This window comes from Stigmatopora argus, chromosome 8 (genome assembly GCF_051989625.1).
Source record: "Stigmatopora argus isolate UIUO_Sarg chromosome 8, RoL_Sarg_1.0, whole genome shotgun sequence".
Classification (NCBI taxonomy): Eukaryota; Metazoa; Chordata; class Actinopteri; order Syngnathiformes; family Syngnathidae; genus Stigmatopora; species Stigmatopora argus.
Genome location: NC_135394.1, coordinates 6,926,670 through 7,070,848, shown reverse-complemented (window position 1 = coordinate 7,070,848; position 144,179 = coordinate 6,926,670). Strand labels below are relative to the sequence as shown.

The following is a 144,179-nucleotide window of genomic DNA, read 5'->3' as shown; positions in this document are numbered from 1 at the left end:
AAGTGATATGGCAACGAGAAACACCTGTACAAAACATGAGGGTCTTTGAAAGACGATTAGGTGAAGACGAGGAACTTGGTGCGTGAACCAAAGTGGAAAACAAGACAGGGCAAATAACAAATAAATGAAAATCAAAACATTGACATAAGTAAAAAGGTCTTGAGCCCTTCTTTGAATTAATAGCAAACATTTAAATGTTTTTGATAAATTTATTTAACTGACATTATCAGTGACTTACCAGTTATGACTGTGTACTTTGCTGCTAGGGTTAAAAGTTAGAAAGGTTTTCTATACTTGGACTGATAAGTGGACTCACTTCTAAATGTTGCAATTGAATATAAAGTCAGCAAAATGTTAGGGAAAGTACCACAATGTCACTCATGTATTGAAATGAGTTTGGAGCACATGGCTTCCAGCATATCGTATCATCACATGCATTACTAAACTGATGAGTAACATATGATCACATGGGAAAATAAAATAAATATACGTAAAAAGTAAAACCGCTATTTAGTTAAAGAAACAATCCACCGCATTGCAGTCAAATCAACCGCCTTAGAATGATTATGCGGGAGATAAGAATGTTGGGAAAGTAAGAGACATGAAAGCATAAATAGTGGAACATGAGAATAGACTCCCCTAACAATCTACTGGCTGGCTGCCCTAGTATTGAATCCAGTGTGTGTTTGATATTTAGTTTATTACATGGGCCAGATCTGGCCTGACATCCCATTTTGTCTTGAAAAAAAAAATTAAAAAAAAAAAATAATAATATATATATATATATATATATATATATATATATATATATATATATATATATATATATATATATATATATATATATATATATATATATATATATATATATATGTTAAATTTCCACCACTCTGTCTAAATTCAACAACTCCGATTTGGATCAGAGCGGGCCTGACCAAAATCATCAAATACCAGGCTTTTGTTAATGATAAAACATTAATAAAAGGTTGGAAGACATAGGATTGTAGCAGATGGCGTAAAAGCTAATTTATTTTTTCCACATTTGATGCATCAAAAGCCATACGCCACACCTGTACCCCTATGGCTTTGAGAGAACACCTTACCATTTGCCAGATTACCTCCCCCACTGTAATTCTAACATGTTCTACAGGGAGGCAATGGGACTCTAAAACAATAAAATCAGCATTCTTTTCTTCAAACATTCCCCATCTCCCTAGTCTTATTAGCTAATTGACCTTTCCTCTTTTCCCCAATTTAATTCCGCCTAATTTTGTGCCTTCAACAACTCCAATGTTCTGCTAGAAACATGAGAAAAAGACTTCCTCCTAAAGAATGCTCTGAAAAAAGCTAAATGAATGGTAATTATGGATTGGCTGGGATAACTCTCTAACCCTTACATACTACAGTACAGACAATAAAAAATCTGTAATGTTGCACACTGTTATTAGCTGATATTTGTGCAACCAACTTTGTTTATAAAACTTTTTATTTCCTAACTAATATTCATCAGTCAATAGCAACTCCAACCTATCCCAGTTAATTTTGTGAGTGCACTCGGACTAGTTGCCAGCTATTTACAGAAAGCATACATTCAAAATATCCTTCATACATCACAGTCATGTATTATACATAAATTACTTTTCAGCCTGAAAATTCCTTGTTTGTTGTTTGGATTTTAAATAAAACTTGACACCAAGCCAGGAACTTTTCTGGCACGTTTTATGTCTAATTATTTTTGCTGTGTCCAAGGAAGCGTAACGAATTTCTACAACTCCAGGAAAAAACTATTTTAATTAATTCATTTCATAGCCATTGATAATCAAGTGTGACGGACTAGAACATAACTTTTGGAGAGGAAAAAGGAAACACCATGTACCTTTATTCTTGTCCTTCAGGGCTTGTAAAATGACACATAAGCACACAGAGAGAAGAAAGCGACATTACCTTCCTCACAGCACGTGTTTCACTGCAGGAAAGGATGTGGCCTTTCCTTTTCAGGAAGGAACACATTTGTGACGCGAGATGATTCATGACAGTGTTAGTCAAGGGATTCCGCAGTTTACTTTTGAACAACAATTGTGGTTTAGGGTTATTTAGTTACATTTTGTTTTACATTGGGTGTACAAACAGATGCAACCAACTTTCATATGCTGTCTTCAGCAGAATACAAGTTGTCTATGTGCATTCAACTGAAATTATTGTGGCTGATTTTGGTCCCTCAAATTTTCATTTGAAGCAAATCTTAAAACAACTATCATTATCCTCATAAGTAAAACAAGGGAAATGTTAAGATATTTTGGTGCAATCTATCAATCTGATTTATAGTATACTGCTTAAGCAAATGAGGGTAAAAGCTACTATCCGAGCTACCTCGAGGCAAACAGTAGACTACATCTGAATTGGTTGTCAATCAATTTCTTTTCAGTTAACTATAACAAATACATATATTACATTGTCCTAATCAAGGCGTTTAAGTACAAGTGAGTGAATAAGATGTAACTTCTTAGTTAACACTATTGTTTACTTCCCTCTGCAAAAGCTCTAACCAACTGCGTGTCTTCATCAATATAATGCCAATATATATTTCTATAATATAATATAATACATTTCAGTGAGGAATTTGGAATAAATGTACAATTTCCTGAAGAAATATCATTAGGATTACTCTCAGTGGTATTCAGAGTAACTTTCCAATGTTTTTTCTCTATCAAAAAAACAAGCACATATCCAAATTTTTGGATGTGAGCAAGAGGCCCAATAAAAAAAAAAAAAAAATTCCCACATTTCATTTCTTGGTTTTAAACTGGTCAGTTGAGGAAGTGGAAACAATGGCGCTGCAAACTGTGAGCCTCTTCTATCTTGAGTAGTGATGTCCAGACTTTGGCTATGCTATCTTTTAAACTTTAAGTGAAAACACCAATGTCTTTCCTCAAATAAACCAACAGACTGCCTTAAAACACAAAGCCCCACCCTAGGCACTCATCCCTTGACTCCTGACCAGTCATCCAGACCTCTGACTTTTCTTTTAACAACGTAGAAAAGGCCCATGATGAATTAAGAAGAAGCTGGAAAGAGACGGAAGGAAGGATGTTTAAAGCTTCCTGAGCGGCAGCTGACAGAAGACACATTGTCAGTAGGGTGTGAAATTCCTGCTGAGATGGGACCTCTATCTGCTAAATGGCTTAAAGCTCAAAAAGCGGAGGAACCGCGTCACTCTGTCTGCTTATACTTGCCCCTTGAGTCTCCTTGTCATGCCCTGGAAGAGCAAAGATGCCTTTTCTCTCCCTATTGATGTGTATATTGGCAACCAGCATTAATAAAAACTGCTTACAAAATTGCAAAGAAAACCCCTACCTATTCTTGTGACCTTAAAAGTTTTGCAAGATTTGACCTCAATTGGCCACGACGGATGAATTAATCTATTAATTGCCTCAGCATTTCAGATTGATTTAAAGTTTATTAAATGTATGCAATATTATGAAGGGTTATGGTTATCTTTTTTTTTTTAAAGGAATACACTTTATCTATATGGCAACACAGTACAAAATCAATCACAATATAGGAGAATTATATTAACATTGGTAGAACTGAATCATTCAATGGTAGGGATACATACAGCATATTGTATAATAACATATAATATTGAGAATTCCCTACATACAGAGTATGCTTCATTGTAGTTTCTCCTTAGGGAACAAGGAGAAACTGTGCCCTTTTTGACCGGGTCACAATACTCTATTTGACCTAGCCTCAAATTTGATGACACATTTCTCCAATTAAAGCCCAGTAATTAGTTTAGTACATTACACAGTTCAGAGGTGGGACAATTCTTTGCCTGGAGCTGGCCACCCCCATCTCAGATGGATAGATGCATGCAAATCTGTTTGTTTCCTCAACTGTGAATTCAATTTACAATTTTCTTTTTAATCTAGAGCACCTTTGCCGCCAGCAAATAGGAGGACACCAGGGTGCTTCAAATTTGCCAAAGTTTTATGAACAACAGAGAAGGAAAGGGTAAAAGGATATAAAAAGTCAAACTTTTCCAGCAGCACATGCAAACACCCGACACTATTTTGGACTTTAATAAGCTATAATGATATTGAGTGGAGCAGGAACCGCTAACAATGTTGAACCGTTAACAAAATTGGTAATGAAATATATTTGCCGTCTGTTAGTAAAAATACAGCAAGGGATAATTAACAATCCTCAATCTATCGCTTGCTCAATTCTACTTTTTTTATATCACTTATAAAAACAAAGGCAGCTGTGTAATATTGAAATGAAATGCAGAGGAATCATTATATCAAACACTTAAAACAATAATTTTCTTATTAACCTTTGCCTCTCTGAATACAAACCTATCCTAACCTTCAAAGTGCCCTTGACAAAACTCCCAAAGTCCTTGTGTTAACTAACGCCAGAAAGAAAATACGTTTTCCTGGTCTCTTTATGAAAATATGTACAAACATTCTCCCATTCACGCAAATATGACTAACACTCATTCAATCCACGCAGGAATCACAACATTACATTCCCGGTGAAAATAACCCATCATTATGGTGTCAAGAGAGCTCACAGTACTTATCAATGGCAGCGTGTAGATGAATGCCGATACCATATTTTTGTAGTTAATGAAAAAAAAATTCATTGTCCAAATGATCTACTCAGACATTCCAATTACCCATTTACACTGACATTCACTCAATATCGTGACTATTTTGACAGTTAAAGACAGGACTCGTTTTGTGTTCACCAAAGTCAGGTGCAATTATAGGCAAAAATATTCAATCTATCAGTTGTGTAAAAATAACTAAAGACCTAATTTCCAAGGTAGTCATTTGTTTTGTCATTGACAAATGAATGAAAAGAAACTATAGTCAAAGCTGACTTCCAGACTGCTGATTTAGATGAATGTGTAAAATGGAATGTGTTTATGAATCCAAAAGCGCTCCTTGACTTTCGACCAATGAGGCCACAGACAGGTTTGAGAGGGTGTGGGCCAGGAAGTGTCAGTTTGCACTGATGACAGACGGCCAGTGTTCTCCCTTCTCCAGTGTTAAAGATGAGGCATGCAGTAGCATGACAGACTGTTATCACATGAATGTGAATCGGCCCCAAAAGCAACAGACCACAAATCACAACACTGACAGCAACATGACCACATTTTCCATTTTAGTGAGACATATGTGTGATGAGTAAAAGGATCCCTGGGCCAACTGGTGATGCTGACTCTGAGGTATTACTTCTTATCTTCCGTTTACACAACAACTGTTATTACATTTATATATTTGCTTATAAAGGCTAAATTGGATCACCTGAATCTTACAAAATATTTAAAACATTTCAATGTTTCAACCTTGTGGGAAAAAGGAGATGCTTTAATGTTAATTTGTGACCGCCATGCACTGATATTTTTTTAATGTGGGACAACTTAAATGGCTCACAGAGATGCCCTTTCCTTATCGCTACAAAAACAAGTTATTATATATAAACTTGCTTTTATATATTATCGTCCAATAAATACATTCATGTTTCAAAGCCACAATCTGATTAGATAGCAGGTTATGTTATGGTATATTATGTCTGAAAATGTATGACTATTTGTGGTTTTTAACTTGCCACTGTCAGTTGATACTCCTATGTTATCTTCATTGGGCTCCCCAAAACATCCATAAATGTTCAATTATCGAAGCGTAATTTATTTAAAGTAAAACATAGTACTTTTCTAAATTGAGCGCAAATAAGTTTATTCTTTTTTTATTTTTGTTCTTTACTAACACATTTAGTTTAAACACTGGATATAACCTATGAGCTAATGTGTGACCCAAATTTTTCTTCTTGCATTCTGAGAATGAAGGTTTGGGATCTGGCACATCTCTGGCTAACTATTCTGATGGAAAGTCCAAAAAGCCCACTGAAACACAGAGAAGGTCTTGACACACACCACTGTAATGCAGGGCAGATGAATCACAGTAATCCTACCATATACTATTACATTGCCCACAGACTTGTGTGTGTGTGTGGGGTGAAGGGGGTGGTATGCGTGTAATATACATTTGTTGTGTGAATACACCGACTACTATAAGGTTTGATGCTGCAGCATTCAAATACATGTGCAAATAAATGTGTGACGTGCGCATGTGTGGGCCTGCTGGCCTGTCTCACCCATGTACTTACCCCCCCTCCAATGATAGGCTTGGTAGTGAAAAGGAGCGAGTGCAACAGCCTTCTTGTGTGGAAGTCTACATAAAACTGAACAGTTTTGCCCCAACAAGGGCATGAAAAAAAGTCTACTTTGAAATACCAGGTGCTCATTTGGCAAATCCAGGCAACTGGTGTGTTTACATTTCAGCAACTGAGAGGGGAAAAAGACCAGATGCCCCCTTGTACACCTCAACAGCGTCCATACAGAGATCACTCACATCACTATGGGTGACAGACCTGTGTGTGTGTTTGTGCCAGTCCGGAGGGATGTAAGGAACACTGGGTAAAGTCACTAAACACCCAGTGATTACTTTCAGCAGGGAAACATAAAATAATGCAACATGGGGAAAATAAGTGACTGCCCATGTTTGTTTAGTTGCACAGGCGCCAGTGTTTTGTATGATTTTTTTTCTAAATAACACATGCGCAATAAAATGGAACATTTGCTCTTTTCACTATGGTTACTTTGATTCGAAAACAAACTAGTCAAACAGCTGTTTTTGAAAATGGCTATGATATGTACCCGCCTCTTAAGATAATGACTTGACAATGAACTTGATAACGTGAAGGGTACATTTATTATCTCCACACCAAAACGGCACTCCCAAAACTGACATTCTCAATGTCAACATAAACAGACAAGAGTATAAGAATGTTGTTGTTGGACATAGCCAATAAAATACCCAATTGGTGGGCAGGTGAAAATTGTGCAGACATGCAAGACCGATTTTCAGTTGGCATTATACTTAGGCTATTTTCCATCACTGTTGAAATGGGGCTCATTTTGCAATGTTTCAATCATTAGACTGTTTTTTCAGAAGCAAATGTGGCCCAAGTTTCCTTGCTTTTATATGTCCCTTTGATGTGCTCTGTGAAAAGACTATTGTTCTTACAGAACTTGACTCAGAGAAGTTTTATTTTTTGTTGCTGTTTTTGTTTTGTCTTTTCTCAACAATTTGCATAAACTACTGAGATGAATCTCGCAAGACATAATAGAGATGTTCATTAAATTTTAGTGCAGAATCGGGTTGCAGCAATACATGGTTGTTATGACCAAAGGCAAGAGATGGGTATGCATATCTTCTAGGCGGTGATTTAATTGGAATTATTTGGGCTTGTCTGCAAAACTGAGTGGCATTCGAAATTAATCATGTCTGCTGCCACCTTAACAATTACTAGATAAAATTCTGAACATGTCATTCTTACGGCACATCATTGGAATAAATGTGTGTGTCCTTGCTGTTGGTTCAGGATAAATTTGTTTAAAGGAATTGTAATCTTTTTGTTTGATTGCATCCCTGGAGAAGAGTCTTATTAAAGAATTTGAAAAATTAGGGAATTTAATTTACTGCTCTCTGATAATGGAGAAAACATTAAAAAGTAGACAGCAATAGGCAAAATAGAAAAAACAAAAATGTTCAGATTCTTTAAGCAAACATCTTTTTTTTGAAAGTCTACCTTTATACTAAGTTATGTGAACACCACACAAACTTGCCCTGACATGAGTGAGCATTCATGAAGTATTACCTTCCCTAACAGGGCTGCTACCTTGAAAGTTATTACAGCTAGCAAGGTTACAGAAATTGAGACATACTGAAACAAAAATAAATGAATAAAATATAAATTATAGAATAAAAAATAACTTCAACATTGTAGTCTCTGCAGCGGCTACTTTGTCACATATCGCAATGCCATAATGTTTGAATACAAATCACCAGTATCTAAACATGTGATACTGAGGGTTCTAGACTTTTTGTGAGTTTCATCTTAAGAATACAAGCTTAACTTGTTTCCTCAAACACCAATGATGTCAAGATTTGTTATGCATAGACATGTCAAAGCCCTCCAGAAAAATAATGACATAGTTCATTCTATCTCCTTAAAGTCAAGTATCGTCGGGTGGCAAATCAAGATTATATATATATATTTTTTTATAAACAGCTGGGGAAAACCTGCCTCTTTGAAAATGTTTGTAACAGTCCTGCCCTGTTTTAACTAGGGTCGGTTTCTCAAATACTATCACAATTACACAGCATCATCTGGTATCGAGAAAGAATCTAATAGGGACAGCACACACACAACACAAAGCCAAGGTAATAATAAGCGCTTTGGTGCATTACACATACTCTTAGTAATAAAGACTTTGCATGCAAAGCACACACGCTACACTACGCTTTCAACTGCACACACTCACACAGGTAATAAGGACTTGGCACTCAAATATAAAAACACACGCTTGTTGAATGACCTCTTGCCAGGTGTCCGCGCATACACTTGCTGAATCATGTCACTATCTCATTTGGATGCCTTTGTTTTGGCTTTCACATCAGCAGTTAGCTATTCATCCTGAGAAATGGGAGACATTTCAATATTTGTGTGTGTTTATTCGGGGTGATGTGGGGGTAAATGTTCTCTGCTCCCCATTATACGACATTTGGTTCGTGGCATGTTGCACCAGATAGCGAAGTGGCAGATGGGAGTCATGTTAAATGGCAACCATTGCTAAACTGAAACCATTTTATTTTAAAGTTAGCATGTTTGTCACAAATAATCATCTCTGGGAGAATTGGCGGTGATAGGGGACTTGAACCCATTTGAAACTGACTGCCAGTATTTACAGGCAACATTTGTTGCTGCAAATTTATCCTCATAAGAAGGGGATACCAAAGCTTTGACCTGCACTTAACTGAGTGTGCCCAAATAAGTCTCCCATACGAGACATGAGATTACCAATAAACATAGTCCCACAGTGGTCAATGGTTGTTACAAGAGCCATAAATTTCTCCACAGTTGTTTCATCAGTGATTTTGTTTGTGTTTTTGAAGGGATGCTGACAGAGAAATGCACTGACCTACAGTAAACAGCATGGGCCACCATTTGCCACTGTTGCCTGCCCTCGAGGTTACACAGACTGCAGGGAGCGTTGTATTTTGCAGCTGAACATGCTGAACGGTCAAAGGCCAACATACGATTTCTGGGTGCACATAGCGAATAGGGGCCCCACATGGGAGACAGTGTGTTGACATTATGTTTGAACACTTTGAGCAATGTTATCTCAGACAGTATGGGGGTGAGGGACAATCAATCATTATGTTATTGGACCAGCACTGGTGATTATTCATCCTAGACCTTTGATTCTGAGCAAAGGCTTAAAGCATCTTGCGTGAACCGCTTTCCTTCATACTGGAGTCCATCCGTCCATCCATTTTGCATGACGTTTATCCGTTCCAGTATTACAGGGAGAGCTGGATCTGATCCCAGCTGAACCAGAACAAGAGGCCGGCATGGGCCAATCCTTAATCAATCACTACAAGATGGATGACAGTTGAGAAATTGATCCAAGGCCAGCTACAGTATGTGGTTGTAAGCGTGTAAAAAGCTTTTATCAATCTGACATCCAAAAAAAAAGGCTTTTTGGAAGAAAGGTAATTCAACTTAATATAAAACACAAAGTGTGTAACTCACAAAATTACATTGTTAGGGTAAAAAAGAGATTTGCGTTGCATCAACATGGTGGTAAAATAAATGAATTTTTAGTCCACAAATCTCAGTTGTGTCCCCGATAAATGAAAAAACTTTGGATAATAGCTATGTGGTTTGTAGTGCATTACGAAAACTACTTTTGGATGTGAATCCTTTTATATAGACATTGTATTTACTGTATATGACGGCCATCATGGTTTAAACAGAATGCCTGCAGATGTGTTCAACAACTTTGTATTGTGCAGATCGTGGCTGAAAGTATATGAACTTAAATACCTTTTTGACTCAGAAGCCCAGCCAAGAATGTCATGTTTCAAGTATTGTCGCCAATGAAAAGCCTCCTGTTCACCAAGGGCCTCCACTTTCCACATCACTTTTGTTTAAATGGCATGTTGGACCATGTTTGACATCTAAATTAGTTTGGATGGCATAGATCTACTCTACTTCATACTCGCACCCTTAATTTTTCATTATTTTTAAGGCTGCACGTTTTAGTGCCAAAGTCTGCACATACATCATGCACAGTCAAGTTTTTTTTCTCTCTAACAAACGGGTACTTCAAATGTTCACCTTCTCGTTTTCCTTTTTATGAACTCAACTGTAGCCCACCCTTCACACTGTTCAGTCTTTGCTGGAGTAAATCCCCAAAAAACACATAATTTTTATGGAATCAAAATGGCTGGTTGACAAAGTAAAGAACTGATTTTAGTTTTAGTCTTCCAAAACTGTCTCAGGATAAAAGAAAGTTAAATCAGTGCTGAACTCGTCTTGGAACGGAAATAACTGCATGCCATTTGATTTGGAAAAGAATGTAATCACTTGTCTGCCACCTCATCCGCAACACTCCCATTTCCCATACAAGTAGCGTGCAGACAACTGACTGTTTCTTCCAATGTTCCTCATATAATCCTGTGGTAGTGATGAAAGATTGATTCCTTCATTGCTGGTCCCCAGTATGGGTAATTATTTGAGGCACAGAGTATTTCTTATGCATACAATATGTGATAAGCATACAATATACTGTACGAAAGACTATTGCTGTGTATCTGTCAGTCAGACTGTCACTGTGACTGGATGATGAATCATACAGCCTCATTCAGTTTAGAAAATTACTTTTTGGAGGAAGTGCTTTTACGTGATAAGGATTATCCCTTAAGGTTAGGTCTATACCCTACAATAGATTAAAACACACATTGCAAAAGTAAATTGTTCACAAAGAAAAGTGAAGTGAAGCATATAAAAGTGGTCATGATTCACATTACATTGCCGTGTACATTTTACCACCACCAGGTTACATTGAAAAATATTTTTTGTACTGTACAGCATTCTTTTGTACAGTTTTTTTTTAATAATAATGGAGTATAAAGTCTAAACAATTTAGATGAGTGTATACCCTGGCCAACATTTTGATGTTTGTTGACGATTTAAGGGGAAGTGATCAATTTATAGGAGCTTGTACATATTATGAACAAAACAAGATCTGCATATTTGGAAAAATATATATCTGTTCTGTATGTTAACCAAGTATTAATATTTGCTCTTTTTTGTTTTCACATTATCATTATAACTCTTTAGTGGCCTAATGTCGTGTTGGTCTAATTTCAACATATTTACTTAGCCGACATCTCAGAGTAATAGTAGTGGAGTCTTGTTTCTACCACATTGTACTGTGGTGAACAAAATGGAATGTATCATTTGCCGGAAACACGCTTCAGTCACCAACGTCGGACAGCAGCTAGTTGCTGCAAACTTTGTAGTCTTGCAGACGAAAACGAGCGTTGGGCAGTTAGCACAGAGGTGCTGATTTGCAATTTGGTGACTGGAACAAGAGGTGAGACCTGGAAAGTTCATGTGGTGTTCGGTGTTTGTTTGCGTGCATGTTCGCGGTGCTGTGTTTAGGGGAGGCTGGTTTGTTTGTGGCAGTCCTCTTGGGGGTTCAGCTGGAACTGCATTTGTGATCCTGTGTTAAGTGCTCGGTCAGTGGTGAAGGCCTCGAGGATTAGGCTAACCCCCACCCTACCCCCACTTAGCTGCAAAACTTCTGTGAACCCCGCTCCCACCCCCGGCACATGCACATATTGAGATTCTCCAGAACCACCCACCACCCTTTCCTCCTCCACCAGTACTACTACCAGCAGCACTCAACGCCTGTTCACACTCACACATGCAAACCAACACACTCAGCAAGCACACACACTCAAATACACACTCAGGTCAAAAGACACTCTAACATAACCAACAGTACCATTCCCTTAATATTGCTGGAGTAAAGCGATCCGCTCACACTCACATCACATTAGTACTGCTATTAGACCAAACCCAGACATAAGTAAGAGCTACAGTGGGTGTGTGTCTGCAAAGGTTTTTTTTACATAATAGAAATGGGGTTAATGTGTGTGATTGTGTCGGAGCTTAACCATATGATTTGTAAAGGTGGCAGAAAAGTACACGTTTACTGCGTGTTAATAGAAGGTCCGTGGTGTGTTTTTGTCAGTGTATGTGAAATAGAGAACGCACAGAGAGACTGATATCCTGGCAGAAGATGAGTGGGAGGAAGGACGGATGATGTTTCTGAGTGTCTGCTGAGGGCCCAGTAGGTGTAAGCATGAAAAATTTCCATATGGCAGTAAAATGTCGTCCACTTTGCGAACTGTGCTTCTAATATGCGCCAGGTGCCGTGTGCTGTTCTCTGCATCACATAGTGCACTCAAATCTCTGCATGTGTGTATATATGCTATTTAAAAATTTATATTGAGGCATGCAATACAAACCAGATCAAATCAAAATTGATTTGTTATGGGGCTAATACAATTTTAGAAGAGGTATTGTTCTTGCAGTTAGACGATAGGATGGAAGGTTCTGAATAATGGATTATAATAATTTGCTCATGTGCCCGCGGTAGTAATGAACTTTCCATGTGTGACAGCCATTAACCAAGGGAAATGTAGAACATTTTATTATTGCAATTTACAATATTTTAGGAAAATCTTTCACAGGCCCATAGTTATACACTCTATCAAAGGAAAACTAAAACTACACTAAATGTATCATAGTAAAAATAAGAAATGTCAACTTAATTATATGGATTTTCTAAAATAGTTGCTGGAAAGTACAGCCCAATATCCAGTGTGCTTTATATTTTCTTTCTCTCTGCACTAGAGAATTGCGTTTGACGTCATAAAACAGTGTTGTATTTCTGGCTTGTCTAAAACAAATCCTGAAATCAAAACAAAATGTTTGGAATTTAAAGCTAGATTTTTAGAAGTTTTTGTAGCTTCTTTGTTATATGTCAATATAGTCAGAATTGTGTTGTGAAGAAAGCAGTGGCAGTTGTAATCCTGGCCTCTCATGGCAACTGAGACGAATCTTCAACGTTACATGGCGTGCTTTGGAAGCAGCCACATATCGTTTTACTAATCAGACACTATGGGATAAAAGATTTTTCACTCCCTATCTTTTAACTATATAATATGAAGCCTTATAAATGTATTTAATCTAGATTGTTTCATTTGGAAGAAAAAACAAGGCATTACGTATTGTAAATTTAAAAAAAAAATCTGTATGGTTATTGAAGTGCGGCACTTAATTTTTGATTTAGCAATAGAACATAAATAAATGGAATTTGTGGATGCTCGGAAAAAAATATTAATAAGCAACATTGATGTTAATTGTTTTGATACATAAAACTGGGATAATACCTTAAGAATTATTATGCTCCTTAATATTGCCTTCATAACTTTAAAAAATGTTACCATTTAGTTGCAGAAAGAAAGTATACATACCAATGCCCATTTTTAGGTTTTGTATGCGTGAACGTTTTAACATGAAATTATCTTTCATGATCCTTTTCTCGATAATAAAACGCAAAAATGTGCTTTTTCCTTTAACATATTGGGCACCATCCAGCAGTCAGTGTTAAGGGCGTCCATGTAAGAGACAAACAACAGACCACATGGTTACATCTGTCTGCTTGCACCTCCCAGGAAATGACATCCAATCGCCTTTCAACTTTACAGTCATTTGGCGTCGCTGCAACATTTCACAAGTCTTATTTCCTCACAAATGGCAGAAAGTTTGATATTCCTTTCTTGAGATACTTTCAAGCAATGCATTCCCTTGAATTGACACCCTGCTGTTTCATATCAATAAAATAACGGTAAATAGTAAAAGTGACCTGCAAACTGTAAAATGCCTGAATTAACATTGACATCTTAATGCACCAAAAGTAGTAGTTTATTGTCCATTTCATTCTTATTTTCACATAAAGCAGAAAACACAAGATAATCAGTAATGAAATCAGCTTTTGCAAAAGCTCATTATTGATGCTACTGTGCCAGGTTGAGCCCAGGTCTGCTATAAATTCCTTTTTAAGCATTGTGACATGATGACATCATCAAATGACTGAAAGAAAATACAAGAGTACAAATATGGCTTATAGAACTACAAACTATAATATAACTTTTCCACTTTTAAGAATGGGCCCCGAGCACTTAGTGATACAATAAAGCAATTGTAAAGGCAGAAGGGAGTGAGTAAAATGCCTGTAAAGTTCAGGCAGTAACAGAAGCCCTCTGTTTTGTTATTTGAATCCATGAAATTGGAGCGTCACTTAAAAGTATTAGAATGAACATTTATTTATATTATATATTATGATAGTGAAAATATGGCACTCTGATGAAACTAAACTGATTTTACCATATTTTCACCAGATAAAATTCTTCCCTCTCCTCTTCCTTTCTGTATTTCTTTCTATTTCTCGCTCCCCTCTCTCTCGCTCTCTCTGTCTCTCTTTCACTCTCTGTCTATTGTGATCCGCAGGGGGCGCTGTGTGTCCGTGCCTGCGCCTGAGAGCGCGTGTGAGCCCGAATTTGAATCCCATACAGTAAAGAAAAAACGCCTGGATAAATGGCTTAACCACAACAAAAGAGCCATCCACCAAATTAACATAAAACACTGCTATACACTGCTGTAATTTTCTGTAATGCCAACCTATTGCATTTTATACCTTTGGCTTGTGTATTATATATATATATATATATATATATATATATATATATATATATATATATATATATATATATTTATATATATATATATATATATATATATATATATATATATATATATATATATATATATATATATATATATTAGTTTTTAAATAATATAATAGGGGACAACATGTGGAGTGAGTGGTGGAGTGTAAACATTTGTCACATTTGTCCCTCCCCTCTCTCTCTCTCTCTCTCTCTCTCTCTCTCTCTCTCTCTCTCTCTCTCTCTCTCTCTCTCTCTCTCCCTCCCTCCCTCCCTCTCTCCCTCTCTCCCTCTCTCCCTCTCTCTCTCCCTCCCTCACTCCCTCTATCTCTCTCTCTTCTCCCTCTCCTTATGCCTCCAACTGTATGCTTCATTCCAGTGCACAGAGCAAGCCAGGCGGCACAGAGAAGCAGTCAGCGTTGATCAATGATCAATCCGACTAAAGAATAAATGCTGTACCCCTTGAAACCCACCTCCTGGAGTATCGTTTATCCGTGGATGCAAGTGGACTGACACATTTTCTTTTCATAAATCTTTTTTTTCCATTTTTTAATTATTTTTGTTGTTGTGGACTACGCGCAATATGGTGGTTTCACAAGTGCGTCTTTTTCCCCTGTTGTGACCAACCTGAAATTGTTTGGGGGATATTCCACGCAGAAGTGTGTGGTTTTTTTAGGGGGGGACTCTCGGCGACTATTCAGAAGGAAAATCCTGATTCTGGAACTATACTGCCCCAATGGTGTGGTCCCGGACTGGGCTACCTTCTCGCAGCTGACCCGCTCAGTGCGCTGAGAAGGGGGAATTCTGGTGCCAGTTCTTCTGGTTCTATTCAAAAAGCGCCCTGGAAATAAGAAGAGAATAAAGCGAACAGTGTTCTAAAGCACTAAATGGTGACGTTCTTTCCCCAAAAACACGAACCTTTCGGTGTTTTGGTGAATGGTTCCGTGCCTTTGACGCACGGTTGGGACTTGAAGGAGCGGACTGTGCGTGGATTGTGAACAGACCGGGATTATATTCTGTCTCGGTCGTGGGTCTGTTTATATGAGCGCACTGTGACAATGGATTACATTCTGCTTTTGTGCAGTTTCTTGCTGCCCGTGGCCAGTGCTGTGGAAGGTAAGAAATTGCTCCTTTATAAAAAGAAATAAAAACATGTTTGAACTCGTTTTCAAATGAATCAGGACCAACAAATGGCCATTAATTGTCAATATGCATTTAGCTATCAGTTTCTGATTCAAAGAAAGGATGAATGAAAAGGAAAAAAAGGGGGTCTGCTTTAAGGGCAGGAGGTGCAGTTTTCAGGGTGCGATTGTTATGCACCACAATGGGAGTTGTTGATTCTCCTATTTTGCCCCCAACATTAGACAACGCCTAGTGCTGCTTTTTTGGGGGTCTTTTAGAGGAAATTAGCGCTACACTGTGTCTGTCTCACCAGGGTGTCGAGGTGCTGGCAGTGGTGGTCGTGAGATCCCCCTCATCTTTTCCCTTGTAAAAATAACACTTTTTCTATGGGTTTAACAGCGAATCTTTTAGGGTTGCGTGGCCCTTTGACACTGTCACAAATAAAGTGGTCGATGAATTCAACAGAAAGTGGAAAAACAACAACAAGGGTCTGTCTATATTCCAAAAATGAAAAACAAAACTTATTTTTTCCAACGATTTGAAATATTATCATTTATTTTTATTGTAATTGATTTTTTTAAATGGTCATAGAACAACTTTTATGACTTTTATTTTTTTGTGAAAAGTTACGTGAACAACAATTGTTTTTGACTGTGCTCAAAAATAATAAAAATAAGAATAAAATTAGAAAAATTAGAAAGGGAGAGCCCTAAAGCATGCATTTAGTGCCTCGTGGTGTTGTGGAAAGTGGGGCATTAATTGGACCACCAGCGAGTGCGCAGTGTGTATGTTTGTGTGTTGTACAATTGTCATCTTAATTTATTCATTCATTCATTTTCCAAAAATTAAAAATTCAAAAATATAGAAAAATATGTAAAATGCACATACAAGTATTTAAAGTTTATTTATTTGCTATTCAGAATTCTAAATGATTGGCAATCTTTTTATTTATTTCTGCTCGCAATGAGATTTTTGTCATGTGGTGGAAGGTGGAAAAAAAGTACCATCACAATTTGCATGTAGGTTGTGAAAGTGAAATAATACCACTCTTATCTGATAAGACTGGTTCTTTGTGATAAGAACGCTGTGCTGTCGAACCATGCGTTAAGCTCTAAATTAAATTGAACACACCAAAAAAAGAGTTCTTAATGATGATTTCAAATATAGGAGTCATTTGAGACAATAAATGAGTTTTACAGAACGTATCTCCTATATTTTGAAATGACTCATATTTATTTTCAATCCACCTTCCTTGGGTGATCCAATAAAGGTCAGCGGACACCAGTTGGACCCCGGTGCCTTCAAACCTTAAAACACATGGTTTCAATGGATAAATCGGGGCTTGCTGTGTTCAAGTTAGCTCCAGATGTAGACAGAATGAGGCTGAAACGATCTCCAATAGTATTTTTTCCCTGACAACAGCAAAGAGTGGGTTATGTTTCTGCTTTGCAAACGGATGGATTTCACTAAACAATATATTTTGCCACAAAAGTGATGTCATAAATTGTGTCCCGCCGACCCGGCCTAGGGTTTACCAAGAAGCTTTTAATACAGCTAGTGATTTATAGTGAACACTCCGACTCTGGTTGGTCGTTGTTAAAGAAAAAAAAAGGGACAGGCCTTGCGGGGGAAGTTCAGTCGGCCCCACTGCAAGACTCCCCGGGTCCCGAGGTCATGCAGCCCGGGGAATAATTAATGGATTCATCTCTCTCTCTTTCTCTTTCTTTTTCACTCGCTCTCTTTCTATCTCTCGTTCTTTCGTAGAGTAACTTCCATTTAAGGTTTTAAGTTTCACGTTGTCTTGTGGTCTTCCCGGCGCACAGGCAGCTAAAAAATAATTTACACCCATTCCAAGGTTTGGCCTAATTCGGGGTGGCAAATTTTTAGTGACCCTTTTTCTTAAACGAGAAGTGGGTTTGAAAATCACGGTATATTTAGAGATTACGTTTCATGCATTTTATATTTTTGGATATATTTAGGAGAACAATTATAATGAGATACTTTCAGTTGCGATTTCAATAAGGGGTCAGAATATTGAGTATATTTAAGTGTTAAATTGTTTAGAATTGATGTCTTTCAATCCAAATTGTAAACACAATACATACTATATATATATATATATATATATATATATATATATATATATATATAAATATATATATATATATATATATATATATATATATATATATATATATATATATATGTATATATGTATATATATATATATATATATATATATATATATATATATATATATATATATATATATATATGTATATATGTATATATATATATATATATATATATATATATATATATATATATATATATATATGCAACATATAACAACTACATAAGTAAATCAACTTTAAACCAGCGAAAAGTGAATCCAGATGACTATAAGTGTCTCTCCTATGTCCACATAATCTTGAGTTTGCGGGGGAAAAAGACATCCAACGTTTTAAACCCCTCTAATTTACAGTAGCAGTGGTATTCATGTTCATGTTTATTACATGTGCATTTATTTAATTATAACGGTCCTAGTGGGATGCGATGTCGCTTCTTCCAACTAAAGAGGTGGCTATTAATCATATTTGTAAAATTTCATTTCCCATGCAAATAAACAAAACAAACAGGGTTCATGTGTCCTTTGTGGAATTGAAGCGCTATTTGGGGCGCAAAATTGAGTGATTATGCACAAATGAGGAGCTTGGATACTCACGTTTAAGTGTTTACGTGGGTGAGATCACACCTCCACGGGAGCCTTCCTGGGCCCGTTTACACTTGGCCAGTGATTTATACTGCGCGTTTGTGTGCATGACAGCGGGGGTCCTTGTCAGTGTCATCATTTTTATGTTATTACAATTATCTCAGCTTGTGCCAAGAGTGAGCAATGGTGCTAAATCATATTTCCGATCAGTTGAATTAAATAGAAACTATCAAAATTATGATGGGTGATTATATAATGGATTGTATTTGACATCAATGATAAATAAATAATTGTGAAATAAAAAGTCAAATGACAGCCGTACGATATGTAGCACCGTCTCGTATTCATCATGACAATGGAAGGCCGACTACGAAATTAAAAAATGAATTTTATAGGAAATAAATAAATGATAAAATTAAATTTAAAAAAAATCTTATCCAAATATGCATCTGTCCACCCATCTCTAAGAGCATGAAAGTGTTGGCATGGGTGTAATTGTCACATGGAGGCTTCTCCAAAGTGTCAATTGATGTGCTCCGTATCGATTGAGTGGATCGATGCTGTACAGCCCTTTAAAAAGACAGAATTAGATGTGAGGCAGCAAGGAGACTTTCTTGCACTGCTCTTGCAAGGAGCAATTACCAATTCATAAGGCTATTTATCACTTGCCCCTAATCAATTGGAGGCACACTTTGGCCTCTTTGTTCGGTAGCTCTTCAAAAAGGAAAATATTAATTACAACCCAACATTCACTCAACAACAATAAAATATATGTAAAATAGTTTTCTTCATCATTGTTCTACTACTAGTAATATTAATAAGAATAATTGTAAGAATAATAACTGCAATTTTTATTTATTTTGTTTTTACTGGGCTGTCACAATATTAGTAATATTTGTTGTGGTGGCTTTCTAACGGTGATTGTTTGCATTGCCGTTGGTTCGTTAGCAAAAAGTCCTTGTAATTCGAACTGGAATCTGTAGATTTACCAAAAAAAGAACTTGTTTAAAACTGCAGTTAAATTGTATGAATTACTGTTAACCAGACTTTCACAAGTTTGTTTTATTTATTATTGATTTTCACATTTATCAATGTCTTTCCTTTTCCCCCTTTACTTTCCCGAATCAAAATCCCAATTTAATAAAGAGGACATTTTGACTTTTAGTCGGTATTGTTCTCTTGTTTAATTGTATTTGTATCTACGATTCTCTTAAGCACAAACCAGGAGATTGGAGAAATAGAAAACTCAGCCGTGGGAGTGCGGACCTTCTATCTGCTGCTAATTTTTCTGACTTGAGCTCCATTGAACTGATGTATAGTGATTTAGATTCGGACGGGCATTAGACACCCAGAAAGAAGGACCGGGAAGCCAGCAGCAATGATATTGGGGGTTTTGCATAGTATGGTGATTTGGGTAGAATTGAACCATAAATCAACACAGTTGACCTGTTTAATGCTATCCGGTTGTGCCCATGTGTACAGAGCTGGACTTCACGATTCAAATGGTGGTGTGCAACATTTTAGAAAGTTGAAATTTTACAAGTAGGCAGGCAACGGCCGTCTTTAACCAGCTGTTTTTTTTCACACACTACGCTAGAGTACAGACAGACCATACCATTTTGATGCTCAATGAACATTTGCTTACTAAATTAGTTTATGACTTTTACCACAAACACAACACAATCGAAAGCATACAAAAGTTGTAGCAATATTATATTGTTTGTTAATCAAACATGATTCATCATATAAATAAAATCTTGTGTGGACTGTCATCACCCCACGTAAATATTTTATATATTCAGAGATTTTTTTTAACGTAGATGCCAGTGACTCATCTTATCAAACGTAATATTTATTGTAATTATCAAAAGAGTGTCACAGGCAAGTTGAGAGTCATATATCACGGAGTGGGATGCAGAGAAGACACGGGACTGGTTGTAAACTGATGTTGCAGGGGAAGAACAAGAAAATAGACTGTAAATAGTTAGGAAATAGCATAAATTAAGTAGCTAGATGTAGGAAACTTACAAGTACACATTTTTTTGGTGGTGGTGGTGGACTTTGGGCTTACCCCCTCATGGGTCAAACATAATATAACAAAGGTGGTACATTTATAGAGTAGTTGCAAAATGGGTTGGTAATTAAATATGCTATGCTGGTATATTTCAGTGTAATAAAACAAGCAAAGTTGAAGCATACTATTATTTTTGCAATTTAATTACAGAAATAGTAGTGTACATTTAACTCCACAGATGTTAGAATAATTGTAATACGTACTGTAGTCCCCCCTAAACGGCATTGAACTTGCTTTTTCCAGTTATGGAGGGAACCAAAAAAAAGTTGGGGAAGATATTTGTCCACTTGAGGAATAGTCTACTTTTTTCTCTCTTTGCGGTTAAAATACATCACTTTATTTGCATGGTTGTTGTATCTAATGTCAAGCTTGTGCTTCGTAATAGCAAACCACACACACACAGTTTGCAGTCCAAGCAATGTCTTTTTCGAGGCCATTCAAAAAAGTAATTTATTATGGAAATTATTTTCCATGGCAGCCTGCATATGTGTGCTTGTGTGCCTGCGTTGGGATATCATGCTGGCACCGCACGGTACCCAGGAGCCTTGTGGGATGGCATGTCTTGAAACGCCCAAGCTACGGAGGGCAAATGTGTCTGGGCATGCCTACCACTGCTGCCATCTTGAGTCACCAGAGCAGAACAGGACACACATGTACACAGTTCAAGAAGGTGGGATAAAAATGAGCACAAACAATCTGGGTAGCAATGAGTGTGTGCATGGGGCCTTAGTAGTGTTTCATGTTTGTTTGAGAGAGCAAGTCAGTTTCTTAATTATTTGTCAGCACTCCCCCAAAAAAGAAAGGAGAAAAAACACTGTTTTCTCATGGGATCTTTGAGGATAATATGAAAACTCACTCTTGAGTCTGATAATTGTGTAATTTGGCCTGACTTACTATTAGAGAGATACCCCTGCTTTGACTGAATAACATGAGTGGCAGTTCAAATACTGACACAACTGATGTGATATTAACAGTCAGTGGAGTTTTTGTTTTCGATGTGGTCAAGTATTAATGGAAAATGTTTCCCTGCTGTACGTATCAAAAACATCTCATTTAGACAAAGTTTAGTACACGCTGTGCTTCCCCCTACTTAATATCCTTGTCTTGTGACCCTTCAGCTGTTTTTATGAGGGGTTCATGTTCGGACCCTTTCTAGAGGAGCTCTCAAGATTAGGCTAGTTTTTGTAAGCAAACTTGCCAATTTTCAGAGCTATTCAATTCAATAAAAAACAAAGAAAGAATATATATACATTTAAAAGAAGTCAACAGGGCAAATTCTCTTCAGTTTTTTTTTTTATATAAATCCTGTAAACAGACGCATCAGTAACCCAGATAAACATAAAAAATAACCATCTAGTTATTGTACCTCACTGGTTGCTATTGCTTTTATTTCACTTCTCATGCTTGCTGTGAAAACCAGGCATCACTTCTACTTGGAAAAAAGTTCACAAACTAATGGAGGGCTTACCTTATATTACATATTCAGATAACCTTCATGTTGGAGGACAAATATGGTTTTAAATAGTTTGCATTTTGAGCAGCGCAACTTGTTTTCTAACACATCTTTAATGCTCACTCACACATTTCAGTTGAAGCAGCACCATTCACTTGTGACCTTTTGTCATGATATTTACATAATCCCCATGGTCCCATGGAGATGTCTCCCGCCGACACGGCCAGCTGCGGCAGCATTTATTTAACCTTACTTTAAGGTATTCTCGAGTCTCCCAGACACAGTGACTTTAATGTTTAAGGGAGTGCAATACTAAGGGGACAATAAAAAGACCAAATAGCCTAAATGGCCAGTTAAATCACGCACACTTAGTGGGCAGTCAAGCAAATGTAGAGGTGCCGACTGGTTTCCCTTTGGGTGTTTAATGACTCCAACAGTCCTGACACCAGTCCTTTTGGTAAAATGACTGGACAATTGTGAAACAGAAGGTGTTGTTTGAGTTGTTTGGATAGAAACATACTCTGGATTTTTAAATACATGTTCATGTCTAAATGATATATTAGTGTTGCATATATATATATATATATATATATATATATATATATATATATATATATATATATATATATATATATATATATATATATATATATGCATGCTACTGTGTGTAGTTGTGTGGGTGTGCAAAACCAGCGCTCGACCTCCTGTTAAATTACTGCATTTTTTTATTGCTTTTGTTATTTTACATTGTTTGTAAAGGCATCAACTGCGTATATCCTGAGGCGAAATTCTCAATTACTCACATTGTGTTAATAAAGCATACTTCAAATATTCTATATCCATGCTTGTGACATGGAGGTTGTTAGCACAGATTTTAACAAGGCTTGGACAATGAGCGCTGTGAAGCCTAATTGCAGTAGACCAGATAAAAGCGCTGCACAATACAGTCTGACCCCTGCCTCTGCGCCAAGTCAAGGCACAGACAGCTTCCTTTTCTCCTCTCACACCCCACCAAAATCCCTTATAACCTCTAATTTCCCTCTAACACACACATTCTCACAAAGCAAGAAGTGACAGTTGCCTAATACGAAGGCCATCCACATGTGCACATTACCTCCACTCACTGCACACACAGCAACTACTCTCCAAATTCAGATTCGCTTGCTCTTGGGGTCACAGTCTGCATCTACCTCCACTCATTCTACCACTAATGAATCAATCAGCTGCTACCATTCGTTTCATTGCTGTCAGACTCCATCGATCAGTCTATTCCTCACAGTCTCAACAGAGCAGCAGGGGAGTGCCGAGATTGAGAGTGAAGAAGGAGCTTGAAATATGCAGACAGTTCAAAGACTCAGAGTTTCTTATCTGCTGTACTCCTCCTGAATTATGGCATTTGAGATGTTGGGTAGCTATGGACGTGTGAGTGTGTGCGTGTTTGAAATTGAAGAGTGAAAAGATTGTGGAAAAAAAGATCAAGAAGTCAACTTGCCTCCACCTGGAGTATTTTCATGGTGTCTGACCTTGCATTTTTAGCCCAAGAAGAGTAGTATGTTCAAACTTTCAACTTAATGGGGTACAAGAAAAAGTGGAAGGAAAATAACATAGTTTTTGTAGTGAACCTTCTTTTAACAAAATATATTCATGCTTTTTCATTTGATTTTTTTCATCGCATTACGCTTGAATAATTAATTTTAAAAAATTCTGCCGTACTGCCGGTTGTTCAAAATTGTTGAAAGTGACAATAATTTGATGTTCTAGAGACCCCTAGAGCTCATCTCAAAATATTTTCAATAACATAGAAAACCCAATTTATTTAGTAGTTCTATAAAGAAATACAGTAATACAAACAGAGTGGAATTTTGATGAGTCTAACTAACTGGCATTAATACTACACAATTTCCCATCTTATTCCTTTATTTTATAAATAGAGAAAACTTGCAGTTTAATATAGAACAAGATCAACACCTTTATACCAACATATGTGTATAAATAAATAATGATAACATCGTTAGTCATTGTTGATTGAATGAGTGATTGGTTGATTGATTTGATAAGGGACAGCACATATTAATTATATTCATGTTAATGAACATATATATGTAAATACTATGTAAGATTGTAGTCGCCGGCTAATTTCCAATTTTCCAATTTCAAATTCCAATTTCTAATTCACCTGCACGTAGACAAAAATACAAAAGTATTACCAAACAGCTTTCAATTAGATGTACATATTTACTATAGAAAGATGAAATAATGAGAGATCTCCACAATTTCACCATTGCAGAGATGCACCACTGTAGAGTTATATATTTTTTTCACTCATTAACTGACTGTCTCTTCCTTACATCCTCTTCCTTTTCCTGGCATAAATTCTTGCATCAGCCGCAGATGAAAGTTTTCTGATTTTAGTAGAATCTAGGAGATTTAGTCTTTTTTTTAATGACTCTGTCAGTAGCCGGTGCTAATCAGTGGAAACGATGTATGACAGTTTGAAAACATGAACTGCGATACTATTAAAACGTGGCAGAATTTGGGAGGTAAATAATTCAAGTTGAACAAGTGGTTAGGAGGGAGAGTGCAAACATGAATCTCATTTGAGGTGTGATTGCAAGTCTAGCATTATTGCAGGTTCTATTCAATATGCAAATGCTCAATTTTCCAAATATCAAAGCTGTGTTAAACAAAGGTGAAAAACATGGCTTTCTTTAATGTGGGATTATGTTTAATTGGGAGGCGGTGTTGTCCTTTGGTTGACGTGCAGCATACAGAATATTAATAGCATATCAAGAAAAAAACTTTAATTTGCTTCACCTTTCGATACTATTAATTATATATTTCTTCCCCTTCTCCCAGATTTTCACCAAGCTTAAAAGTTCTTCTTATCATGTGTTATTCTGCACCCACATCTCAGTCATTTTCTCACAAAAAACATAAGTGCAGTATTATTTTATTTTCCCTGTTATCATTTGTCTGTCTAATATAAAATCCTATTGAATGGATGCTGTTTAGTGTATAGAGAGGCTTACCCTGATAAGATAATGATTATCACTTCCCATTTTATTGGCTGAGAAGCCTATCATGAAAAATGAAGCCAAATGCAATCTGCAAAACTCCTATTAATTTATTTCTAGCATCTTAGCATGTGCAGGTTTTCTTACTCTGGTTTCCCACTGTTTACAAAAACGTCCATTATGGGGTCGGTCAGACACTCAAAAATGTCAATAAGTGTGACTGTGAGGGTGAAATACATGTTTGATGTCTCTCAGCATGAGCAAAGAAAATTTTGACTAAGTGGGGTGTAATGCAAAAAGAATGCACTTCAACACAGCAGGATGCAGAGTGAGTGGTATGATGCGTCAAAGTTTTAAATTCCTCCAACATAAAGTGTGAAAACAGGCAGAAGAAAAACAGAAGAAAGTGTAAAGGGGAACTCACACCCACAGGTGTCCAATAACCCCTAGCCAGATGAAGGGAGAGTGCGGGGGTCAAGTGAGGGGAGTTTGGGGTGTGGTCAGGGAGAGTTGTAGGGAATTATAAAGTTTAAGCCTCCGGTGTCAGGAAAAGGATACAAAAGCATTACCTCCATTGGCACTTTTGGCCTCTCTCAATCCCCAGTGGTGGCAGGGACTAAAAGGCTGGTGATGATTAGCGATTCAATTTGGTTTACCATCAATCAATGCCTCGAAGATAGACAGCATTGCTGCCGATATCCCATCCCCGCAAGCAGATTGGGTCGGCCCCTCTTGAGATTCATAAACTTTTTTTCAACACGTTGTTAATTAGGCAGCCACACTGCCCTTGCATTTACTTATTTATGAATCAAGGCTTCGACCGGGAGTTCAGAATCTTTTGGTCTTTCCCCTAATTAGACCATTACTAATGGTGTTGCTTTCAGCTAATCTATACAATCTGAGAAACGATGTGAAAAGACCACTCTGTGACCTTGAAGTTGCATTAAACAACGTCTGGCATGCGTTCCGAAAATGTATATAAGAAGTGCCTTTCATGAGGAAACACTTAAAACATAAATAAATCCAAACGATTGCTCACCTATTCATTAATCTATTAATAGAGCAGCTCAAGTTAGACTTCACAGTCATTAAAAATGGATGTAAACCTGGAGGTACAGGATAGCAGACTTGGTGTTTGTAAAATATTAACACTTTCCCAGAGCAACTCTAGCGCTGAAAAAGTAACTCACTGCGTTGGCCTGGTTGGTTATTTGCAACTCTGCAGTTTTTTGTTTTATTTTAGAAACATATTGAAATGCTAATCAAATTCAATAGTCATAGCATTTTCTATAAAGAAAATTCACAAATTAGCTGCAAGATATAAAACAACAATTACTTTTATAGCATAGTGATCAACACTTTGAAATAGATTTTTATGTCTCAATGCCTATTTAAAAAACTAATATTTATTCATGAGTGTAGTGTATTTGTATTTTCATATACCTAATGTGTCTTATTACTATCTTAAAGAATGTTTGTTTTACCAAAAGGGTATTGCAGACACAAGACAAAATTGATTGCTAACTCATCTTATCAACCGTTTGCTGTACAAATTGAACATTTGATAAGTAGTGCGAGGTACAAATAACAGATAAGGTGAAGAATCGATCTGATGACGAGGCTGAGTTGGTTACTGGTGTACGTTGTAGCTTGATGGTTATGGTCTCTGCTCCACCTTTCTACCCTTGGAACCATTCAACATTGACATACTACCATTCACACATCCACCCCCAAAGTTGGCCTCCGTGAGGCTAGGCACGAAGCCTCACAAACTCACAGTTTTGCAGAGCGGTTGTGCTATTTTGGTTGTAAAAGTGAACTCAACATCAAAATGTTTCAAATGCACCCATTTTAATACAGTTCCCTTGACGACCTAAATGATTTTAATACAATTTAGAATACAAACAGCCTGCCTCAAATGCCTTTTTCCTGTCTTTAAATTGTGATTTTACTGCCCAGGGCCAGTTGGTCCAATCTGTTGTAGCCTTGGTTTAGTGAAAGGAGAATCCCATTAACACTAGTCCCAAGTCAGATTTACTGACGAGCATCCCTGGGGAGCCATTTTTAAGATCCCTACTTTGATTGGTTCAGTGTCAGGGCCAATGACTAATCGGGTCACTGCTGATCCAAAAACAGGAGTGGGGCCTTGCAGACTCCTAGACGAGCTTACCTAGACCTCCACGAGGTCAGGATTATGCTGCGTCTGTGTCATCCATGATATATTGTACATTCACTGAGAAGAATTAACGAGAAATCTTATTTTTATTTATTTCAGTGTGAGACAAAGTAAAGGTAATTTTTTTCATCCTCTTTGGATTGTCCCACTGAACACTAACACTAATGACCTGGTTTAGGCATAAACAGATAGATGGTTAATTTTTAACTACTTATTGTGTGTTTTAAGGACTAGAACTGGCAGGAGGTGACAAAAACATATTAGTGACTAATTAAGTTAGGAAAGTAAATCATTTTCTTTTAAAACATTTTCTCTTGTGTGAGAATTTGAACTTGCAACACAAGCAAATCAACTGAAATTCATAACTTTTGGTAGTTCAGTTTTAATTTAAACATTAAAACAATAATTTAAATTTAAATCTTAAACATAATTTAAAGTGTTTTGCATGTAATATTGTATAAAATAAACAAGACACTCTTTTTAAAAGTATAACTGACAAAATTATGTTTATAAGCAAATATAGATGTGTTTAAGCTATACATAAAAATGTGTGAAAATGACATGTATGTGCAATAACATCCATTGTATGCTCTGTAAATCAATCAGTCAAAGCCTGTTGGCCTTGTATGCATGTGTGCGTGTGGAGATAGATGAAGTGTGTGGGTGATGGGTGACATCCGTCTGCTTGTGAGTTGCCAGCTGTAGTAACACGTCATTGGATGGTGAATAATACATTGGCCCGCACGCAGTCTAGCCCACATAGTGTTCTTGTCTTGTCCCAAAAGAATGGTGAGATAGATGGCTGACTATTTGAAAAAAAAACAAGGCATATTTTTAGGGCAAAGAGGTTCATCCCAAAGGCCCTTTGAGGATACAGGAAATGACGGATTTTTAAAGTTTCACAGGTTGTAATTTTTCTGCTAAGGTGTGAAATTTCAACACACGTCACTTCCTATTCATTCCATGTTGTCCTGCATAGTTTCACATTGCTGTGTAAACAGCTTCTCTGGCTGAGATTTATGCTTCCACACGAGGCGTTTGAGGGCAACAGGATACCTCCAGGTAAAGGGCCATAAGGCAGACAAACTTATGGTCGGTTGGCTGGTTTGAGTCTAATCGGGTCGCTATACACTTAGCGGATTCTTGCGCATGGTTCAGTGGTGCAAGGGGTTCTGTATTCATGATGTGGTTATTTAGATATCCATCTTTCGAGGAAGAAGACATGGGTTTGTCTCTGGGCACAGTTATGAAAGATGTGTGTGTGTGCAGTATACAAAGTCTGGCTACTTTGGAAAATACACACATTTTAGACGTGTGCAGTTGTGTGTAAACCAATGGATTTTTCTTCTGTTGCTGGGCCTTGCGTGTGTCATGCCATTGCGCAGAGGTCTTTACGTAATTGAAGCGGGCCTCTGAAAGCCCCCTTGCCATATGGACCCCAGAAGAGTTAGATGTCTGTCCATCCATCAATTTCTTTTAATTGCCCAGAGCGAGTGCCCGGGCTATCTATCCAGTGGCTCCTCCAAGGCTTAAATACATTAATATCTAATAAGCATTGGGACCACACCACTCCCTGACCAAAAGACTGACCAGATAATGTGGTCTAACTCAAAATTTGACATGTTGCGCTCTCCTCCATTAGTTTCACAGGTTCCTTCACATCATCAAATTTAATATTACTATTGAGTATTAACATTTTCTCATGTACCAAGCAACATGAAATGATGTAACTGGGTCACTTTAGTTTCCAATTGTTTGCTACATTAAGTCAGTCAGGATCAGGATGAACTTATTGTCCCCTCTGGCAACTTGTCTAGAACAACAGTGAATCAACTGCAGTCACTATCACTATACATACACTCTTCTGCACAAAATCCTAGAAATAGAAAATGTGCACGTACATATCTATAACATGAGGAAAGTTTACATATTCTCAAATCGTCCTCATACAATGAGACGTTAATGTGCATTTTATAATCTTGGCCATCTGCCCTCATCTCTTTAAAGCCATGTGTGTTGTTTACCCACATTGCACCCCATGGAATACATGTATATAAAAATAAATGTGTTTGTAATTGTGTATATTTAAGTTCTTGTGTTAGCACAAACAATGACTTATAAATTCAGTTGTCAGAAAACTACTATTATTAAAAAAATATTGAGCAATAAAGAACTCATCCTGGACTTCAGATGGAAATAAGCGCTGACCTCACATGGACTACTTATTTATTGATTTATTTGTCCATTTGCTGTTATTTGTGCACTATGTGGTGAAAGATTTGAAATCTCATTATACGTGTATAATCACAATAAAAACATTAAATTCAATTCAATGTTGACTAGAATTCTTTTTCAGCTAAATTCAATGTTGACTAGAATAATTTTTCAGCCACAAATATATCCGAAAACTTCCTAGCTTCTGGTAAGTGAAAGTTCTCTGGCTGTTTGGAAGTGTAAACCTAGCCTGTCTACTGTGGAATTATAGTTGCCAATCAATTGGTCCAGTTAAAAGTGAAATAGGAAGATCACAATATTGCAGTGGGAAATAACATCCAACTAGATAATTTCCCTTTTTCTTTTCATAAACTGCACACATTTGCTGCATTGGGAATTAAAACGGCAAAATGTTCTATAAATGGATTTAAAAATCTATCATATTAGTGACCTTTTTTTATTACTGCTCTTTTTGCTCTCACTCTCTCCAGCTATGCCGCTTCATTAGCGTTCCCTTTAACTGTCCAAGAGGTGATATTCATTCATATAGTAGAGGTCTAACAAGTCAAGTTATTATAGCATCTAAGTGTTGGATTAATTAAGTTGTTGGCGATCTTGCAGTATAAGGAGAGACGAGAGAAAGAGAGGGCCTCAATGTGCCAGCATTTTTTTTACTCAAACATTTAAGCCATTAATAATAATGATGATTTTTTTATTTACATATGTTAAACAAAGGACATTTATGTGCCTCAAAATATTGCAAGCAACAGACTTCAATCCTGACATAATTACATTATCCCCTTTTATATCCTGCTTCTTTGTCATCATGGGCCATAAAACAATGCTTAAGTGTAATCAACAAACACAAGCAGACAGAAATCAGACTTTATCCGTCTTTTAACAGTGGATCATGCTGCTGCCAGGGTTTTGTTGCATAGACACTCCTCTACCCCAAAGCTTGGAAGCAGAAGCATCTTTAGAATGTGAAAACAAAATAAAGGATTTATGGGGCAAAAATAAAGGACAAACGCAATGTGTTTCCTATAAATAGCTGTTGTAAAGGTGCATGTTTTGAGTTTTTTCCAGACTTCAACTGCAGCATTTGACATGGAGGTGTCCACTGCTCTAAGCAACACTTCCTTGCTTCTATTTTACATGCAAGTAAAGAAGATATATTGGTTATTTAATATGATCTTGGTGGTTGTGATTTTGCATGCCTTTACTAGAAAAGGCTTTTGTATGTTGCTCCTTGTCAGTCATACACACCCTCAGAGCCTGGACTCGCCAGGTTGCATTCCACACTTAAACTACACTAACCATCCTTTTGTTCTTGCATTTTTTGACCTGCCTGCCTAATGACTGGGCATGCAGGTAAGAAGGAAAAAAAGCATCTGCTTTTTTTTAATGAGCTTCTGTGAAAAGCTGGACTTTACTTTAGACTTTGTTTCCCGCCCCTTAATTTTGTCTTCATATGAGTGATAGCAAAGAGGGCGCAGCATAATTAATCATTTGATAAATTCCCCTTTTGCAATTTATTCCTATTTTAATTTCCCTAGTTTTCTGCCTTACATTTCACAAGGGCATACCTGTAAAATTAAGATAATGGACATGATAATTACCGTACAACATCACACTAAATCACCACATGAATAGTTAAAAGACATCATTTTTTAATGTCCAGTTTGCACAAATTGGTGTATATTTAGTTCTGTTTTGTTAATGTTGTCCATACAATCAGAAACAAAAAAGACATAAGCAAACCTCAAAGACCTTTGGTTTTTACCACCGCAGTGTTTTTTAAACTGCGTTAAAGTCATTGGAAGCCACTGGTATGTGGAACATGCCAACCGCACCGGGGTTTTGCCCCTTATTTCAGACTCACAGGCAGCTGTTCCGGGTGTAACAGGAAGTGGACATCTTTAATTAGATTCAACATGATCATTACTTGATGCCATGGGAGTGTATTGTACAGTGATCTGATACCATGTCAGATGACTGACTGTATATTAGGAAAAACTGCATGAAGGCAAAATGTCGGAAGAGAAAAAAACTGAGTAACTATTGACACAAAGAGACATGATGCTCAGCCTTTTTCTTGTCGTGTTAAGCCATTCAAAAAGCTGATGCTTTCGTTCAATAGCTTGGTTCCAGCTCTTTCTAGAATTCAGCTCAATGAATAAACAGGATTTCTCTGTGTCCATGTGTTAAAGAGAAGGGGGGAGAGAGGATATTTCTATTGTGAAGACATGAAATGACACTAGACATGCTATTCCTCTTCTGCACACTATTTTTCATACAGTGTTAATAATTTAAACAAATGATAGTGCACACTTTATAATTATGCAAGACTACCACATCAGCTTCAAATCCCATATCATGGGCTTGTCTTTGTTGGTCTGTACACTGCTGACCCACAGCTTTTCTAAAATTGGCTTTTGGAACTGCACGGCGACAACTAGTACACCGCTACTTCATCAGGCATCTCATTAGCCCACCTCCTATTATTAAAAGTGTTTCCGAGAACATTCATACACTTAAGGCGAGCTAGACGTGGACAAAGGAGCAAACAATATTACATTCACATCCAGTCTAGTGATTGGATTTACACAAATACAGAAGCGACAAACTGTTTATACAGAAATTCCAGCTAAGCTCTCTTCAGAACATGTTCCTTCTTTTGTTCCATTTTCTAATGCACTGTGGATTGCTGGATCTATAAAGTTTTATGATTGTAAATTCTAATACAGGCACATAAACTGAGAGCAAACAAAAAATACAGACGCTGTAGAAGCGACCACAGGGAAGAGGCTGGTAGCGGCGTCAATGATGGCTCCCTGGGCTACAGTAATGCAAAGAAAAAAAAATCAGGCACCGTCAGGCTACATGTGAGAGACAGACACTTGAGGGAACACACAAGACATTGTAGATGTCTGAGCACAAACACTGCAACTCTCTGAAGGCCAGTGTATGTCAGTATGCCAAAAACACTGTAGCAATGAAAGCAGAGCTGGTGCTTTAGGGAATAGGAAAGAGTTGAACACCTTTTTCCTTTTCTTCTCATATGTCTCCTTTGTTACCTGTACACCTACCTTTGCCTTCCATGTCTATTATCTGCATTCCATCGCTCTCCTTCTTTGTTCCGGCTTGGAACATCTCATTTCTCCCACCCTTCATAGATAAATGTTATGTTTTTGAAATGCAGCCTCTCTTTGCAATTATAGCCTTTAAATATTTTATCGGTTCTGTATGGCAGGGTGTTAAAACTGCATGGTGTGGTTGAGCAGAATTCTTAGTTATTTTTAAACTTGAAGCTAAATAAATGCAAGATATAATTTCCACTACTGATCAATAATGTTCAGGGGTAACAGGACAGATGTAGCAGGTGACTGTTCTCCTCCCTAAAAGACATGCACAAAATATCTTGATAGCTTTTACAGTATGTCTTATGAATAGGAAGAGTTGAATGTTGGTAATGATTATGTTGGGAGTTTGGATGAATGTATCCTGCTTGTTATTTTGGTTTGTTTCAAGTCTTTTTATAGAAGTCCGAGATGTGCTCTGCCTGTGCGTGTGTTTGCCTCTCATCTCTGTGACAATCTCATAAATCAATCAGAGCTTGCTGAGGTTGCACTCACTCCATATTGGGGTTCAAATGTGAGTCGTATTGCAGGTAATACAGCCTCCCTAGGGGCCTGAGGTGAAATGGAATTAAATTACCAGCTGTAGATTTACAAAAAAACAAATACGCACACAAAGTCTAGATTACCCAGTCTCGCGTCGCCTCTCACGCTGACTAATACAAGCTCTCGCACGCGAACACCCACGGAATTTGACAATCGTGATCGCTATTTCCATATGCAGTTCTGCAGGGTGAAGGCAAACATGCTCCCTGCTCGCTTGTTTGCATTTTTCAATCGCAGCTGACTGAGTCATTCACCAGAAAATCAGGTGATGACATCAAGGCAGCTCACACATTGGGGGAAATCTGTTCAAGTCTGCGTCTGTTTGGTCTTAAGAATCCAATTTCAGAGTGAAACTGTATTTTCAGTTAGCTCTTTGTGTAACTGGAGCTTGGAGCAGAAATGGATAAGTAAATATAGAAAATGAAAAATACAAGTGTAGAAATTACCTCAAGGCTAAAAACTGGTCGATTTTGGCAGAGGTCCCATTGTATCTCATGTAAAAATTGCATCTCCACTGAGAAATCTGGCCTTGTGCCAAATCCTGCATGTGGTTAAAAACATACTTGTTGCCGGTAACATTTTCAAATGAGTTAGGCAGCTTTCCAAAGCACGTAGAAACTTTGATTCTCGGAAGCAAAACATTGGATAACATTATGGGTCTAATTTATCGTCCAGCATTTGTTGACCTTAATATCGTGAGATATCTAAATAGGTGAGTAATGAGTTTGCACTCAGTTTAAATATGACGTCAGCATCAGACATGTGACAGCATGATTTGTATCTTACGAGAAATCCTAAATCTAGGCAATGACCTGACAAAATGTCAGACAGCCTTGGATGAATCAGCAGCGGTCTGATGACTACTACCGAGACCATTTTACAGTAAAGCCTAGCAGCCTTACCAGGCAGAATTGAAAAAAATATCAATGAAATCAGCACATGACAACTGTTAAATCACAAATGAACATTCTTGTGAGCGTAACACATGCATGAAGATAACAAAACACACGTTCAATGACGAGGCACATCAAGACAGAAAGATAAATGGGGAATGTTAAGGCTGGAAAACGAAACTTATCAGATCTGAAATGGTTTTGTCGTGTTCTTAACAGGAACTAAAAAGTCAGAGGTTCCAAGCAATCAAACACATAAGTGGGCTGTAACAGCAGTTTCATTAGTACTTGGAAAATAACAAAACACTCCTAAATGGGACAACACAGAAATAAATCAGATGAACCCTTTCTGGAAATTGATTTTGAAGACATTCTATCAATAGATCAATGAATGAAGGCGAGTGTGGCAAACCCTTAAAAAAAGAAAATGTGTCTACAATTGTGGGCATCAGTTGGTGTTACACTACATTTCGTGAGTGGAGCTGGTTAACAAGCCTATTCCCACAGGCTTTATTACAAGACACAATTCATACTTATTATAATGACTTATGCATTTTGATATTGGCCCTGTTTCATCTTGTAACTGGCATGAGTCAATTGGAAACATTTTGTTAGTTTAATCAAAGGTGTCCCATTTTGGTCTGCTTCTGTTCGTGTGTAGCAAAAACCTCTAATGAGTAAACACATTGTGAGTGCCCAGCCTTGCACATGATACATGCCCACGTAGTACTCACAAATTCAAGGAGAGGCACACCTGGTTTACAGACATCTGGCCCTGGGGCTACCTGTTTCGTCAGATCCTCTTTGCTTTGTAATTAGGGAGTTAGTGAGAGAAGACGGCGGAGAGGGCAACTAACAGCGGGCTTAGGGGGAAAGAGATGAAGGATGGGGGAGGAGACAAAGACAAAGAGGCCCATTTCATCAGCTATACAGGATCTAGGCTTTTCCTTCATTAGTCTCACAAAAAGGCAATCGAAGGAGCGGTTGTAATAGCATACAAATAATTCGCAAGGATGTAATGTGCAAGCAATGTCCAGTTTGTCACAAATTATCTCTGTTAACTCACATATTTCAATTCAAAGTGAGACCGATACTGTTGGGACTCAAGCAGAGCTGAGCTTGACAAGGAAGAAAATAATTGAGAACAAAAACCTTGTGACAAATGTAGAGGGCAAAGACAGTTCATCAGACTTCTGAGAGTAATGATGCGCAAGGAAGACAGAGACAGCAAGGTAAGCAGAAGGCTTATTTGCTTGGCTTCAGGAGTGTAACCCTATTAGACACAAACAGACCACAAACGTCTTGTATGACAGCCATTGTGGCCTGACTGACACAGAGTGCTAGTGGGTTGAGGTATGGGGGTGTGGGTGTGCATGTGTGTGTGAGGGAGGGTGGACAGAACACAGGAGAAGGAGGGCATTTGTCATGGGAGGCAAGTCCGTTCAGGAATTCCACAGAGGAATCATCTCTTTGCCCCGTATATCTCACAGCAACCAATTACCGTCCTTCCGTGTGTGTGTTTGTGTTAAAGAGGAGGTTGTGCAGAGAACTATTTAAAAAAAAGTGGGGGATGGACTTCTTCTAATCATGGCTCTCTGGCCCCGTACAAAGGCAAAATGAACAATTTGAATTTCAATAGAGCCTCTCCTCCTGGTCTCTTTTTGTCCCTCCTCTTCCTTTTTCTATGCCACAGCTTCTCTGTGGACGACAAAAGCCGAGCCAACAAAGATAGTGAGCAAAGCAATCATGCTAATAGCACTAATAAGTTGAGCTTGGGGTCCTCACACTTCATGTTGACACATTTCACTGTTTCTGTGGCTAAACAGAGGCTTAAGTGTTTGCCAACCAGACGCCGTCGTATTTTAATGGAGTGGCCACCCCATCCTCAGTTGCCATGTGCTCGCCGTGTTTGACTGTGGAACAACGAAACAAAAGCAATTCGGAGAAAAAGGTCAGGGGAAGATAATTAAGCTATGAAGGAGGAGGCCTAAAGGTAAAGATTTCAGGGAGTCATTATTGGCGTAAATGCCCTTCATATGACGTTTTTACTCATCTTGCAACTTTCATGTTTGACTAAATTTATCAGGCTAAATGAGGGGAGTCATATTGTTGGCCAGCGCAAAAGTAGTCATTAAAATTATTTATTTCTAAAAGGGCACTTTGGAGATCATAAGCCTCCACAAAGGCGGAAAATGTGTGTTTTTAAAAATGTATTTATATATTTTTTAAGCATTTTTGTAAGTCCACATGCTACTTTAAAAAAAAATTGTGTGCTATTCTGATCAAAGGGCAAAGTGTTTGCTCGCTGTTTGCGTGACTTGATTAATTGTTGTGTCTGCAACTTTAAACCGGATACAGAGGTATTCAAGATAGCACATTCACCTGTCCACAGAGATAACACAACATTCCTTTCCCACAATTATGGTCTTTCGATTCTTTACGTCGGTAGTCTCCTGTTAAAGAAATATTTTAAAAGGCCCTCCCACATTATTATCCCAGCCCTGTCATTACAGGATGAAAGAAAGGATGAAGAGGTGATTTGCATGTACCTTTACCTTTTGTGTGTGTGTGTGTGTGTGTGTGTGTGTGTGTGGCACTTTTATGGGATATTTCTAATTATTTTTCCTGCATTTTTTCCTTTACATAATCTGTGGCAAGAAAATTCTACTGCAATTTTATGGCAATCTCAGGTACCTTTGACCTAAATCATTAATCATGCTTTACTAAAGCATTCCAAGGTTGCGCAAGCAGTGACGTGCTAATTGAATAGACTCTGCAAGCAGATGGAGCTTTAAAAACATTTCCATGTACTGTTTGCTGCAAGTCACATCTGTCACACAAGCACACACACAAATGCCGGTCTTCTTGGAAGAACCAGTAAAAAAGGTTGTGTCAGACAAAATAAGCAACGGATGACAAGATAAGGAGCTCCTGTGTGTTTGATCTTTTACATCCAACATTTTGCATGTTCATTCGTCTGATCTACTTTGTTTGGTTTTCCATTTTACGCTAAGCTTCAATCACTCCACATCTAAATGCACATGCACATCCTGGAATGGGACAAGTTTAATGAAATGATGTTAATGCTGAAACATACACCACAGTATGTCCTGTGTACTAGTAGGGTCCTCATTTTGAGCTTGGTCTATTTTTCATCTCAACCTGTCCTTCTCATCAACTCACTCACCAAACAAAGAAATTATACTATAATACCATGTTTTGTTTTCCTAAAAAATTATATATATATATATATATATATATATATATATATATATATATATATATATATATATATATATATATATATATATATATACATATATATTGGGTAACAAATATTTTACTGTAATGTATGTATTTATGAATATTCCTATTGAATTATGGATATCATTCAAACCAACACAGTATAATGATATACCGACCTGACGAATAGGGACAGGGCAGGTGAGAGAGGGGTCATCCAGGGTTTTTCTTTGGCCTATTGACTCAGAATGTGTGCTCCACTTTGGGCACAATACAGGGCTTTGCACCAAACACACACACACACACACACACACACACACACACACACACAAAACACCCGCACATACACTTTGGGATGCATGCAAGCGCAGGCCTGGTGAGTTTCAACAATGCAGATGCATCAGGAAAGGCTTTGTGTTGTATGCATGTTGTTTCTGCATTCTTGAATGGTCAAAACTCCAAAGTGAAATTGCCCAGGTGTATGCTTTGCATGTCTCCTTTTCATTTTCCAACCACTCATTCTTCCTCCCTCATTGTTACTTCCTTTTCATTTCGAACTGTACTGCAGTGGGCGTCTTTCTCAGCAAGGTCAGCTATAATGATAAGTCTGGTCAATGTACTTACAGCTCATGCATAATAACAACGACAATAATAATAATAATAATATGAATAATATGACACAACAGTTCGGGTAGGTGTATGATTTCTAAAAGACATCACACTTACTTCCTACATAGGTATCAATAGCAGACCTCAAATCACTCATTGTTATGACATGAGTCATTCTGCAACTTCATTGGCACGCTTTGTGAGATGAAAACCAAAGCCTGTGCTTGCTTGGGGGGAAATGGTGGGGTCATACAAAAAAGGGTGCAACAACAAAAGTACAAGCCTTTGTTATTTGTCTTTTCTAAAGTTTTTTCAGCATCAGCACAGAGTCACTGAATGGTTGACAAAGTAAGCTGGCTTTGACTTTGTACAGCTGCGTGTACATTCTATTTGCTTCAGCTCCCGGAGCCACTCCCATAGGCACAGTTATGACTGGCTTCAACGTTCTAGGCCATTATGTCGGCGGGAAGAAAGCTAAAGTTACTTGTAACATGGACACTCAGATTTGATGTTTCGTTTTGTCATACATTTTGGTAACTTTTGTGCTTAGCAGGGCTACAGTCATACATCCATGTACAAAACATTAACTCACAATTCTTTGTCTAAACCAGAAATATCCTAAGTAGTGATTGCATAATCCTGCTGCCTAAGAACATTTGCAGGCCTCCATAGATCATGGATATTAACCCTATTAAACAACTCTGGGTTTAACTCAAACATGCCCAAAATCAGTGACCTCTGACCAGAGAGCAGGTTTATCCATATCGTGTATTTTATTGGCAACCAATGTCACTCTAGGAGGAGACATGCAGTGGGGAGGCAAGATAAGTAATTTCATTGTTCTACTGATGACCAGAATGAATCTTAGCCCTCTAACCATCCCTGCGCTTTCATCATTTTAGGCTATCTTGTCTCATGGCACAGTGATAGAAATAATAACAGTGGCTTCATGTTGTGCCTCAAGCTCCAGGTAATAAAAGACTTCACATTCATTTTCCTCTTTCCCTGCTAGCACTAAGTTGGCAGCATGGAAGAAGACAAAGCAGGAAATGCAGGTTCCTAGTAGAAAAGACGGTTTGCAGCAGTCTGCATTGTCCACTATATTGTGTATGAAGTGCAAACCTTAAGCGTTTATTTGCAAGTTAAGAGTTAAAAGTGTGTCATTTTGTCTAAAGTGAAACCAATTGAAGTGTGTTAACCTTTGTTCAGGACTAGAACTATTCCTTTATCACTTATTCTTTTAGACTTCTGTCGGCTTATATATCATGTGAGATTTTACTGCCTGTTACTGTGTGTGTGTTTGTTTGTGTGAGAGCTCTCTGTGAAGCAGAACCTTTTTTTATAGATAGGTGCTACCCATACAGTGGTTTGTTTTTCTCCCCCTTCTTCCTGTGTACAGCCAGGTTTAATTAAAGCTAATTAGTTTAACAAGCAGATGCCATAAAATGGTCCATATCACTTCACTTAAATGCCATTGGGATTCCTGTCTGGAGATCTTCCGCTCATATTCAAACAAGGATTCTTTGTCTAATCTGCAATACTGCTTTAAGTCTGAAAATGACATCATTATACATTAAATGTTTTCGCTAACCGTTTACAACACCACAATGTTCTTTGTTTTATGACAATGATTGTGAAGCTAGTGAAAGTTTTCTATCTTGATGACAGTGATTGTAAATTTAGAAATTGCTTTATTCTTTGTTTTTTCTCTGACCTGGATCTTCTGCTCATCTCTCCAGAAACACTGATGGACACAAAGTGGGCCACTACAGAATTAGCCTGGACTGCACAACCTGAGACTGGAGTGAGTTTTTATGCAGCGTATTTGATGTGACATCACACACTTTTGCTAACACTGTGCATGAAATTAGATACATCTCAAGGCGACCCTATATATTTTAGGGAGATGTGATCACGGCACCAAGCTATTCACTCAGCTTTGTGAAGTGCTACACTACTAGTACTCGGAGTGTAAATTACAGTCAGCCAATGTACTACAAATCCGATATGGACATTCAAAGCAAAAAAAAAATGTAGTGTTGATTTGAAAATCATTTCATTTGTTTCATGCAATGAAACATCACTAATCCAATACCTACCCAGAGGTAATGATTACAATTGTATCTAATTTACTATTTAAAGTAGACGGTGAAATATTATTTTTTGATAGGTTTGTAAAGTCATCAAATTAGCCCAGGTTACCTACCTGGTAGATGAATAAGTTGAACAGTAATTTTAATGAACCTATATCCTGACTTTGAGGTACATTTGCCTTTTGTTTACATAAATTTAATGTGTATGTACATGGCCCTTTCCTCAAGAGTATGCTCATGTATTCAAATAGATATACAATACAATATATGTATCATGTTTACCTCCATCTTTCCTAATGGGTTAGCCTATCTTTTGACATTGACCTTTTGCACCCACTGGAATCTACCACACACAAACTACCAGTGACACTTTCATTATGTTTTCCCATGAGGTTTTCACATTTTGTGAAGGAGGAGGCCAGAAAAGAGTCTTGACCTCCTCAACTACACTTTAAAGCCCACCAGCACTCCTCCCAGTGCTTTGTCCAGAGGGGCCTCTCACTGTGGCCCTTGTGCCCTGAAAGGTGGCACCCCCATTTTTATACTTTGTTTACACCCCAGCGCACTGACAAGGAAATTCCACCCCAACTGTTCTAAGTCACCCACTCTTCTTATTCAAACTGTTCCCATTATTTTGCTATAAGTAACTCATCCTTAATGGAGCCAGAGCTACTCGCTGCAACAATCAAAGGAACAAACCATCAACATAGCTTATGTCTCATCAATGATGTCTATCTTATTTTCCCGCTCTCTGACCCCTTCCCAATCATGATTATATGTGGCTGCAAATTCTTAATTAAATCCAGCATGCAACTCAAAAATACCCTCCTCTTCAATTGATGGACAGTCTAAAGCAGGGGTCACCAACTCCGGTCCTCAAGGGCACCTATCCAGTCTGTTTTCAATGTCTCGCTCCTCCAACACACCAGAATCAAATAATCCGGATCATTATCAGACTTCTGGACAGCTTGCTGATGAGTTGATCATTTGATTCAGGTGTAGTGGAGGAGGGAGATATGGAAAACAGACTGGAGTTGAACCCTGGTATGAAGTGAGCCTCCATATTTAAAAAAAATGGCTTAGCTAGTGTGTGTGACATGTTTATTACATGCTAATGTTGCCTATATTGAGAGATGACAAATGACTATTTGCATTTTCTGAATGTTATAATAGGCTTATATTTGGGCAGTATCAGTCGTACCTGAAAGCCCATTATGAAATACTGAGATCAAGTAGAGAGATAGAGAAAACCAGCCTTCACAACTCTAACTAAAAAAAAAGAAGAAGAAAAAAGCAGAAGAGATCTTTCGGCACACGCAACCAGTCAGACACTCTATACTCAGACCAATCATCGTTTGATACTGAGACCATTTAATTGTGGTGTCCTCATTCATGACTGAAAATCTGCTTACTATAGAAAAAAATTCCTATAGCAGGGGTTGTGTTCACTCACCATAAGTTAAGAAATTTTAACCCTGTTCAATCCTTTGTAATTGATCCTTTGATCACTTTAATTAAAGTATAATTGGCAATGAAGCTATATGTATGTTTCCACCATTCTGATAACTGGATTTGCTTAATATGCACTGGAGTCTGTCTTAAAATATGTCAGGCTGCCGTCAGTGTGATGAATTTGCAGTGCTCGCCTTTTTTCTACAATAACTAAGGACACATAATCAGTCACTGTCAATTTCATTAGATACACTCCCACAAACAAATGACACTCAATATAAAAAAGATAGATGGATGCTGTTTTTTTATTAGCCTTGATAGGCAATACATAGTAATAACCCGCAATAGTTTTTGTAATATTTATCCCCTTTCAATTTGCTGTTGTAAATATCTTTGTCTGTTTCTTTCTAGTGGGAAGAAGTGAGTGGCTATGATGATGCAATGAATCCCATCCGGACTTATCAAGTTTGTAATGTAAGGGAGCTCAACCAGAATAATTGGCTACGCAGTGACTTCATCGCAAGAAAGGATGTGCTGCGTGTATATGTGGAGATGAAATTCACAGTCCGTGATTGCAACAGCATCCCAAACATCCCAGGCTCTTGCAAAGAGACGTTCAACCTCTTCTACTACGAATCTGACTCCGATTCAGCCACGGCAACCAGTCCATTCTGGATGGAAAACCCATATGTCAAAGTGGACACCATTGCCCCCGATACTAGCTTTTCCAAACTAGATGCTGGACTGGTTAATACTAAAGTCAGAAGCTTTGGGCCGTTGTCTAAAGCTGGGTTCTACTTGGCCTTCCAGGACCTTGGGGCTTGCATGTCACTCATCTCAGTGAGGGTTTTTTATAAGAAGTGCTCGACCACCATTGCAAACTTTGCAGTATTTCCAGAGACAGCAACTGGAGCTGAGGCAACGTCTTTGGTGATTGCACCTGGAACCTGTGTCCCAAATGCCTTGGAAGTGTCTGTGCCACTTAAACTTTACTGCAATGGAGATGGAGAATGGATGGTTCCTGTGGGTGCCTGCACTTGCTCGGCTGGTTTTGAACCAGGCATGAAGGATACACAATGCCAAGGTGAGCAATGAGGAGCACTGTGTTGTGTAATAATGCTCTAATAGAAAAAGGCATGTTACACAGCAGATGGAAAAAAAGAAGGATAAAAAATTGAAAGTCTAAATTTCTGTCCCAAAGACCATGTATTGTTATCATGTTAGTGCATGTTATTCCTGTTGCTTTTTGGGCACCAGAAACTGTGTGCTGAGGTGTTTGCAACATCAATCTAATGTATGATGATGTCAGCAAGAGTTACCCATTTGACCTTAATTTTGGGCAGGCACCTGGTTCTGAAAAAAGTTGAAATACATGAGGTATTTATGAAAGCAGGGAAGTCCCCAATCGTTGTTTCAATGCAGATGGAGAACACAGGGAGTTCACAGAGGTTGAGAACAAGGTCAATATAGTCAAGCAAGGTCTTGTCTGAAATGGAGTGCAGGTGACAGCAGGAGAGAAAAGGATGAATATAAATTGTATGTTGAGTGATATGGCGGAGTAAAATCAGGATCAGGTTCCTTAAGACAAATAATAACAGTAGAATGAGATATAAGAGGAGGTAGAATCGTCACTGATGAGCAGATGTGATAAGAAGTGACAAAGTGTATGCATATTTTGTGCATGGCCAAAGAATTCAGCTTGCCATTAAGGTTAAAAAAGACCCCTTTAAACATGAAAGTCTAATGTCTTTCGTATTGGATCTCATGTAAAAAAAGGATTTACCTTTTTGTGCGGATTTATTTTATGCTAATTTTTTAAACCTTGTTATTTTGCCAGTGTGTCATGGACGTGATGAGGAGAAATTTACTGTTTTCATCTCGTCTAAGAAGACAGTGTCCGCTTTAGCTTCTCAAATTGACCAAATTGACTTCCTTCTAACTGTTATTATCCTTGTTGCTTGTTCTATTCTAGTCTAAAGGCCATTTCATTAATACACCATTCGATTTAAAGTAAGGACAGGTGCATTGCTATTAATCGATTCCTTTCCGCTCATTTGCTTTGCTATTTTTTTTCTCTTTATTGCCACACTTTCCAATTTCACCATTCATTTTAATCATCTTCCTAAGCTCTCTGTTCTGCATGAGAGGATAAAACACAGGAGAGTGAGCGGAAAGGAAGAAAGCTAGTGGATTAACATTTTCACTGCCTCCACATCTTTTCCCTCTCCCTCCCTTCTTTCTGCACCCTTGTCTCTTTCTTTCTCATTCTTTGGTTGATTCCTTGGGGGTAAAATGGATGAAAGGGGGAGGATGACCTCTTTACTCGCAAGAAGTGATTGATCAGCACTTTTATTACACGGGGAAAAAGCTTAATATAATAGGAACACTTCCTCAATTCTTTCATTTGGCTAACATGGTTAAAATTATATTTTTAACTCCCGGGAGTTGGGCAATTGCCTTTCGTTTTCTTTGTATTGGGTTGAACTAAAATGAAACTGTATGAACCTGGTGGCAATGCAAGAAGCTGCCTGCTATATGTCAAGGTCAGTTTTATGTGTTTATCTAGTGCTACTTCCTTTTAGCCAGCGGTGTGGATAACTCTGATTAATGGTTCAAGAACAAACACACCCAGTGCTAATGTACACGACTCAGCCAACTGGCGGCCATGTGCTAATATTGGGTTTTGGTGAATAAGAACACAGCAGCAGAGCAATAAGTGGTCTGCTGCAGTGACCTCCCACCTTTAAACAGGAAGTCTAAACCAAAGTAAATCAAACTAGGAGGCCATGGTGAGAGACGTTTTTATATAGATGGATTCATTGCCGTTATGAGTAACATTGAGCCAAGTTTTTTCTTGCTTTATTACTTATAATTCTGATAAAGCTCTTCTTATCTTAATGACACATTTCTTCAAAGATCCAGAGCCGCCAGTTCCCACGTCCAGTTTACCTGCATGTCTTCAATACCTCAATTGATTATATATATATATATATATGTATATATATATATATACATACATATATATATATATATATATATATATATATATATATATATATATATATATATATATATATATATTTTTATATATATATATATATATATATATATATATATATATATATATATATATAACAAGATATGCAAAACACAATCATTAAACATAGAAAAAGAATCAATCACCTGTTTAATTAAAGTTTTTCAAAATTCAGGTCTTATCTGCCAAAAAATGGGAAGGTGGCGAAAGAGATGCAGTAATGTTTGAGGTCAGGCTGAGGGCAAGCTTTGTTAGAATATATATTATATATATTTATTTGTATTATATTTATATGTATGTCAAATTAATGCCTGTGTATTGGTGCAAAAAGCTTATGTTCTAGGTTGTTTTGGCTCGAAACACTAGTACCTCTCTACATTATAATTCCTTGCTAGGGTGTGACTTCTTGTGTGCGAAAAGTTGTGTGAATTTTCTCCACTGGAGATTAACAAACAAGCATAGTCAATTAGACAAGTTGTAAGTAATTCAACCTTGGACAGTATTTAATACATACGCCCAATGACTCTGTTATGCAGTCAAGAGTTTCACAAATAATTTTAAAATCTTATTTGGACTTGAAAAAAAACATAAACCACAAACATCATGTTATACTTGTATAACGACAATAAAAGCATTCAATGAAATTCAATTCAATTTTGAAATAGAATTAGAATTCAAATTCCTTGCTGAATGATTGAATCCTCTTTCGTTCCGTATTAGCTTGCAGTCCTGGCACCTTTAAGTACAAGCAAGGAGAAGGTTTCTGCTTGCCTTGTCCCGCAAACAGTCGTGCCACTGCAGGAGCAGCAAGCGTTTGTTCCTGTCGAAACGGATACTACCGCTCAGACACAGACCTACCTGACTCCCAATGCACAAGTAAGTAAAGATGTATTTATTTATTTTATATCCATCACTTTTCTCCTTGTCCTACGAAACAGACTTGTCACATTTGACTTTGTGGATAGAATTGACCTGACAGATCAATTATTGTTTAAGTTATGTTTGTAAGTCCCAAACTTCCCTTAGGGCTTTTGGCCCATCAATAAGTGTTATCACCACTTGGAACAGGAGTTTGTTCCCATCCGGGCCCACAGAAGGCAAACACTTCTGCTTGTTTTCCCAAAGTTATCACTAACGTTATCATCCTGGCCCAGCTGCCATCAAAGACTAGTCTATCTTCTCTTGATTTTTTATAGAGTAACCGTTGTGCTTTTATTAAATGCAAACATGCAGACACAGGAGTCGACATGTTCACTGAAGAATGGTAGAGACTTTACATTGCCTGCCTGTTGCTGTGGTGGATTGGTTATTCAGGTGGTGAATGTGGCTGAGTGCCCCCCGGTGTAATGAGCGATAAGGTTCCAGTAATTGGATAAGAATTGTCTCTGCCAATAAATATTCTCACTTGCCCTGCCACCCAAATCATTTGCGCACAACATACACAGGTAGTAGATGCACACAGACAAACATGCACTGAATTTAGCATAGAATTTAAATTTGAAACTTTTTCTTCTTCGACCCATAGCAAAACAGACTCATTAAGAGGAAAAAACATCCTGTTCTAATTAATGCTAGAAAACAATACCACAGCAAACAAGAACATGTGGGTCAAAAATTTGTAAATATGATTGAATGCATATTAAATCAAAGTATGATGATGCAAATTTGACTTTTATAGTATTGTACATGACTGCACAGTCAAAAAGATTAATTTTGTTACACCTATTATAGACAGAGATGTAATTCCGACTCATTCGCAATCTAAATTCCTCATCCCATCATGTCGTCTGCAGCTGTTCCCTCTGCACCACGTAATGTCATCTCCATTGTGAATGAAACCTCACTTGTCCTGGAGTGGAGTGAACCGCGGGATCTGGGGGGACGTGATGACACCTTCTACAGCGTCATCTGTAAGAAGTGCCTGCCTGAAAGAGGAATGTGTTCCCGCTGTGATGACAACGTGGATATCTCGCCGCGCCACCTGGGTTTGACCCAGCGCAGAGTGACAGTGCGCAACCTTCAAGCCCATACACAATACAGCTTTGAGATCCAGGCAGTCAATGGAGTTTCAAACAAGAGCCCCTACACACCTCAGTTTTCTGCTGTAAACATCACCACTAATCAGGCTGGTATGTCCAACTGCACAGTAATGATATCATTTGCTTCATATATATATATATATATATATATATATATATATATATATATATATATATATATATATATATATATATATATATATATATATATATATATATATATATATATAAATTCGATTACAATTTACAGCATTGTATCACACGGCCTAAGTATTTATTCCCCACCCAGAGCTTGCTTTGTTCTACCATCAATACTAGCAAGATGGTGTGTTTTCAAAATGATGAACCCTCAATATTCTAGCATCCAACTGTTCCAAACCAAGTGTTCCACCAGCCTTCGGCAATACCAGCAACTAGGTCAATGTAATCAGTTGTTCATTTTTTTTTAGGGACATGGAAGATTGCCAGATTATATTTTTCTGTGTAAATTGGTATATCGGTTTTTATTTTGATAACTTTTTGGAAGTTTTTGATTGAGCAATCTAACTTGGTGGACATAATGGTGACAGGTCTATGATTTTTTTTCAGTTTTTTATGTCTTTGCTGTGGTTTTAATTTTGTATATATTAGGTATTTTTGTTAAATTGGCTCTTTTGGTAGGCTCAGACAACTCAGAGGATTATTTTTTGGCCACCACATACACAACCATCATTTTCTCTATGGCCTTGTTCTTTACACTTGAAGCTTTACTCTTCGTAAAGATGCTCTAAGAGTGCCTCTTCTTTTTGGATCTTGGACCAAAAGGCTCCTTTGTCTCTTATGATAGGCGTTCAGTGTTTTATGATGGGTACTGCACTAGAAGGACAGAACCCATTGTCTATTCATGGGAAGCCTAGGTCAGATCAGAGGAGGGGGAGAGGAAAAAGGGGGCAAGGGTGCATCAGATGGGATTAGATTTTTGCTGGTGTAGTCCCTAGACCTTCTCCAACTTTAAGAACCAAAATAAATACACGGCTAGTGATAAGCCCTGGAGGCCACCTCCATGGTTACTACATCTGCCCCTCCAGGACAGAGCCTAATCCCTCGGCAGGAGTTAGCATGGGCTCTACTCTGGAAGCATTGTCTTTTGAGAAAGAAAGATGTGTGTGTGGTAGAGGTCCGGGATAAGGTTGGCTTGCATGGGAGTGAGGTAGAAAAAAGGCTTAGGAGAACAAAAGAGGGGGGAGAGGAAACAAATAGATGCCCAGCCCAAGACACAAACTGGATTTGCAGTAAAAAAAATGGGAGGGGTGTGGAATTTAAAAAAACTGTTTTCATTCTGAGTAAAAGGGAAGCCCTGTATGTTGCGGAAGAAAAGGAGAAAGCTTAAGAAAAAACAGCCTACGTATATGGTCCTACGGTATTGCAATTTGCATTTCGAACAAAGAAAAAAGTAAACTAATATATCAAAACAAATGGAACAGAACTATAACTCTATTACTTTACCAAAGTATAGGTACGAAATTATACTCAAGTCATGGCCCATATTGTGTCTACCTCTAGGTTTTGTCATAATACACCTGAAATTCCACCAATAATAATAGTAATTAGTTTTACAAAATGTAACACTGCTTCTGAAGAATCACAAAGCCTGTAACCCTAATTTGGACCAAAAATCTGCTCCTCGCACCCCGTTTAGCTCCATCTGCAGTACCCACAGTTCACCTGATGGCGGCCACAGCGAGCACGATGAGTTTGTCCTGGCTGCCTCCAGAAAAACCCAACGGAATCATCTTGGATTATGAGATTAAGTACCATGAGAAGGTAAGCATAAATGTAAATCCTCTAATTCAATCCAATTTCACTGACACTCATGGTCACCATGTCATCTGTGCATTTGTAAATAAACAAAACAATGCCACTCCTGATAAACACATGGTTGCAGCAAAATGAGTCACCAATCTTTGTTTGTGTAATCCTCCCCAAATTATATCCCTCTTTTATTCTCTCCCCGTCTGAATAGACACTATTATCACCATTCTGCTCTGGCTTTCTGCAAACTCCTGAAACTTCTTCTCCATCCACATCATCCCTAGTCTTCTTTCCATCCTTCCATTAGAAAATATTTTTTCAGGCGTGCACAGAACTGTGACTGGAAGTGCCTCTGGGAGTAAACAAAGGCATTCAGTGTATATCTGCTGTTTGTTGTCTTGCACTCTTCCCAATGGATTAGCAAGACAGCTATAACATGTCTCACTATATCCGCCTCTTATGCTTCCAATCCCTTTTCACCAGTTAACAAAGTGAAATTGGTCAGCCGTGTTAGGAACAGCAACAAGAGTGAGATGAGGATTAATTAAACAACCCAGGGATTTTGTATGACATGTTTTATGGAGGTTTTTTTAGTAACTTTCATCATTCGATATGTTTCTCTGTAGGATCAGGGGGAAGCCATCGCTCATACAATGACGGCCCAACGGAGCAACGCTCGCATTGAAGGTCTCAAAGCTGGCACACCTTATGTGGTGCAGGTCCGTGCACGAACAGTGGCTGGCTATGGCCGTTATAGCAGCCCAGCTGACTTCAGCACCAACCTTCAAAGTATGTCACTATCATATCCATTTCATTATTCATGGTTATACGTATGGGGCATATCGAAACCTCCATGGTAGTTAGAGTAGCTCTATAGCAGAAGTGGGTCACTTGAGTCACTTGTCTTGAATCAAATCCAATTTGAGTCATATGTCGCTGATTTTAGGATTTGCTAGGCTAAAATATATGCAAGACTTCACAGTGACCTGACTTTCATGAGACTCCACTTCACTTGAACTATGTATGACTTGATAGGTCATGCTATGAATATTTGAAAATATGAATTTTCAATATTATGTTCCTTTTGTTTGAAGTGTTATTCATGAGTCAGTGTGACATAAACCTGGCAATATGAATTGAAATGAGGGGTGAAGGGCATGACACCATGTCTCAGACGCTGTAGGCGTGTTTGGCTTACTGCTCAAACCAGCACCGCTCAAGTGCTACAAGTCTATTTTTTACCATAGCTTGCTTGTTACAGTGTGGATACTATTTTGTTTAGATATTTCTCATATCCAATGAACTCATTTACCATGCCACTGAGGCTTTTTGAACGTGGGGAGAAACATCTCTCTCCTCAACGTAGCTTTTCGAGAGTGAAGCCGCCATAGAAAACAGCAACCCAGGACGCCCGCAGGCAAGCACAGGCCCATGCCAGAGTTGCCGTCAGCTTAATGTCGAAGTAAATCACAAAGATGCACTTGTGCTTAGAGGTGTAAACATACTCTTGATTATTAAAAAGAAATATTTAAAAAAATCACTCCATTACACCCGTATAGATAGGCTGAGTATTCTCTGACATGTCTTATGTCTGGTTAAAATCAGGTTTAGATGATACTCAAAGGTTACAACTTTGGACATACTGTTGAGATGTACACATATGTGACTTACATGTCTTAGCCTTTCATATTGATGGTTGCTACGAGGCTTTTAAAAGTTGAGCATACTGCACACATTTTGTACCTACTATACAAAGCTTATATTGTTTATAAAAATCCCCAGTTGGAATCACAACTTTTCTTTCTCTTTAACCCTCAAGCTGACCCACCCAAATTGTGGCAGGAGCAACTTCCACTCATTGTAGGATCAGCCACTGCAGTATTTGTTTTCATCATTGCTGTTGTGGTCATCGCCATTGTTTGCCTCAGGTAAGAATGTAATTTATTTTTAATAATAATTACACAACATGTAAAGCCATATAATTTTGGTAAAAAATGATAAAACAGTGGATGAATGGATTACCAATTAAAACATAAATCAGTGGTTGCTCCTACAACAAACACACACACACACACGCAACTTGGTCCCACAGTTACATCTTTTGCATTAAATTATTGAAATTCAACTTAAGGGAACCAAGGTAAGTTCAAGTGTCAACTTTGTTTACATGTCTTTCAACCTAAACCGGAACTGTCTCAATGAATTGCAATGTGCCTCCTTTAATGTCACTGAAAACACAGACAGCCTTATGATGCTGTGTATTGTAAACATATTTAGGTAAAACATCCATTTACACTTTGAACACCGCATGGTGGAGCAGCTGCAAGATGAGATGTGCAGTGTTCCGACCATAAAAAACCTCCTGTGCCCTTTTCTCCAGGGTCATTTTGGTGGGGAGGATGTATACAAATGCTGCCATTCACACCCTTTACAAAATTTGTTTATATTTACACAATTTATTTGTCAAGCAGACAGTCACGTGTGATTAAATAATCATATATGTGGAAAGGTTGGCACCCATCACCGATAGGCGCCCACTCTTTTTCCTTCTCAAGCCTGCTCAGGCAGTGCCTGACAAGCGTGGGTATCGGTCATGCTACAATGCATAATAATCTCCCTGGCTCCTCCTCCTCCTCTCACTCCTCCTACATCTCCACTCTCTTCTATTTTCACACCATTTCATTGTGTATTTCGGAGAGTCTCAGATTGACTACTTCTTCGACTGCCATAAAAGAAAAGAGGAAAAAAATAATTATACAAAACGCTAGGCTTAAGCATATTCCGAAACCAACTTAGAAATTGAAATAAGATGCAAATCACATCTGGGTATTATATCCCTGGTAACTGGTTATACAACAAAGGAAGTCCATAAACATGTAATTTAAGAAAAAAACCTGCTCCCTCGCTACAATATCATATTTACGGATGGGGGAAAATAGTGGATAACACAGAGAGAAAAAGGGCGGGGTAACACAATAAAATTAGGGAGCGAATTAAGAACACAGCATGAGAGCAAGAATTTGAGCAAACTAAATTCAGCCATTTGATGTTAGACAGAAAAACCATTTGAGCCAGTTTTTGTCTCAGCTTCTCTAGTTGAATATACAGAAATGGAAGTTTTACTTGCTGTTTTGACACCAGTCAGAATGGAAGCAATCTGTCTGTATCTCACCATACTTTCCCTATTACAGCTTTGTTATGTTGTTTTAGACACCAATAGTGATCTGTAGCTGCACTGTCGCCACCTTTTTACCATGTTTTTGACCATATTTTTTTTCTAAACAGAAAACAAAGAAATGGCTCAGAATCAGAATACACAGAGAAACTTCAGCAGTATAGTAAGTATCTTTGTTGGCATGTTTGACCTTTTAGTATTACCTACTAAAAAGATCAGGTTTTCCCAAAATGTTTTCAGTTTTCTACCTCAGCATTCTCACATTTGTTTTCGGTTCTGGTCAAATATTTTCATTTTAGTGCATCCCAAATTGCTATTGCTAAAAAGTACACCTTAGTTCAGTTCTGTCATATTTGCTTGACTTTTGTGAAACACCAAAATTAATGATTCAGATGCTGTCATTTTCTGTGGCACCTAACCTAAAGGCATGGATACACTGCGATGCTTATTTCAATTCCAGATAACCCCATTTTGCCTATGGATGTGATGTAATCCCAATATTGATCAGGTGTTCTGAGAATCCTACTAAGCTAAATTGACCAGTGATTCTAAATGTTGACATACTGTATAGTAATTGAACTGGACCATGGCAACATAGATTCACTCTCCTGTTCTTGCCACTGAATCCCCTATAGTCACTCCGGGAATGAAAGTCTACATTGACCCCTTCACCTATGAGGATCCTAACGAAGCTGTGAGGGAGTTTGCCAAAGAGATTGACGTCTCCTGTGTGAAGATCGAGGAGGTCATCGGCGCAGGTAACCCACCAAAGCTCCTGAGCTACAGGGGGAAGACTGCTAGTCACCTCCAGGCCATACCGTTAGAGGACTTCACACCAAGCGGTACTTTCACTCAATTCATCGGTATGCCCTTCCCCCCTTCCCTATCTGACTTGTCACCTCTTAGAAATTCCTCTCTGGTCTCACACATTTCTCCAGCCAAATCTGATTATTTTCAATTAGACGTGATTATCAGAGGCACCTGATCACCACCCTTTTTTAGGGGTAGATGTGACACTCCTGTGTTAGATGATTGTTTTACTCATGTGTGAAATGTTGAGCCCTTCTTAGGACTGGTTTCACAAAGGACCTTCATATTCACACCCAACAGTTTATTAATCACTGTGAAATAATTTATGAAAGCTTTAAACTATGATACTGTGAGTGGGAATAAAGTAAAATTTAAAGCCCACAAAAACTGAAAACATTCAGTCACATGAACACTGAACTCTGAATCAGAGTTCAAATACGTTCGCCATTGCAAAGCAACAAAAATAGATTAAAAGCTAAAGTGCAATGCACCTATTTAGCTTTGTGTATGGTTTCAAGTATAAGTATAGGCAGCCAAGTGGTTAGCTAGTTAGCTCTGGGGTCGAGGGTTCGATCCCAGATTTGTTGTTTTCATGTACTCCCTGGGCTTGCGTGGGTTTTCTCAGTCTACTTCGGTTTCCTCCCACATCCCAAATGCAGGGTAGGCTGGTTGAACACTCTACATTTCTCCTAGGTGTGAGTGTGAATGGTTGTCCATCTCATTGTGCCCTGTGATTGGCTGGCCACCGATTCACCTACCTGTTACCCATAGTTAGCTGGGATCGGCTCCAGCACCCCTTGTGGACCTCGTAGGATGCGCGGTTCAGAAAATGAATGACTGAATATACGTATGGTTGTATTTAGGTATTTAAAATGGTAGTAACTTTTGGATGAAAGCTATTTTTTAGTCAGTTTGTTTGGGCTTGATGCACTTGGAGTGCCTTCAGAAAAGCAACCGATGAACAGGTGATCACGAGGTTTAAAAAAGTGGAGGAGGGCAGATAGTGGCTGAAGACATTTGAGCTTTTCTGACTTTTATCTTTGTGAAACCATTCCACATAACCAGAAATAAGTTATGCAAGGATACAAATATTATTTTTTTTAAAGTTTACAGTCAGCTTCTTCTGGTTTGGTAATCATGTCAGAAATTCTTTAAGGCATCTCCTGGGGCAAATTTAGGCTGGAAGCTTATTACCTAAACTTGATACTTAAATTGTAAAATTGACTTAATATTTTTACCCAGATTAGCCTGCAGCAAGACACAATTTTTGCATTTTTGAAAACAATTACAGTGAGCCCTCTGCTAACATTGGTCAGCATTCACTGAAGCATTTTTTAATATTTTCACCCAAGCTAGATTTTGCAACCAATCCTTGCACAAAATATTGCTTCTGGTTAGTTCTTTCCTTTAAAAATATTCCCTGACATTTTTGTTGTTTTTGTAAATATTTTCAAAGTAGTCTTTATATTCTGTATTTTCTATATATATTACATTATTATATTATATATTTTATTTCCTTTATAGTTATATCATTGGTAAAATATGCTATCAAGACAGTAATTATTCTTGTCATTGTACCTGAGACAAAATATAGAAGGCGTTGTGATGGCAGAGAAGGAAGTCCCTACTACTACTTCTGCTTCTACCATTACTTCTGCTTCTACTACTACTACTACTTCGGCAGCCCGTCTGCTCCTGAGGCTACTACTTGAAACCTGTTGCTTCCCAGCATTTGCAGTGACAACCCCATCTTCCATGTCCTCTTCCTCCCCTTTATTCCCTTCCTCCATCCATACATTCCTGCCTCCATTCCCCACACCTCACACTTTGCCACTTGTTGACGCCTTTTAATACGCATTACTATGGCCATCACGCTTGGTGTAGATTCAAAATATACACCGTCCACCACCCCCAGAACCCACAAACTTCTATCTCCACCTATCTCCTCCTTCTGTGCCTACTTCTCCGACCCATCCAAAACTTAGCTAAACAATCCCTGTAAATTGACCCCCCACCCCCCCTAATCACTCCTCCATCCACTCCTGTCGCCATCACATGCCATCATTTATGTTTCTGCATCGGCTTACATCTGCATAAATGTTTATAGTTTATTGGCACATCATCGTTGTATTCTCCATTATCACCGTCCTTTGACTATGGCCTAGAGTCCTGGCTTTCTCATGGAGTTGCCCCTGTCCCGCACTTGTTGCCCTTCCCTGGCTCCTTTGTTCTAACCAGTTGATTGTCCTTCTCCCTTCTTCTCCCCCACTTTCCTCCACTTTTCCATCATACATCTCTCCCCACCCTTTGTATTTCTCTCTTTCCATCGTTCCTTTCCTTCTTTGCTGTTTTCTATCTGGCTGTCACCACCTGGGCTCTCACAGGAGAGTTTGGTGAAGTTTGCCGTGGTCGTCTCAAGCTGCCCGGCCGTCGTGAGATCATTGTTGCCATCAAGACCCTCAAAGTGGGCTACACTGACCGACAAAGGAGAGACTTCCTCTCAGAAGCATCCATCATGGGCCAGTTTGACCATCCCAATATTATCCGCATGGAAGGGGTGGTCACCAAGAGTCGACCAGTGATGATTGTTACTGAATTCATGGAAAATGGAGCTCTGGATTCATTCCTAAGGGTGAGAACAAACTTAACGTGCTCAGGTTTTGTATCAAATTTGTGAAATACTCAGCTAAGGCAATGTTTATAGACTGTCGTGCAAAGACGCCAAACTAAGCTTATTTTTGGGGAGTTAAGTTTCTGTTTTTGTTATTATTTTTGTAATTCTTTCTACATTCCTTAATATTGTGCCATGTGCTTTCTGTAAATGGTGACAATAACGAGAGAAATTGGATAGTATGAAATAACCAAAGAAGTAGGATGTCAAACAGACTCCACAGAGGACTGTAGCGGGTGCAGATTTTCATTCCAACAAATTCAGCACAGACAGTGAGGTGTCTGTTGAAACACACAGCACCTACTGCATCAAACTGACACATGTCACAACAGACACTTGTAAGACACAAGATTTATGAAAAAGGGTGTCCTCTCGTTTGGTTGGAATGAAAGCCTGTCTTTTGCGGAATTGTTTTGAGACCCCTAAGTGATAATAAGTGTAGATTGATTTTTTTTATACTGTACAGTAATTCATTTTTTAAATATTTTCTTCTTTTTGCAGCTCAATGATGGACAATTCACAGTTATTCAGCTCGTTGGGATGCTGCGTGGTATTGCAGCAGGCATGAAGTACTTGTCAGATATGAATTACGTACACAGAGACTTGGCTGCCCGCAACATCCTGGTCAACAGCAACCTGGTATGCAAGGTTTCTGATTTTGGGCTATCTCGCTTCCTTGAGGATGACCCTACAGACCCTACCTACACAAGCTCATTGGTAAGCTGCTAACAATGTATGTGTGTGTGCCTGCGTGCATTTTTTTGTGTGTGAGTTGCATCTAACATTTTTACATAATAAATAAAGCATGTATCCTTATATGGTTAAATGGTTCATCTAAGATGAATTCTCAAAAGGAGCCAATGAGACAGTAGTAGGTCTGTCTATTACCCATTTCACAACTCCAACATGTCTTTCTTCAGTGATGTAGGGAAGGGTCTTCTATCTCAATTTGGAATCAAAAGAGGCTATGTATTTGTGTTATATTACTTTGCATTTTAACATAACACTTTTACATATGCCAATGTCCTTTGCAATAAATTCTACACTATTGGGTAACATATTTTATTCTGTTTGTATGTGACCCCAAAAAAATAAAATATCAATCAAACTTCTGATACTTTCAACTAAACATTTTCAAACATGGATACATTTTATATGAATTGTTTAAATCAAAACGTCATATGTTTCTACATCATTGTTTTGTTATCATGCTACTAACCTTGTGTCTTGTACGTCCTGCACCCACTCTTGTGAATAAATGTTTCCTGAGAATGCATTTATCTCACCTTCTTTTTTCCCCTTGTATGTGTGTGACTCTGTGTTTGTGCTCCATCCCTCCAGTATTTCATGCTCACCTACTCATTCGCATATCCACAGGGAGGGAAAATCCCTATTCGATGGACAGCACCAGAGGCAATTGCCTACAGGAAGTTCACCTCAGCAAGTGACGTGTGGAGCTACGGCATTGTCATGTGGGAAGTAATGTCATATGGAGAGCGGCCGTATTGGGACATGAGCAATCAAGATGTAAGTCTTTGAAGTTACATGCGCCGATGAACAGTACTTAACAATATCAATTGTTTTTTCGTTTGAATGTTTAGTTTGCTTTCTGTTTCTCCATTTTGGCGTGTCTTCCTTTTTCTCTGCAACCTTACCGACAACGACCATTCTGCATCTACTACAAATTAATTTCATTTATTGGTTTTCTTTTCATACATCTAAAAAGTATGAAAGTGACATCATTGTTGCTTCTTTTTAATCATTGTACAGGTAATAAATGCAGTGGAGCAGGACTATCGACTGCCCCCACCAATGGACTGCCCCACAGCACTGCACCAGCTCATGTTAGACTGTTGGGTGAAAGAGCGCAACTTGCGGCCCAAATTCACCCAAATTGTTGCTACCCTGGATAAACTAATTCGTAATGCTGCCAGTCTCAAAGTTGTCACCAACAGCACACAGTCTACTGGGTGAGTAGCAGGATTAGTGAAGAGAGCCAAAATGAATGTTTGCTTTGATAGTTTCCTAGCGCATTGATGTCCAAATCGGTCGTTAAGGGCCGCTTTGGGTGCATGCTTTCATTCCAACTGATGAAGAGGATACATTTTCACCGATTTGGTGTCTTAAGTGTGTAATTAGTTAATAGCCTTCGGGTGCTGCTGGTTTCAGAAGAACCCCCATTGTATGGTAAACTGTCGGTCATGGATCAGTTGGAAGAAAAACCTTCACCCACTGTGGCCCTTTGTCAAATAATTCAGACACCCCTGCCTCACAGTCTTAGCTTTTTCCTCCATCATCATTCTGACATGCAACTCATTCATTTATTCATTTTCTGAACCGCTTTTTCCTCATTAGGGTTGTACTACCGTTCAGACATTATTCAAAAGATGTTTCTTGGAAAGGGTTTGAAAGATATAAGGCGGAAAAGTTTGAGTGATTGGGATCGAGGAGAGAATGACCTACCTATGTGTCCCTGCATCAGGGCCCTTTTGTCCTGTGGGAGGTCTGCAGACAATCCAGGGTTGTGCTCATGGGGGAAACTAAGGTCTCGGTTGGCCACTGTAGTGCCGTTCTTAGAAGATTAAGCTTGTGGCTAATTAGCTCGATTAAGGCGATGCAAAAAAAAAGTAGGCAGCGTCTTTTAATTAGCCACTAACAAGATTTAAAAAGGGCCAGCAGAGAGATGGTGTCCTGGCGACAAATCTGCGATAGGGAGAGATGGTCGTCCTGTTTGGCATTGAAGGCTAGCTGGGGGCTATCATTTTGGCATAAAGTTATATTAAAAATATAAGTTTAACATGTTTGACATCATTATACACGACACCATGCATGGTCAGTGTGATGAGCAATAAGATTTTCTAATACTAGTCTTGTGGCATCCACGGCATTTAGTGAATAATGACTTTTTCTTTAATAGTTGCTTTTTTCTTTTGATTTATAAACAGAATTGCCTTGCACCCACTCATTGTCAGTTTAAAAAAATAATGACCAAAATTCAAAAGACATTTTAGTTGTGGCTAGTGTCATTACCATTGGAGAGACTGCGACATTAGCTACAGTGATCCTACTGGTTGCTTACATGCGGGCAGCAGGATTCTGTATCTTTTTGAAGCTTAACCTTAAAGAAGGCACACCAACAATATCCCATTAAAAAGAGCCCTGGTCTGACTTTAATGACAGCCTGGGGCCTTGAGCGCTGAAGCATAGCTCATATTAAAAATCACTCAATCTACACCAGTCAATGGAGCCTCTGTATCACAGTTATTAGCCCAAGTTCTTTGCCTGTTCTCTTTTTTCAACCGTTCTTCATTCCTTTTTTAATTGTTAATGAATCTAATGCCATCAAAAAGGATGACAGGGATCAACAGAGCAGAAAGGAGGGGAGACAGTAGCATTCATTCTCTCTGGCTGCTCAGGTCTTTCTCCTTCCAAACGCTTTCCCTCAACACTGCTGCCTCTAACTCATCTCCTCCCTCGTTTTCATCTGCTCCACTTTCCTCTGAGCTGTTACAGTTTTATTAAACTTCCAAGGTGGGCTCTATCTCGGGCACAGATCAGCAAAATGGCCCTAGAGTTGGTCTTTAAAAAGGAGATCTTTGTCACCTGGTGGAGTGTTAGTAAAGCATTATGCAACTATACTACATTTATAAAACACTTGTATAGAAAATAATCAGTTACCGCTTACTTGTTGCCTAAAAAGTCCCACAGTACTTTTTCAGTAAAGATTAGTGTTGTACTAAAAAAACACATTCTCTGAGACCAAGGAGATGATTACATATGACAATACAATTGCTATAGATTGGGCTCACGTTTTATGGCAATGGTTAATTTGGCAAAGATTGGAGCCTATCCCAGCTTACTATGGGCACTAAGCAAGGTACACACTGATTTGATTGCCAGCCAGTCGCAGGGGACAAGAAGACAAAGTAGCACTCACACATTCATGACTCGGGACAGTTTGGAATTTCATTCAACCCAATCTGCATGCTTTTTGTGATGCAAACTGGAGAACCTAGAGAAATCTCACTCAGGCACAGGTGGAACATGCAAACTTCCCGCAGGAAGGCCCAAGATTTAACATAGTTGAGACCCACACAAGCCCAAGACCCCCAAAATGCCATGAGCGTTACCTATACTAACAGCATTTCTTCTGACTTGGAAGAAGTCTACTTCCACACATTTACCGATTTTTGCAGTTACCTGCAGTACTCAATATCTCATAAATAATCATTCTCGCTATATTCACCAGCACACTCCAAAAACCAAAATAAAGTTTTGGGTTGTCAAAAGTTGTTGCTGCAAATCTTCTTCTCAATTTTCATTCAGCGTTGTTTTTGATAGATTCTGATGCTGTTGTTAAAGGATTTTCCGTATTCTCATGTTGCCTTTGCACAAAAGATTTATTCCTGCTTCACAGCATTTTTCTATACAGAATTAAAAGCCCTTCTTACCTTGCCAATTTTTACAACCCTTCCCGTTTTATTGTTTTTTATACACAAGGCAAGAATTGTCCTACCAATATTGTGACTTCATAGTTACAGTAGTAGACTGCCCATTGTAGAAGGCAAAAGCCAACTTCCAGGTTGACTCACTGAACCTTTTTGTATTTTATTCATTCATAAAATTTCTGAACCGCCGCTTATCCTCACGAGGGTCACGTGGGTGCTGGAGTCTATCCCAGCCAAAAACAGGCAGTAGGTGGGGTACTCCCTAAATTAGTTGCCAGGCACTCGCAGGGCACAAAGTCCATTCCAAAAATACTTGCAACTGTCTTTATAAACATACAAGATATAATTTGTGAACATACACCTCCACTTACCAGTTACAGCGCCAGCGACCACCAGCCAAACCTCCAGCTAGTCTCTCCACTTAATATAGTGATACCACCATCCCCCACACACATGCATACCTTCATACATGTGGCGGAGAGGAGAGAGCAGGAGAGGTGGTGAGGTGGCGCTCAGTGGGGAGACATTATAGGGTTGCTTGGTTGGCTGATAGAGCCAATGGTGTAACCACCTTAACCCTCTCTCTCTTTCTCTCTCCTCCTTACCTGCCTTCCACAATGCAGGGTATCCCAACCCTTGCTTGACCGCTGCGTGCCAGACTATACAACTTTTACCACTGTGGGAGACTGGCTGGATGCCATCAAGATGAGCCGCTACCATGACAATTTCATCAATGCCGGATTTGCATCCTTTGACCTGGTTGCCCAGATGACAGCAGAGTGAGTGGAGTCACCCTAGCTAATCAGGCCCAAAGCAACTTATTTGTGGTTGAGAGACAAATGTGTCGAGCACGACTTGATTTGCCAGAATTAAAAAAGTTTATATTAATCATTATGGGGTGGTGATGACAGTAAAGAAGCCGCAATAGTGAAAGCGCATGAATAACACGAACAAATGGTGACAATTAAAAAGAAAATAGATACAACAACATAATAGGAATTATTTCACTATCCTCCATTTAAAAACGTTGTTTTTAAGACATACAAATTTGTTGAATTTAGATTCATATTGTATTTAAGTCTTTTCCCAAAGCATCGTATTGCTGACCTTGACTATTTACCAACAAAAGACTATGTAATGGAACCCAAGAAAAAAACAGGCCAGTGATGATCAAGTAAAAGAATTAGGATTGTAATGATATATAAATCCTCATCATTAGCTGCGTAATAGGCTTAAAAGGTGGGGGTAATTTATTTCAATTTGGTCAGGCTGACAGGTGTGGTGTAATGTGCCTTTCTGTTGCCCCAAATGGCCAGTAATTCCTCTAATGGTGCCCATTTATTATAATTTAATTGTCTGTCACTGGGCTGATGGGCATGAAAATATATGAAAAAACACAAACCCTAATTTATTTAGGCAGAATTGTAGTGATATGCCCACACTGAGATTTGAAGATGATGAGCGGTTCTGTGCTCAGAGAAACATTACATTTGCATGTTTGGGTTCTGGATTTGTCTCACAGAGTAGAGTGCTCAGTGTTAGGTATCTAAGTGTAATATTAGATTATCCACTATTTGTGTTTGATTGAACGGAGAAGACGTAGACTAAGACAGAACCCCAACAATAAAGTAATCGTTGCTACAGACGGTTTGGATTAGATTAGACCCTATTAAGTAATGAAGATGATGCACTCTCCTAGGTATTTTAAATGAGAGAATTTACCTGCATGGAAACATCTATCTGTTAATTTAAACCAAGTAATTGTTCAGAAAACCATACAAAATCTATCACGGTTTAACGTGGAGTTCGCTTGATATAGATTTGGATAAATATAATTGTTTCCTTTATAGAAACAGAGTCGACCACCGAAAAAAATGCAATATGATTGTTGGTTTTCTTTTTTTCCTTATCTTTTGGCCCTGTTGTTCTACAGAATAGTTCAACAAATGAGGTATTATATTACCCTTTATGACTTTTAACAAAGAGGGCACTCTTTTGTATTCTTCAGTAACTGTAATCCTTAGAAACAGAAGCTTTCAGGTATGTCAACTGCCATCAGTAGCCACAAATGCTATTTAATCATTACCTCTCACCCTCTTGCAGTTTAACTTGTGCCCAATCTCCCACCTGCCGAGCTACAGAAACATGTTTCCGTATTGCCTGTTTTGTTGACTTTAACTGGGGGAGGCATTTTATGGTTGATGATTTTACAGCCTGGATGAGGGAGATGGAAATGAACACTCAGACCATGATGTTTCACCTCCGATGGCTCAAGTTTTTGTACAGAAAATGTTCAAAAGCACATATACAAAAACAAAACAACTAGTCAATCAAAATGAATATGCACCTTTCCAAAGTTATTTTCTTTTTTAAACATGAAATTCCTCATACACTGTTATAACTACTACTGTTTACCATTGTAATACAATTTTTAACCTATTTTTATAACACTCGTTTTCACATTTGAGGTTTGTAATTGGTATTTCTAACTTTCAAAGTTATCAATTTTACCAATCATAGGGCATGTTCACAGTATCTCAATGACCAGTGGATAATCATTGTTCACATTGTTCATTCCTCTGTTTACTTGAGCCTGAAATAAGTAACGTCTGATATGTGATGTTTGTCTGGTTTATTTTTTTATTTCTTTATGACCGGAGCACCTGCACTCACTTTCACTTCTGCCTCTTTTGTTCTTTTCACCATTCAGGGACTTGCTGCGGATAGGGGTTACATTGGCTGGCCACCAGAAGAAAATTCTAGGTAGCATTCAGGACATGAGACTACAGATGAACCAAACACTTCCTGTCCAGGTGTGAAGAAAGAGACATCCATAGTGGTGCAGTTGCAAGACAACACATTTGAAGAAAAGGGGAAGAAATTGTACCCTGACACGCCATTGGAAATATCCAAGCTGCCTAAGCCAGCTTCCTTCAATTAGACACAACAAACTGATTTGCAGTGCCTCAAACTTGTTTACTTTCTGTTTTTCACCACTATGACTATCCGTTTTATGTTATTCATCATGTATGCGTATAAATTCAACCATTTGTGTGTGCCTGAAAGCGTATACCCATCAGTATACCCATCCCATTTGAGCCTTACCAGCTCTGCTGAAGGCTGACTTTGCATGATCGTGTGTTCAAGGAACCTCAGCTTTGGTAAATGAAATGTTACAGTAATCCTGATGGAGAGAGTCCACTTCCTTCATGCCCACAACCCAGGCTTTGTTGGACATAACAAAGAGCAAATAATGAGCATACTGGAAGACAACAAAAACTAAAAGAAAATAGAGGACAATTTTTTCCCTAAAGTTCTTTCACTGTGCACATGTTGTTCTCCATCTTCATATTGAAGGTGCGTTATCTAAAAGGCACTTGCTGAAGAAGGGTGAGGTCTTATGATGGACTAAAGTACAAAATCTGGAAAATCATGAACATTTAGACTCTTTCTTACCTGAAGGAAGCTTTTTATTAGATCAGGATCATCAACTGCTTCATTTTTATTGTTATTTTTGTGAGTCAAACATGTTCCTTTCTTTTGACCTGTTACAATTTAGACAGATTTTTGGTTTTCAAAATGGCTGGTCAAACTGAAACATCCCAAGTGGACACTTGCTGAGCGATGGGGACACAAGGACTGTGGCAACAGAACAGACCACTAGGCCTTTTTAGTGTGCCTGCGCGTGTGTGGGGGTGTACATGTGTGTGCAGGCGTGTGTGTGTGTGTGTAATTAAGCGTGTGTGGATGTGCAGGTGTGTCACATTGCACACAACTAAACTGTACAATACAGCTTCCGCTATTTGCCACTGTGGAGAATTAAAGCATGAACTGAACCGTGACAAAGAGCAAGTATATCTGGAACAATTATGCTACATTCTGTGGACAACTTTAAAAAAATATCCTTTTTTATGGAATCACAAAGTCAACTTTGGAGAAACCTATATATGCATATAAGGTATGCAGAGAAGCCAATTGTGGTCAAGTTTCTACTTACTAGTACTTGGATTCAGAAATAATCAAAATTATTGTTTTAATTTGTCGACATCCTTCCCTATGTATTTATTTGTGCCCCTTCCCCTCTTCCACACTTCCCTACCGCCACTTCTCAGATGTATGATTAAAACATTTGGGAAAGTGAACTTGAAACAATCAGATGGAAACATTAAAAGGATTCAACTGATGAATTGATGATTAAACAAAATAAATGACATATACAGTACATTGAATATTGTATTTTGTTGACTAATGCCAAACTATTTTATACCTGCTTGTCGTAGTTTTGTCCAGAGTGAAATTCTCCCAATAAGAGGGTCCAAAACAGATCATGGGTGGCAATATAATATTAATCCTGTTCAATATTTAGAAAGCAAAATTTCAATGTGCATGGGAGTACTGACTACTACCAAACTACGACCGATTTGAGTAAAACCAAAAGATTTGCTACCTGATGTCATAATTTCTGTGAGTGGTCTCTCTAGATCAGAAGTGTTTTCCAAAAAGGGCTTGGATAACACATTTACACCTTCTGTCCTTTCTGAAACTATTGGGAACCTTTGGGTGAGCATATCATTCATCTTCATTTGCTATATCACATGGATTTCTGCTTCTACTTTGGTGGTGGAAAATCATCTGGAAAAAAAATAAGTAATGTGTGGTGTTGGTGTGATTGTTGTTGAAGAACACTGCACACAGTACAGGCAAAACTGTTTAAAGACAGATCTATTTCTTTTCTCTTTATGTGTCGGATTATCTAACAAATACATATTATATTTTCAGATTTGAAAACTTTTGGGGAGTACAAGGTCTGGCCTTTTGAATCTATGCCATTAAAATAAACGGACTGTTCAAATGCAAGGAGTGGTTGAAAAACTGTTGGTTTACTTTTGAATTAAATTATTTTTTCCAAATAATATTAAGCAATTTTTTTGATTTAACCCTTTTAGCAGGTAGGTTGAACTAATGTACATTTTATCTACTACCCTGGAATAGAGTTCCAAGCAAGAAGCAGTAAACTTACTCACATGATGATCTTCATCAAAGAATTTAGCCCTGTCAGAAGAGAAACCAATTGGTCTTGTCTGTCAGGTCCATTAATGCTTCTAACCGGTCTGGCTTTGCTGGGACATAGTAAACACAGACATATGGCAGGCTGACCTATCATTATCTCTCTTCATTTCCTGTCTGGACTGCAATCATCCTGTCTCAGCTCGCTCTTCTGCAAATCAAAATCCCTGGGATGCACATGACCGAACCTACAGGTTCAATCTTACTAAATAATTGCATCACTTTCTTACAGGCTGTTTGGGGTGTCATATTTGGCAACTTCCTGACTGTGTGTTCTAGTATGTAGTGTCTATTGATTTGATATCGTGACGTTAGTGGTCAAACATACAGTTCACAAAATCCGCCTAGACTGTATTTTGAAAGCCAATATCATCCAACAGACAACCATCAACCCACACACTTCTACTTGAGCACTTTAGTAATGTTATTTCCATGATATAAGCAAAACCACATTTCTATCCATGTTTCAGATGAACGTTTATTGTAAAGAGCAGTTGTTTAAGAAGGCTGAGGTCTAATTATGGACTAAAGTAACACACCAGGAAAGTCATGGACCTCCATTTGTAAAATGAGGAACAATAGGTTAAAGATTAACTCGTGCTATTCATGGCGATACACGTTTACTCCATTTGAACAGTTAAAAATGTATTGGCGGTCTACTAGGTACAACTTCATTTAAAAAGATGAAGAGGCAATATATATATATATATATATATATATATATATATATATATATATATATATATATATATATATATATATATATATAATTGTTGTATAATTCATATTATTTCCTCTTCATCTTTTTAAATTTCCTGCTTTACAGACAATTAACAGTTATTAATTTCCATAATCAGTCCTCATGAGAAAGAAAATAACTTTTGAATTATTGTTTACCATCCTGGCTGCTGAACTAAACTTATTCAGTCTGTATGTTTTCAACATAATGTGTACCGTGAAGTTATCCAACATTATCAGCATACCATTGGTTCATAGTCTGACTACTGCAACATACCATTGTTTCTTGTTTCTTCACTGTATATTGAATTTAATACATACTGTTAGTGTCCCAGACATTTCTGCTTTCCATTTTTCTCCTGGCTTCATTTTTTGTTTGAAAAACACTGTATATCTTGTTAACCCTTTGTTCTTCATTGCCATCATTTCACAAATCTTTTTTAAATGGAAATATAAATATTTGCTAAAAAGCATGGGAAGATGGGATATATAATGGAATTAATGCAGCATCGATGAAACAATGCAGGAGATTAAGTTTCTCTCTGAAAAGTATTAAAATTAGTTTGATGTTGCAGACAAAAGAAAAATAAGTACATATGCAATATAGTATCTTAAGAAACATGACCCACATTTTTGCCTACTGTTTGTTTAAAAATAAGATAATATTCATATTGTTTGCGTTTTTTTGTTTGTTTTAAATATTTGATTTGAAATAAAAGACTGCATATGCAACACTATAGGCTCCTTGTGAGGGGGTATTGATCAGTGGCAGAACAGATATAACAGCACATGGATAGATTCCTGGCTGGGTGACTGAACGGATGAATGTGCCAGTAAAAATCAAAAGTTACTCTCAGAAGACGGCACAAAAATGGCATGCCTTCTTGATATTTTGCGATGAAATTGAAAAAAAAAAGAGTTTAAATCTACTGTGTGCCAATAATGTGCAGCACAGTTTTTTATTCTGTATCCTACCCACCAATTAATATGAGTTAGTCTCTGAGGGCATTGAGCCAACGGTTTTGTTTCTCAGCTAATAAGGGAAGATTCTCAGATCATAGATTCTACCTCATCCAAACATTGCCTTGTCCCTAGGCTCCTGTCTTTCTCCTCCCCCAGTCCAATTACAGAAAATCAAGAGCCTTGCAATTGTGGTCTCTGTCTGGATATCTGCTGCTATTTGGAACATACTCCACTCCTTGATGTACAGTACAATGTAAATTTGCATTATAGATGACTTTTTATTGTGTGTGTGTGTGTGCGTGTGTGTCCGTTGGTAGATGGAAAAATCTCATATTTGGGGATTTCATTTTATTTAAATCTAAACATGTTGAATTCTACTCTACTTAAGAAGGGATGAAACTCTAACAGTTCTAAGTGAAGACAATATTTCAGAGAGAATTATTTTGCTAACTACCATATTGCATCCTGACAGACAGGCCATATCATCCACATTGAGCTATTTGGTACTCCATCCGTGGTTTCTAATATACCACTCTGGAGTAAATGTATTGCAAGACAAACTGGTGCACTGTAAACATTCCTTCATCTATTGATATACTGTCACAAGACTCAATACACAGTAAGATGAAAATTATTGATTTTTTGCAGACCTGTTTTTAGCAAAATATGTCATATACTGTAATGCTGGGTTAATTGATTAGCATGTCAATAAAGATTAATGTTAATTTCCAAAACTCACTGAGTCAGCTGTACAGTATTAAAATAAATATCAGCATGCATTAAAAATACCTAAACCACATGTCGGTCAGGATGATGATCGATGCAAAGCCCAGGCAGACAGAATAAATAAATGCAAACCACTACACACTTCTAACCATTTCTCAACTGCCTATCATACACCTCCAAGCCTTCCCACAACACCCTACTTTGTCTTCCCTTCTTTGCGCTTCTGCTGTAATCCTTCGCTTTCATTCAAGCTGGGCACAGCTAATTGGTCACGTCTGTACCGTGACACAGAGACCCGACATAATTGCCAGACAAATAGCAAGGTGTTTAGTGGCCGGACCTCTCGCAGCTGAGCTGTGCACAGATGCCAGTCGACCGGAAAACCCAATTACTGCTCGAACTACACAATTTGCTAATTGGTATGAAGTCCCCACAAAGATTTACTCAGTGTGTTTCTTTGATTTTATCCATTATTAACCCACTCCAACACAAAAAAAAAGAAAAAAGAGAAATGCAATGAATAACAATTCACGAAAATCACACGCACACATTGCAATGTAATGTTAGAAACAAATATATTCAATGCATTCATTAAAGTGATATTAAATGCCAAGAAAGCAAAATGTTTTCAGCTATCCTGGACTTATTGTTATTGTAAACAAGGCTTACATAACGCTTACTTGGCTGCTCTCTAATTACTCTTTTTAATTTTGAATGCTCCCTCTTTGGGGTTGAAAGCTTTTGAATTTATTTTTCAATAACTTAATTTAAGTCTGTGGAGTTTTTTTTATAGGGGAGGAAAAAAACAAAACAAAAGATCAATCTCTTCCCCCAAAAAATTAAGACTCTTTGTCATTCATCACTCAATTTTTTTGACCGAAGCACTTAAACTATTTGTTTAATGCACTCTTTGTTAGTTTACTGAATATATTAGTTACTCACAATATCTTTCAATTTTGAAAATAAGTATGTAGTTCTGTTTACTAAAATAGTCCTCATAATAATACACCATGCAGGTATCCCTTACGTGTGCCTCTATCTAATAATTATTCCCATACCTTCCACCTTCCATAAGGGTACCCGGCTTTTGTTGGATTACATAAGCCTCCTGTAGTCGACACTTAGTGTGCAGCTGCATGTTCTTCTGTAAGATAGTTGATAGTGGCTGCCAAGGCAGGGGGAAAAACGTCAAAATGTAATAAAGCACATACCAAGCAGTTGACTGACCTGATGTTTATGGTCAAAGCTCGACAGGTGGTGAGTATGTGTTACGATATCAGTGTATGGATTGGACGTCTATCACCTCCTGGTAGAATGGGACAGATCAACAAACACTTTCAAGCGCTGCTGTTGGTAGATGAGACAACCTTCAAGAGTAGAGTCCTGTTCAATGTAAATGAGGTGTAAAAGAAAGGATGTGCATGACTAATAAATAATTTGGCCTAACATGAAAACTAATTGACAAATAGCACATAATTGATGTACTAAACAAATATTTTGATGTAATTTAAAAAGATTGGACACATCATTATGCAATTGTTATGTAAACTATCTTCAATAAATGTGTTTGCATTTTATATGTTAAGACTGTTTCCTCAAAATCGGGGGAAGGGAGCCATTTACATTACCATCAGAATTTTTTATTTTTCTTACAATTATCAAAGAAAAGCTGAATTACAAACACATTTTTTCATTCATTCACAGAGGTCGAGGGGGAGCTGGAGCCTCTCTCAGCCAATAATGGGCAGTAGGCAGAGTACACCTTGCTTTGGTTGCCAGCCAATCTCAGGGTACAAGGAGACAAACGACCATGCACACACACACATGCATACCTTGGGAAATTTTGAAGTGATCAATCAGCATAAATATTTTGGAAACCGGAGCACTTGACAAAAACCCATGCAAATAAATTATATATGCATATATATGAGGTGAACAAAGAATACAATCCCAAAATTGACTTAAAAAGAGTATGATCCCTAAATAAATGTTACAAAAAAAATCCCAAACACTTATACTACAGTCTGTTCATTTATCCTTTCTTTTTTTATTAATCCATTTTAATGAAAACAAATTGCTTTGACTACTGACACTTTGGAAGGACAGTGGGGACACTACAATCTCAAGGTCAGTTTTCCTCTCCATTGGTGCCTTTGGTAGGCATGAAGGTAAGGGCCTTGTTCCTGCCTGACATCTCATTAACTGCTCGTCGATATTTATCAGTCTTAATCAGAGCTGTGGCAGCTCCGCTGTGATTACTTCCTGGGTGGGAAAGCAATCATACCTCGTCCTCCCTGCTGTCCTTGATTTATGGTGGGTAAACATTCTAACATGGTTGGAATACATTGTAAGCACCATGCTAAATGAGTGTAGCTTCGACTAGGGGGTTTCTACAGGACTTTCGGATGAACAGACAGATGGGCACACGAACAGACAGACAGATCTCAGTGCTCAAATTGATGTTCACACATAACCTGGCAGTGCATAGCTTTCTTTAGGTGCCCTATTTTATCCCTTGACCTTACTAAAGAGCTCTAACAAGGCCAAGAAAGAGCAGCCTAATGTCAAGTGGCAGCCAAACAAAGGTGCATCCATGGGGGGCTTTGTCTAATGTGTTAACATTCTTCTGGGCTTCACAGCTAGTATGTGGATTCGAAGGACGGGGTCATTTTTTCACCAGGTGTCAGCTCATTATAGTCTCAACCTCACTTTCGAGCCAGCACTGAGCTGGAACTACTAGTTGATTGGACTTGTTATAAAACAAAAGCAGAGGATAAAAATAAGTGAGGAAAACAAAACAACAAAAAACATGCATTCCAAAAACTAGGGCATACTTCATTTTCACAATGTATATATATAGTTTTTGTATGTTCTCCCAATCAGCAGAGCGCATGCGTCTGGCACCCTGTCCAATCCGATCATTGGAGTCAGACCATCAACCACTCACAGCCATTTGGACGGAGAAGAGAGTTTTGATTGGAGAAAACCAAGACCCCGCCCGTCGTCAGTTGTTGACATCGTGGTGGATGGGGTCATACTCAGGCCATATCGTGAAGCATCTTGGGTAACATGTACTCTTTTTCCAGGGAGGATGAGTATAGTTCTGAAAAAGAATGGGACAGCTGGTAAACAGAGAAGTCGTCATCCTAATGAAATGAGGGGCATATTTAAATAATCTAATCAGATGTTTACACGTAAATGATGTTATTGGCCTCATACTACAGTAGTGAGTTGGGTACTTAAAGGGTATAGTGGGACGACCCTATTCACAGAACGCTCACATAGCGCAGATTTACAAAGATTTGCATCAAGCCTAATTTAGCAGAGTGCACTATCATATTGATACTGTATTGTTTATCATTGTGTTAAAGTGCTCTGTTATCACACTTACGGGGTAAGACCTCATACTTACTTGAGGGCAGATGAATACTATTGACATGGCGAGTTATATAAAGAGTAACCACCATCTCGCATGCCCTTTTGTTTGAACCTTCTAAACTGGTTTGAACTGCCGACCCTCTGTTGAACAGCTCAATTCCATCATTCTTAACTTGCCACTGTGTAGATGCCATCATGTGGTTGTATTTACTGGCAGGGGTTCTTTTCTTTCCTCGGGCATACATCCTCTTGATGGGCTGGTGATTATCTTCAGACTTTATTGACTTTGCCTGGGAACATCATTGTCACACACAGACACACATAAGTAAACACACGCTTGCACACGCAAACAAGATTCGCAGTCAAAAACGTGGATGCCTGAGAACATGATACCCATTGATACACGGATACTTTTTAGAGATATTAAGAAACATGGAAGACATTTAGAATGTTTTTGTGGTAGTAGAGATAAAACTGATTTTGATCATTATTCTGTACGCTCATGAATGAAAAATTCATGATGGATCACTCAAAGAGGTGGTAAACTCTTACTGCATTCATTTTGGTTGTGCTTCGTGCTTGACACTATGCATGTTTCCTCACCCAGAACCAATTAGTGAATGTAACTCCATTTACCTATCGTCTTTCCTGTGAGGGTCAAAGAGTGGTCATGTTCCATAGGCATGACCACATTTATTCATTCAATTTTCTGAACCACTTATCTTCAATTGGTTTACGGAGGGTGCCTATCCCACCTAACTATGGGCATCAGATAGGGGACAACAAAGCCAATCGCAGGGCACAAGGAGGGCAATTTAGAGTGTTCAACCAGGTTAGCCTGCATGTTTCTGGGATGTTGGAGGAAACCAAAGTACCCGGGGAAAACCTGGGGAGAACATACAAGTGCCACAAAGAAAAGGGGGAACCCACTGGGGTTTGAAACCTCAATCTCTCGACTGTGAAGCGGACAATGCAAACCACTTGCTCACCTCACCGTGCCTCCTCATTAAGTTATGCCAACTATAATTTCAATGATTCTTTTTTGTCAATAAAATGGCTAAGTAGAGTGGCTCATTATTATTGTTCTCTTGCTATCCAAATATATCTTATAAATTGTAAAACAAACAATTTAAAAAAGGACTATCAAATCATGAATGATCCAATGTTAAAATGTAAACCATAAACAGCAGCATTATTGCCATTAGTATTCATCACTATTATTTCAAATGTGTTAAGTGCATTAAAAATTCACTCTAAGCTTTAAGGCTCTCCACACATCCTCAGAAGTATAGCACAGAAGGGAGGATAGGTCTGACTCTGATAAATACTTTCAATCAAGCTGCAAAATGGGTTCAGACACCTTTGGGATAAAGTTTAGTCAGGTAATTGCCATTAGCAAGAAAGGGTACTTAGGTTTCTTTGTGAAGAAATAATTTCAATTTAATAAGATCCAGCATTCCTACACATAAAAAACCATAACCTTGTAAAAGATTAAATGTCTCTTTGAACATATTTAAAAATGATTTATTTACAGGAGCAACTTTGGAGGAAGCAAAGCTTAATTTGTGTGAGATCCCCGAGTTGTTGGGGTTAAGGAGAATTGCTGACTAAAAATTTGGCAACAAGAACATTTAACATAAATCTATAGAATTTAATCAAAGTAAAATGATGTTACAGCACCATTAATTTTATTACAACATTGTATCAAGAATCAATAACATTTATGAGACAATGGTGTCACTTTGAACAGTATTGTCTGGATTTATAGAAAGACAACAAATCAGAGAATAGCAATTTGTGAGCAATATTCTAGTGCATGTAGGAAAATATGCAATTTGTCACCTTTTTTAATAAATGCATACGAGAAACCATCTGCTTTGTTTAACGCAGTCCTTCTGAGATTATTTTCTGTTACGCCAAGTCAGGGTTATGGCTCCAAACAGCATGTTTTGAAGTGCACAAATTTTGAAAGCGGCGTTTTAAGCATAATACAACAACTGGCTGGGACCTGTGCTCAGTCTTTAGCACAGCAACAGCAGAGAACCCAGACTCACAAAGATAAGATGATGCACAGAGGAAGAAGAATTGCCTTGCAGCCACATTGGGCAGTGTATCTTGACAAATACTATAAGTTAAATGCTGTGATAAGATGCAAATCCTAAATTTTTTGAAATGTGTTATGCACAAGGCTGAATAACCCTAATTATAGGAGCTTGGCAACACAGATGTGTTTAGAGATCTGATCCTATTTACATTGTTTATAGGTCACCAAAGCCACATTAGCTAACCAAATCTGTCCAAATACTTGTGTCGCTAAATTTCCCCGCGTATAGACATTTTGTGACCAATTTACTGAAGGTAGGGTGTCATTTACCAGACATCTGTTCAGGCAGTGGTGGGGGGAGTGTTCAATTCCCACTCCTCTCTATGTGCTCTGTGATTGACTGGTGACCATTCTAGGGTGTAATCCGCCTTTTGCCCAAAGTCCGTTGGGACAGGGTCTAACCCCCGTGACCTTGAACAGGATAAGCGCTATAGAAAATGGCTGGATGGATTTTGTGACCAACACAAATCCCAGATTGTAAGCTTGGCTCAGGCACAGGTGTAGAGTGTAAGTGTGACGAACGGTTTTTAACAACGAAAACGACACAGGTGTTGCTCGTCACGCTAAACTTCAAAGCACTGCTGCAGCCTTTGATGTCAAGGCGTGCCGATACCTGGGCGCAGAACACAGACGCAAATCCCATTTGCCAATATTGCCTCCCTTTCATACATCCAACATCAGTCAAATAGGAGGAGAAGAAAAGATAGAAATACAAAACAAAATGTGTTAAGTGGATTCTTTCGTCGTCCGTAATCTCCTCCTGCGCCTGTGGAAATCAGCAGTGAGGTCGGACAATAACAATGTCCTTTTCAGCAGCCGATGAAAGTGTTCCAAGTCATTCCCTATTCTGTTGGGGCCTTTGTGCTACTTATCCACTTATTCAAATCTGTATAAATGGCAACGTGTCCTATTAGCAAGCTGAGAAAATGAGCTCAGAATGCTTTGATATGTCCGGTGACAAAGTAAAAAAAAAAGAGCAGAGAAAACACTGTGAACACAGAGGCCCAGTCTTCTTGATTCTTTCTACTTTGAGGCTTTCTTTCCAACCTTCCATGCATCTGTCACTGTTCACGTGAACAAGTATTGCAGTACACATTGATCAGAATTGAAAAAAAACTGAGATGAGTATTAAAAGACATTTTGTTCACACTATAAGCATGCTAAAGCAATTAGTTACACAATACTACTTACTGAAAAAATAATTGTAGCAACCTGTAGAAGTCAAGAACTCAAGCAATTTAAATGTGAAAAAGATAGTGGATCAGTATTTGGAGCTTTATAAAACTGGAACTCAAAAGAAAATTAGACTATTTTTCCTTCGTCAATCTGATCGCTGTGTATTCAGGACCAATTGCTTGGAAACCCATTTGGAACTGACCCTCCTGAGTAGAGTTTACATGTTCTCCTCATGCTTACCTGGGTTTCCTAAATGGAATCTAGCACACTTCTGCATTCCAACATCATATATGTATGGTTGTAAAGGTCTCAATGTGGATGGTTGATTGTCTATATCCCCTGTGATTAACTGAACACTTTCTCAAATGGTGACCTAAACCCAGACAGAAAATTTCCATTTCCTGAAAATAATGTGTAGATTTTAGACATGCCACTATGGCAGGTTTAAACAAACACCTTTTTGCAGATAGAAGGAAAGGAACTTTTGCAGAATTAGTGAGTCTGAAAGTAGCTCAAATAGACGTGGTAGATAAAGACTGAGAAATGATACAGGTGTGACAAGGTTGACCTACCCAATAAGAGCGAAGAATCAAGAATCTTTACTTGTCAGCACAATTATACTAGGCCATCCCCATGTATTAGAAAATGAAATACCACCAAAAAACTATGAACCATAATAGCTTATTAGGCGAGGTCTAATTTGAACCCTGAGCATTTTGTGGTCTTCCTGGTGGTGCCCTTCCACCCACCCAATAAAGCCCAAGCTGTCCTTTGACTCCACTGAAGATAACTGCCTCTAATCACTGCCAATCTGTTCTATCATTTGGGGAAAGAAAAAAACAAAGGAGGGGGACTCTTTGGGGGAATCGGGAGATAAGCCATTCAGAGGTCTTAGAATGTTACTAAACAAGATTAGAATTGGTCAGAATAGGGGTAAAAAGTAGCATACTACATAGGGGGGGGGCAATGGGATAGAGTTTGCTTGAAGGGACTGGGAAAGGAAGACAATAGTTAGATAAGCCATCTGCAGGGGTTCTGGTGCCTGCTAGCATTAAATGGCTTAGGGCCCCACACTACCACCAGACACCATCCTCACCACCCATAATTTAAGCCTTTTTATATTTGTGCACAGACGCTTAAGTGACATGTTGTGGTACAAAGTTGTCTGATGAAACTGATACCAAACATATTGAAACACCCAGACGTAAGTGAACATGCATGAAATTTTACATGCTTCTCTTGTACACTTGCCATCCAGCACACATCGATTTTGTATAACTTCCCGATGCCACCAGTACCCTTCCCCCACCTCTGGCATCACCATAGTCCCAATTCAGGGACACACAGTTTGATGTGTTCTTTGTCTGTCTTTTTGTTGTTGGGAAGATCAGGAATTTTGCATATCCATGCATGCTGGTTAGAGGAGACACATGGCCAGAACTGGGATCTGATTCAAGTATTTTAGCTCTTCTCTGTGCGAGAAGGGGAGGTAGGAGAACAAAGAGGGTAAGGGATTCACTTCATATAGAGCACTAATGATTTTTTTGTATGGTTACTTTTGCCCAAGCCAAACTATTTATTATCCTGGTTAAGTATGCACTATGGTGTGTGTTGATTAACATTCCATTAATATTTTTTCTCAACTCTGTATTTGGACTACACACTAACATATTCCTCATATTCGTGTAAAAAAACAGGAATGCATTTCCAATATAAAGAGGAAGATACAAATACATTTTACATGAATGGTAATTATCTATGCCAGACCTTGTATGTAAAAACTCTCAATCCACATTCATTTTAGCCAGCTCCTTATCAAATGTTAAAATTATGAATGTTAAAAGTCAGGGGAGGAGGTGGAAATGAATGCATTTTAATGTTATTATATTCAGGCTAATTTACAAAGACCAATGATAAATGGTACCAAATTCATCAAGTTTAAAATTGACCCATTTTCATATATTTGCTGACTAACGACAAAAACATTTTTTGCCCATCATCAATGCGTGCTAATTGACATGATGCCTCTCAAGCCTGTTTATCGTTAGAACAGTCTTTGTTACTTGGGAGTGAAAGATAACTCATTTACATGAGAAAGACACATTAGAAACTGAAGAAACTTTAGAAAAATCATCAACTTTAGTTTATGTACATTTATTTTTTATGGAAGCTCAATGCCATATGTTGTTCTCATAAATATCCAAATTATACCATTTAAATTACATTCAAATATATTAATTGTTCACTGCCATACCCTTTACATACAAATTTCAAGGAGATGAGGAATGGTATCTGTTGCCATTTCTGTTTGTGTTTGACCCTTAAATGCATAACCTGTTCAACATAAGAAAATGGCAATGATAAACAATAAAATATTTGAAGTTGTCACTAATTGTTTATTACTTAATGGATTGCTTTCTGGTGAATTCACACTTCACACTTACTCTTGCCTGATTAATGCCATTGTCTCATTAGAACCTCTGATGGTGCCAGAGAGATTCAAGCAGCACTTTTCGATAGCGACCATGTGTAAGAAAGATCCAGATTAATGGATCATAGAATTGTTTATTAGCACTTCAGCTGTCTGAGTGGTACTTGGAAAATGCTAATTGCTTGTTGTTGTTCCCCCACACGACCATCACCTTTTGAGTGCTATTTGAAGAGCAGCGCTGCTCTTACAGGACTAACATTTGGATACGAGTAACTGCATTTGCGGTGGAGATGTAGCTCAGATCCACTTCCACAGAAAGGTCCTTGTTCCAATAAAAACAGACTCCCCACTCAGCCTCTGACCAGTCACTTTAACAGATGTTTAAACCAAAGGAATGTGTTTTGATGTCCTTCAGAAGAAGCCAATAGAGTTATTATACTCCTGTCCTTGCCCAACATATCTGATTCAGTATTGGAGGCATGACTAAATAAGCTTTATATTCAGACAAATGTATTATTTATTGTTGCACTACATCCACACCCTCTCCTGTCCACATCCGCATGTGAAAGAAAAGGTTATGGGTCAAGGACGCACTTTTGAACCCATACTAAGTTATGAACAGGAAACTGCTCAACAACCACAATTAGAGAGCACAGTGAAAACATCATTTTGTGAATGGGTTGTCACAGCTGCAACAACATTATATCATGTATTTAAAAAGATTGTCTTGAAACACACATGTCCAAATGTATTCTGCATTGCAGGGCACAAGTAATCTACATCAAAAAAATATTAGATTTATTCAGTTTAGATGCGGGCTGCTAAAGGGGAATTTCTGATTATATATATATATATATATATATATATATATATATATATATATATATATATATATATATATATATATATATATATATATATATATGGAGAGAGAGAGAGAGAATTTCTGTTGCACTTAATGACCTCAAATCTAGCATAACAAGTGTATTATACGTTTCCAGTAAAGTGCTCATGACACATCTATCATTCATCAAACCTGTGAATAAAACAATAAATCAAATAATAAAGGAATTCATATAAATTACATGCATCCTTTGTTCAGTAGTACCCCATGTATTCTGAAGAAGGTGGTATATTACTGCCAAATTATGTAATGATGAGATTTCTTCAGGAATTAAATTTTGAGGGACGAATACAAAAAGATTAGACTTTGCCTGACAACATCAGAAATGATTCTTAAAGACATACTTTGAAGTGCAAAGTAAGCTCATCTTGTATTGGATTGCTGGCTGTAAGTTAACCAGTCAGCATCTGTGCGCAGCCTTCAATCTGTTAGTCTGCTGGGCACATGTGCTTATTTCCTCTCCCTTTGAATATTGGGGCTGTAATAATAATAATAATAATAATAATAATAATAGTAATAGTAATTATAATAATAATAATTCCAATAATAATAATAATACCAATAATAATAATAGCAATAATAATAATACTAATAGTAATAATAATACCAATAATAATAATAATACCAATAATAATAATCATACCAATAATAATAATAATAATACCAATAATAATAATAATACCAATAATAATAATGATAATAATACCAATAATTATAATGATAATAACAGACACCTATTTATGTATTTTTCCAAACATTTGAGTTTTATGTATGTCTGAAAGTGAAGGGTCTTATTAATTCATTCTGTCATTCTACTGCTGCTTCTTGGAATCAGTGCTAAAATACATGATCTTTTTCAGTTGCACTGCGGCTGAGAGGAAGCTGCTCCAGAGGGTCATAAAATTGCCCAGACACTTACTGGCTGCCCTCCTCCATTTCTGGGGGACATCTAAAGAACCCGTAAACTATTTGAATCTTTTTCAGCCATTGCTTCTCTCAAGCTTGAGCAGAAAGAAATCTATATTATTTTCAAAGCCTGAAGCTCATAAGCAGGATAATGTATTTATTCATTTATTTTCTCTCTCATTAACAGTTCCATCATTGACAGAGTAAAAGTGATAGTACCTGGATGCATAAATGTACCTTTTAATTTCCATATCGATACACTTTTAATAAAACTGCATTAAAAATGCATTAGCTAATTTAATGAAATGTCTATTTTGCAGAAAGACAAAGTCATCCTTTTATCAGTTCTCCTATATGGTTATTTTGACTACTAGCCTTGGACCCTTACATCCTTATATCCTGTTCACCAGTGCTCATGTTCATGTCTGTTATGTTATGTCGTTCTGTTCCTTATCATTATTCTCACAATTAGGCATGAGAAATATTAGCTGTCATTTTCTATTAAAGCACTTATATCACCAAGATGCTTGAATGGCATATTCGGTTTGACCAAAAAAGTTGGGTTGCTTCTCTTAAAACAATTAGCACTTTTACTTTTCAAGATTATTATTTTTCTTGCCATCCCCATAAATGAGGCTAACCTCAATGGCGTTGAAGTTTAAACAATGACTTTTGCGAAGCGGAACCAACAAGATGGAAGTTCTTTATGTACCAGGCCATTTAATCACTCCTGAGAGGCACACTCTGGGAGAGCTAACAGAGGTCAGTGCAATTGTAGTGCCCTTGGTCAATACTCATTTGCCTCAGTGGCAGACAGCCGCCACTGAACCACTAAGTCGTGCATCATTCATATGGAGTCTAAAGAGAATCTCAGCAATTCTGAAGCCGTCTAATCTCCAGGCCAAGGTTCCACCCTCTGAGCGCTGCTGGTTATGATTGATGTGCTGCGCTGTTTGCTTGCTTTCAAACTTGACAAAGTGTTTACTTGCCACTGACGTCATCATGGTTAGTATGAACTTACTGTCAACACACAAGTATGAAGTATGTCAGGTCGGACTGGAATTAAAATGAAATGTATTTTCATTTAGCTATATATCTAGTGGCCCGTATGACATGTAGGCTTTAATAGCAGCCTGATGTTGACTTCACATTTCCTGTTCTGTACTGTTTGCAGTTACGGGATGAAAAGGCACACACATATTTGCAACCCAAAAATTTTGTTTACTGCTGAAAACATAGAATGGCATGCAAAGGTATGGGCACCATTGCATATGCTATTTGCATGTTGTTGTCAAGTCACTTTTGTAAGGTTTTATTGAAAATCTTCATTAACTGAGTAATAACTTCTATAAATAAACCACTTTTGCATATTTATGACATCATGTAGGCGTGCTGCAATGTTGACCTAGAAGTGAAAACAGTGCTTACAAAGTAATGAATGTTAATTACCCATTTGCTTTCTCATAGCCACCCATGTGCACTTAATGGGAGTTTCCCACTCTCATAATAATCAAATTTTAGTGCTAAGTATTCAGTATAACAAAAACAAAAACATCAAAGATAAGAAACAGTAAATGAGGTGACTGAAACAAATTGTTGTAAGTAAAACAAGTTGAGAGTAACAGAAATATTAACAGTTTTGTTTATTTTCATAATAATTGTGTTCACCAATCCAGAAAAGTCACATCAACGTGATATAAAAACATTGCAATAATAATATGAGTAATAGTCAGCTGTAATGTAATTTCAAGTAAGCATTTTATAATTCAAAGTGAAATGAAATGATCAGTAGGCCATTTACAGTTCAAAACTACAATCATAGGGATTTAAAAAGCCAAATAAATTGGCCTATAAAATGTATACCTTTACAGTAAAACAAAACAGGAAAAATCAAAACTTGAAATTATAATAGGTCTTTTCAAAGTTTTGGACTTTGAATTTTGCAGGTTGCATAAAAAGCACACCTGGATACTCTTATAATGTTCCAGTCAAGTGACTTATTTCAATTTAATAATAGTGTACACAAAAAAGCAGAGAATGATCTGTCCTTGTGACAAATCCCTGAATAATAACAGTATGGTAATACGGGAGGCAGACAAGTGGAATAGGAAATCCCTGATCTTTGCATCCCAAGGCCACTGATGCCAAATGGACAGATTGTTATCTCATAAGCCATCATATGTAACACATGAAATCAAAACCCTGCCCCCCTTTTCTTTCTTTTATTCCTTCCTCCTCACTTTACCCAAAAGACTAGTATGTCAACATGGAGGCGGGCAGGGAGACGGGTAATCACTGAAGCATTATGCAAATCACTTCCTCTGCCGCGGTATGGGAATCGTGTGTATTTAAACCTTCCTGCTGTTCCCTTGTTTTGGCCTCTACGTGTGTTTGCTCATTAGTCGGGGAAACTCTCTAAATTAGGTCGCACAGGAAGAAGCAACATTTGTTGATATATATATATATATATATATATATATATATATATATATATATATATATATATATATATATATATATATATATATATATATATATATATATATATATATATATATATATATATATATATATGGTAAAGTTACCAACACATGGAGGGCACTGATTGCTTTATATGAGTAGCTCTTCCTGGGCATGACAGATGCAATGGTAGATGATGATGGTCATGTGCATGTGTACAACTAGCAGAGGATAAACACACATGAAAACAAACCTTTCCCATAAATCTTACACCGGATTAAAATTAGTATGTACACACAGGTCTCATAGCTCACACACTTCCTCGTTTCTCTCTGTTCACCTTCACCATTGCCTCATCTTGCTTTTGATCACCACCCTTTCTATTCACACTCTAGTCACTCCTGTGAATTCAGCCCCCCCGACCATCCACACACAAAAACACCGGCACAGAAACACTGTCAGTGCGTTTTCTACTCCTTTGCTTCTTTCCTTACTCTCTGGGTATCAGACTTTGATCTTCATCACAGACCAAGACATCTTCCCCTCCGGTTTTTGTTGCCTCCATGCACATTCTGTTTCATCCGTTTTTGATAAATCACATGAGCTCTGGATTTCCTGTGTTGCATACATTTCCTTCTTAAATTGCGTAGATGACTTTCGCGAGGGCAAGCAAGGAATGCGGCCCTTTATCTAAACACAAAATTAAATAGAAGAAACCTTCATGTCTAGGTCAAATAAAATTCCTTTAAAAAACACGTGCACTTGTTCTTGATTTTTTTTTCCTGACGAGTTTACAAGAAAAGATTAATTCCCTCTATTGGGATATCGAGTATGCACATTGGAACATTTAGTACTTGATGAGAAGCCACTGAAATCTTTTGAAAGCCAGAAAGAACACAGGCTTTGTATTAGCATCATATCCTAGCTAATCATCTCAGTGGAGATTTAAATAATTAGATTGTGGATTGTTGCAGCCTGTGTGGACATGCACAGCTCCTTGCTCAATTGGAAGGCATTTTTAATTTGGGTAGCTGAGAGATGCATATAGGTGTCTTACATACACTGTTGTGAACAAGTTGAGCAGAAATTTGGATCAGAGACAAGGTGGCAAAAGCCCTTTGAGATGTGATAAAGAATTGTGAAGTAATAATTTATTTGTACTCGATTTGTGCAATATTTTTTTCTTCTAAATTTACATGTAATATCCGAAGCCCCCATAATGTTGTAGTGGTTCATTTCGGTGTGGGCAGGTATGGGCTTGATTCCCGCTGGTGGCGGTATTATTGTGTCTCTGTGTGCTCTATGGCTGACTGGCGACCAGTCTAGGGTGTAGACTGCCTTTCGCTCGAAGTCAGCTGGGATAGGCTTCGCCAACCCTTATGAGGGAGGATGCACGGTACGGAAGATGAATGAATAAATGAATGTATTATCCATTATTTGTATGTGTATTAGATGAACAATTTGCTTGCCAAGATTGTAGGAGCTGTGTATTAAAATTTGTGTCTGCCTTTCAATGTTCTAACATTTAGTCGATGCAAATGTAGATGTTATACTTTTAACATTGTATTCCCTGGCCAAGAAAATGTATGCGGCTGGCCTTTTCTAATATTGCAAAAATTGCTAAAAAAAAAAAAAAATGAGTAAAGGAAAATGGACTGCTGACTACAAAATACACCATGGCTTTGTTGTATTTTCCCCCCAAACTCTTCTCAACTTGAAAGGAGCCTGTCTCTAAATTAACTCAGCCAAATGCCTGTGTTGATTGATAGGAAAACAATCAATGGACAAATGGAGTATTTCTCACACGGGCTCAGATTACTTGTTTTCTAGTGACTGTTAAATGAATCCTTAAAAGATAAAAAGAATTAAGAGGTGTGAACGAATTGAATATCTTCTAGATGTTTGGACAAAAAACATGATAACAATAACAAGGCAGATGTGAGCAAGAGAGGAAAAATAAGGTGATGGTAAATACAGACAAAGGCCAAGTCAGTCACAACATTTTGAGTGGAATGTGCACAAGAAAGCCTGTCAAAAATAGGCAGGCGTGAACAAGCAAAGGTATGACATAGACAAGGAATCTGCTCAAAGGCCTGACCCAGAGCTAACACCAGGTTTTTCCTGCTGCGGGGAAACATGAGACCTATGAGGACACTAGAATGTGTCAATTCAGAATGAAAGCCGTTTCAGAAAGAACCCTGAGCAGCTGCCAGGTCCTCCTTTTAACAAATTTGACCCACTTGTATCAGAAACGTTTGAGGCCATTTGTGAATTTTTTTTCTTTTTTCCCCACCAAAACAGATCGGAAACTTACCCCCTTAAGGGCCGATAGCCTCAATTCAGTTTATTTTTTGCAAACAAGTTCTTTAGATGTATATTTTGCTCTGATAAATGAAAGGGCCAGCTTTAATATATCAATCCATTTTGGAGCAATCTATAAATAAGCAATTGCCTCTGAAACACCAATTCAAATCGCTCTCTACTTCAAGGGTGTGTACTCTTCAGAATCTAGGAGCCTTGATGAGATAATGAATATTATTTCACCATTCACGTTAGTAAATTCTAGAGTTGTTTTTGTGCAAACATTGTTAATGATTGTACTATTGGGTAAAGCATTTATGTAGCTAAATTCGCTGTAAAGTGGGGGACAAAATCAGCAAAGATTCTCAATATTGACTTAGCCTAAATAACATGTCTTTAAATAGTCAGATTGTTCAGCAAACCGGGGAATGGGGAAACATATTTTGGATGATTTGACTCTACTTACCTGGGGCAGATGGCTACACCTTAACTCGGAAGTTGACTTGTGATAACATAATGTATTCTTCCCTGCGGCCCCTCAAGCAGAATGTGAAAATATCTGAAGGGTTTGAGTTGGCGGTTGGGATTTGTTAAAAACCATATCCAAAATATTAAGCAAACATTTGCGATTTCTGATTACATACATGATTTTACCATTGCCAAGTCTATTGATTTAAAGCATATAGTAAACCTCCAAAATGTATTGTGCAACAGCACTAGGATATAATAAATCTTACTTGCTAAAACGGCACTCAAAAATGGTATAGGATTGAATTGCAAATTGCTGTTACTGACACTCATGATGAACAACATAGATAACTGTAGGCATTAGTGTACTTGTGTGTGCGCACATACATTTGTGTGGTTTGTAGAGGGTGATAAAAAAAATGAAAAAAGCAGGCCACCAAATTTGTGTAGTAGTCATTTCTTGGTTTTTCTTTTGGTCAAATCCAAATAGACTGTAGCTACAACTACTGTATTTTTTTCTGAAAACATCGTATTCATCAACTATTTTTACGTGCAGTCCTTTATTATTCAGAAGGCACAATATCAAGAAATGAAGCCTATCCAAATTTGGATTATTCTTTTTGAGGGGCTCAAGCCAAATGAAAATAAACATATACTGTATACATATGCCACATAATTACATAATTTTTAAAAACATCTATTAATTAATGCTCTCAATGCTTTATAGGCATTTTTTGACAAGAGGCAGTATATGGGTGACATTTAGCTGCCACTTTCCTGAAGCTGGATAAATGAGTGCAATGGAGAAAACTGAAGCAGATTAGCAGAAGTATATTTTATGGAGTGCACCTCAAGCATTCTCTCTCTCTCTCTCACTCTCTCTCTCTCTCTCTCTCTCTCTCTCTCTCTCTCTCTCTCTCTCTCTCTCTCTCTCTCTCTCTCTCTCTCTCTCTCTCTCTCTCTCTCTCTCTCTCTCACTCTCTCTCTCTCTCTCTCTCTCTCTCTCGCTCTCTCTCACTCCCCCCTTTCTCAAACAATCTCTCTTTCTCTCTCTCTCTCGGAATTTGTGAATGCTCAGAGGGCTGTCAAATACTTACTTGCCAGTTTGTTGCTAACTTCCCTCTCCACAGCTCTTAATCCTCTCCAATCCTCCTCATTCTCCTCATCTGGCAGGATTTTGGGATCCCGCAGTAATGTGTCTGCAAAGTATGTGCTTGCACATAAACGGTTGTGTTTGAGTTAGTACATCAATTCATTAATTTAGTCAGATTTTGGGTCAACATAAATTTCTTCATGCTTCAATTTTTTCGACAAAATGCTGGACCACATTTTTTTTTACTTTGGTGATTGTACTTGGCTTGTTGGAAGATATAATGTTTGAATAAGGTCATAGAACATTTTTAAATAAAATTTGTTTATATATTTGAATTTTATTATAAATCACTAACATGAATTTACTAATCCAAAATGATGTGTTCAACGGATTGCCATATATATAAGTACATAAGGATGGGAAATCCAGTATTGTGCATTCGACTACTGTGACAGGCCTTTGAACTACATAACCATGTCAACAACCTGATTGACAGGAACAGTCTGTCAGTTAGTCTAGGTGCTTTTGTCACATCATTCACTCAGAATCACAGGATCATACCCTCTACTCACCCTTTGGAAAAATCAGTCAGCCAGTCATAGTCCATTTTCATGAGACGAAAGACTAAACAGAAAAAGCCAGGCTGAGGACTAGTGAGGGTCGATACCACAGCCCAAGATGAAACATTGAAAACACTCAAACACATCAAGAAAATGGCCACAAAAGATAACATGCTAGTGAATTTCCCAGGCAGTAGAGCCCCCATGAGAGTCTAGAAAAGGAAAAGGAGAGCAGACAGCATATCGGGACAAGCCATGACACGAGTGAAGGCATGGAATGTACCACTGGCAAGTTAAAGAACTGGCTGACATCAAGAAATCCCACCAGTGGCTGGACCACACTGGTTTTACAGGCAACACAGAGCCAGTAATCATGGCATCATGACCAGACCCTAAATACAAGCACTGTAAAATCCTCGCGGCTAGATAGAAGCTGTGCAAATATGCTATGGACACAGCCTGGCACATTATAGTAGCAGTTTGTAAAATTCTAGCTGGATCAGTGTCAAGGGGAGAGGCACAACCAAGGGGGCTAAAAAAGCATAGCAGACACTGGCACACCGTAAGGGACCAACTAGCCGCAATATATTTCTCAGGCTCAATCTTTATCACTGGCTCATTTCAAAAGATCTGGAAGTCTTTTTGCACGTTTCTTGGTTTACTCTGTATAGGAAAAAAACACGGCCTTCCCCCAAAAAATTGAAACAGAAACAACAGTTTGGTGCAAGGTTTGATTGGTATATTATTAATTCAAGTGCTTCTCAATAATGTTTGTGTTAATGGTGACTGTGCTTTTGATATCACTAAATGGCAGGGCAAAACGATTATGATCAGTATGCTTAAATAAAGATTGGATTCTCCTACAAGGGGCGCTCTGTATGCAGCTGATGTTAGTCATTTCATTCTCAAGCAAAGGTGACTGCGTGAGTGACAAGGGAGAAGTCTATGCTCATCTCCATACCTCTCGTGCCTGTAGCAGGTGATTACCTTTCTCACTCTCCCTCCATGTTCAGCCTCTTTCGATGTCAAGTTGTCAGTGGGAACCTCTCAAGGGAGATGTATCGCTCAAGGCAGTACAAGGAAAGACGTATAATACTCACTGTCTCATTCTGAGTCTCCTCATTTTTACCTGTTCTGTTGTTGTCACTTTTCCTCTTGATGGGAACAATGAGCACCAGACTGATACCAGTGCCTCTCCTGAACTGGGGGAATCCTAGTAATAGTGTTATGAAATAAATGACATTTGCAGGGCTTCTCAATTCAGGATCAAGTGCACTTTAGTAAATCGTCAGATCAAGAATATAGATCAGTAAGCAAAATGCCACAAAAGAGAAATGGAATCAGTAGATGCATCAGATGCACATTCACTCCAAGTAATACATTGTGTCACCAAAGTGACAGATGTTTACGCTGCCTAGTTTTTGAAATTTGGATGGATGTCCAGTTTGTGGGGACAGTTATAGTGAAATTATAAATGTATAAATCATCATATCCAAAGAAACATTTTCAGAAACTTCACAATACATGGTTGCTTAACTACACATTTTATTGGTTGCAAGCCACTCCAGTCAAGCAAACCATTTGTATACAAGTTGTTTCTAAGATTGACAACTACAAGTGTTTGTGAGACTTTTGAGATTGAGTACCTCATTAGAATTATTATTTAGAATTATTTTTTTGTCTAAACAAGACTTGGTACTGAGTAATTTTGACAAGATTTTTTGTACCACCAGGGGTACTTAAGGCTCCAGCACCCCCCGCTACCCTTGTGACCATAAGCGGTTGAGAAAATGAATGAATGAATGGTTTCCTAAGTTTCCCTGTATCAACCTTGTCTCCCCTAATCACCTGAGTGCCTGCACTTGCAACTTATTAGCTCTAGTCCTCTGTTTCACTGTCCTGTGCCAGTGTGTCACTTATGTTGAAGGAAACTGTCAGAAGCAATGTCACCACAAAGAGCTTTGCCTTATGTTTGTGTTTGCTAAGCTGCTCACACTGGAAATAAATAGAGAAATAGTGTATATTGCCCAAACCTTGTCTTGTGCATTTTCCCGTCCTCACTTCATCCATTCTTCAGTCAAGCCATAATTTCTTCCTCTAAATCCCTACTTTTTTTTTTACTGGCACTGTAATAAACAAGAAAAAAATGCACATACCGTACAAAATTGGATTCGGGGAAATAGTGATAAATGCTGGAAAGAAAAAAGACCCAGTCATTGTTTGATAATGATCTGAGAACGGGGGAGATGGAATGTATGAGCTGTAACATTTATGCTGTGATAAGCACAGCTTTGAAGATGCAAAACATTTTTAGGCATACAAGAGGTAGTGTTGCAAACAAGGGAACATTTGTGACTAACCTGAGCTCTCAGAACTTGAAATTTTTATCTCAAATCTATTCACCAAAATATAAATTATATATACATTGCTTTTGATGTATTTAATGAAGAAAATAGGAATAGAATTATATAATTTTATCCTTATGCATGTGTAATAGTTTACTGAACAGGCTATGTATCAGAAATTGACTTAAATTGTGATTGTCCAGTATGACCTTCCTGTGTATAGTTTGCACGTTTTCTCCGTGCATTGATTTTTTTCTGGATAGTCCGGCTTCCCCCCACATCCAAAAAAAACCCATACACGGTAGGCTGGATGAACACTCTAAATTATCCCTAGATAATAATGCGAGCGTGAATGGTTGCTAGTCTCCTTGTGCCATGCAATTGGCCAGAAAATGAATGAATAAAGGGGGATTTTCCGGAACATTTTATACCTTTTAACATATAACGTTTCATTTGAACATTAGATAATATGCATGCAGCAATGAAAATTGTAAACTGAAAATATGTCGGAATGATCAACCAGTAGTTTCTTGATCTTGAAATAGCCCATTGCATATAAAACATTGCATTTATGTAGCTATATGTATCGCAGCATGATGCAGAATCTCACAAATTTTAATTTCCCTGGTGTTCATGAGGGCATGATTACAGTAGGTTGGACATTTGGAAACTATGGTAATGGTCTTAGTGTCAGTAGGGATACCTTAACCTATTAAAATTCCTCGTAAATGTTCAAATTTTAGGGTCTTTTTTTACATGTTTAGTATGGGGCGGCCCGATAAAGAGTGAATAGTGTGCCAGCCTACAGTTCTGAGATCGTGGATTCGATCCTAGGTCTGGACCTTCCTGTGGAGAGTTTTCATGTTCTCCCTGGGCTTGTGTGGGTTTTTAGTGGGCACTCCGTTTTCCTCCCACATCCCAAAAAACATGCAAGGTAGGCTGGTCGAACACTCTAATTTTCCCCAATGTATGAATGTGAGCCCAAATGGACGTCTGCCTCCCTGTGATTGGCTGGCCGGCAATTCAGGGTGTCCCCTGCCACATACCTATTAGCTGGGATAGGCTCCAGCACCCCACGTGACCCTTATAAGTTCTGCGGAAAATGAATGAATTAGTTTTTAGTATGTTGACTTTTGTAATTTCCCCATAACATTAATCTTCAAGTCAACATTCAATTATAAACTACGAGCTTAGTGTTTTATGTCTGATTGAGAGTCATTAAATATGTACGTTAGAATTATGTTCATGGTGGTGGGGGTTCTGATGATACTTTGTGGACCAACTTGCATGGTACAGTAGAACCACCAGCTCTCATGTCTGCATATACAGTGTCACTGACAGCAAAGACATTTTCTCTCATCTAGGATGATTTTGCGAAACCAAGATCATGAATGTATAATAAAAAAAGATAAGCTGCAAAAATGACTTTGGTCAAAATCAAACACTTCAGCTTCAAGTTTTCTTGTGGTAGAACACCTATCTTTCTGCACAGCATTACTTTTCAGATGATTTCCTAATGAACTAATTTGTCTTACTCATTTGAATATTTATTTAAAAATATGATAATAAAAACCTTTGATTTAATGTCTTGTGTGTTTAATTCTCAACAGAGCTGGTTCATGTAATGAGAAAGGCGTACTATATCAGTTTCTTTTTTAAAATAAGTGGCATGCACAGAGGCTGGTTTTAGAGTTAGAAAACGATTTAATATGCATAATTGATCTTGAAAGTGAAAGTAATTAGTCGTTTTTCGCCTTGAATACACAAGTCCACAACCAGTGAATACATAGGGAAAAAATCTGTATTAACTTTGCTTGTTCGTTCCAAAGTTAATGCCAGATAAAACAAGTAAATGGTATGTCAAAGCATTTGAATTTATTTCCTTAGACAGCCTTGGGATTTAGCAACTAATTACGTACTTGACCCTATTATTATATGGGTCTTAGGTATAACGAATATACTTTGTGTCTCAAAGTAAGTGTCTCAATGGTAATATGTCAGAATGACTATAATCAAACAAAACAAGCACAATGCTCAAGGGGAATCCCAAAGATTTGCTGTGTTCTTAACAATGGCTTTATGGGAAGTGATGTACAGATTTAAACATTAATATTCTCTAAGGGTCATCATATCAGATTTTCTGCAAAGCTTGTGAATGTCACTACTAATAACGTAAAGTCCACATTAGTATTGTACTTTAAAATGAAAAGAGAACGCCAACAGATGGCGATCGGAGTAAGAGCAGTTTACATACCGCAGGGATTTTCACTGTTGACTAAAAGGCTTGGGTTCTCTGCTGGGTCAATTTCTCAGCCCAAAATGTATTGGAATCGTTGCAATATGTGCTGAACAAATCGTTCATTTTATAAGGGGGGACATGGGAATATATATTTGGAGAGACATGAAGTTAACATTGGGGGGAAAAAAACGGAGCCCCTCACCAGCTGGCAGTAAAAACTACTCTTAAGGCGTCATGCTGCCTTGCTGATATGCAATTTAACATCTTGAAAAAAGAAGTCATTCAAATTTTCACAGACATTTTCAAGTCACATAAGGGGCTAATTTTATAAATTGGATAGATCGGACTTAGCCGAGCCACAAACCTTTGTAAAATAAACCAAAAAAATTCCAGGTCAGGGTTATCATTTAATTTGTGCGGCAAAATTCATGATCGTGGGACTTTAAGGTGAAATAGACAAAAGTTCCCATCTGCTACCTGAATTCTCCTTTGATTTAGTTTGGAGCTGCTCCTCCAACACACTTTGGTTCATTTACAACATGCAGCTGAAGATTTGACAAGGATAATCAGCTCTGAATCAAAAGTTATTCAACGTACTTAAAATGGTCTTAATTAGACCGATATGCTATGTCCTGGGAAGGGTTTACAAATTAAATGAGACTCGCAACCAAGAAACAAGTTAATGAGTCACGAATCGTTCTCAGGGAAAGCTTCTTAAATTTAAAAAAAAGTCAAAGATCCTCGCACATCACACCCACTGCCTTACAGTATAGCATTAATTTAATTCCATTGCAAATTTTGCTGCAAAACAACATATTTTCTGACTCATCATTTGACACTTTGATATAAAAAGCATGAATGATAGTGACAATGCTCTGCCATATATCATGTTGCAAAGGTCTTGAAAATAGTGATGTTCTCCTCAGCAGGCCAAGTCAAACATTGAGGTTGAGGGCCTGGACTGGACAGATAGCTCCAGTGCTGCTCCAGACTTTAACCTCCCATCATTATTCCTCCCTTCCCTCCCTGCCTGCCTGATGTATCACCCTCATAGTCACAATCAGAAGGCCTGGGGAGTGTCCCTCAGTGAGCGATAAGACCGGACAATGTTGAAATCATAGCCTCCCTATATGGTAGGGAGTCAAAGCCATATCAAGCTTATTTTGTTCTAGAGTTTTGATTCATGTTTTAAATGAAGCACATAGTTTAGGGTTGAGTTAGGGTTAGGGTAAGGATGTAGGGTTAGAATGTAGGGTTATGGTTTGGATTTAGGGTTAGGGTTATAATGTAGGGTTAGGGTTAGAATGTAGGGTTATAGTTAGAATTTAGGGTTAGGGTTAGAATGTAGGGTTAGGTTTAGAATGTAGGGTTAGGGTTAGATGTAGGGTTAGGGTTAGAATATAGAGTTAGGGTTAGGGTTAGAATGTAGAGTTAGGGTTAGAATTTAGGGTTAGGGTTAGAATTTAGGGTTAGGTAGTGGGAAGAGTGAATGTTTAATAAAACATTCAATGCACGGGCAACAAGTTAAAATATATGTTTTAATGGTTCTGGTATTGTATCTCATTGGTAGGTATTGTTTCTCCTTTAGCTAATAATGATCTAATAAGGGGGTTAGCGTTAGATTTACAATTTAGGGTTAGCGTTTGATTTACAATTAAAGGTTAGCTTTAGTTTTACAATTTAGGGTTAGGGTTAGATTTCGAATTTAGGTTTAGGGTTCAAATTTATGGTTATGGTTAGATTTAGGGTTAGGGTTAGGGTTAGAGTTAGAGTGTAGTGTTAGGGTTAGTGTTAGATGTAGGGTTAGGTTTAGAGTTAGATTTAGGGTTAGCGTTAGAATTTAGGGTTAGCGTTAGATTTACAATTTAGGGTTAGTGTTAGATTTACAATTTAGGGTTAGTGTTAGATTTCGAATATAGGTTTAGCGTTGAAATTTAGGGTTAGGGTTAGAGTGTAAGGTTAGAGTGTAGGGTTAGGGTTAGAGTGTAGGGTTGGAGTGTAGGGTTAGATTTAGGGTTAGAGTGTAGGGTTAGGGTTATAGTGTAGGGTTAGGGTTAGGGTGTAGGGTGTAGGGTGTAGGGTGTAGGGTGTAGGGTGTAGGGTGTAGGGTGTAGGGCAGGGGTCTCAAACTCAATTTACCTGGGGGCCGCTAGAGGCCGAGTCTGGGTGAGACTGGGCCGCATCAGGATTTCCACAAGAAAAGCACTGATAAAACTTTCCAACGTTATCAAATATCTTTATTTTTTAACAAAAATAATGAATTAAATAAATTAACTTAAAGATGAATAAAAAATAAATCAATCAGTAATATAAAACCAAATAATACTAATGAGCATACAGTAGATATACACTGGCTGGCTAAGTAGAGAAAATGAATTATTTTTATTCCGTTTCAAATGTCTGTATTAACAGCTCTTTAACCTTTAACTTTCTGAACTTGAATGGAACATTGAACATGAAATATTCTGAACACGGCTTCTTTTGCCTACTCCTTGCTGCTAGAGACCTGGCAGCGCTTCTTCTCACATAGTCACATTTGGCTTGAGGGAGGAAGCAGTGGAGACCCTCAGTAGAGCTTGAAGATGCTCATCAGTAAGTCTGGACCTGTACTTGGACTTATTGAAGTTCAAGGTGGAGAAGAGCTTCTCACACAAGTATGTGCACCCAAAAAGGCACATGGTCCGCTTGAACCTTCGGGAAAGTTCAGGGAAGCTGGGGGTCAACTCTCTCAAAAATTGCCCAAGCTTGTCTGCTTCTCCACTCACCTCCCTGAACTTGGCTTTGAGTGCAGAGTTGCACTGCAGGTCAATGAGCTCCATTTGAAGCTCAGGAGGGGCATCTTGCACATCAAAGGAGAAGGGGTCCGCAAAAATTTGAAATGTGGCTTTGTGTGTCTTGAAGTCTGCAAATCTGTGATCAAATTCCTCCTGTAGCTTCGAAATGGCCTCAACATACTTCTCACCACTGAATGGTGTGCCTGCATCCACGAGAGCCTTGCATGCTGGGAAATGGCAAAGGTTTGTCTGAGAGAGCTGGGCTTTCCATAACACAAGTTTAGTGCAGAATGCTCTCACGTTGTCATAGGCAGCACTGACAAGTTGCCCCTGGCCTTGTAGCTTCTTGTTCAGTACATTAAGCTCATGTGTGATATCAACAAGAAAAGCCAAGTCCATGAGCCATTTGGGATCACTTAGCACAGGATCAATCAACTCACAAACGGCGTAGCTAGCTTTGACTGCTGCATTACTGTCTTTGGTAGCCTTCTTGAAGAGATCCTGTTGCCTCAGAAGACGTGTTTTAAGACTGGCAACCTGGTTGGCTCTCTCATCTCCCTGGTATTTTTCGTACTCCTCAGCATGTCTCATAGTACAATTACGTTTCAAATTGTATTCCTTGTGCACCGCAACTTTTTCAGTGTAAATGAGACACGTCGGGGTGCCCCTGTGTTCAACAAAGAAATATTGCACTCCCCACTTTTCTTGAAACTGTCTGTGCTCATCACCGACCTTTCTCTTCACGGCAGGCTTTGAAAGAGACATCTCTGGGGCTCTGTAATATGTTTTTCCACTTGGAATGAGTCTCGGGTTGATCTTTCACATTCAGTCGCGCGGGTTTGTGGCGCATGTGCACTTTCGCTCTCCGTTTCAATCGCGGAGATGGCTACAGACACTGACACAGGCTGGATCACGGATCATAGCGCCTCATTCAGTTCTATGCTGAGAGCAGTGGAGGAGTGTGCGCGCCGAGCGGAGTGATCGGCCTCACGGCTTCTCCTCCGCCCAGCTGATTGGAGGAATGAATGAGTGAGTGAGCGAGGCACTGGACAGCCCGGCCGATGTCCTGCCCTCCAGAGCCGTATACCTCACCGTGATTGGTTCATTCAGCTCCGAACCAAAGTTCCCTCTAATTTTTTGTTGGTCTGAGCAGAAAGACAACCTCCCTGAGCGCACTGAGTACCAGTGTGAGCGACATCATCGGTACTCGGATGATTAGCTTAAAGACGTTTCGCCGACGGACGTTTGACAGACGGGCAGGTCGTCGAATGGACGTTCCACCGAACGTTCATTCGGCCGAACGGAGGTTTCGCCGAAACGGGATTCGAACGCTCGCCCCGCCGGATCGTGTGTGTACAAGTTTTTCAACCTCGGCCCGTTAGGATTTTTAATCCGGCCCGCCGCCGGTGTTTTCCAAATTATAGTAAAAATCAATGTTCGTCTACCATCAATGGCAGTCCGGGAATAAGCACTCTTGGGCAGGCAGATGTAGCAGAACCGAGCCGTAAAATGACAGCAATCGGGTCAAATCCATCCTAAAACAGCATTTAATGATTAAATACAAATACTGGATGATATCGCGATGGAGGCAAAAAAACGTCTATAGACGTCCATTCGCCAAACGGCTCAAAATGCTCTCAAATTCGGTCAAATCCAGCTGAAAACAGCGTTTAATGATTAAATACAAATACTAGTATTTGTATTTAATCATTAAACTAACAAATACTAGTACGACCTGTCCGTCTGTCAAACGTCCGTCGGCGAAACGTCTTTAGGCGAATCATCCGGTCACGACATCATCATTGCTCGCTATCGGCACACCAGTATCACACCTGCCACAAGCAGGTGCATGTCAATGTTCCCTCTAATTTTTCATGTAAAACAAGAAAAACATGAGTGGACAGAGCTACTGCCACTGGCTGCCACTTAAACGGCGCCATCATGGGGAAAGGGGTAAAAAAAAAAAAAAAAAAAAAAAAAAAAAAAAAAAAAAAAAAAAAAAAAAAAAATTCGATATTTCATATTAAGACGGGGGCCGCAAATTAGCGTCCCGCGGGCCGCAGTTGGCCCGCGGGCCGCAAGTTTGAGACCCCTGGTGTAGGGTGTAGGGTGTAGGGTGTAGGGTGTAGGGTGTAGGGTGTAGGGTGTAGGGTGTAGGGTGTAGGGTGTAGGGTGTAGGGTGTAGGGTTAGATTTACAGTTAGGGTTAGATTTACAGTTAGGGTTAGAGTGTAGGGTTAGGGTTAGAATGTAGGGTTAGGTTTAGAGTTAGTGTTAGGGTTAGTATTTAGGGTTAGTATTTAGGGTTAGTATTTAGGGTTAGTATTTAGGGTTAGTATTTAGGGTTAGTATTTAGGGTTAGTATTTAGGGTTAGTATTTAGGGTTAGTATTTAGGGTTAGTATTTAGGGTTAGTATTTAGGGTTAGTATTTAGGGTTAGTATTTTGGGTTAGTATTTAGGGTTAGTATTTAGGGTTAGTATTTAGGGTTAGTATTTAGGGTTAGTATTTAGGGTTAGTATTTAGGGTTAGTATTTTGGGTTAGTATTTAGGGTTAGTATTTAGGGTTAGTATTTAGGGTTAGTATTTAGGGTTAGTATTTAGGGTTAGTATTTAGGGTTAGTATTTAGGGTTAGTATATAGGGTTAGTATTTAGGGTTAGTATTTAGGGTTAGTATTTAGGGTTAGTATTTAGGGTTAGTATTTAGGGTTAGAGTCAGATTTAGGGCTAGGGTTAAAATGTAGGGTTCCCGTTAGATTTACAATTTAGGCTTTGCGTTAGATTTACAATTTAGGGTTAGCTTTAGATTTACAATTTAGGGTTAGGGTTAGAATTTAGGTTTAGAGTTCAAATTTAGGGTTAGGGTTAGAGTGTAGGATTAGGGTTTAAAATGTAGGGTTAGGGTTAGAGTGTAGGGTTAGATTTAGGGTTAGGGTTAGAGTGTTGGGTTAGGGTTAGAGTGTTGGGTTAGGGTTAGAATTAGGGTTAGGGTTAGAATGTTGGGTTAGGGTTAGGTTTAGGGTTAAAATTTAGGGTAAGCGTTAGATTTACAATTTAGGGTTAAGGTTAGAATTTAAGGTTAATTGAATTTAACAGCTTTGCTAACGGATTGCTAACGTGTTGCTAACGTGTTGCTAACGTATTTTCCAACGTATTGCTGACATATTGCTAACGGATTATTAACGAATCGCCAACATTGTAGTTCGGGCAGACAGCGTCGCACGAGTTCCGTGACGATTTGGAATGAATTGTCGATGCCAATATAACAGCGAGGACAATCAAAGGGTTCTCTTGATTGTGGCAGCACTGTTCGAGTTTTCGCCAAAGGGTTGTGTATCTTTTTAAAAGTAAAGGCCCTGATCTAAATGCTCCTTTGGTACATGGTAAAATCTTGCGGTTTTACTATTCCCAAAAGAAAATGAATATTTTTCTGTCTATAAATTAATCGGTTTTAAAATAAATTATTTTGTAAATAAGTGCAATTAAAATCACCATCCCTAAATTAGATAGGGAAACAGCATGGAGGACCACCAGGATCGGCCGAATGCATTTTTCATTAAAAACATTTTTGGGATGAGAGGAGACGTCAATGGCATCAGCCCCCCACAAAAGGGGCACGGAAGAGAAGATCGGTCGCCATTTCAAAGGAAGTGCTATTTGTTGGTGCTCAATTAAGTGTCAAGTTGGATAAGTCAATAAAATCTTAAAACTAATATTAAAAACATAAAAGAATACGTATATACAATCTGAGATAAAACACAAAAATCACACAATAAAATATCTCATCTCATTTTCTGAACCGCTTCATCCTCATTAGGGTTACGGGGGTTACTAGAGCCTATCCCAGTTGACACCCTGAATCGGTGGCCAGCCGATCGCAGGGCACAACGAGACAGACCTACAGTTAAAATTTACGGTTAGAATTTAGAGTTATAAATTAGGGTGGGCTGCCCCATGGCGTGAGTGGTTAGCGTGTCAGCCTCACAGCTCTGGGGTCCTGGGTTCAAATCCAGGTCATGTCCAGCTGGGATTGGCTCCAGCAGACCCCACAACCATATTGAGGATAAAACAGTTCAGAAAATGAGATAAGATGGGAATGAGCTTGTATGACGTGTCTGGAAAAAAACAAGTATCAATCAATCAAGATGAAAGGTGAAACTGCTGTGATACAGATTGGTCTGTTAGACTTAAAGCAGAGAAACAAACAGGCTACCACCCTAGAGAAATATGCTTATGCATTACGCATCATTTTGGAAAAGTCTGTATTCTCTTTCTGTATAATGAAGTAGCTAGGCAGAAAAACAGGAAGCTATACTGCAATATTTCAAATCATTTTTAATCTTAGTTAAATTAAAACCACATGTCAATCTTTTGGTTATATATACATTGACAAAAAACATGATACCTTGATATTTTATTTTTCATCTTTGAACGCTGCAAGTTCTGTGTTCAATTATTATCCAAGAAACATAAACTTTCTGTTTCGTGAAACAGAACTAAATAATTCTTGCTTTAAGTTTTTTTTTAGCAATTGGAACATGTGCACTATTATATAAGATGCCAAACACAGGGTGGCACAGGTATATTCGGCGACTGCCTGTCTGACTTTTCCAAAGATAGTTATCACTGCATCTCAAGAAGAATCTAGCACGAAACCCATGCACTCAATGTTTGTTCTCAGGATAGCTCTCACAATTGTACTTGGAAAGCACAACATTATGATAGGATAGCTTTCAAGGCTGAGCTGGGTTTCTTTAGAAGCCTCTTCCAACCAAGGATCCAATTCTCATTCATTGTTTCCTTTTGGTTTTATCTTCGTGGAAAAGGTGTCAAGCTATAGTGTGAGTGTGTACATTTCATTTTTCTCTACCAAAATCAAAGCTCTTATATTTTTTTACTAATACTCAAAATATTGAGATCCTCAAGGGCATGATGCAAACCTTGAATTTTTTTGGATCACAAACAGCACATTAGAAACTCACCTGCCTGTGCCTAAAAGGAAGAAAAGGTATCAAATAAAAAAGTTATCACTAAGTATATATTATAAATTATTGTTTTTGTGTGTATGTATCATGGCAAAATTGAGAGTAGGAACAAATATATAAGTGAATGGTGACCTTTCTTTTATTCTTCTGTTTTAAGAAGCTCAAAGTTTGCTTATAAGCAGGTTTCTTCACGCAGTATGTCTCTTTTATTTCCTATTCTCATTACAATGAACTATGAGTTACAATGTTTGTAAAATCCAGAACATGAAAAGGCTTCTTTCTTTTATTTAGTATTGAGCAGATCAATGCACTTAACAATGATCTTTAGGCAGACTTCCTTGTATCACGCTACAGTATTTAGGAGTTAATCCACCATAATTATAACGTATTGACTCTTTTCTACGTAAATTATTGCTACTCCAGGTGTTGAAATGTTAATTTTAATCCTTTTATAGAAAGAGTAGAGGACTCCTAGTTTTGTGAGGGATTTTTCATTTACCAATGATTCACCTGCGGACAGTAGAAAGAGGAACTAAAAAGGTATCGATCACATTCTGGAGCTGGAAGGAAGAAACACTGTCAAGGCTGTCAAATGAGTGGGCGAGGAGACGGATAGGCCTTTTTGACATGTTGCAGACCATTCAGGCATGCTGATAATGTGAGAAAAGGTTCTCTGGATATGGTCAGAGTCACAGGGGACAATATTAGGCGACACTGTAGAAGTGAGAAGATCTGAGAAGTTTGGTTTGCTAAGTTACAGCTTCACAGTCTCAAAAGAACAAAAAAAAAACAAAGTGGGACATCAAATGATTTGTTTGAAGGCTTTTGGGGAGCCAGATGGTTGTTTCTTTGGAAAACACTGTCAGTTCAAGCAGAATGCAGGATGAAAAGTAGACTTTTGTGAGCTTATTCTGCAGCTTTGTAAACTTTTTTAATCAATAAAAAAGATTGTATTTATTGTTAAGAAAATGCAAGCAATAATAAGGCTAATCGTTAGGGTTAGATGGGATGTTGAATAGAAGTTGGAGTACCTTTGGTCATCAATAGACTCATCACCATAGTCCATGCCTGCCTCCCAAAGGCTTTTGCACCCATCCTCAAAACACAGAATTTTTGAACCACCTAATTTTTAGGGAAAACAAAAATAATCAAACTCCCAACTGCATAAATCCAATGTAATACATAATTCAGAGTAGATGTTCACTTGAAAAGTGGTAACAAAAGGATACCTTTTGGTCCTTTTGACACTTTATTGTTTCATTTTTGAAGAATCTTCACATAATTTTTGCAGCTGGGACGTCAAAACCTGCATCAGGCATGATCAGTGCAAGCTGCGTGACTGTCTTACACTGTAGGCCTTTTCAAATATAGGAATACGGTAATATGTGGGGTTTGTCAGGTTCTTTTTATCGAGTGGTGTAGAAAACACTTGCAGAATTGATTGGTTGTCAACATGCAGAGTAATCGCTCTGATCCATTTGTGGCGAAAATTCATATTTTCAGCTCTTTGCTTAGGAAGACTGATGCACAGATGAAGGTGAGTACAGTGATCGATGGGTTTCAGCGTTTGTAAGGACGAATATAGAGTGCAAAGATTTAACATTGATTGTCACATTAACTCCGGTTGGGGGTATTTGTTATACCCTCAGTAAAGCGTCCAACAAGCCTATGTCCAATCCTTCAGCGAGTTTCAGACCTTGAACATTGATGGATATTTGATTAAATATGCAGCTAAAATGAGGTTGGAAAACAGCTATGGCCACGCTTCTCAGATGATTTCAGCAAACACTGCACTTTATCATCTCCATTTATCAGTCAATTAAACACAGTGGTTCTACAAGTGTAAGAGTTGTTTTTCTTGCTCTTGTCCTGTTGTCAAACAATGCCATTTTCTCTCTGCAACAATATTCCTTTACAAGAGGATGATAAATTAATGAATTGCCCATTTTATTACACACAGGGAGCACTGAGGCAAACTAAACATAAGAGGGGCATAAGTACATGAGTGGCTGAAAGGAAGCTTAGACAGAGACACTTACTTTTAGCTAATACTGTCCAGACAAAAAAAATGAAAGGGAAAAAAACAAATCTTACATAAGGCTCGTTTAAATATTCATTCACTCTTTCATTTTCCAAACCGCTTAGCAACACAAGGGGTCACACAGGGTGCTGGAGCCTATCCCAGCCAACAATGGGCACCAGGTGGTGGACACCCAGAATTGGTGAAAGGGCCAATCACAGAGCATGAGGAGATGAACAACCATTCACGCTTACACTCATACCTACGGGGAATTTAGAGTATTCAACCAGCCTCCATGCATGTTTTTGGGATGTAGGAGGAAACTGGAGTACCCAGAGAAAACACATGCAAGCAAGGGATAACATGCTAACTCCACTCAGGAGGACCGACCTGGGATTGAACCCAGGACCTCAGAAATGTGATGCATGCCATAATTTTTTGGGGGTGTGAGAAATGTGATTATTTTAAGGCCACATGATTTTATTCTGCAGTGTGGAAAAATTGTGAGGAGAAGCTGAGTCACTCACATTTGGCCTGTTTTCCATCCATATAAAAGGTCTCGTGGGCACCATACTTTATTAACTGTAATCAAAATAAGAACAACTCGGCATTCGAGGTATTGCGTTCACATATAATCCATAAATATGTCAATGATTCTTTATTTATCTAACATGAAAAAATAAAGGGTTTTGTTACTGCATCAAATTTTGCGAATTATTAACGAAAGTTATTTGTTGTTGTTTAGAGGAGTTGGTGGAGAAAATTAATGACAAAAAAAGACAATCTGGAGAGTAAATTAAAGCAAGGAGAGTCAACTCTCTTGTGGATAAATGTTAACATTGGAATAAGAATGTCTGCACAATGTTTTTAAATTCTTCCAAGGGGCTGACAGAAACAATGTGCTCTTTTCTCTCTGTCCAGTGGGGTTGTGGAATACATGTTACATTTTATGATCTAATTTCACTAATGTACATTCCAACTGCAACAGTGAGCAGATATGCAGACATGGCCTGCTTGGTAGTTAAACATGATATTGTACTACCCTTGGTTTTTTTTCCTCTTAAATTTGGATATTGGGGAGTTACTTACTATATGATGTCATTTTGAAGTTTGCAAATATTTTGAGAACTTTCACAACATTGTGTCAAGGCCTAATGACAATAGGCTCTGGTCTTCTGCTTATTTTGGATTGTACTTCATTGCACAAATGCTATAAAATGATTTAAATGCAATAACCTCCAAGTGTTCTGTTTCACATTTACCCTTCTTTATTCTATGGCTCGCATTTGTATTTATTTTTTTTTTTTCTAATGACCTACAAACACTAGTAATCAAGTAAGAAAATAAACAACAGCCACAATGAGTCTTTGAGGAATACCCGAAAGAAAAAGTTTTTCATATTTTCATCATATTTTTGTCACCTCATCATTCATATGAAATAGCAATAGTTTAAGTTTTAAAAAAAGAAAGGAGAAAAAAACTCAATAGCTGAATTTTACGTCTCTCTCTCTCTGTTTGCCCATTCTTAAATATTTATTTTGCCCTCAGTATATTCTTCTGTAAGTTGGTTAACTTCCTGATTTTGTTCAGCTCATTCATTTTGACGAATGAGAGGTCACATTTGCTTCCAGGAAGTTAACCATCTAAATTGCACTTCCACACTATCAAAACCAACACTTGATAAGTTATATGACAGGAACACTTAACTGAGGCAACAGACAACATTATCATTCATCAGTGCCTCAGGGTGGTGACATCCAAACAGCTTCCAGGTAATGTATGAGCTGCATTAGAGCCTGACCACCCTCATTCTGGTAGGTGGTTACTTTGAAGGGTTAATGATGAGCCTAGGTATACACATGTCATGAATGATCGGAGTTGTAATTAACCTTTCTGTCCATTAGGTGCCTGTTTATGCTGTTAAATGGACTGAAGACTGTGGTTTAGTCTGTCAGTGCCATCAGAAATTTCATTTGGCCTGAATGAATTGATGGGTGGGAGGAAATTGTGGATATGTGGAGTTAAAATGCAAAAGGGGGTTATTTGGAGTTTAGTTAGGGGGTGAATCTCGTCCGTCTTTCCTTCTGACATAGGGTATTGAAGGAGAAGGGGACAGGATGCAAACAAACGCCACTAAACGTCCTGTGTGTGTGTGTGTGTGTTATCCTCCACCAACGCCTTGATGATCCGTCTCCCTTGTGTCAAACTGAGCTGAGATGACTCCCAGGCCATGTTGACCCACAGGGATGCTTCCCCTCTAGCATGTGCACAGACTCACACGAGCACGCACACACCAACCCACACACGAGTATGCACACGCACGTATGCACAAACACCCTCACAACAGCCTCAAACTTCAAGATAAACACAATTAAATGGCTCCACCCTCCGTTGTCAGTGTTATCTTATCTTGCCTTCTAACCTTAAGCCCTCCTTCCTTCTACATACACACTAGAAGAGGCCCTGAGGTGGCCTCTGAATCCTCACCTTCCTCCAGACAAAAACAGACAGCCAAAGTGAAATTATTTTCCTATAGTCACTGCAACAACTTCTTATCTCCTCCTCATTCCATTTCCTCCACTCTCGTACACCAATGATAAAAAAATAAATAAATACAACGCAGCAACTTGTTTTGCAAATTAGTGTAGAGTTGACTTGTTATTTAGGAACTTTTCTGTTCTTACTGTTCCATGGTTGGAAGTTAGTTGAGAGCTTCTTTGGTGGAATTTTCATCTATTGACTCAATAGAACATTTTTGAAGTCACATGATACTGATATATTAGGACCAGGGAGAATAACTGCCTGATAAGATAGTTGTATTTGGTTGGATTCTAAGTTTTGATGCAGTTGAGGTCAGTGTGATGGGTGGGCCTGTGAAGTTTTTCCACAGGCACGCACACGTTCTTTGCTCTGGCATTGTATTTTTATTTGTATTTTTTTACTTTTTCCATATGCAAATAGAATTACTTTGTACCATCTGGAGTTATTGAGAAGGTCAAGTTTTAAATGACCTTTAATCTCATTGTTTCCTATTAACTCAATAGTTGCCTTCAACACTGATAGATACCCAATCAATTTTTACTGTGAGAGTTCGATCATTTGCATTACTGTTGCTACTGTCAATTTGTCTTATTTTTTTAAACTTAAATTTAACTGCAGATAAGGAATTAACCCTAAACTGACTTTGGAAAGATAATGAAAGTACTGCCTGAAGATGAAAAAGACACTGAGGTTCATGTATTCATTTTTAAGAAATTGAAGACCAAAAAGGACAAAAAGGAGTGGTGTTTTGGAATGCCAAGATAATGTTAACATATCTTTCAATACGTTTTTGTGAGTATATATAGTAAATAGGACAAACATTTCAGTTGATTTCAGTGGATTAATCACCTACTCAAGGATTATTGTGTGTTCCAGGTGTGTCATAATTGTAAACCTAAACATTTATATCCTTTTGTTTGTGTAGAATGTAGCCAAAGGCTATAATAGCAGTTGAATTTGATGTTCACTTTCTTCCATTTCTGGTAGGTCAACTTTGACAGGAGTGTAGGCTATGAATAGTGGAATGTAGCGATCTCTACGTCTCTGTAGAACAAAGACTTGTTTTCAGTTTCTGCCTTTCCATATGCTTTGCCTTCTGGCTCTGCAGACAATAAGATGAGGGGTGTAAATCACAGTCTTTTTTTATAACATCCCTTCTTTTTATTTCTTTTTTCTCCTATGTAGCAACTCACTTCGTCTCTGGAGTTGTGGGTAGATCTGTCTTGTACAATAGCCACAAATGTCAAGCTTTTCATTTGCTCTTTTGTATCTCCTACAAGCCAAAACAATGCATCATTTCCGAGTTATTGCGAGTCCATCCTTTGCTTTCTTGATACACCAATGCTCCCTCTTCCTTGTTTTTCCTCAGCTTCTGCTTCCTGTCTCTTGCTTCCTTACTGTAATGGTTTAATTGGAGCTCATGACACTGGTTGCGTTAGATATAGGTAATTGGGGGGTACTTGGCTGTAGCTGCTGGGATATCCATTGGAGCATGTTGTGGCCAGAGAGAGATAAAGCAACACTGCCTTTATCTGAGAGACCAGCAATTAAGTAGCCATTTCAACACAGAGAATAAATGCGAACGTCACTTAATGTTTCACCACATTGGTTCAAAAGTAATAGCAGGATGCACACTCAGAGAAGATAATTACAGTAGATAGTGGGAGGAAAGTTTACACAAGAGAAAGTATAAGGTTAGGTACTCACACGTGATTTTTTACAAGACAGTCATTTTGAATCATTATGGAACATTTTATTAAGGTTTTATCTAGCTATGTATTCCTTCCTGCTTCCAGACTCTTTCCAATCCTTTATTCTTCCCTTACCAGCCAACAAGTCCCTGGGATACTTGAACTCCTCACTTAGGGCAGGATCTCACCCCTGACCTTAAGATACCTCCCATTTTCAGATTGAGGAGCATGCTTTCAGATTTGGAGGTACTTATTTTCGTCCTACACTCCGTTGTGAAATGCTCCACTAAGTGTTGGAGTTTACGTCTTGATGAAGCCAACAGAACCACATCATCTTCAAAAATCAGCAATGAAATAATGAGACAAAGAATGGGTGCCAGGTCTAGACCAGAGGCTGGACACAGAGGGAGAAAGAAATCATTCTGAGGCGAAAAGAAATCAATAATCCAAAAACAAAATCATCCCAAATAGGAATAAATGTCACCAACTAAATTTTCCACAGAGAAGGATGAAAAAACGGTCATAAATCAAAGTAGCACAAAAAAACCTGGGCATCTAAATATACTCTATTTAACCAGATGTGATTTGTTGATGTGCAATAGCTATGGCTGTGAAAGTAATGCTTGCTTGGGATACATGTCAGCGTACAAAGTCAGGGTGGTACAAGACAGGGGAAACGCTTACTATTTATATACGCAGAAGGTAATGGGGCACAGGTGGAAGCAAGGAGGGTATCATTTTAAACAAAAACAAAAAACAGAAAATGAAGCCACGGGAACCTCACCACTGTGTGACAACTGCATTCCCTAGAAGTTCTGTCCACAGACAGAATATGTGGAAAATTGGATCTTTGGCAATGTTCATCTCTCACCTGAAGCATGTCTGACCTACTGCAATTCTATACAAACTCTTAACATTAGAGCCCACGTAAAGGCATATAGTATGATACACTCTCAGAGGATACGACACAACATTTCCTGACGGGCCAGTCAAACAACTTCACCAAGTCTTCAAAGCACATGTAGACTCCAATGCACCTTTAAGGACCCTTTTGAGGGTCTGGGGCTGGTTCATTGTTCAACAGTCAGGAGGGAAACTACACTGCTCCTCCTGAATGTGAGATCTGACATCCTGATGGGCGCTCCACTCCAGTACCCCTGAATAGACCTTAACAGGGGGAGTGTGATCCCTCTGTCGTTGGAACAACAGGATGTCACCACCGTAGTCTGCCAATCCACAGGCGCTGTCCCTGATATTTATGCAATGTTTCAGAGGTGGCTGAAGCAGGACAACCCCTTAACATCCAAAGCCTTTAAAACTCCACTGAGGAACTTTTTAACCACCTGGATGACTTGTACCCAAGTGATAGGGTAGCCTCGCTTAGACTCATCAGAGATAGCGCCTCTCATCGCATAGGGGAAAACTCTGTGATGACCAGGTGGAAATTAATTTTAAAAATGCCCTAAGCAGATATCGGGATATAATTTTTACACCTCATTACACATGATTGGCACTTTTCTTTTTTTATCATTCAAGGCTGGCATTGTTATCAAGAACTGTCTTCTCTATCATCAAGTTTTTTGTTATTGCTTTAAAATTTCAATGCATTCATTAAAAAAATGCTCTGTGAAATCTTGTTTTGGTTCTTCAATATGTATAGTACATTTCACTTGTGATGTGACCACAGTGTTTTCCAAAATGTTTGTTCACTTAAACTGCACACGATCTCCTATTTACAGTCACCTGACTAATCTGTAACTCACAGATTTAATTACAAGCCCTGGACTGTTTTTCCAAGAACCTTCGCTGATGTGGTCAAGTACGGTACCTAGAGTACTGTGACTCAATAGATCCTATTAAAACCTTTCCGCATTGAATTACTTAATTTACCCCCAATTTTCCTGTTCCCCATAGAAGGGTTCATCATGCCTGTGCTTGTTTTCATTGTTCTGCCTCGTAATTCATATAGGGATTATCTAATAGCTTTAATAATGAAAAATGTCCATGTTTTATCTAGATTTCTATTTAATTCATAATTTTAAATCAACCCATGAAAGCAGCACCCTTTTTTGAATTGTCTAATAAAATATTTAGATTTTGGGGTGATTGAAGAATACTCATGAGGACTAACAGACATAAACCTGAGGAGTACACAGGGAGTCGAAATATAATGAGGCATAGGATAGTATGTACTAATTTTCAATTTATAATGTATTCTGCTGGTAATATGTATACAGATATAGACACTTGTGCAGCTGTAAACTAAAATACATTAATTATTAAAAAATCTCGACTGGGTCTCAAAAGAGGAAACAATATTAATGTAAGTGAACTTAATGTACAAAAGTCTTAAGATGTCTAGTCACATTCTAGTGTTGTGTGTGGTAGTAGTTTAAACTACTAGTCAACAACCATTATGTCAAAAAGTAAGCTAAAACTGTGAATGTGGTAGTGCTGCCAAAACAGATGTGCATAAATTTTCAGAAGATTGGCTGGGTGATGTTATTCAATTTAAGGCCAAAAGTTTAAAACATTAAGCAGAGGGGAAAACCTATGGAAATGCTGCATACCTTTAGTAATATATCACAAATAATATTATTCTGTATGTGGTGGTAGAAGTGTGTTCAGCCCAAATGAGTGAGAGAACAAGACAAGACAATGTCCTAGCTCTTTGGGGGATACTGAGCCCTCTATAGAAAGCCTCTGGCAACCTCGCTGGACCCTTCTGGATGATTTTTTCAGGAAGGGGGAGAATCTGTTCACATAAGTCCGAATAGATGCAGACAGTTCCTCTCAGTATATGGCTGGTTTTCTTCCATTCCAGCTCTTTAGTGGATTAGTTTCAATAAATATTGGTTTGGCTGGTTCATTGTTTATAACTTTCTTTGATCTTTTGCAAGATTAAAATTGAATGCATATTAGTTTTGTATGTGTATGAGGTAAATATAGCAAAGCTTCTAATCCTACTTTAGGCTTTTTAACTGGGAGAAAACTTGATTAAACTTCTCCTCTTGCTTTTTCAGTGTCCTTTGCTCTCCCATTTGTTCGTCACCTTCGCTGTTGGCGGAAAGAGGGAGAGGTGGGCCGACAGAGACAGGATGTGTTGTTTGTCAGCCAGCGGCGGACGTTGCTGACAGAGCTCTGCTTTCGGCTGAGGTGTCAAACAAAGAGTGAGCCGGGCCAGGAACTGTTGGACAAGCTGTGAGTCTATCCACCCTCCTGCCACCTTTCCTCATCTCTGTGATAGTTCATGGTTTCACTTTCTATGCCAGGAACTTTTCCCTCCAGTGTTGGCTTGAACCCATGAAATCCAACAATAGGAAGAAAAAAAAAACGGTATGGCCATGAAAATAGACCAAACTAGAAGTGGAATCTTTGTGTTTAATATATATATATATATATATATATATATATATATATATATATATATATATATATATATATATATATATATATATATATATTTATATATATATATATATATATATATATATAGATATATATATATATATATATATATATATATATATATATATATCCGTGTGTGTAGAGAGAAGAGAGAGAAAAACAGAAAGATTCCACTTTAACCTCTATAACAAGTGAGAACACGTATGGTAATATCAGTGTTTATACATACCTGACTGAACACAGTTGAGAATGTCACTTTATGCGCCAGTACACATACTAAATTTGGATTGCCCGAAAGCCTCAGCCCCTTTTAGTCACACACAACTCTTGTTTGTTGTAGCTTTGGCAGCAACACCAGCATTGACTTTAGAGCTGTCATATACGGAAGCATCATTTTGTCATCTTGGCCAAACAGCAATAACTCGAAAAGAGCATTATCAACACATCAACACTGTACCGGGTCACCATGTCATAAGTGTTTACAGACACTCGCCTGCATAGCTCTCTCCTTTTCTGAGTTCAGTCATCACAAGCTTTAGTAGCTAGCGGTTGCGTTTTGCACCTGGCTTCCTTTTAACCTTGTCCATTTTCTAGTCAGTGGTGAATCATTAAGAACTCCAAGTGAAGCCACATTCTCACAAAGGCTACTCTGTGACACCTCCTTCATGTGTTGTGTGTTATTCACAAAATTCCTTTCTTGTTAGACTAGCGATTTATTTCCCCTAAATGTGTAGAGGTATAAAGATTTATTGTTTTCATTGAAATACAATTAATATGACCCCTCTCATAGGATATTGCGTGTCATTACTGGAGTATGGAAACTGGGTGTCCAGAAGCTGACAAAAACTGTTGGGTCTTAGAAGTGGTGGACAACCAAATCCGTTTCAAGCAATGGTTTGGGGGATTAATAAAGTGTATGCACTTGGAGAACCAACAAGATTAACATTCCTTGTGGAATTTTAACACTGGGGGGACCATTTTGAAACGTCTGCTCCTTCTGTGTGTTAAGGCCACGACCTATGTTCGAAATAGGTCATCTGGAAAGAGCAAAATCCTATCTTCCCTGGGAGCCATTGGACTTCCCGGCGTGATTGAAGTGTGGATGTTGAGTGCAATGGGAAGGAAATTATCACCATTGGGAGGATGAGAGGGTTTTCTAACTTTTTCCACTCACTGAAACTGATGGTCCTCATGCCAGTTGCTCCTACTTTATTTTGGAAGCTACTCTACAAAAAGATGAGGAATTGACGCCCAGTTTAAATCAACAGTTCAGAAATGTTGCTTTTAAAACAATATATAGCAATGAATATTAAATAATTAAACCGTTAAAAAAATAATCTCTGTCTGTTCCGAAAGGTACGTAAGACACCAATCCACCCCTCTGCATGCATAACCTTATACCTTAATATATTTTTAAGTAAGCCTTTCAAGATATAAACCTCAATCAAACACACTTGGTCCAGGTACCACTCAGAACATTTATTTTATTTCAAGGTCCCTTCATAAAGTTTTTGTCCCATCACACGTGCACTGTTTCTACAAAATGCATGAATAACATGAATAAAAGTGTGAATTATTGTAGCTTGTGATTCAATTGCAATCAATTTTGTTGGTCAAAAGGTTCCGCAAATGAATAGAGTTTAAATCAGTACGTGTCACAGCAAGCCTTACTATTATCCATTTACCTGCCCTCTTAATATTTCCTCCACGCCCACCCATTTTAGGATCTCTGGCTTCCCAAGAGAGGTGACTGGAATTTCCTGATCCATTGACTGAACTACACCAACCATTAAGCATTACAGTACTATATTTATCAAGTTGTTATCAAATACTAACGAGTGAGGACAATTTAGAACTACATGTTACTCATTCTCCCAATTATTATCAAATTCAGATTTATACGAGCTAAAGATTCAGAGAAACAGAGTAGGAAAATATATATATTTAAATTATTATTAATTTTGATTTCATTAGAATTGCAGTACATGATGTACACTGCTTCATGCCCACAGCTTGGATAGGCTACAACACTCCCTGCAAATCTTGGGAGGGAGGATAAGCAATATAAATGATTAATTATTGATGTTCCATTAAGCATATTCCCCACCCCAAACAATTCACTCTTTATATTGTATTTTAACCTGATTAATTCTGGGTCAGTGCAGTTAACCATGACACAGTCTCCTATTGTGTAATTACTGTATCTGACCTTTTCCGTAAAAACGACCTTGATTGTTTTAGTCTCAGCTACGAAACAGCCGTGTTCACAGTTGAACATGTCAGGCTGGTCTTCCAAACTGCCTATGAACTCCGCATGTCTCCCACAGCTTATCTGTTAGCGGCTCCTATGTGAGTCTGGGCAGGGCAAGCGTGGGAGGCGAAACCTGGTAGTGTCATTCAATCCACACCGGAAAACACAGGTACCTAAATAAAGCATGAAGAGTAACGCCGGCATGTGGACAGATAAGCACCAACACTTCAGTGTTCATTCCACATAGGAACGTCACACCTGCACAGGAAGAAAACACACACAGCACATGACTTCTTTGTGCTAAAACTCCCCAAACTTCCAACTCATATTAGGAAGAAAAAAAAGAAAATGATTAAATATTTTATTGGGGAGGCATTTATTTGCCAGCAAGTCATTTTATTGGATTCACTGATTTTATAGTGTCTTCTGCAAACACACACAAAAAAAGACTATTTACTATTTTATATCAGACTATACATAAGAAGTTAGCCAATTTCCCTACACTACACTTTGGGTCTGGTTGGGCCCCTTCACTAGGTTTTGAGGACCACCCTGGGGTCCAAAGTTTGTTCCCTATCAATAGGTTGCTATAGGGTCAGAGCAACAACTCAACTTCCCTCACATTATTAGTTATAAGCCCAAATTTTATTTTGGAATGTTTTACAGATATTTAAATGTAACCCACAATCACAACTGTTTGTACACAATCTTTGTAATGGAGATATACAGATCGAATTAATGTTAGTTGCTAGTTGAAGTCAAGTAACCAGCTTCTTTCTTAGAATAGAAACTAAAGCAGGTTAAAGAAACTAATATAAAAAGAAATGTGAACTTTGGCTGTATTTTGTCATTTCTGTACCATACGAAATGGCAGATGTAGAAGAATTGTGTCTATTTCATGCATCATGAAAATGGAAGCATGCTAATACAAAGTAGAAATGTTTTCTATGGTAAGTGTTATACTTGGCAAAGGACAAAATCCCAGTAATTGATGAAACAGATACTGTCTGGGGGCTGCCCATCTTTGATTGAGTCATCAATACCACTTTAGCTCCCACCACCATTATCATGCCGCTAACATTGTTATTAATTCATCTGCTGTAGCCCTGTCCATTCATCAACTGAGCCAAGGGAAGATAAATAAATGTATCTGGAGACACGGGTGGAGGGCAGCATTACATAGGTTCGTCGATGATTGATTGGTATTGGTCTGACATCAGGATGTGCAAACTTTGAGAGATCTTGAATGGCATTTACTTCCATTGTATTTATTTACTTTTATTCTTGTTTAATTATCATTGTGATTTTTATGAGTTGCTCCCAAATCAATGACAGAAAAAATGTTTTTATTCTTTTACTTTTTCTTGCAGATTATAAACTAATTCACTTTTGATTTTTGTACTCTCTAATATTTCGACAATAAGTACCATGTGAATGGAATTCAGTAAGTCTCAATTTTCAATCAAAATGCTCCCTAAGAGCTACTTAAAACTTAACAACCACCAAAATGTCAACCACTCCCTTAACTTGCAATTTTGCAGATCCGCTTCTACCGCCAAAGCATATTTGTAACAGAATACCAGGCCATAAAATAAAGGTTAACTTTGGAGACAATGGTGAGACATGGTCCAGAGCCAGTGTCTTTATATACCAGAGTAAGGCAAAATGAGAGCCTTTGAACTCAAACACCCCTGTTGTGTTGTGATTGGTTCTGAACATGGAAGAGAGATTTGTATCTGGACTTGGCTACAAATTGTTGACTTTTGAAGAACTATAAAAAAGGATTTTCTTACTACTACTAGACTACTACAATGTGAATTGGGAAATACTTTGGAGGGTGCAATATGGCCAAAAATTTATATGTTTTTTTATTTAAAAAAATGTTTACACTCAAGCAGATTCATTGTCTGTACTGATGTTTAAATAATAGTAGAGTCCACACTTGAACAATTGCCTTGTTCAAAAGAAATATCACTATAGCTTTCTTAGATTAATTTGAACATATCTTAAAATATCTAATTCAATACAAAAGTTTTCATCTGTTAGCGTTACAGTACGTCATACAACATATACGTACAGTAAATTTAAAAAACTTATTTTTCCTATTATCGGTTTTAAGACGGCCAAAACTATGTATTCACAGGCCACAGATCACACAACTACGTTTATAGAAGATTAAAAAAGGCAAGCCAAGTCAGCAATATACTATTCTCTTTGTTCATTTGTACTCACGTGGTCGCTTTGTTATTTCCGTAAACAGAGATTTAGCTCGGTGCTGTGTAACCTGTGTTCCAATAAACACATCAACCTGATGCATAAGTCAGTAAATTACTCCAGATCCCCTTCGCCATTAACATGCACTTAGTCATACAAGTTTACAACCGTTCCATTTAAAAGCTCATAGGGAACAGCCTCTCTCTGACAAATAAAGTAAGTCCAGACATGTTACAAGCCCTTAAGAGTTTTATGTTGTAATAAAACATGTTTACATGCTTTTTTGCCTGTTTGCAACACAGGGCAGAGGGCGAAAGGGTTATCTTAAAGTCAGCTTCTTTCCAAAACTTCAAAGGATCCCTTTTCTTTTACACAGTAGCTTGAGGCAGTTTGAGTGTCTGCTGTTTTTGTATCCTAAAATTTTACCCCATTTTGGTCAAAGGGATTACTGTATGTAGAGACTGTAAAGTGTTATGGTGTTTGTTGAGGAAAGTAGAAGGTTATGGGGTTTCTTCTTAGCTTCAAATCAATTTTACAAGGGTTAATGCTGATTGCAAATTCAAGACAGTCAACCTTTCAAGCAGAAAATGCATTTTGAACAGGAAAAAGACATGGAATCTTTACCAATGAGAACAACTCAATGTTCCTGCTTGCATCCAGTTTTATATCTTTAATCCATGTTGGTGGACTTGCGGCTTATCCTCTCGGGGGGTGCCACGGCGAAACCGTAGAATTGCCTGTTAGATTTAGAATGCATGTCTGAGTAAATTGCTAACGTGCTCTTATTTGCACACTCGCCCTTCATGTCATGCACACTTTTCAAAAAAAAGAAAAGATATCCGTTCAGCAGCAGTTTCCCAAATATACAGTAAAGCCTGTCTTAATTCGAGGGCCATTCAATAAATAAAGCAAAATTTTCAGTATAAGGATTTCTAATACTTTTATTTTAGGTATGAAAAACATTGCCATTTAATGAGTAAATCGGTTGTCATAAGTGCTTGTTTTCCCACCTCCCATCTATCATGGTTTTATCTTTTCCAATTTCCTCATTCTTTCATTGCTAATCCCTACTGAGGTTTGTCAGGCCATATCTTTTGGATAATGTATAAATATGAACAAACATGGAGAATAACGATGCAGAGTTTAAACAGCAGTCGTGTATGATTCCCCACTGAATCAATTAACATACTTTGAAAAGGCATACCCATATACCCAGAACCATTTCTCTCTCCTTTTCACGCGTATATTAAAATGAACAGAATGCAATAATGGGCAATAACTATAGAATCCTTTCATGTTTGATTAAATAATGCTGAAAATCACTCTGTCAGTCCAGATGAAGAACCAAACATGCCGGATGGTTCTCATGTGAGATTTAAAACATGCTGAACCTCACAAATAATTCAATAAATTCAATCTTTATGTAAGGATTTGTTAAAACTGGTTTTGAAAAACATTTACTTTACATGTAAATTATCAGCTTTTTAACCTTTTCATACACAAAATGTTTTTTTTATTCTTAACCCTCATAAGATTACCATTCACGGCACCAGTCCAATCCATTTTGAACATTTGTTAATTGACCCTTGACAGTCAAAATGGATTGGGTGTCTAATGCTCTTAATGGCACTGAAAGATAATCATTTACAGCCAGGTCTCCCTGTTGAAATGAATTGGACATCTATCATCAATGTCATAAGATGAGTCAACAACTATTGAAAAATAGTGTTACCTGGGCCATAATCCACATGTCAATTATTTGTTTACAATTACAAAATATATAGTGTATATATAATCATTATTTAAAGAAATAACATAACTGAAAATAAAATAGTTTTTCCTTTTTAAATGAATAAAAACCATCACTTGCCCTATAAAAGTTTGAAAGTCTTATATGTTAAGGTTTTATGGGCCGTCCATTGTAGTCTCCTTTCATCCTAAAAGGATTCAAGTTGACAGTCTAGTCATTTTCCTTATTGCTGCACGTTAGAATTCTGTGTAAAACATATTGAGAATTTCTGCATGATTGCTTTCTCAAACAAAAATATGGGAATGACAGTTTTAATCGATTCTGTTGTTTGAAGACACACCTTCACCACAGGCCCATTTCTGCAATCTACCTGACATTTCAATTATAGACAGGTTCCCATGACTTGACAGGTAAGATGGTTTCTTACCTTTTGTTGGAAAAACATTGCTATGTGAAATGGTATTAATTGACCCCTTCCTCTATCCTTTTCACTCATGTCAAATTTTGACAGTTGGTATGTTCAACCACATTGACATTGCCTAGCCCAATGATAAATTCAAGAGTGATGCTTCCATGTGTTTAGTAATCTGTCAAATTGCTTAACCAAGCATATGTCTTAAATACATATTACAAGTTATGTCAAGAACAATTCTGCCACCTCATTTCACCTTAATATAACTGCCAAGTTTTATATAAGGACTGACGCGTCATAAACAATGCTCTCTTTTAACTATCTCTCAGCAAACAAACTCCCTGAGCAGTACTTCAGACCACTATGAGCAAAATAAAAATAATAACTTATTTTCATTTTAAATCTCAAAGTGGAAAAATTGCAACCCAATGACACAAAATGAGCACAAAACTGATTGTGGACTTAACTTCACCTTATTTATCCATTGTTCTTCTTTTATGGTGGCACAATTTGCCCCAGTTAAAGACACCCGTCTGATTATTTCACAATGAATGTGAATAGCTTTCTTTTGGGGTCAAATCAGGACTGCACTAAAAGAGTTGAAACATCTTCACATTTTAGGTTTACAATTGTTTTCAAATTAAAATGTTGACATGCACAGTGAAGTTTGCTGTAGCTTAAATTTAATGCAGTAAAAATTGCATTCCATTAACTCAATCATTCAAGTAATTTCTACAGTTAGTGTGTATCAAGCTGCATTTTTTTAACTTAAAAAAATAACACATGATTTTCTTCTGGACTGCTTGATTGATTGAATTCATAAGGTCAAAGGCATAGTTTTTCCTTTGCTAATTCATTTATCACCTCAAAATATGATCAGAGTATGCAGCAAAGGTAAGGCGTGAAATGAATGAATGAATGGAATGACAAATGAAGATACATTTATCAGTGTTAAGTGCTGGAAGGCAATCCATCCTTCTGTTATCTTGACCCAAGGTTCAGACAGCTCTCCTTCTCCTGTTGTGCATCTCCAGGGATGCCATTCTTACTTCCTTGTGAACATTGGTCTCTCTTTAGGTGATTAATGCCTCTTTCCTCACTTGCTGCCAGAGCTCTAATACCTTTAAAACTAGCTTACGTCGGGGAAAATGAGAGGAAGTACATTTGGACTTTTTCAAATCTCTCCTTCTGTGACCCTGTTTTAACCCCTTTTGTCACTCTTCTGACATGCATTGACTCCCACCTCCGCCTCCTCACTTCATGTACACCAAAGGAATTGAGGTTATTGAAGATAATTCTGCAGGCCCCTCCTTTGACCACACATGCACCCTCCCAACATATCCTCTCACGGACGTCATCCGTCTTTCTCTTTTTCGTGAGTAATGCTGTCCCCAAGCCGGAATGAGGTCAGGGAAGTATTAACAGGACATATTGTGCATTTTGGCTGTCAGATAATGGACTATCAACAATGGAAGGCCATGCAGTAAAAGATGTAATTGTCTACCTGTTTAGTTTTCCCCCCTAAAATTTGATTGCATTTAGAATATTGGCTAAAAGTGATATGCAGTGCACATCTGTGCATTGTTGCACCAGATAAGTGGAGTTTACCGTATGGTATTTGACAAATTGATTGTTATTTCTGCAGTTAAAGTGATGAAGAGACACATCTCTGCTGTGGGACTGTTTGACCTCCCAATGTTGTCATATCAACAACACAACTTGTCATCAATGTTCGTTTCAGCCCAAAGAGTTGCAGTTAACCTCTGACCTCTCACCTCAGCTGCCCTATTGTAAAGTGGGAGCCCTTAACTTTGGAACATTACAGCTTTCGAAAGAAAAAAAGGCCTATTTGGGGTTGGTGGTTCTGGGTCATCGATATTTGTTAATGTGTGGGAGTGAGGATTGTGAGTGGTGGGTGTGCTTCATGGTGACTTGATTGAAGTCCTAACTAACTATACACACCAGTGAACTGGTGAATTTCACTTAATTTCCAAACTGTTGGTTTAAAAACGCAATGAGCCTTTATGTTAGTCCATTTTATTGATAATGCTGTGCTTAATTTTGACTTAAAATGTCACTTTGAGGCAAACCTTCCTCCCCTCCTTTGCCAATGTTGCTTTATGTTTATATTCCACATTCCTCATTTTATCACCTCTGTGACTATCTTCCCTTTTGGAATTCGACCCATTTGGAGACAGACGAACTTGAAAATTTAACTTTTAACTTCAGAGTTAATTTACAACATTTTGAAACTTTAGTGATCTACTACAGACTTGTAGCCCTAGCCATAAGTACACAGCCTGATTAAAAATGCAAAAATGCTAAGTTTACAGCGTGAGAAGAAATGAAAGCTGGCATTTGACACATCAATGGAGATGGCAGGCCTTGAACAGGAGTACACTGTGGGGCTGTTAAACAGCAAGATGACTCTCCTTCAAGCAGCAAGTGATCTGGTTCTGCTTCCCCGAGCATGCACAGCCAATCAATACTATTCATTTTGAGGCATTTTTTTGACTCTTGCATACATCAACAAGTACTGATGGGGGTTTTCAGCCAAGAATGTTTTTTTCAACAGCACTGTTAAACATGTAACACAAAGAATAAAAGCAAAAGAATGTAACATATGTGTACATTGAAGTGTGGGTTTATATTTCCACAATCCTACTGCCTCGGTCCATGCTTGGTGGCCTACCGGACGACCTACACAGTAAATCCTTCTAAGAATGTTAAAAACAAAAATCAATTATAGGGTACAATGCAATTGATGTAATCACAGAAGACTCAAGATGAAGTTGAAATTTGTTTCTCGACCTATCGACATCCTCTAGGTATTACAGGTATTGCTTCTCAGTTTAGATGATTCTGGTATCCCCTTGACCTGTTACCCACCCCGGGGTATGGGTGTGCTTCTTCAACTTCCCTTGATGATAGCAGCATCTTTTCTCTATTGTCTGTGTGGCACTTCTGTTCATCGCATGACTAACATGCATTGGAAAATCTGTACATCTACAGACTACAAATAGTCAGAATCACTAAGCACAGATCAGTATATAGCTGTTTGGGCTGGGCCTAAAAATGTCACTGGGGATTAGGATGTCAACATACAAACTCCATAGAGGAAGGCCGGTACCACCAGGGATTGGACCCTCCATCTCATAACTGTGAGACGTGCCAACCACTTGACGACCATTATAGCTGCAGAATCTGGAGCAGCTGTAACTTTCCTCTCTTTTAATCAGCTTTCTTTATTCTTGGCTATGCAATTATACACCCCAGTTATTTTCAAGCCTCTGTGCTCTAATATTTAGGAAAAAATTAATGTGCCCTGATCATTGGAAGTGATGCAAGCAGAAGTCTTAATTGTGTTAATATGTCTTTTCAGCAAGTTTCAAGTGCACAGTAATGACTGTGTCCAATATCGAATTGGAACTGACCTATTTCATGCACAAATAAGCAACAGGGATTGTTTTCAGAGGCCTGCTGTTAGCCAAGTATGATTTAATCAAGATAACCACGAAGGATCATTTTGACTAATGGTGCTCCACTTCAGTTTTCCATTTTCCAAATTGGAAGCTGAAAATGCATCATGCATTACAGTAGGTGTCCTGCTGAGCTCAGACGGCTGAGGGAATTTCATCAACTCAGTGAGAAAGTCTTGTTTTACTTTAAAAAGAGCTTCAGATGATGCTCAAGGGGAGAATTGCTCACCATACTTGCAGTTGCAGTGTTAGTAGTATTGATTTCTATATCTTTTGTATGTACTGCACATTGTCATTGATTAAATACATCTTGTATTTTTGGTTAATTGTATGCTGTTTTAATTATAAAAGACAAACAATCTATTTTGGGTTGCTTATGAATCAGTGTTTCTGTGATTGGCGGGTGTTATCCAAATCTTGTATTTTGCCAGACAGAATTGCACAAAACTGATGGGTTGGCTTGAATCTTTTCACAAAAACACACTAACTGCATGTGCTAGATGAGCTGTATTTCAAAAATTCTCAACACATAGATGGTTTGGTAATGAGGCATCTGTCTAAACTCATGACAGTCAATTTGAAAGCAAGCGTTGGGGTTGATAATGGATTTGTGTTCATGAATTTTGGTGTATGTGACAACCTGTCAGTTTTGATTTGGAGTGTATGTTAAGTAAGCCTGAGTATGGGAATTCTGCTGTCTTAGAAATGTAGGAATGAGGAAGGAGGAGAGTTAACAGTGTGAGGTCAATCTCAGGTGAGTGCGGAAACCTTTTTATTTTATATATTTAAATTTTATGGCATTGATTTAGTCATTATTTGAATTTCGAAGATATGTTCAGATTTTCACTGATAGCTATTAATTTACTTTGCTGCTGTGTTTGCTGCTGATCTTACATGATGACCGTAAGTTTGCTTCCACAACTGGGATATTAAAGGGATAGCGTCTCAAGGCCAGACATTACAAATGCCTTTGTGACCATACATACTACAGTCCATACTGACCAATTATCCATAGACTATTATTATTATTATATTGAGGATCTAGTCCAATCCTCTGTATGGGTGACAAAATAATAGCTTTGATTTTCAGAAAATAAAGTAATTAAAAAAAACGTTTTAAAACACTAGTTTACTGTGTGAATTGTCATGCTATATAATACCCAAACTGTAAGGTTTGTACGGTCTTGTTTCAGCACTGCCAAAGAGAGACTATTTTCTCAAGTTTCAATGGAGCATAAACTCAAGAGGGCTGAATGAGGAGAAAGACATTTTCATGCCAAGTCTGCCAAGTTTTGAAAGCAGCACCCCTCTTGTGTTGTTCCAAAACTCGACAAGCTATTCTCTTTGGTCCAGCTTGGATTCACCTCATTTCATGTCAACAAGGCTCTTAAAGCACAGAACGGAGGTGTAAGGAGAAAAAAAATAGACTTGTCCTGACTGGCAGTTGACAGATGTACTTCTTCCCCAAGACAGGAAAGAGAAAGAAAATGAGGATTGTATTGAAAAATAAATATAGTTAGACTTTGACCAATCAACATCTCCTGCTACAGTAAGCATGGATTTATTGCTGCAATATTACACTTCCAAAATATATAGTTTATTCTCTGACTCACCATATTGTTCTTCTTACCTGTACACAGTATTCATGGAATGGAAGCAACATACAAATACACAATAACATTTTAAACATTTTTTTTTAAATTAAAAAATCAAAAAGTACACAACTAAATGGTGAAACCTACAAAGATAATTTAAAAAAATCACCAAATGCCATACAAACCATTTCTGTTTTTTAGTTATTATTTTTTATTAGAAGAAAAAACTTGAGGAGCTTGAAAACATAAGTTACACAAATTCACTCTTAAACTTACGCACATTTTTAGAAAGATACCTTTATGTGGAAGCAAAATTGGAAATACAAGTCTAATGTCTACTTCCATGGAATATTGTCAACTTCCAAGTCATCTCTTTGCATTCATGCTGTGGCCATGTTTTATTCATGTTGTGGCAATTGGGGGTCGTCTTGTGATTATTTTCATTGGTGTTGCAGCTATTTGCATTCGTGCTTTAGCCAATTGGCATTCGTTTTGTCTTTATATATATATATATATTTATATATATATATATATATATATAATATATATATATTATATATATATATATATATATATATATAATATATTATATATATATATATATATATATATATATATATATATATATATATATATATATATATATATATATATATATATATAATGAAAGCTGTTTGTGTGGGGGTTGTGTTCCATTTGTCTATGTATGAACAGAAGGTCCTGGGTCATTATTCCTTCAACATTCATTGTTCTTTGGCTGTCAGCGTTAAATGCACAAGGTTGGCCTTGTGGTATAATCAATCACACACAAATGGTGGTCTGTTGGGTGCGGATGTATACATGGGAAGATTTATGTCAGGGATAGGTGGCCAGTGTGTTTCTTTCAACTTAGCATCTTGCCGGCAAGTACTTTTGACCACTCCAAAGACATCTCCCCACCTGGACAAGGCTCCAGGTACCATGTCTAAAAGCTCTACCAAAGCACGTTTTCTCCCACATCATTGCTGATTTTCTAAACTTCTAAATTTCTTATAGAAAAATATGTATTGTCTGCTTCTCGTACTAACTTGATATTAATCAATTACAGCCATCTCGTGTTCCAGGAAACTGTTGAGTTTCATTGTCATTCAGATGAATAGGATGCCATGATTGCCGTCATTATAGACCATCTGAACATTATATATAAATTACACTTAATTCAGATCATTTAACTACCGAATTCAAAATGTCTTTACTTTGGGCTCCCGGTATCCCCGATTTGACGCTTTCATTGACCTATAGCAGCGGGTGTAGAAAAAAAATATAATAAGGACTGCAGTATATACAATTAATGATCATTTAAATATTTCAGAGTTTTCTTAATTCACAAATTTGAGTACACTAGTTTGTCCGTATTGATTGTATTTAAATTGCCATATGTTTAGGTCTTATTATGTATGTGTGTAGCTGAATAAATTATCACTGTAAAAAGATTTGTTTCTATGATGAATTACTGTACCAGATTAAACATAAGGTTAAAGCGCACAACCCTCCACCTATAGCACAAACGCACACCAGCACAACAGCATGGAGAGCTTCAGGATACAAGAGTCCCCTCAGGGAACTCTCAAAACTATGCTAATGTATGCCAGTCCAACAATTTCGACCAATACCGTATTCACTTGCTTGACTGCCTTTGCCTGCTTATTTCCCAAGGTTAAAAAGTAATTAGGAGTAAGATATCTACTTCTTTGTGAATAATTCTCCATAGGATGAAAGAAAAATCAATATCTGGAGCAAATAATGTAGCAGATGCAGCAAAATCCATCAGATGCAACAATTTCTGGAGTTGTGTTGTATATTTTGAATACTATCAGCAGCTATGTCAAAGGCATTTGAAATGTGTGTAGTAGTAATTGTATTTGTAGATGCTTGAAAGTTTTCTCAGGCTGTTTTACTTTTTGACCATGCAATGGATGTACAGTAGGGGATTTCAAAAATGAATAAAATAATGCATTCATTCATTCATTTTCTGAACTGCTTTATCCTCACTAGGGTCGCAGCGGGTGCTAGAGCCAAACCCAGCTGACTTCGGGCAAAAGGCAGACTACACCCTAGACTGGTCGCCAGCCGTATGGCACACAGAGGGACAAACAACCATGTGAACTCACAACCATGCCCGCACTGAAGTCAGTCAGGTGAACCTCTACACCACGAGGCGGTAAGAGAAATTGTATTATTAAGAAATCTGATTAATGTTTAATTCTTAAACCTACGTTGAAATGCCCTATTATACCCTGAAGAACTTTCATTAATGTCGGTCAAATAATTTTACTTCCATCCCACCAGAATTTCATTTGACCTGCCAAGTTTTTTAAAGTTTTAATTTCTTTTTTTTGCTTAAATTTCATGGTGTGTGGATTGGCATAGGCTCCCTAACTGATGATTTACATCAATGCAAACTGCCATTTCAAACACGGAATTAGTTTTGACTGATGTCTTAGCGTATTTGGGTTTGAATAATACTGAATAATTTGAGTTTACTGTGGCAATCCTATTTCAATATTCCTCTGATGTGCACATGTCATGACATGTGAACATTTTCTTTTATCATGACTCCCTTGATCAGAGAATTTGTGTGTTAAATCCTGTCATTTCAATCTCTAACCTAAGACTCAAGACCTGTGATATTGGATTTAAAATGATGCTGTAATGATGCTTATAAACATGGTGGATGTATACAAACAAGAGAAGTGTTAGGTAGAAATGATTTTTAAAATAAAGAAAGAAGCATATGCATAGTAATTTAGTATGTAAGGAGGCATTAAGTCATTTTATTTCCATTAAAAAAGTACAACATAGATTACAAAAGAACTTTTTTTAGCCCAAATACTTAATTCCCGGCAGTCTAATCCAGGACAGACAGTTTAACCAATGGCGTTTCTGTGGAAACAAGAAGTACCTGACTGCAATTCACTGTTCTCTGTGGAATACCAGCTATACTATTGCTTGTATCAAAAATGGTTGGATGACTCAAGTAGCTACAGAAAAGATTTTTGATTTATTGCACACTTTAACTACTGATTACAATGACCCATTTAATCCTTCAGTTATTTGAAACACCTATTAAGTTCACTGTCACTAGTTTCCATGATGTGATACAAAATCTATCCTTTGACAAATGCCCTATTAATCACAGCAGTTACTATAGATAACATTCTCCCTGTGAACATTCTGCATATTTTACGTGACAAATCTATGCTTAAAACTGGACTATTTTTTCTACATATATTCCCCAAATTTATCAATTTTCAGAGGTCTTGCAAATCAGAATTTTATTCGTCCTCTTTGAATCTTGCCGCCTACTTTTTGACTGCTATTTCCTTCTTCCTCATCCATTTACAAAATTTTGAACATGATTCCCCTACTAGTGCAAGGAGTTCAATCACAGCTTTATTCTGCTCTTCTGATAACCCAGCTATCCTCTAGTAACACTGTTATATCCCAAATACCTGGCATAATATGGAAACTTCCAATTTATTCTTTCTCAGTAATTATCACATTTAGGGAGTATCAGTTACTAATTGAAATTAATCATTCATTGTCCATCTCAATTTGTGGGGTTTGTATTCCAACCATAAAACAACTCAACAGCCCTAAATTATGTGTAGAGCAATTAATTCAGCCTCAGCCAAATATAAATTACAAAGCGCAGCAGTAATTCCTCTCACACCTGGTGGACATTCTCTCTGTTGAGTAATTATTTGTTTGGATTGGCACTTTGCCCAACATTTGGAAGTGGGTCACTGTTTTCTTTAGAACACCAATGACAGTGTACAATGTTGTTGGTTTTTTTTCTTCCATGCAATGATCCATTCCAAACGTGATGTTAGTCACCAAAGATTTCTTGGTACAGATGATGAGCTTGGATTGCATTACTTGTTTAAAATTTATGTGCAAGTTACCCTTTCAAAGCTGAACAATCCCACACAATTTTGTCTTACATAACACTTAACTGAACTACAATGGCTTGTAAGGCCATACATGTTTTCACGATAAGTGTGGGATCTAATCCATATACATTCAATAACTTCGAATTAGAGGAAGCACACAGAGTCAGCCGTGATGAGTTTTAACTAGCTTCAGCTGAAGGAGGGAGTCAGAGTAGCCAGCGCCAGTAGATGTACTAACCTCCAGCCTGACCAGTTTGAATCCCCGCCTGCCTCCATCAGATCAGCCAGTTTTATTGACAAAGGTCATGTGACATAGATACAAACTTTAGGCGGGAAAATGTGAACAAAGAAATGGGCATGTCATGGTAGATGACGCACCCCTAACTCATAGGTGTCATGATGGAAATTTCAACTAGGCTATGCAAAATTCTATTCTAGTGACTACACTAAATAAACCAATTGACTAATAAAAAGCATAAGAATACATTCCATACTCCACAATAAGCAAAGAAAATAAGTTAGAATAATATTAATAATAATGTATTGGATATATGTCGGGCTTTTCAGGACACTCAAAGATACTTTACGTTGCATTATTCTTACACTCCACAAATGCCGGCAAGCTACTATTGTAGCAGTCTGTCCCTCTGACAGAAGCAAGGCAGCCAATTTGCACCATTGGCTCGTAAACCATAATCAACCACTCGATCTCAAAGTACTTTCTCGTACACAAGTAGGGTTTAGTATCTTCCCCATTAATACAACAACACTGGGCACAAGGGAGAGCTGGATTCGGAATGTCGATCCTTTAATCAATGGACCAGCAGCTCAGACACCTGAACCACCATCACCTATAGTTCTAAATGTAAAACTTTAATAATAATTAATATAAATCTGTTTTCAGGTTGCTAACTATTCTAACATATTAGCGGTAATAAACAAGAACACAAAAACAATTAAAGAAACGAGTAGAGGATTCCTCTGTTTCACACAACTAGTAGGTATAATTCAATCTACCGGAAAAGAGCTTTTTTAAAGGACTTAGATTCAAGCAAACCTCTACCCGAGCCGAGGTTGTAGATGATATTTTGTGTTTTTTACTGGGGGAATGCCTTTCAAGTAATTGTTGTTGTCATCGTCGTCCTTCAGCACACGTCATGTAGCACTCTTGTGTCTGTTTCTTTATTGTGATGGCTTCATAAAGGGTCTGCTATTATTTCAACTAAAATGAAGGGGGAAAATAAACAAAAAATGTCTTGTAAAGATACGAATCCTCCAGTGGAGCCTTCCACATCATCCAGTGAGCTATAACTAGCCACTAATCCATGAGGATAATTTATCGCTGCTAAGGTCAAAATGATTTAGCGGACTTTTTGGGATGATTTCTGAAGAAACTCTATACTGTAATGATAGTTTTAGAGAAAAGCTTTTCTCAGCGGTATTCAGTATGGATTTAATAGTCCAGGTCTGCACCACTAATAATGGGGGGGTCAAATGAGGTCTGCCATACTTGACCAATCATAGATGTGAAATGGTCACCCTCAATAGCTCATTTTGAGCTGCTATAATGTGTAGAGCAAAGAAAGCAGAAACTGTTTAAGGTCAAGAAAAGATGGAAAAACGATTGGCCTAACGACAATATAAAGCCTGGGGTTGTCATGGAGATGTAGTGTAAATAACAATAAAAAATATTTTGCCACTGTGGCATTGTGTGAGAATTATATTATTATACTATAGAGTAATATTATATATAAATTGCAGGCCCGGCCACACTATGAAATGTGGGATTTATAGTCTGGAAAATACAGTAAAAAAATATGTTTTTCAGGTTCTAAGGCTTGCCCCTGAACCTGAACTTTTGTCGCTAAACTTTGTTAAGGCTTCAGGCAGTTGAAATTGTTTCCCACTTGTTAGATATTTAGATAATATCTGTCGATAAATTTCACTTAGTCTTGGAATGCAGTGCAGCCCATCCTCCTTGGGCATTCTGTATCATGCCATGCCATCGCTAACTGAAATAGATAACACCAATATAGATTTTTATATTACAAAATCGAAGACTTCATGAAAGACTTCATATTTTTCAGAATTTTCCGGAAATACAACAACTTAACTATTTGTTGAGTTTTTTTAATGATAATGAACAATTGTCATTATTTTGATATCTAGCAGTATTTTAAAAGGGTGACAATATCATTTTATCCATATTTTTTGTTTGTTTTTTTGTTTTAGGAGTTTTAGGGTCTTTTGCAGGCTGTATCTATGTCACATTTTTGTCCCGTCCCATCAGATGAAAACTGCCAATCATCTCGTCTTCCAAGAGATGTTTTTAGAACCTCATCTTTGTGTAGCTCTTGTTATATTATATTTATATAGGTAATGAAAAAAATCTCGTCCAAATGTTTTCTTCATCGTTTACAAAGCGCTGTCTTTCAGCTTTGTGCCTCATGTAGCCAACATTGACCCAGCTATTTCACTCCAGTTAAATTGTGTGCAGGCTCCTAGGTAATGTTACCAATAAACAGTAACATGTGACATCTGTTTATCTACTCCACTGCTGGTGTTAGTTAATGTCTTTACCATTTGACGTCATTGGACTTTGTATTTATTTAATAATATATAGTTTTCAGTTCTACTAAACCTGCAGATGCAAATGATAGTGGTATTCAAGTATATTTAGCCACTCATTTCGAAAAGGATGGTAACCACACTTGCATAAGACAGTAGCTGTTTTGTAACGTGGGAGAGTGCATGGACTGATGTTCTCTTTGAACTGCTCTGCTCAAGTCATTCCCTAGCATTAGATGGCACCAGCTCCAAGCTCACATTGTTTAAACCTGCCACTGAAAGTTGGGATGCCAGCTTTAGGCATGTCAGGCCTCTGGGCATTGGGCTTGGGTTTCCCCAAACCTCTTGTTTAAGGATTAGTTTTCACTCTGGTCATTGGGTACATAGAGCCTTTGTCTCCCCTCTAATGTATTGCACTATTCTTTTGTTTCTTCATGTTTGGTGAAATTTAGCCAAAATGTCTGGTATTAGTCTTACTTTATACAGGCCTTCACTGTGTTGCTTTAACCTCCCTTTTACGCCTCCCTCTTTACTGTCTTCTTTCTCCTTCACTTCCTCTCTACCCCAGTCATGTGTTGATTAGCCTCAGCAATGTTTTTTTTCTTTTTTTCCGAATGAAGGAAGAGGGATTACGCTAAGCTCTAACTCGGGCAAACCAGCCTTATCTTGCCTGTAGCAGCTCCATGCACCAGAGAAAAAGAGCCTGAAAGAGAGTGCAGCTACAGGCTAGGATAGAACAGTGGAGGTGAAAACAGGCAGAGAATAACCAGTGAAAAGTAACCCCTCCTCTAGTATTTGGTATGTTTGCTCGCATTCATTGTTTTTTTTTTTTTTCAAATACATCTGAACAGACAAAATAAAATAACTAAAATGTAAAATATATACTTTTTAAAAAGCAATGGAAACTATGCATAGAATCCCAAGTAAATTATTTTTTAAATGTATTGTGTCGTGTTGCCCACTTGAGGCCATTCTTAATTGAAACCTACATTTTGATGGTCATGTCAGATCTGAGATTTGAGAAAAACTTGGTCTGCAGTCCCAAATGGTTTTCCCAGCTCAGTGATTTCTGGTTTGTGGCAAGTATTGGTCGCGGTCTTGAGGAAAACTCAAATGTCATGTTTGAAAAATCAGGTGTTTTGTGTTATGACTGTTTTTTTTTTGCTATGTTTCACATTTTTATTCTTTTTGGATTTTCTTTGTTTGCAGTTGGGGTAATAGGTTGTCAGTGTTGGCTAGGTATTTAAATCCAGAATGTATTTATTTCTTTTTTTCCATAACTCACAGAACACTGCAAAGAACTAAAATACTCTGTCAGATGTGGTAGCACAGCCCCCTGTTGTGCAGGTTTTAAAAAAATAAAAATAAAAAAACATTGAAAATCCTCCCCTTCCATTTTGCATTTCATATGAATTGCCCTTTCCAATTGTTCATTTGCAGTTGCATTATAGGCAATTATGGTTGTGCTAATAAATTCCCAGTCAGTGGTTCATTTCCTGACAGAAAGCTTCCTAGTATATTCCGTTTTATTCAACAATGGGGTCTGCCGCAGAAGGGAACAAGGGTCCACTGTAAACATGCTGCTGGCCTATTCACCTGCCCTAATTACCCTTACCCTGTGGGAGTCCAAGCTCCTGGGAAAGACTTGCGCTCTGGGGGATAGCACACTGAACTTGGATATCAATGCTATGGTATTGCAGACAGGCATTTGCTGGAAAACCAACGGGTTTACATAAAAAAAAGTGAAACAATACAATAAAGTTTTATTCTAAAGGGCTTGCACATGCAACACATAAACTTATGGTGCCTGTGTTGCCTGTAGGTTCCGAGTTATTATTGATAAAACACAGTTGACCTGGAATATGTTGCTATGGTGCCAATTTAGGACTTCATAGTGAAAGGAAAAAAAAACGAAGATTTGTAGCCGCGACATAGATGACAGTGTGTGCCGGCCTGCCTCATGATCACTGTCTTCTGAGTAAGCGTGGAAAAACCACAGTGAGTTTGTCTTGGCATTAACAAGGTGTCTTGTATTGCCTTAAACATATCACCATAAAGGAAATAATCATTTAAAAAATATATTCTTATTGAATAATCTTTTTTTTACTTGAGCCAATATCTAATAACAAAAAAGTATTTTTTGCAATTGTCTTATTTTATTGTTTTTTAAAAAGCCTAAATAAAGACAGAGATTTTAAAATGAACCTTGCTCGTAATTAGATTTTTTTCTCTGTCTGTTGTTGGAGAGGCAAAGTAATAGGCAACAGAGCTTCTTTCTTCACTGTTCCTCCTGATCCTATCATTCCATTTCTTGGACATGCAGATGAAAGACTTGTCTGTAACTGGAGAGGACACAGCAAGTGGACGTAATGAGATTGTAAAAAGGGAATGCAAGAGAATGTTTTAGCAGTAGGTATGGGAGAGTGAAAGAAAGAAAATATCTTTTGATTTCCTCAAATTAAGAGAAGAAAAACAGTCCTGGCCCTCTCCTTCTATAACTGGCCTGTTTGATTGACACTGACGCAATGTGAGGCTTTTGGCTGTAATAACTTGCTTTTGTGAGGAGAACTCAGCGCTTTGTCTTCCTTGTTGGTGAGGCCCGGGGTCCTCGGATCAGCCTTGACTTATTATGACTGGCTTTTGTCCTTCAGGATCAGTGGGAAACTTGACTTGCCCTTTGGTCTACCATCAAAATAGGGCCCCCATACTGGGGCTGTTCCCAAGCATTGGAATGATGGAATGACAGAAGAGGACAAGGCCAAATTTTGCACTGGCCTATTATGTTGCAAGATACTTATCAAATATGAGGGTTATCTGTACTTTCACTATTTATTTAAAAATAAAATGGTGCTGCAGTCTTAAATGGCTCATTATCAGTTGTTCAACATGACTCACCATTCAGCACCCAATATGAACCCATAATGAGCTGCGGGGATAGAGCTGATATTTGCCTTTTATGATTGAGAACATTAAAGAACTTACGTTCTTAGAGTTTATATTTAATTGTATTATAAGCATGGATTTATCCCAATGCATGCTAGGCCATGATGCTTGATATTTACTAACAAAAAAATGGATTAGGTCATATTTATGTCAGCGGTCCCAGATCCAGAGTACGGTCCTCAGCCCAATTACACTGTGAAACCTGCCCAAAATACGGCCGCATGTTCAAAATAAGATATTTCTTTTATATAAGTCTATGTATATGTTGTACATGCATGTACATTGTTATGTTATCTTAAGCTTGTTAGACATTTTTAAACACCTATATGCTGAAATGTAGATGTACACAGGCTCAAAACATGGTTGACTTTGAAAGAGACATGAGATGAAAAGCAAAGAGCTTCCTCTAACTTTGCTCTCTTCTACCAAACCACCTTCATCTAATTTTCTTTCAGCTGTTTTCACATCCCATCAAACTAAACGTTAAGCTGTAATTACCTTTGAAGTGAGTCAAGTATCAAATGGGAAATGGCAAAGTTACAGGGACAAACAAAGAAGCTCGAAACGACGACAGGTGTTCCCTCCTGGGCCAGACTGAAATGAACATGGAAATGAATGTCTAAAACGCTTTCAGCAGGTAGTGGGGCGAAAAAGAGGGAGCGGGTGGAGGAGGCAATGTAGAGGTAATTATTCCACAACTCCTTCACCTGTGACAAGAGGTGGCCAGTGGGGAATGGCGTAGGGGGAGTTGATTGTCACGTCCTAGAAAGCAACTGGGCGAAACCTCTTCTACTAACCTCCACAATGATTGGATAAGCCCTTCAGCTGTCTATTTCTTACTTTCTTACACTTACATTTACATTTACTTTTGCCACTACATTCATTTCATTTGGCTCATGCATATTCATGCACCAATAAACAGCCTTGCAGCAATCCAATGGTAAAAATAATTAAAAGGAAAAAAAATAAGCGTTTAACTTGGTGGTTATAATTATTTCAACATCTCGCCCCCTTCTTTAATAGCCTCAAAAACGTTTCTCAACTCACAACTGAATTCACTCACAGGTAGATAAGACACAAAGCACAGTTGCACGTAACGTTATCTTGAATAAATACTCTTCAATGTAATGTAACGGTTCTGAAGGAATATGAAAAGGAGTAAAGGAGAATAACGTTTTTTTACAGAGAGATACATTCCAGCTCCAGCATTGATGTCAGTCATTAAATTAGATACATACCTGGCTTAAGTTGCAGTCAATTAAAAAAAGAAAATGAAAAAAAATATGAGGTCAAATTAATACTGGAGGCTGTTATTTTCAACTGTTCATTGTCAATATCAGTTTTCATTGATCAACTTAAATCGTTTTTTTTGTTCGAGGTAATTGACAACTTTTTTGTTATTTACAATTTCAAACACATTTCAAAGCAAGGGTTCAGCAGAAATTTGAACCACCACTATTGATTGGATAACCCACTCACCAACTGATAGATAGATGCACTTATGACTTAAAACAATGGTCATGAGAAACCAATATTCCCAGAACCCCTGTAAATGAAGGGTCAGTGACAATGCTAAACATGTTATGATATTGATATTATTACACTTGTTCAAGCATATTATCTAATGTTAACATTTGCAGATTCAAAGTTAACTTGTAATTTATATAATGGATTCACTCACTATCATTTATTACTATAGCCAATTGTATGATTGAAGATATACTACATACGGAATTTGGTTACTTAAAAAACAGTAGTAAAAACAAATACACTTTTCCAAATTACTATACTTTTTTCTTCTATTCAAGTTGGAGGTCTAGGCAGAATTATCAAGTCAGGTTTAGCAGTTTACAGTGCCTAAAGAGAGGACATTCATCCAATCATGAATTTAATCAACAAATGGAATATGGGAATGCATTTTGATGCCAGGGACTCAAGTATTGGGGGTGTTTTTCATTTACCAGTACAAAACCTTCAGGTTTTTTAATAACTTGAGTGGATTTGTACTTAAATTGTCACAAGAAGAAATTAAATTCATTTTCTCAGTCGCTGCTCAGCAGGCCTACTCAATGATATACCAAGTCATTTCTTATGCCATAAGGTGCTGAATGTTGAGTAGTGTTGATCAGCAGTTACATTTCAAGACAAATGATTTCATAGTGTAACCTAAAAAGAAACATTTGTAGCTCATGGTTACCTATATGCTCAACAAATGTGGTGGCTAGTGAATGACCAGCAAACATAATCTCAGCCCTTCACTGTAGAAATCAAGTAATCTTTGGAGTCAGTGCTGCTGTAAATTCAAACAGTAATTTGGGCAGTAAATCAAATTGTGTGCAAGTTGCCAAAGCACCTAGGTCAAAGTGTATTATCTGTCTAAATTATACTGTCACCTTATAGTCATAAGAGCTTGTGTTACCACTGTTGTTGCCATATGGAACTTATATATAAATGGAGACAGATGGGCATGGAGGGGTGAGTTTGAATGTAACCAGAGAGAGAAAAAGAGAGAGAGGTTCTTTGTTAAATTCCAAGTGTGTAAGGGATCTCATAGTTTGCTAAACGAGAATACAGAGAGAAATTGCACTAGATTGAAATGTATGCCTGTGATTGCAAAAGAATGTTGTAAATGAGTTGGGGGGAGGGCAGATTTTATAATGTCCCATCTTTTTCATTGTATGTTTCATGTGTAAAGATTTGTAAATTTTAAAAACACTGATATATCTGAACAAAACTTTAAAAGAAAATATCTAATGTTGTGCGATTGGCATCAATTCAGGGTTTCCCCCACATGGTCACTGTAGCTAGGCTCCAACACCCCCTGCGACCCTTCTCAGGATAAGAAATGAATAAAAGGCTTATGTTATTTTTGTTGCAATTAACAACTTTTTCAAGGTTTTAGCATACATTGGTACTGGTAGACTATCACAAAAACAAATCAGCATTAAAATGATTATACGTAAATTAACCTTGGGATTTTCTTTATGCAGTCGCACATGTGAGAACAGCAATGGGATATTGGGAGGAAAGTATTTCAACCCAAGGAGATGCGCACACATGCACGCGCGTAACAGACAGATGTGTGAATTAAATCCCATCCAATTGCATTAGGCTGATCAGTCTGATGGCGGTGATTACCTCTGATTGGATATCACAACATTGGCGTTGCTGTGAGACAACTGTTTCCCCTGGATACACTGTGCTGCCGACCTTTCAATCGCAATTATATCCACCATATTAGCAGATTAGCAGACAAACTGACCCCAATATGGATCTGAGCCAAAGCAGAGCCAGGACAAGTAAAGACAGGTGTTAGATTGAAAAGTTAAAATTCAGCTTTAATTCTAATTCATTTTAAATCTGAAAACCAGGAAGAAAATTACATTTTTTTATAATCCTGGTTTATATATGATTATTTATTCCTTGCTTGTTATCATCAACAACTGAGGATTGAAAAGTGACCATGCAAGTTACATTTTGTCATCACTCTACACCTGGCAACAGTCTCACTCCGTCCTATTAAAAAATTAGCAGGCTCTTTCTAATTCCCAACCTGAACAAACGAGTATCTAGTTAGATTTAGTTTATCGTCTACTGTAAATTCTATAGTTAATAAGTTCTTTGTTTACTGCTTGTCAAATGTTGTGATCTCTAACGGCCAAGAAAATGAGGCAATTTAGTGTTGTGAAGCGGTATAGTGTTGTCATTAACCTCTGCGCCCTGAAAGTGGACTTTACTGGCTACATCCACACATAATTTTATGTCTATCTTTGAATGGACTGTTATTCATTTCCCATTGTTTGGCATTTCTATTGAATTTTAGTCAGTTATTCAGTCCAATTCTATTTGATGAAATATAAGAAACTCCACTAAATCAGACTTTATTCCCCTACAGAAGAGTCCATCTGTGACTGTTGCACCATGTGATTCCTTAGCCTGCACCCATCCCTGACAGTTTCACGGATCACAGCCTCTTGACAGACTGTAAAAAGTAAAAAAAAAAAAACACTCTGTGTTCACCTTCTCTTTTGCAACAGTATGAAACAGCAAGTTATAGCACAATGCACTATAGTGCTTATATACTAAAATAATTTTGCGGAATGATGCAAAGTTAAATAAACTCTACAAATCCAACTCAGATATCAATAAACTCATGTTTTATTTATTTTTGCCTAAAACATTCCAACAAAGACTAAAAACTGATTGTTAGGGTTCTTTTTTTTTGACGCATCGATGTCTTAACTGACGGAAATTGTTATCTAACCAGTAGCACCATCATAACATCGAAAAGACAGTATGTGCAGTGAAGCATTGTAGGAGCATTTTTATGGAGCAGCTTGGCTTTTCCAAGCCTGCTGGCCATTACATGATTTTGGCTGCCTTTAAAGATGCCCATGCTGAGTTGATGGAGTCTGACATATCTTGCCTGATGACCACCACCTAACTCACTCAAAATATCGAGAGGGAAGTCTGGTGAAGGGGCCCCACAGCTAACATGGATGACATGTGAAAAGAGCCAGATGCTTGAGAGAAAATAGCCATGGCATGACTGAGATGGACCTTCTTCATTTATAGTATAGTGATTGAACAGCAGGAGGGTATTACTGAGGGCAGCCAAGATCCCAGGTGATGGGCGGCCGGAACAATGTCCCAGTGGTGAGTTCATAGAAAGATGGCAGGTTGTTTTCTTGCTGCAGTCTACCCCTGGACATTAGTAATTAGAAGAGTGTTCAAAGGTTAACACTTTACACTAAAGGACTACTGAACTCTGCAAGGGACTTATGTACTATGGAGACTTCATCACAAAAACAGTCTATGTAATTTGCAATTGTTTTTTAAGCATGTCACAGAATTGATTAGGGTTTTGTTTTCTTGTATTATATCCGTGTGTGTGTTGACTACTCGTTCTCTCTGCATTCACATGATTTTTTTTTCTATTGGAAGCCTTCTATGGCTATTTGGCGCTGTCGAAGAACAGTTGTTGGGTTTACTGTGCATGTGTTTGAATGTTTAAATTAATTTCAATGGTTATTTGTATGAATCCCATCAATATTATGCAGTTACTGTACATGTTCCTGGTTTAATAATACATTTAAATTGAACCTTTGATATTAAGTAATGAAATTTATCATCAGGTCAAAAAAATTGAATATGCCAAATTATACTATGCTGTACTAATTGATTTCTAAATATATATTGATATATAAAATCACTAAGACATTGTGCATTACTTTCCCATGGATTTTGTCTAACCCTAAGAGTGAATTAACATGGTCTTTCTAACACATTGTTTTCATAATACACTGCAGAATTTCTGCTTTATTGTCAGACATTTTTTTAACTTGCAGTTTCATCATAGATTCCAAAAGTGGTATCTCACGAACTTCAAAAGACCAATAAAACCTTAATGACGTGGTTTGTTTGCCAAAATCTCATTTTAGCAGCTCTTGGCACTTGGTAGGTGATTATCTTGGACCTGAATGGCCGGAAGTGGCTAATAGCCAAATGATTTGTGTGTAAGAGAAAGGACTCACTGAATTATAATGAAAATCCACTTCATGTTGTTTGGTTGGTACGTTTGGTTTTACTTTATGGTCTGGATGAAAGAACCAAGGGTGGTTCTGAAAAAAAACTGTGAACCATTCATCTTGATTACTACGATTTTGGTGCCACCATCACAGCAGGGACTAGAGACATCTTCCTATCCATCTTCAAGTATTCAGAGAGTTAAGCCCTTCATCACATCATCGCTGTCCAGATGGCTTCAAGCCCTCATGTCAAAACTCTTACTACCCATTCCAGGGTTCTGGCTTGTCCTTACAAATACGCGGGAGCACCGACTGACAATGCCAACAACAGTCAGGGAGCAAAATAATAGACAGAGCGCTCTTCCAAATTCCCTCCCGGGTCTTCGCTACCATCATCCATCAACAAAATGAATTCACTTCTCAGGGTGTCTGAGCTGAATTTATGGCCTGAAAGACTTACAGTCTTGATTTTTAATTTGCTGGTTAAGCTGAAAGAAGGGCGGCCCAGCGGTTGAGTGGTTACCGTGTCGGCATCACAGTTATGGGTTCTTGGGTTCGAATCCAGGTTGGTCCTCCTGTGTGGAGTTTGCATCTTCTCCCCGGACCTGCATGGGTTTTCTGAAGGTACTCCGGTTTCCTCACAGATTCCAAAACATGCAGGGTAGGCGGGTTGGACACTCTAAATTGTCCCAAGGTATGATTGTGGTAGTGAATGGTTGTCCGTCTCCTCGTACCCTGCGATCGGCTGGCCACCAATTCAGGGTTTCCTCCATCTCCAGCCCGAAGTCAGCTAGGATAGGCTCCACCACCCTCGCGACCCTTGAGAGAATAAGATTTTTGGAAAATGAATGAATGAATGAACCTGAAAGAAATCTGCCAATGTCATCTCTGAAATGGAAAAATCAAACACATATATAGACAAACATGTAATAGACCCTGATAGATTTTCACAATGTAAAACAATGAGGAGCTTTTAATCAGGCGTTCATGGAAGCCATGCGAAATCCAGGTGCTTAGGAAACATGGTACAAAAGGACAATGATAAAATGGAAATAAATCTGTAATTAAAATAGGACTCCAATTTTAATCTCAGTAGTTAAATGATCCTTGATTACAAGGGAGAAGGACATTTCATTTAGAGAAAGCTGTAACATAGACTTCCCTGGAAAAAAAGGTCATTTCCTTAATGAGATATCTAGCTACCTAGTAGAGTGCTGCATCAAATCTGCATTAGTCATTCCATATTCAAATGCTCAACTAACTCTACTAAAGCTAAAAATAAATGAACAATATTGAAATAATGCTTTATATTTGAGTTGAAATGCATCAAGGTGAAAAAATAAAGTCCATTTGTAATGCAAACAGAAAGCTTCCCCAGAAAGACACCAAAAGGCCAATAGTGTAATCCCCGATAAAGAAATACGTTAAACGTTGAAAAATAGGGGATGTTAAACAGTAACACTATCACTCGTCAAAACTTCTTTGGAAATAAATGGTCATTTTCACGCAACTTTTAAACTGGCACAGCTCTAGTATAACTCTAAAAGAGGCTTACGGTTAGTATTTGTGAATAAATGTATGCAGACGCATTTCATCAGGACAAGTGATGACAACGAATGGCAAATTGGGGTGAAGGCTTCCTGCTGCTTGCTCCCCATGTCACTAACAGATCAGAGAAAAGGAAGCAGCCAAAACATTACACATTCACACCAACTGACTTGCTCATGTATAACATCTGTTATCTCTCAATGCTTGCTATACAGATGATACATCAAAAGAACTCTGTAAATGTGTATTCATATTTATCATGTACATTCTTTATAGATATTAAAATGACTCTGGCTTATTCCCACATTCCAAAGATGTCCGTAATAGACTGATTGACCACTCCAAATTATCTGTAGTTATGAGCATGTGCAAATGGTTGTTAATCTCCTTGTGCCCCGCGATTGGCTGGCAACCAATTCAGGGTGTCCCCACCTACTGCCCATAGTTGGCTGGGATAGGCTCTGGCACCCCCTGTGACTCATGTGGAGATAATGACTATGCACCCAAATTTAGTAGCCTAAACAATGTTTCTACAGTAAAATTGCCTCCTACACTTCTTTTTCAGAAGGTATTTTGAATTAAGAAGTACGTTAAATTAGGCTTGACAAAAAGGCAATCAAATAAAATAATCTACTAATATATGTGCAATTGATTCAATCAATCCTACACTCGGTATCCAGTTTTAGGCAGTTTCTTTACATTGGGGACTAGTGGTGCAATACTGTCTTTTGACTGTTGATATGCCTCTGCTTTCACAGCCCAATTAGAGTTGATATTCCAAAAGCATTAATGGAGAATGTCAGCAGGCATTCTCAAATGTGGCAGAATTTCAGAAAGTCCATTCAATTTAGAATTTACAATTTAGGGTCCACTATACCCCGTCTCTTTGAGGTAGCAACAAATTGTGTCACTCTTTTGAAAAAAGCCTATAGCAGTCCAGACCATAGCTTTGATAAAAAATAAGACTAAATGCCTTACAAAGGAAATTTGCCAGCCAATCTATCAAACTGAAAGTAATTGATTCATGGTGATAAAAGGATACTTCCCTTTGAAGGTACTACAATGGTTTTAAATGTGTTTCATGTGACCTTGAAGGAACAATTTAATCTTCGTGAATTGCTAGATTTTGCAAGTATCCTTTGTAATATATTATTTTATTATCCATTGCTTTTAGTATATAACCAACAGGACAGAGATGAATACTCTCAGTATATATTCTACCAAACACAGTACTCTGCCATGCATTTGTTTCCCCCCCAAAAATAGTGTCAAATAATACTTAACTATTCATTCTTTCATTTTCAAGAGCGCTTATCTTTGTCAAAGTCGCGTGGTGCTGGAGCCTACCCCAGCAATTATACTTATACTTATATTTATATTTTCTTTACTTCCACATTTTCATACTATCTTTTCTTATCCATTACTGTCATCCCCAATCAAAAGACAGATATACAACTATAATTTTCTGTAAACAATATTTAGTTGTGAATCTAAAATAAAGGTCCTGAAATCTCAAGGTAGGTTCAAGGCTATTTCAAGTGTTGACCTCTCCTGGTCATTCTTGCTTACTTAAATGGTCACAGGGGGACTGTGAATCTATCTCTGCTTAATGGATATAAGAATCTCACTTCCCGCCTCAGTGATGAATGCCTAGGAATGGATAGCTAAAGTATCACTCTCAGCGGGATCTGGAGCTTCATTCCTTCTGATAGGAATCATAAAGCTGTTCAGCAATGCTTTGCTTGGGTCAATATCCTGTTCGAGTAGCCATTAAGCCGCGTGCTACAATGGGGCTTAATATCATCAAGGTGTACAGCTATCCCACTGTCATTGCATTCATCTCAAGGTGAATTATAAATGGTCCTCAAGCTTCCAAGCTGTTCACATTCTAGCATACAAGATGGATAGCGATGACACACTAAATCACGTCATCAATCAGATTTCTATATGAACATGCATGATGAGCATACTGTGAAAGTGTAATATTATCCATTCTTGCTGACAGATAAAGGAAGCAGTACTTTCAGGTTTCAGATTCACAATGTAATATGTCATTTTCATTTGTAGTCAAAGGATGTCATGAGATAACTCTTGTAATAGGACAGATAGGAAATTTAGATGTGGTAGAGTGGTAATCGCTGATAAAGCCAGTTGCTCTACTTTGGAGACAAAGTGTTCTGAAAAAGGAACTCAGTATGTTCAAATCATGGGTGTGTGCTGATCTATGATTTTGATTTATTTTGGGATTATGCCAACAATTTAAATGTGAAAGATCACAATTTTTTTAGGCTACACTAACTTACCCCAAATACTTAGACTGTGTCTTTCTTCACTCGAATTATCACTTACACAGACTGCCCACGAAAACACACTCATCATGCCTGTACACTCAGTTTAGCAATCCAGTCAAACAATTTCCAAAACAAGTGTCTTGGTTGGAAATGGAAGGAAAATCCAATTAGGTTGAGTTTTACGCTAGAGTGCACAAACATTGTTGTCAAAAATAGAATGAAATGTGTCATTTTCCTTGTTTTGTGTAAGGTAAGCTAAATTATTAACAGTGACAGATGTTTGACAGCTAAAACTGTGATCTGAAAGTGTTGGGTTGTACTGTGTGGTCCAGATGGGGCCAGTTCACATTGTTAAGGTCACGTGTGTGTGTAATTTTAAAGAACGTTTTGCTCTGTCTACTAGTATTGGTAATTTCTTTGATTATCTCATCTATATTTATTTAATTTATTTGAACAACGATCTGGGTTGAAACATTGAAAGGAACATGATAACAGTATTTAATGGTTGCTGCTCCATTATTCATACAGAACTTTCAGATTTCATTCATTTTTTCATACCCCGTATCCTCACAAGTGGTCAAGATTATAAATAAAAATACATTCAAAATCCTGGCCATTTTAAATAATGGTCGAGTACGGACTATATCGGCAGACCTACAACTTGGGAGGGTTGTCAAGTATATTGTGAATAACAAAATACACCAGCCTACTGGTAACTAGGTCATCTGCATCCTAGCATATGCAACACAATCCAAGCATCAACACACTCTATTCAGTTCTCCCATAACTCTATTACATGGCACGCTCTGAAGCTCTGAAGATGTGAAATACTAGCAGGCAGGAATAACAGCATGCCAGTAATCGTTTGAGTTATGTTTTTGCTTTTTCTAATGCCTTGCATGTTACTTAAAGGGCCATGGCTAATAGTTGTAGTCAGTGCAAAGGTTTTTCAACTCAGTATAGAATCAAAATTGTGTCAGAAAGCCAAACCCATCACTGAGTTCTGGGAGAAATGGTGTCAGACGTAGGACAATTAGTCAGGTCAATAGTCATGGCAATAGCAGGTGATGCAATTGACTAAGGAGAAGAGTAAGAAATGGAATGAGTCATTTGTCTGGAACATCTTTTTTTTTTAGCAACCATATAAAAATATGCTTTTGTGTGTATTTTGTGGTCTTTTAAATTTTTGTGTATCTGTAAAGGATTCACTGCAATTTTTTTAAAAACTTTATCTCATAATTTAATAAATTAATTTTGATTCTTAAAAACTCTTCACATAAAGATGCCCCAATTTTGACATACCCATTTTGGAGACAGTTATACTCCATCCTGTTTTTAGCATCCCTTAAATGTGATCACGTAGAACTGGGAGAATTAGTGCATTGCCACTTATCCTCGCAGGGATCCTTGAGCCAATCCTAGCTAAGAATAGGCAGAAGGCAGGGTACACCCTGCAATAAGGAAACAGTAAATACTTTCCAGATATACTTTATTCTTCACTACGTTTTTTTTTTCTTTTGACCATTTTTTTGTATCTTAAATAAGAAATATAAGCTAGGGTTGGTTTGAGAAAGTCCCTGAATCACTGTTGTGTATATGTGCCCCTCGGTGTTTAATGGCACATATCTGCCTTTCTTCAAACATTGGTACTTATTAGAATCCACAGGGTTTAGATTCATGAAACCTTCAGAACCTGATATACGCCCACAGCGGGGTTGTGGATGTCCCTCTTCTGGGGTTAACATTATAACAATAAAAAAGCTTTCAAGGTGACGTGAACAGTAAATCACTATTTAGGTCCTCTTGAATTCCCTAAATATGTAACAGAAGCACCAGAGAGGTGGGAGTGAATGGCATCTTGGGCCTCATAGAACCACAGGGTAGTGTACTGTGTATTGTTAAAGCCCAAAGCATCATATATAATGTAGATTTGTTCATGAGACTATATGAAATGTTTCATTTCAAACAATATCTTACTTTACCTGTCTTTAACAAATTAATTAGTCAAATACTATCTACTACAAATTTAAACTATTCTTCCAGGCCCGTTTTTTTCCCTCAACGCCCTTCTAACTATGGTGTTTATTTCCATTTCAAAATGTTTATATTTTAATTTCTTTCACCAATATGGCAGCACCTTTGAATATTTTGTTGCGGTGTAGCACTACACATTATTCAATTAATATTAAATTCTAATCGTTTTCACTCCATTATGATTCTTCTTAAAAATTGTGTGTTCGGCTCGATTTCTGATCGAGTGATCGGCTAGTTGAAATCTCTATTCATTTCATTTAAATTCTTAACTCAATATAATTTCTGGCTGCATGTTGACACAACCAACTCATGATGTATCTCTAGTTATGAATGATTTTAAAAAGTAATTGTAGAAGTTTTTTTCTCAAGGGAATTAATATGTAAAAATATAATACATTACTGTAGGTAACATTGGGACAGAAAGGCTGTAATGATTGTGAAACTAGTGAATACACACATTTTCATTTGTCAGTTGTGTACGAGGGGATTTCCAAAACATGAGAGCAGTTCTGTTTCATAATGAAATGACAGAACTACACAAAATTTATAGCAGTTTGGGGGCATAGAGCACATCATTTGAGAGCAGCTCTTCTGACTCCTCATTGTACTTTACACTCTGAAAGCATATGTCATCCTCAAGCTGATATAGATATATGCATACACCCAATAACAGAATATTGGCTACATGAAAACCAAATCCAGAATATTTACATTTGGAATAGCTTCAAGTGCACACCTTTCTTCTATATGGTCAAGGCTTGAACTCCAAGTATAACCTTAGAAAATATATGTTTGCCACTTGAGGTGGTTCCTGGCCTTTTTCTCACCACTGATTCAATTTTAAGGCATTTATTGACATATCGTGTCAACACACAAGCTAATTGTTTCAGGAGTGAATTAGGTGAAGACTAGCATAAACGCACACATTTTAATTAGGAATTTCATTTGTTTTCTCAATTTTCGTTTCAGTTTTATCGGTATAATGTAAAATACTTATGTTGGCCTTGCCATTTAGAGGTTCCTTGATTTGAACACAACCAGGAATTTATTTAATCATTAAGAATTAATCAATGCATTAATACATGCATATATACACAAAAACAGGAACGTATAGCATATCCACAGAGTTAAAGGGATCTATGCTCATCACTCCGTTGTCAAACATGGATAAAGCTGGCCTGTCTGTGCTGCTCTGCTGGTCAGCAGACAGTTTACTGAAGAAGCCTTTTGTCATACGAGCAAAGACAAGTTTATAGGAAGTAGTGGGAGGGCAAACAGCCGACAGTGGCTGTCCTCTGTCATTAGACACACTCACGGACACATAAGGCTTACTCAGTGCTCTATTGCATGTCAAAACACTTTCCTTTTAAACGCCTATTTTTTCTCCCATGACAGCTGTTATGCCCCTCGTTACATCCGCACATACATGTGCACGCACGCACACAGATAACCTGGGTAATCTAAAGAAGACTAGATAATAAACATCGATGGGAGTCAGGGATATATATATATATATATTTGCCATATATAAAATTTTGTAGGGATGCAATTAAGATCAATTTCTTCCTGACCTCCTGTTAGAGAAACAATTCCCCATAGAAAAGCTCTCGCATAGCTCTTGCTGCTCATCATACTGTAGCATCCCAGGAATTTTAATCTCCCCCTCTTGCCTCGGAATGGAGTGTCCTGGCACCTCATCTCTCCAGGGAGAAGCACACAGAGACATTGAAGTTTGTACATCAGGAAAGCTTCACTGATAGCCCCTGTCCTTCGCTTCAATTCTCACTTTTTTCTCTGGTGCATTTTGTTCATACTCGCCGCTCATCTTTTTTCAGCTTTTTGCTTTAACATAGACGCACAAAAGTGTTATTATACATAATACATATACTCATCGTAAGATATTGGTACCCATTAACTGATTTTGCACCTGAAAGACTCTAGGATTTATACACACTAACTGTATTTTCAACAAGGCATTGTTGTCAGACCCTTACGATATTGTCCATGTTTGATTGATTGTATGCATTGAAAATGTATGATGCCTTCAATGAGATTGCTGGTTGAGTTTACATTGGAGTAGGATTGCTCAATGATAACACTTCAATTTACTCTTTGATATAGTTAAGAGATATTACATGACATTTTGAGGTATTGTTCACGTTTTTGCAATTTATGGTAATACTGGTACTGCATTTTTTATGTGTCCTGACCAATTTCCTGTTTTTGGTTTACGTATATAGAAATGAACCAAAGCATATTCCTACATTTCTGAACAATGGCCTTTTTTTAAATTTGTGAACTGAACTCATTGTATTTCTTATGGAAAATGAATTTCCCTACACTGCGCATGGAGGTTTGTCTATAAATTGTTGTTAAATTTAAAAGAATCTATAAAAATATTTAAAGTTGCTGAATTCATTAACTGTTTTAGATACATTTGAAACTTATTTCGTTTCCATAAATGTCCATGACATAGTACCACTTTGTCCTGCAGGCGAGATAAGACTGCCCTTAGCTTAAGGAGGCAGGGTGTCTTGCACATGCATAACTTCAGGGTAAAGAGCACTCTTCCTCAACGATTTCTGTTTAATCCGTCTTGGGGGTAGTTCCTGGACCAAGCCTGGCTCTAAGGTTAACAAGAAATCTGATGTGTTTTGTGTGTGCAAAACTTTAGTTTCATTCTTAGACTGTGGTGTGTGGAACAAGTCATCACATTAGAAATCAATTGCTCAAAATACAAAAGTGAGACGTTTGTAGATGATTTATTTTGGGGGGATTTTAGTTCTAAATACATTTTAAAACGTGTGTGGTAACTATTCATTTTGAGTATGCCAATTGTTATGAGTATTGAGTGTGGGAAGACTCCAAATTGTCTATCTCGAAGATATGCACTTAAGACTCCCCTGTTCTTCTTATCTGAACGAGTGGCTGGAAATAGCAAAACAATGTGATTCCCCTTGTGTGCTCTCAGCTCCATGACCCATCAACACTCATCCAACACTGATTCAAGCAGCCCTTTTAGACGCTTCCCACATCTCTGATTATTGCTATTACTACTACTAAGTCATTTTTGAACATGTTTTTCATTAGAGGGGACTGAGATCAGAAACACCGGTCAGTGTATCAATGCAGAAAAGATTATGATAGTGTGATAATAATTGCCAATTGAGACAAAAATCTAAGTTTTGCCAGATAAATAGAACTGTCTTGAATTATAGTCTATATGTACTAATAGAGATATTTCCCACTTCTGTAATACAAATGACTGAAGTCTAGACATGTCTGTTATCTCGTCCCGACATTCATCATGAGTAGGTGAATTCAAATCATTCTTTTCCTGCCTAGACAAAAATGGAAAATGCCCTATCAAGCATTTCAATTTAGCACAGCCTTGAAAATCAGTTTCTGGGAGGCATTTTATATCACTACACAAATGCTGAGAGTGCAAAACAAAGAGATCTAATCATGAACAAGCTGAAGCACTTAGTGGTTGGAGTCTTGCAAAGATTGACACGTCGTAAATGTCTGGTTCACTTTCAGCTTCATGTCCTATTACCTGGGCCATTTTTACTGCAATTACAGGTAGTATAGTAGACAAATTATTTAAAGGTCATTCCAGGATTATATGACTTGTTAGGCACTACCATTTTTGAAAAATTATTTAATTCATTCATTTTCTGAACCGCCTAAACCTCACAAGGGTCGCGGGGATGCTGGAGCCTATCCCAGCTGACTTCGGGTCAGAGGCGGAGGACACCCTGAATTGGTGGCCAGCCAATCATAGGGCACAAGGAGACAAACAACCATTCATGCTCACACTCATAGCTAGGGGCAATTTAGAGTGTACAATCAGCCTACCATGCATATCTTTGGAAAGTGAGAGGAAACACGGAGTACCTGGAGAAAACCCACACAGGCCCGGGGAGAACATGTAAACTCCAAACAAGTGAACCGACCTGGATTTGAACCCAGGACTCCCACTGTGAGCCCGACGCGTTAACCCCTCAGCCGCTGGGTCGCCCCTATTTTCAGTTTTTTATTTAAATCACAATATGAACCGACCTGGATTTGAACGCCTCGAACATTGTTTTCATTGTTTTTGGGATAATAAAGGAGGAAGCCCATAATTAATAGTCAATTATATGTATTATCATAATACTATGTTCATTGCACTGTATTCATCTGTGTTTAAAATATGGTTGTGACAGAAAGTATTACACTTAGAAACAAAGTTAAGATTTTTCATGAAAAACTTTGAGCACTTAGCTTCCACTAGGGTCTTACTACACCTTTGGGTTTCATTAAAATAATCACAATATGCAGTAAAAGTTTTTTTATTTATATATTTTATTCGAGCCCAAAAAATTTAGTGAAAAAAATGTTTCTTTATAATCGGGCAAATTGTTGTGTTAGCAAGTGGCAAGAAAATTTGCCAAGCAACTAGTGACATGAAAAAACATCACTTCCACTTATGGGGACACACGTTTCTACTTCCAATGTGTTAAATTTGAGAAGCAGCTCTAGAGGCATGTTCTCCACCCTTCCTTTACCGCCTGCAGTGGTAACCCGCTTCAACATGCTCCTAGGGGCATGATATGAATATAAATGTAAAATTACTAAAAGGCTGACAGAGTGGTATGCAAGCTTTGTGGCAGTATTGGTGTGTCCACACAAAGGAGAAAGGGGAACGACAGAGGTTACAGAAAGCACCACTATAAGCACATAAACTGAAGCAAGGGAGAGGCAACAGCACACAAGAGAGTATAGCTATATAGTCAAATATTACAAACCTCTATGATTAAATAAAGAGTAGAAAATAAACAAAACTAACAAAAGCAAGTTTTGCAAACATTTTAAAGTTACTAGATACTAATTTCAGGATGAGGACTACTGCCAACAAAATGACAAACAGGGAACCTGCTCT

The 144,179-nt window shown here is 37.9% G+C and overlaps 1 protein-coding gene and 1 long non-coding RNA gene across 13 annotated transcripts; both read left to right on the top strand.

Annotated features, from left to right (window-relative positions):
- Positions 1-15,113: 15,113 nt before the first annotated feature.
- Positions 15,114-63,655, top strand: ephb3b (eph receptor B3b). Of its 11 annotated transcripts, none has more exons than XM_077606701.1 (16): positions 15,114-15,839; positions 39,657-39,721; positions 41,874-42,546; positions 45,220-45,375; positions 46,293-46,628; positions 48,217-48,341; positions 48,956-49,118; positions 50,149-50,257; positions 51,615-51,667; positions 52,140-52,262; positions 54,699-54,946; positions 55,487-55,702; positions 56,363-56,512; positions 56,756-56,955; positions 60,057-60,212; positions 62,144-63,655. In XM_077606701.1, the coding sequence occupies exons 1-16, from the start codon at positions 15,782-15,784 to the stop codon at positions 62,250-62,252; spliced, it is 2,940 nt and encodes a 979-aa protein (XP_077462827.1). In that variant the 5' UTR covers positions 15,114-15,781; the 3' UTR covers positions 62,253-63,655. The 11 variants fall into 11 exon arrangements, with proteins under 11 accessions (XP_077462827.1, XP_077462825.1, XP_077462819.1 ...); XM_077606699.1 differs by having other exon boundaries at positions 56,327-56,512; XM_077606693.1 differs by having other exon boundaries at positions 52,140-52,367; positions 56,327-56,512.
- A 33,133-nt stretch (positions 63,656-96,788) lies between these two features.
- Positions 96,789-120,706, top strand: LOC144078510 (uncharacterized). Of its 2 annotated transcripts, none has more exons than XR_013301235.1 (3): positions 96,789-96,906; positions 106,326-106,503; positions 120,446-120,706. It is a non-coding gene; the product is annotated as an uncharacterized LOC144078510 (long non-coding RNA). The 2 variants fall into 2 exon arrangements; XR_013301236.1 differs by lacking the exon at positions 120,446-120,706 and adding an exon at positions 106,575-106,633.
- The last annotated feature ends 23,473 nt before the right edge of the window (positions 120,707-144,179 follow it).

Excerpts from the sequence above, each read along its gene's own strand:
- ephb3b (XM_077606692.1), top strand. The coding sequence starts at position 15,782 with ATGGATTACATTCTGCTTTTGTGCAGTTTCTTGCTGCCCGTGGCCAGT. Across the intron at positions 42,547-45,219 it reads GAAGGATACACAATGCCAAG|CTTGCAGTCCTGGCACCTTT; the intron begins GTGAGCAATGAG and ends GTTCCGTATTAG. Across the intron at positions 56,956-60,056 it reads AACAGCACACAGTCTACTGG|GGTATCCCAACCCTTGCTTG; the intron begins GTGAGTAGCAGG and ends TCCACAATGCAG.